Source organism: Schistocerca cancellata, chromosome 3, assembly GCF_023864275.1.
Source record: "Schistocerca cancellata isolate TAMUIC-IGC-003103 chromosome 3, iqSchCanc2.1, whole genome shotgun sequence".
Classification (NCBI taxonomy): Eukaryota; Metazoa; Arthropoda; class Insecta; order Orthoptera; family Acrididae; genus Schistocerca; species Schistocerca cancellata.
The window spans coordinates 360,229,908-360,374,086 of record NC_064628.1 but is presented as its reverse complement, the minus strand read 5'-3'; the positions used below and the strand labels follow the sequence as shown (position 1 = coordinate 360,374,086).

Below are 144,179 nucleotides of genomic sequence, written 5' to 3'. Positions count from 1 at the left end.
GAGAAGTGCTAAAAAACTGTGAAACATCAGTAACAAAAGGTTCGAAATGTGTCATTATTGGAGGAGGTAACGACGTTTATAGAAACGAAAGTGTCAATGCAACAAGGGCTCTACGTGAAACCTTAGGGAAAATTACACATTCAGATGTATATGTTGTAAGCATTCCACAAAGACACGACTTGATGGAAGCTTCATGCGTAAATAAAGAAATTATTCGAACAAATAGAAAATTTAGAAAGATCTGTAGCAGTTTCGCCAATGTAACATTTATTGATGCAACAAGCTCTCAGAGAGATCATTTGACAAAGCATGGGTTGCACAGAAACAATTTTGGTAAAACAATTCTGTGCAAAGAAATATTAGAAAAAATTGACAAACCACAAGAACAGATACATCCACCCATAACACTGCCAGTGAAGGAAGAAAAGGAAGAGTCACCACTTTGCCCTATAAAGGAAAAATCAGTGTTATTACCAGCAGAAGAACCAGTGTTGTCACCTCCAGAAGAAGAAGTTGTGACACCACCAGCTGAAGAAGAAGCACCACCTTCAGAGATCCTGCAGCCAAGATATGGGAGAGGAGAGAGAAGAAAGAAACAGCTAAAGGACCAGGATTTTGTATACAATGAAGCCAGCAGCAGCCGACCAATTCACAAGAGGCAACCACCTGCGAGAAGTCAGGATTTTTGTTGGCCCCAGATCAGCAACAGCACACCATAACAGACATGGGGATCAACAATCTGACAAGCACACCACTCGTAGGTAATGTAAAAAATATAAACTGTGATTCAAAGTCAAACTGTATTCAGATAAACAAAAAGGGAGATAATATGCTGACATTACTTCAAGTTAATATTTGTTGTATTAGAAATAAGATGTTAGAATTGGAACATTTCTGTAAGATTAAGAATGTTGATGTAATATGTGTATGTGAGCATTGGTTAGTTGCAAATGAGGTAGATATGTTTGTACCTCAAGGATACGTCACTGCAGACATAATGTGCAGAAAGCAGAGGCGAAATGGTGGGGCTGGGATCTTTATCAGAGATAATTTCAACTTTACAAAAATAGATGTATCATCTTACTGTACAGAGTTAGATGCAGAATTTAGTTGTATAAAAATGACTGATGAAAATCTAATAATTGTAAGCCTATACAGATCTCCCAATGGCAACATTGATACATTTTTTGAAAGATTTGAACTACTGGTTAGAAAAATACTAATGCATAAAACAAAGATTGCCATATGTGGTGATCTTAATATAGAAATGGTAAACACAAGTAATGAGCCCTCAAGAACTTTTCTTAATTTATTAAGGTCCCTTAATCTGTACTGTACCATCCAGTGTCCAACACGTAAAAATTCATGCATAGACAATATTATTGTGAATTTTCCCCGTGGCAGCTACACTGTTAGCCTTGCAAATGGGTGCTTTGCAGACCACGACCCATTGCTTCTCAATCTCTTTAGTAAGCAACCAAATTCCACTAGTGTGCACAATATGACATGGGTAAGAAGACAAAAAGAAGAATACATTATGTCATTTATTCGTATACTAGAGGATGCAAGTTGGGACTTTGTCTATAAGTGTTCATCTGAGAAGTCTGATGTTGAAACTACCTTTGAAAACTTCCTTAAAAATTATACAGAATTATGGTATTCATGCTCACCACTAATTAAAACCAACTCTTCTGGAACATATAAAAATAAAAAGCTGGAATGGTACACAGACGAACTGGTCCAGATAAGAAAAAACATGCTCGTACTATACACAGCATATAAAAATGCATGTAAACAAAGATCAGAGCAGGAGGGCACCTTTTATGCAGCATACCAAAAATGTAAAAAATTCTACAAACTTAAGCTGATACAGACAAAAAAGGCTGCTTATGAAGGGTACATAGAAGGTGCAACAAACAAGTGCAAGGCAGCATGGCAGATTGTAGCACAAGAAAATCCCACACGTCACACACATGAAACTCAGCTCACTCCAAGGGAACTAAATGACTACTTCATTAACTCAATTAAAGAAATTGAAAGTAAGATAGAAAAAACAGATACATCTGCAAGCGATTTACTTAATGCCCTTCCACCAGTAGATCATGTCTTTAACTGGTATAGTATCACACCTGCTCAGATTAAAAGAACAGTCACAAAATTTTCAAATTCTAAAAGTATGGACTGCTACTGGCTCTCCAATTACATAGTAAAAAAAACTGTAGACTCGATCGCTAAACCATTGGCATTCATATTTAATAAATGTTTACAGTCAGGAGTGTTTCCCGACTCCCTCAAAATTTCCAAAGTTATTCCAGTGTTTAAAAAGGGTGACAAACATCTTCCTAAAAGTTATCGCCCAATCTCAATTGTGCCAATATTTTCTAAAGTATTTGAGTCACTTATGTACACTCAATTAAGTAGCTATTTTGAGACACACAACCTTTTGAGCAATAGTCAGTTCGGATTCCGACAGGGCAGAAATACCACTGCGGCCATCCTGGAAATTGTTGACCAGACATTAACAGCCTTTGAAGACCGGAATATGGTGTCACTTGTCTTGTGTGATCTGAGCAAAGCTTTTGACTGCATTCCCTTTGGCACCCTGGTTGCAAAACTAGAATTTTATGGTGTATGTAACCCAGCATTAGCAGTAATAGAGTCATATCTTCATAATAGAAGACAGTTTGTCTCAGTTAAAAATAATTACTCCCCTGTAGCAGCAGTTAGTACTGGTGTACCACAGGGCTCGGTTCTGGGACCCTTCTTCTTCATCATAGCCATCAATGACCTACCTCATCACATAAATAGTACTACCATATGCTATGCAGATGACACAACCCTCCTCACCTCACATCAGAACATCTCAGCTTTGGACAATAACACACAGGAATCACTCAAATCAGCCATCCACTGGTTCACATCCAATAAATTACTGTGTAACTCAGAGAAAACACAACAGCTTCTCTTAGGGTTACCCAAAACCATAGAAAACAAAACTGTAAAACTATTAGGAGTGCATATTGATTCCAAACTTAACTGGAAAGAACACGTAAATCAGGTTTGCAAAAAGCTTTCAAGAGTCTCCTATCTCCTTTGGAAACTTAGGGACATGATTAGCATGAACTTTCTGAGAACAATGTACTGTGGACTCTTCCAGTCACATATTACATATGGCCTTCTCATATGGGGGCACAGCTCTCACAGTAACAAAATTTTGTTGATGCAGAAAAGAATGCTGCGCATAATGTGTAAAGTCGGTCCCACGGAGCACTGTTGTCCTCTCTTTATAAGGCTAAGACTGTTGACCATTGTAAACTTGTATATTTATATCTGTGTGTTACACATTAAAAACAATGGTATGGAAGGTGTTGTCAGGGAAGAAATTCATAACTACAACACTAGAAGGAAGGCAGATTATGATATACCAAGACAGACTAACAAAAAGTAGTAACTCACACAAAGTGAATACCTTAAAAATATTCAACAAACTACCGCAATCTGCTCGGGACATGCCCACAAAAATTCTTAAGCAAAATTTGTACAATTGGTTATCTGACAATCCATTTTATTCTATGCAAGAATATTATGATCTGAGTAGCACAGAGATAAACCTGTAATTGCATAATTAACTTAATTAACTACTATATATACTGTTACAAAATATTTCATATTTAATACCTTTGTATTTCAACTGTGTTAGGTAACTACTTTATTTGCCAGTGTTATGATGTGTTACGTAACTACTGTGTTTGCTACTACAATGTAACTCATTTTTGGTACCTTTGTATGTATCTGAAACAAGAATATGTATTAAGCATTGTAGTCACCTGCTTAAGGTTTATGTTATTTGTAAGTTACTCATATGCTAATTATATCTATGCCTTATATATAGTGTCTGGAATATTAATATTATTTTATGTACTGACGAAGCCTATTTCATCTTGCATGATCAATGGCTAATAAAGAATCTTTCCATCTTCTTCTTACGCACGAGTTTTCCATCAGATCGTGTCTCCTGGGGATACTAACAATGTAGAAATGCACTCGAGGCATCCTTTTGACTGTTTCCTTTAGGATTCTCGTTGCACCCAAAGTTTCATTACAGTAAACATCATTTGCGCCTCCTATTATGATGCAGCTGTTACCGGTCGTTAATATGTTGTCACTGTTTTTCAGAATTTCGCGTAATGGCGCGCCTGGTTTGATGATGCCTGTTAGATTAAGGTCTGGGTGATTTCTTCTCATAATTTCCGTAATTCCTCTCCCATGACTATCTGCAAAAATATATGTTATGTTCAATGCCCAACTGTAAATATCCTTGAGGGTTTCATTTGTTTTGTCTAATAGGAGCTCTGGTATTTTGCAAGTGACTATGATGTTGCTGTCATCAGCAAATAGAACTTTTTCTCTGTATCTTACACTATTTAGAAAGTCACTTAAGAATGGAACTGGATCCAATACAGCACCCCTAAGAACACTTATATTTGTGTGGTTCTCATCTGACAATTGTTTAGATGTGTGGAATATCTCAATCTTTTGCATCCTGTTTTTGAGGTAAGACTGGAACCACTTGTTCACTTTTCCTTTCGCACTTAGTACTTCTAGCTTGTTTAGCAATATTTTAAGGTCAGCAGTGTCAAAAGCCTTGGATTAGTCTTAGAATGTACCTGAAACAGTCAACCCTATCAAGAGCTTCAAGTATAACTTTTGTGAACTCAGTAATGACATCTACCACATCGATAACCAAACAGAACTTCATTACATGGATTCTATTTATAAATGTAACTCATTAGTCTGTCCTTCATAATAGATTCAGTTATTTTTGAGAAATAAAACAGTAGTGAAACAGGCCTGTAATTTTCCATATTTTATGCATTACCTTTCTTCATAAGGGCACAACTTGTGCATGCTTTAGATCTTCAGGAAAATATCTGAACTGAAGGACTCATTTATTATGCTTATTAATGGGGCTTGTATGCTGTCTATGCACTTGTGGCAGTTATCGACTGCAAGAGTTGACTGCCTCATCTTTGAGAACGAACTTCTTTGAAAACTGTTGATCTCAGTGTGTTCCGAACTCTGCATTCGAGCGGATGTGTTTGTACCATGATCAAAATCAAGTTAATTCATTATAAATGAGTGAATACTTGATGTTGAGTTTGATATTACCATACATAACATCTCGATCCCCATACTGGTGACCCCGATGCTCACGAACGCCGCTTACGACGCCAGAAATGTGTACTGGAACATTGCCATGGACAAACAATGCAGCAATCCTTTGTCGGATTTCTACGTCCATCAACGTCGCATCACACTGCATCTGAATTCAGTGTACAGGAGGTGTAATTAGTGTGTAAATTCCTGACTCTTGTGTGAATCATGCTTTTTGGTAACTTTTGTCACCTTCTCACACATCGACAATGCGACTGAGGCGCACACGTCGTCCGTCGAAACCCACTCAGTGCATTGGTAATTTCACTTCCACACAGTGCACTGCTCCTTCGCCAATTAATTTGGACAATTTTGACTTGATTTTGTGTAATGTATTAACTTTGTGCAGTGCTTTGACATCAGACAATCAAGCGGAAAATGGACTGCAACAAACGGGGACGATGTTGCAAATCCCAGTTCGCACAAACTCTGAACTACGGCTAAATCGCATGCCTGGTCTAATTCACAGGAACAATTTCATCAAGGACATCCTACCGATCAACGACAATGCACCAATTACACTGACGACAATTCTGGCTGTTTCTCAGTGCAACAGTGGACGTGCCACGCCTCCCTCTATGCAGCACCTGAGCCGCACCGTCTCTACTCGACCGCTACCGACAGCGACATCATGGCCGCCACCTGCTGGCTCATTGACCTCAACCCAGTCAAAACAAACAGCTGCGCGACATACAATCCCGCCATGGCTACCGCACCCGTATCTTGTCAACAACACGGGGACTGACACCACACCAATACGGCTTCAGGGAAGGGAAATCTATAGACGATGCAATTAACAGAGCACTCAAAATAGTACACGACACACCCTCCAAATACACACTTGCAATTATGATAGACATCTCAGGTGCCTTCGACAACCTCTGGTGGCCGGCCTTGTTCAAAAGGCTCAGACACCTGCAGGTACTGGAGTCTCTGTATAATAGTTTCATGGACTACTGTAGAGAGAACGGTCGTTTGGCAAATGGACAACCAGAAAGTGATTAAACAAATTACAAAAGGCTGTCCACAAGAGTCGATCTGCGGCCCCATCTTCTGGGACATAGTTATAGAACCGCTCCTACAGTTACTAGAGGAGCACATCTTGACAGATGGAGTTGTCACTTATGCTGATGATCTACTCGTCGTAATTTCAGCAAACAACCGTGCCCAGCTAGAAGAAAGAGCCAATGGAACACTTAGGACAATAACCCAATGGTGCACAGATAATAAATTAAAGATAGCAGGAAACAAAACAACTTATACATTGCTAAGGGTATCCTGCGCAGGAACCCAATAGTCAAAATCGGGGACACAAACATAAAAAGACTAGCAGTCACACGCTATCTAGGAGTATACATTGATGAATGATTGAACATCCACTAACACATGCGAATATGCACAAACAAAGCAGAAAAGATACTACACAAACTGGTTAGGCTAAATTCGGAACAATCCAGACTACCCCTGTCAGTGACACGAACATACCATTGCGCTCTCTTCGAGTCAGTACTATGCTTCGCTGCCAGTACGTGGGCCCACAGGTTAAATCTCTCAACCAACAGAACCATTGTACGTGGAGGCCAGAGAAGTGTTCTACTTCGACTAACAGGGGCATTCAACACAACATCAAATGACGCACTATGTGTCGTCATGGGAATCTTCCCCATAGATATCACCATCAGGTACCGCGCAGCAATGTACTGGCTTAGGATGGGGAGAATAGACCAGGTTTGGCAGATCACTGGTGTACTGATTGAGACAACACGCCAACTCAGAGCATGGCGAGTGGATACCTGGCAGAGCGAGTGGGCCAACAGTGATAAGGGCTGCCGTGTATACAACTTCTTCCCTGACATCCGGGAAAGACTAAAACTAAAACATATCGATCCCAGCTGCGGTATGGTACATTTCATCACAAGACATGGCCCTTATCCCACGCACCTGTACCGTGTGAGTCTGCAGCAGACTAATAGATGCACATGCGGGGAAGAAGGTTCCCCTGAACATACTGTCTTCTTCTGTGGACAACGCACGAAAATAAGACACACAGTACACATAAATCGCCTGAACACACAGAACGAACTACATGCCATAACACGCGACCCGGAAAGGTGGACTGAACACAACAAACTAACGGATGAAATCTCGAAGATCCAACAAATAGAATACTTGCACAACAGACCCTACCGAAGATAAGTCGGTCCAAACAGACGTCACGATGCACAGGGGGACACAGATATGATTAGCACCACGAGTGATGGAGAAGAAACAGATACAGACCAGGGCACCAACACAGATATTGAAGCGTCCAGCTTGCATGATCCATAGTGTCAACCAAGTCAAATTCAAAGAACAGAGTGGAACAACCGACAAGAGGTGCACAAGTCACACACAATCCTTGTTGTGGTTGGCAGGAGAGCCAACACTAGAGGAGGCCGAAATGCACGCGTTTTAGCTCATGCAGGCTGGCGTGAGGTCTGGAACAGGACAAGGAAATTAGAATTTAGAAAAACGGACGTAGCTGGTGGAATACTTAACTTTAATCCATTAATGATGAACGTTGCTCTTGACGGTACATGATTCACAATATCAATAGTAACTGAATATGGCGCCTTGCTAGGTCGTAGCAAATGACGTAGCTGAAGGCTATGCTAAACTATCGTCTCGGCAAATGAGAGCGTATTTTGTCAGTGAACCATCGCTAGCAAAGTCGGTTGTACAACTGGGGTGAGTGCTAGGAAGTCTCTCTAGACCTGCCGTGTGGCGGCGCTCGGTCTGCAATCACTGATAGTGGCGACACGCAGGTCCGACATATACTACCGGACCGCAGTCAATTTAAAGGCTACCACCTAGCAAGTGTGATGTCTGGCGGTGACACCACATTCCTCCCCCGCAAATTGGCGTACGGTTGTTGTATAAGGCTTCCACCCGGCGTGGGGAGGACCCCATGTTGACGTATGCGATGAGGTGGGGAGCCTAACAACAGGCGAGGCTGTGTCTTCCGCACCCTGCCATTCGGACCGTGGGGAGCTAGGAAACACCTGAAAACCTGCTCCAGGGTGCACGCCAACATGCGGTGTATGCGCCCGTAGAGAGACAGGAGGGGCCAAAGGGTCGACCACCATTGGGCCGGGGCACCCGACGGGCGAAGACGACACATGGTCCGGAGTGGGCAAGAGTTCCATGTCGGGGGACAACTGGTCCCGGGAAGCGATCGGCGGCACGTAACCCAGGGAGGCGCCCGGCGGCTGCAGCGAAGCGTCCACTGCGGGCGTCACCGACGGGAGAACAGGCGGAGGCGCGTCGCCATGGGGCAAAATGGAAGGCAGCGTCGGTAACACCTGGGGCTGAGGCGAGCCAGTAGATGGGTCCCCAGGGCGCTGACCGGACGGCACCGTCGCTGAAAGCAGACGGCGAGCGGCAGAGGCAACGACAGAGGTGCAGCTGATTGAGATGCCGATGCACCTCACCAGAGGCCCCCAAAACCAGATACATAGCGCGGCCGAGGCAGCGAAGAATGCGCCTTTCGAGCCAACGCCGTGAACCTCGATAGTGGCGATAGTAGACAACATCGCCTGGAGCAAAAGCAGGTGTCTGCCGCTGCACGGGAACCTGATGCGGCGGATGTAGCAAAGACATCAAGGTTCGATGATGACGACCGTGGAGCAACTCAACCGGCGAGTGACCATCTCGGGGCTGAGAGCGATACGAGGACAAAAAGAGCAATAACGCGTCCTCCCGAGAATGCGACTCTTTCAACTTCAACATCTGTGACTTGAAAGTCCTGACCAATCTTTCAGCGGCACCGTTTGACTGTGGCGAAAACAGCGCGAACGTCAGATGTTGAATACCATTGGCCATGCAGAATGACTGAAATTCTGCGGACATGAATTGTGGGCCATTGTCAGAAACAATTGTCTGTGGAAGACCTTCAATGCAAAAGATAGCAGACAACACTTGGATGGTGGCAGACGATGTCGTGGAAGACATCTGGACAACAAAAGGAAAAGTACTGAATGAATCTACCACAACCAACAATCGAGCATTCCAGAATGGACCAGCAAAATTGATGTGTAAGCGTTGCCAAGGGGAAGTGGCTTTCGGCCATGCAAAGAATTTCCGCGGTGGTGCTGATTGTTGTTCGGCACACACCATGCTAGAAGAGCACATATTCATAATCGCGGCATCGATTCCAAACCAAGTACAGTGCTGACGAGCAAGTTGTTTCATTCTCACTATACCCCAATGTCCTTGGTGGAGAAGCTGTAAGACAGAGGACTGTAACGAACGTGGGACCACGACCCTGGATTGATCATTATCAGAACGCAACAGCAAAACACCATATCATACAAAAAGTCTCTCCTGGTGAGCAAAAAATCGGCGAACCAACGGATTCCCGATCCGTGACTTTGACAAGGACCATTGCGTAGCAACAAAACGCAGAACGGTAGCAAGGACAGGGTCGGCAGCTGTGGCTGTAGCTACACGACGAAAATCAATCGGAAACGATTCGTCCACGTCATCGGTTTCCAAATCAATGAACATGTAAGCAAGTTCAGAGGAATCGAATGGGTTGGGGTTGGGTTGTTTGGGGGAAGAGACCAAACTACGAGGTCATCGGTCTCATTGGATTAGGGAAGGAAGTCGGCTGTGCCCTTTCAAAGGAATCATCCCGGCATTTGCCTGGAGCGATTTAGGGAAATCACGGAAAACCTAAATCAGGATGGCCGGACGCGGGATTGAACTGTCGTCCTCCCGAATGCGAGTCCAGTGAGGAATCGAATGCTCTATCCTCAGCAACAGGCAAACGGGACAGCGCATCAGCGTTTCCGTGCTTAGCAGTGGACCGATACAAGATATTGTAGTGGTACTGCGAGAGGAAAATAGACCAGCGAATGAATTTCTGCGCTGTATGTGGAGGTACAGGCTTGTTCGGATGAAAAAGCGATGTCAAATGTTTGTGGTCTGTGATGATGGTAAAGTGACGACCATACAAGAAATCATGAAACTTTTTAACACCAAATACGAGAGCCAATGCTTCTTTCTCAATCTGTGAATAATTTCTTTGCGCAGACGAGAGCAATTTGGATGCAAAGGCAATAGGGCGATCGTGCGATCCATCTTTGTGCGCAAGCACAGCACCGATCCCGAAATCCGATGCATCCAACATCAACAAAAGGGGCTTCTGGGGATCGAATGGCGTAAGGCAAGTATTGGAAAGCAACGCCGATTTCAACTGGTGAAAGGCACGTTCGCATTCCGTCGTCCAGACGAACTGAACACCTTTACGGCATAATCAATGAAGCGGAGCTGAAATGGAAGAGGCATGTGGCACATATCTGTTATAGTAATTTATTTTTCCCAGCACACTTTGTAGCTGCTTCAAATTCTGTGGTGAAGGCAAGTCTTGTATGGCACGAAGGTGCGTGGGACTGGGATGTATGCCTTGGGCATTGTGTACATGTCCCAGGTATGGCAAATCACGAGCAAAAAACACACATTTGTCCTTCCGCAAGCAAAGACCATTTTGTCGCAAGACCTGAAGTAATGTTCTGAGATTGGCCAAATGTTCTTCTTCCGTCTTTCCGGAGATCATAATATCGTCCACATAATTTGCTGCTGTAGGGACTGACGCACAAACAGTTTGTAGATATTGCTGAAACAATGCAGGGGCAGATGCAAACCCGAATGGCTGTCGTTTGAATTGATACAACCAAGATGCGTGTTAACCACCAAAACGTACTGGGATTCTTCATCCACCGGTATTTGCAAGTACGCATCTGCGAGGTCCAACTTCAAAAAATATTTACACGGGCACAGTTTGTCAAAAAGATCTTCCGGGTGAGTTAAAGGAAAAGTTGAAATCACTAGTTGTGGATTCACTGTTGCCTTGAAGTCCACACAAAGTCTCAATTTTCCTGAAGGTTTTGGCAAAATTACTAAGGGTGATGTCCAGAGAGAAGCCTGCACACGTTCAATTACACCTTGTGATTCCAAATTGTGTAATGTTTTTGCGACCTCATCACGCAATGCGTGGGAAACATTGCGTGCTCTGAAAAATTTCGGTTGCGCGTTTACTTTCAGTTCCAAATGTGCTTTATAGTTCTTAGCGCAACTGAGGCCCGGTGCAAAAATGTCTGCAAAGTCTTCAAAAGACGAGAAACACTGTCTGAAGGCACAGTCTGGTTCACTGATAGGACCTGATTTACTATAGACAAGTTAAACAACTGAAATAAATCGAAACCAAACAAGTTCACTGCAGCAGAAGAACGAAGGACATAAAATGACACAAGTTTTGTTTGTCCTTTGTATGTTGCAAGAAGGCTGCACTGTCCTAACACAGGAATCTCTTGACCTGAATAGCTAGTTAACTTAACATTTGCGGCATGCAACGGAGGTGTGACCAGCAGTTTGTAAGTGTCTTGATTGATCAGTGAAACTGCAGCCCCGGTATCGAGCTGGAATTGTATCACCTTGCCGTTAATGTCCAAGTCCACAAAAAGTTTATTGTCCTGTTGCCGACAAGAGCGACTGTCTCGTGCAACGTGAACTGACACTGGTACAAAATCACTTGCGACTTGAAGGGAGTTCTGACGATGTCGACGCACACTATTTGTGGGACGAACACAGTTACTGTTAGAGAGAGTGGCACTGAGCGGAGTGGAATGAACTACATGAATTTCCATGGGCGAAGTTTCACGAGCCTGAGTATCCTTGGTTCGAATCCGGCATGAAGCAAAGGGCCTGGAATGGTTGTGAGTTTCCATCTGAGCTTTTTCTGGCAAACACTCTGACATGTCCTTTTTTATTACAGAAAAAGCAAATAGCTTGGCGTGACGGGCAATTCTTACACGAATGTCTAGTAGCGCACCGTGGGCATGATTTTAGCCCTGCATTTGCTTGCCAGCGTGGCACACGTGGCTGAGAGCCTGGCGGCAGCGGCGCGGCCGGACGCGAGGATTGTTTACTGTTCCGTGCAGCTCGCCCGGCGGGCCGGTTAACCTGACACATGGGTGGCGAAGTTTCAAATGATTCCTGAGCAAAGTCAAGTGTGTCCTGCCGATCCAATATGTCCATCACTTGTTGAAGGGAGGGATTGACTAGTTTCAAAATCTGTTCCCTTATACGAACATCAGAAACGTTCTGTGAAATTGCATCATGCACCATAGTATCTGAATAAGGGAGTCCACATTGACACTCAAAAGCACAATCCGTAGTAAGGCCTTGCAAGGTTGCAACCCACTCCCGATTAGTCTGACCTGCCATACGTTTTGGCGCTGATAACCACGCAGTTGAGCACCCCACAAACCAAACATCATACGTTTTGTACGAAAGAAGGTATACCTTTTCGCAACTACATTGACTGATTGAAATATGCATCTAATGCAGACAAAATTTCTTCATAGGACAGAGTTGCTACGTCGCGCCAGGGAAATAATTTGACTATCACACGGTACGTGTTCACTCCGACGGCTGATAAGAGAAAAGGCTACTGCTCGTTACCTTGAATTCTGTAGGCGGCAAGATGGAATCCAAATTGGCGTGACCACTCCGTCCAGCTTTCCAGTGCAGCATCAAAAAGTCGAAAAGTTGGTGCAACTGCATGTTGTGGCTGCATTAGCGGTGGAGCGGCTGCTGCTGGATCATTTTGCATCGCACGTTGACCCTGGACGAGCTGTCCAAGGGCATCCAGTAAGGCCTGCGTCTGCTGATTCTGTAAGCGATAAAATTCGGACAGTACATCTGGAGATTGTGGCGAAGCCATTACACAAGTAAATCAGGGCAATATCGATCAGAACGCGGTTTTGCCTCATCGCCAATGTTGTGGTTGGCAGGAGAGCCAACACCGTGTTACTAGAGGAGGCCGAAATGCACGCGTTTTAGCTCACGCAGGCTGGCGTGAGGTCTGGAACAGGACAAAGAAATTAGAATTTAGAAAAACGGACATAGCTGGTGGAATACTTAACTTTAATCCATTAATGATGAACGTTGCTCTTGATGGTACATGATTCACAATATCAATAGTAACTGAATATGGCGCCTTGCTAGGTCGTAGCAAATGACGTAGCTGAAGGCTATGCTAAACTATTGTCTCGGCAAATGAGAGCGTATTTTGTCAGTGAACCATCGCTAGCAAAGTCGGTTGTACAATTGGGACGAGTGCTAGGAAGTCTCTCTAGACCTGCCGTGTGGCGGCGCTCGGTCTGCAATCACTGATAGTGGCGACACGCGGGTCCGACGTATACTACCGGACCGCGGTCGATTTAAAGGCTACCACCTAGCAAGTGTGGTGTCTGGTGGTGACACCACAATCCTAAAAACAGATTGCACCTTATACGTAAATAGTTAACAGCATCTCCATGTCTAATAAGTGCTTAAAGCTAGGTACCTCTTCAAGGGACCCACACCTTCCGTTAAGAGGCAGCGCAGTCTGAATGGAAGGATCTTAACTGTGGTCCCTCTCTTTTGAGCCCAACCCAACGGATACCTATGGTAGATCAGGGAAAACCACCATTCAGGCTGTGTTGCTGGCGGGGCTGGAAGGTGCTAACTGCCACACCACGTATCATTGTAAGTCTCATTGGCTCAGCGTGAATTGTTTGTACAACCAATCTACACAGACTATACCTCAACCTCCACTACACTAATAACTTCTGATCTGAAGCTTAAAGTTAGGCACCTCTTCAAGGGACCTACGCCCCCTGGTAAGAGGCGGCGCACATCCTGGATGGAAGGATCTTAATTGTGCTTTTGAGCCCAACCCGACGGATACCTATGGTAGATCGGGGAAAACCACCATTCAGGTCGTGTTGTCAGTGGGGCTGGGAGGTGCTTGCACCCGATGTACTCTACTAGGAGCCTTGTAGGCTCAACACAAACCATTAGCATCATTACCTTATTACTTTTACCACAAGTACCCTTTAATTAGCAACTTTGAGCCAAGCACAAAATCAGTTACCTCTCTATTGTATATCGTAAATAGTTTAGCAGCCTGGACATGGAGGTCTTAGTCTTAGTTTCTAGCTTTAACGTACCCTAATCTCTTCTAGTTAAGTTAGTTTTTAGGATGGTAGATGTTAAAGGCATGGTGAGCAACGGCCAGCATCTTGCGGGTCATTCCAAGACCCGGGCTGCCGCCCACAACCAGGTGACGGGCAATATTATACTTATCCCTTCTCTATTCAGTTCTCTTCCTTCCTTCTTTCTAAATATTTAATTTCGTTTTGTTTATTAATATCTTACTTGATTTTGTATTAGTTATAAGTTTTTCTAATGCTGCACAAAAAAAAAGATATCAAATGGATCTAAACAGAACCCGCCTCCACGTGGCGGGACACGGGCAACGGTGTGAGTGGGGACCGGAGCCGGTGTTGTGTTACTTTCAGTCACTCCGGACCCCGGGCCCAGTCACAGCGGCTAAGTGGCAACATACGACCCACCATAAGAAATTAGACGGTGTGTCATAAAATATAAGCAGCTTGTGAAAAAAAAAAAAGTGAAAAAAGTGTCAACAACTCGCCGACACTACACACGCTTATCGCCCAGCTGTTCACTACTCGATCGCGCCCGCAACTTGTTCACCCAACCCAGAAGATGATTTCAGCCATATCAATGCTTCATACAGCAGTGAATGTGTTCTCACTCTGCTGCCACTGAGTACTGAGTTTCACATTTGCGATTGCACACATGATCTCTTCTACTCGAACTGTTACGTCAATACTGTGCCGCCGACCTTGTCTTGTATGCCAGGTTACCCTTTGATAGAGACAGATTCTGATTTCGACCCCATCTTACTTAGTGATACACAGCAGACTGCTTCACGACATACATTTTCACCTGAACAACTGCGACAGCTATGTGAGCAAATTGCAACATACAACTTGTTGGTACAAGATCAGTTACACATGCTGCAGCCAACACCGACTGAGCACGACATGCAATGAGATGCTCCTGTCATTGTTCCACCTCCGACTGCTGACGATCCTTTGCCGTTACTACCAGCTACAACTAATACCCTGATGATCGCGCTACATGGATCTATGTCCCAGATGTCACAACTGTCATCATCACGCCACCTCAAGTGGAAATTATACGTTACTGATGTGATAGAAGCAACTAATTTATGCCGCTGCCACCTTTCCTTGGTAGTTCCAGACACTTTGTTTCTGTACCACGGGGTTAACCAGCCGCATTCCAGTGCCGTTTGCTTTGCCGCCCTCTTCACTACCTCCGCAATGTACGAGCAACACATCTGCCGTTTCTGCTTTGACGAGTGAGCATCTTTCCGCTCCGACACACAACCGTGCAGCAGTTTCGCATGAGCAGCTTGCAGCCTTACACCTTGACTGCAGCGTCAACAGTGACAGCACACATGCAGCTCCAGCTCCATTGAACTGTGTTGCCTTTCCGCCACGGACCAGTAGTTCATCTGCCGATTCGACTTCTTCACATTCACATTACGTCTCATCACCTTCCTGCTCTGACCACGGTTTCACCGACCACATCTGCCTTCCACCACCTCTCGCCATTGCCATGCCTCATGCACAGGGCTTACGGCCACGCCCTCCAACCTTTGATCATGGCTGTTTCGCACATTGAAACACTGACACTGTCAACTCCGCTCGGATCATCCTGCCATCTACCGCTGTAATACACTCACCATCCACGGTCTCTGAAGTGACACTTCCGTCTACACGGAAGACATGTGCTGCCAAGGTCAGTCATGTACAGCTTGCTGTTTTCTCCCCTGCTGCAACATCAAGCGCCTCTATAACTCCATCATTACTGCAAGTGTCGCTCATCCAGCATCTCTTACGCCGCCTGTTAAGCCACAGCAAGCTTGCTCCTTTATGTCATATGGCCAATAACAAACTTTTACCAGACACGCTGCACTTACCGCAGCGCTCGCCGGCAAATACTTTGGCAATACATCACATCGCACCTTCAACGCACTCTGTGCCTTTGATCAGATCAAAACACCACTGCGCCACACAGTCTCGGCACAACAATGTTCTCCCCACCGACATGCCACCACCTTCTGCTTCCACAGTATGGTCAACCTGTGGACGCCTTCCACGCCTCCTTCCCTCCACTGGTCGTGCCTACCAAGACATCGAGAAACGATCCAATCGCCCCTCGCACTAGCGCCTGCCACGACATGGTCAGTCACGCGCACCTGCACCATCAGCCGGCTGGGTGCACACACGCCTCTCATCATCCTTACCATGCTCCACACTACCGGCAGGGGCTCTGTGGCAGTTATCGACTGCAAGAGTATGGTATTTGTTCAATTTGCTGTCTTTCTCATGCGAGCCTGGCAACTAATTTTGTGGTCAGCTGGTAAGCAAAAGAAATTGAACTGACCTTAGTTTCCAGTCTGCACGGCCACATTCTGGTCCAGCCTACCTAAAGAAAAGTTTCTATTCTCCTTCTACTTAGCAGGATCAGGCCTATGATTTTAAATAAAAGTGTAGAGTTCAAGTTAATACTTGTATTGAGTAAAGTTTCTCACATGAACAACACTTGGAAATACACAATGTTCAATTGAAAATAAATCTTTCTATTCTAACAGCATATTTAGCAGTTCAGAGGTGACCTCTACGGTACATTCCTACCAGATTGTCTATTGCCCTGACTAATAATACTCAATTGAATGTTCAACATAAATGTTCAAAATTAATGCTCGCCATAGAAGTGGAAATAATAGTTGCCACTTGCGATGCAGATTTATAATTCTCACAGACAGCACACAAACAGTCTTTGGTGAATCCTTAGCAATCCAGTATGGTGTACAGTCCTTGTGAGTTCACTACCCATTTTTACTGCAAATACACAATCTGATACAGTCCAGCTCTGATGTCACCCAAGGCAGAGCATGATCTGACGTTTAACAGATGTGGATCTTACAGTGGCTGAGTGTGAAGTGAACCTTATTTACTGCCTCTCAGGCTGTATTTATATAGGTGCCAGAGCGGACAGCCGAGGGAACATCTGTTGTCTACGGCTTTCTGCATACTGCAGCAGCCTCCGAATGACTGCTTACTCGGGCACATAATCTTTAATAACATAGTTATAAATTAATTCAGAAACTTCTTAATTTTTACATGTATTCAGATAAGTTGTTTGAAAGTACAGAAAAAAGTTTCAGCTTGCATGAATGAAAACTTTGCCTTCTAGAATTTTTATACTGGAACTAATTGTAGATCATTACCTCTGAACTGTAACTTTACTAAAACTTGTATTGTATGTTATTAATACTACAACTCACTAATTTGGTACAACTCTATTATTTGGTAGGTTTTATCATCTGTCTTAACCAAAATTCTCCTCTTAAAATTACAGGTACTTAATCTACTACAATTAGATATATTTTAGTTACAAAATTGATTTTTACTTAATTACTCAAAAACTGTAAGAGGTAGCTTAATGTGGCCTCTAAGTTATGATTTGTAGGGTGAACTGAAGCATAAAACAAATTTTTATGTTTCTAAGTCCAATACAGAGGGCTTTTGATTTTTCTTAAAAACGTGTATTCCGGTCGTAATGATTGCTTTTTGGTTTTGAAACTTGCACCACGTATTTATGAGTTCTAAAGGTACATTGTGACCAAATTCTGGCTCTCTAGCTTTATTATTTAGCACCACTTATTTTTTTCTTAAAATGGACTTTTTATGTAAACTATTAAGTCTAGGTACATAAAACTTGATATTTAGAACATTATTACACTGAGCTATATTTTAACTAAGTTTTAAACATAAATTTTGATCTTTAATTTTATACTTAATTGTGGTGCAATACTTGTGCACTACATGCAGATGCATTAAGGTGACGTGGCGCTACTAACAGTGAACTGGGGTAAGTCCCGGCACATTCACTCGCCTCTGTATCTCACATGATACAGTGCTTGCTTTGCTTCACTATCAACTGTGAGTTCTCAGCCAGCCCCTCACCATTACCTTCCTTCATCCTCACTCGCTCACTCCTAGCTTGACGAAAATGTGGCTGAAGTGCACAGATATTCCTTTCCCACTCCTCTGTCAGTCTGTTCCTGCTGCATATTTTGCATTTTCTAGCCAGACCTAAATAATGACTACCTGTATCAGAAAATCTCTGTACAGACAAACATTTAATATAATAACCACAAAAGGTACTGCTAAAAGTATTAAAAATTAGAAACAGATAAAACTGAACAAGAATACAATCAAAGAATATGATCAAAATTGTGTTCTGATGAGCATTATAATCACACTTGTCATTCATCTGCCTTTGTGCTAAAGGTAGGTTCCAAGATTTGTTTATTGATTATAAAACGTGTGCTGATGGGAGGTACATTCTTCATTACTCTCTTGCCTCACTTTCTGCTCAGAAACTGGGATCTTTCTGCTGTAGCACAGCACTTCAGTAATGTCCATACAGTGATGTTCACTTTAATAAAGCTCCTTAAGAACACTACAAAAATTGTGTTTACCATTGACACTTGCACTGAAACTTCCTGGAAGATTAAAACTGTGTGCCAGACCATGACTCGAACTCAGGACTTTTGTCTTTTGTGGGAAGTGCTCTCCTGACTGAGCTTCTCAGGCATAAGTCATGACCCATCCTCACAGCTTAACTTCCACCAGTGCATCATCTCCTACCTTCCTAATTTCACAGAAGCTTTCATGTGAACCTAGCAAGACTAACACTTCTGGAAGAATGGCTATTGTGGAGACATGGCTAAGCCACAGCTTGGAAGATGTTTCCAGAATGAAATTTTCACTCTATAACAGAATGTGCACTGATGTGAAACTTCCTGAGCTTGAATCTTGGTCCAGCACAGTTTTAATCTGCCAGGAAGGTTCATAACAATGCACACTCTACTGCAGAGTGAGAATTTCATTCTGGAAACATCCCTCTGACTGTGGTTAAGCCATGTCTTTGCAATATCCTTTCTTCTGGAGTACTAGTCTTGCTAGCCTACATGAGAACTACTGTGGAAGGTAGGAGATGAGCTACTGGCAGAAATAAAGCTGTGAGGAGGGGTCATGAGTTGTGCTTGGGGAGCTCAGTTAGTAGAGCAGTTGTCCACGAAAGGCAAAGGTCCTGAGTCCAAGTCTCGGGTGGGCACACAGTTTTAATCTGTCAGGACGTTTTGTATCAGCACACACTCCACTGAAAACTGAAAATTTCATTCTGGAGACACTTGCACTTTCTACTGTAATAAAGAAGTAGGTGCCAGCCTTTTTATAGCAGCTCGCTTCATCCCTGACATGGGTAGCTAATAATGCAATCAACAAGGACAGACTTGAAATGTAGCTGATAGGGTCAGGAACATCCTTACCTGCTGGAGTCAACAATAATGCCAGTAATGACTCGCCTAGTGGACAGGCCTCATTTAATTTAATATTAGTGAAGGGTTTTTGTGCTCACTGGGATGCATGCAGCCCCCCACAGTGAGTGCCCAACAAGTTTAAAATACGTACTTTGGTGTGCATGACATAGGCACGTCCCATTCTTCATCTGAAGCCAATGATGCCTCACTTTCATACCCACCTGTCGTTTGTAGTTTGGTAACCACATTCATCTACATGTCCTTCTGAGGCCAATATATCCCAATCAACCTTTATAAGTGCAGGAGCAAGAAGTGTACTAAGGACCATTTTGAACAAAGTGAATATATAAACTAGTCTCTCAATAATTTGTGCTCTATGATGATGATGATGGTAACACGCATAATTTTCAAATTTATGTGTCCATTCTTTATTTTCCTTTTTTTAGGTTGAATGATCATCTAAATTTTACATCCCAACAGGGAGACCTCACTACCCTGGAGGCCATTTTCTGGGATGGCTTCACTGTGCCTCTCTTAAAGGATTTTTTGTTCTATTAAAGTAGTAGAACTGTTACCACAATTGTTTGTACAGTGCCTTTCTAATGTCAAAATGTCTATGTTGACACTTACAGCCATTAGGCATTAACATAACAAACTATCCATAGCTCTTCGTAAAAATCATAGTAGCTCCTCGCAACTTGTTCATCTAAAACCAATATAACTGTTGAACAATTTATTTTAATGTATAGAAATCACCCTTTTACAGGGGTTTAACAATGTTATATTTCAATCTTTCTGGGAAATTGTCCAGAGTCAGTGATGCATTACATATTTTATAAAAGACAGTGTTTATTTAATGGGAACAAGTCTGTAGTACTGTTGGAAACACCATCAAATCTAGATGAGCTTTTATTTTTGAGTGAACGTATGTTTTTTGTATTTTCAAAAGCAGAAGTTGGTGGAACATTTAAATGATTAAATTTTATGTAAGTTGCTTTCTCAACAGGAAGGAACTGTTCTTTCTTCCATCTCTTTTGTGTCTGCATTGCACCTCCTACAGTCAGGTTTCCTTTATCAAGTTAGGTTGCCAGTTCCTCACCGTAGTTCCTTAGGGTGTAGCGGACAATCTTGGAATCTGAGGTCTTCTCAGTAGTTTGTGAAACACTCTGTTGTCTTTTTGAGTGTCAGTAGTTTTTGACATATCTGTGGTAATACTTAGTGTGTTTTTGCTGACAACATTAATTTGAAGCAATATATCATACCATATCACCACTGAACAAAGGAACATAAAATCATGGATGAAGTTCCAGAATTGCTAGCTGTAGTGAGTGTGTGTGTGTCAGCTCAGTGGAAATGGATGTTCAAGTCTGGTTGACACAGTTTGGCATCCGTTGATCGCAACAGCTCTGATATGTAACTGTTAAAACAAACTCCTCACTTTGTTTGGTAAGTTTCAGATACTATCAATGTTTGTGACAATCATAGATCACAATGACTAAGTCCCAGAATTGATTAAGTATCACACAAGTTACTTTTCCCTCACATTTAATATCTGTTCCATTGTCTGGCTAAACAGTAAATGTTCTATCACCTTTCTTCAGAACTTTGACTAATACGTCAAGACGATACTTGAAAAACTTTAAACTTCCAGATCAGTCTGAAACAATCTAATATTGGTCAATAAGCTTGCTTCTATCACAACGTCTGCAAGAGAGCGAATTAACATCTCTATTAAAGTTTTTCATTGTAGTTGCAACAAACTTACAGCTTGATGCGGCTACAACTATTTTCTTGGATAAATGTTATCTCTGATAACTTTATCTCGTCTGGGTTTTAACCTTCGTAAAGCATGTATTTTGAATTCTTTATTTAGAGTTTCATGCTTTGTAGATTAAGTGATCATCTGATAGTCTTTCATTTAGTTCTTTCCATGGAATAGATGTTGTTAGTTCCCTAGTATTTCTGTTGGTCAAACTTTCAATAATGTTAATATTTTTTTGCCAGTAGCTACCGTCAAGGTCAGGAGAACTAATTTTTATATCTTTTGCTGTCAAAATGGATGTCATTAGGGGCTCTATATTTGGGGTGTTACATAGCCTAATGTGCAATGGTTCTGTCTGTATTTTCATCTATGCTTATTTCATCCAGTGCATCAAATACTTCTCCTATGTTATACTTACGAGAGGTGTCTGCATCAACCCTGTGTTTCCATCTTGTTGTTCCCAATGGCTTCAATGCTAGGACAGATATATGACCACTCAAAACTTCTCAGTGTTGTGTAGGTATAGAAGAGAAAATCTAAATTTTTCTCAGCAAATAAAAGAAAAAACTGCATATTCTAATGCCATTGCAGTATTATTCTATTGGTTATAGCTTCAACACTGAGAAAAAAGGGAATGAGGGAAAATTTAAAAGAAGTTACAGACAAAGAAAATAAAATTAATTTAGAGAACATGACAAGAAGAAGAGCTGTGTAAATGGTATCAATGGTAGATTCAAACGAGAGAGAATGGTGGGGAAAGAATGCCAAGCATCTTTCCATGTGCAAACGCCACTTAATCATAATGAGTGAATTCAAAACACTATGGCATGTGACACACATTGCATAATTTACTTATTCTTTAGTTATTTATTACAAAGTTAATGTACCTTCACTCATGACACACATGATTTCAGAGACTGTGTGTCCATACAGTTCATAGGCCCACTTACAGAGGCCACCTGGTTCAGCCCCCTGGCACACTCAGGTGAGCAACAAAGGAAACAGTATTATTTAAGTGATCACAAACAAATGCTTGGCCTGTTCTGTAACCTGTATTACTGCTGTCCAGTCATTGTGTTCAGTGTTATGTCCAACCTTTACTTCATTGTAACTTGCATGTTTCCCTACAAAGTACTACATTCCATTAATTGAATTTGTTTTTGCTATAGCAAACTTGGTGATGAGTGAGGGTTACGTTTCCTCCATATGTTAGTGTCAGTGTTAAGTAACCTGACAAATGTCTTGATAGAGGAAATACTCTAATGTCTCATTGCCCAGAAGTAAGCTTTTGTGGAACAACAGCAGGCTCTTACCCCTGCTCTAAACCAAGCAGCATCTGCTTGTTCGCCGCAGGCTACTCAGTGCAACCATTGTCATTTTTAGCATATGATGAAGTGGCTGAAAATGGGACTCCTACAACATATGGTTATGCCAACATTTCCAGGGTTTTTGTGTGGACAATGCAAACCTGTGTAGGGCTTTCTTTCTCTCCTGACTTCCGCTGTGCATTTGTCAGTTGTTTTCCCAACTTGCGCCTTTGCGAGAAATGGCCAGCTTATCATTTGATGAAATGTGCAAAGTTCCCTCAACTTATTACGGTGACAGAAACCCTGCCACTGCAATGTGTGTAGAATTTTGCCATTGTCAGAAATGCCCAAACCAAACTTACAAATCCTGGGCTGCAGAATTACATGGGTCGATATGTCATTTGAAATTTGTCACTAGTGCCCACCACAAACCCTATGCTGATCACACTGTGCATTACATTACTATTTGTCTGGACTTGGATAGGAAAGTCTGCAAAAAAGCACTTCTGCATGAAAGTCCAATGCTTATGGATGTGCTCAATGTAGCACAGTCCTTTGAAGTGTCATGGGCCGCAGGTGATCGGGGAGTGTTGCAAGGGGGGTGGTTCCAGAAGTTTCTCAGTCAAACACTGTTAGGCATGTTGCAAGTGTTCAGGTTGACAGGGAAGCCATTGTAGCAATACAACCTTTGACTCAGCATCATATGGGGCAGTGTCGGTTATGGCCTCAGCGGCAACAGGCTGTGCATCACAGAAGTGGTCGTGTGCCCCCTCCCATCTTGCTGTACTGCTTCACTCAACACTAGCGTGCTGCTTGCCCTAAGTGTTGGGTGGTTTGCAACAAGTGTTGAAAGAAAGGTCACATGGCATTGATACGTAACTTCTCTTCAAATGTGGTAGATACAGTAGCGCCGACGGACATAAACTGTATCTCTATGTCTTTCCCCGAACAAATTGTTTATTGACTTGTGTATGTTTGATAAACTGCTGAAAATGCAAGTGGACACAGGCGCTACAGTGACTTGAGTAAATGCACAAACGTATTTGGACTTGGGCTCCCCTCCCCTCACACAGGTTTCATAGAAGTTGATTAGCGACAATAAACAGCAGATTCTGGTTCCAGGTCAGTTCTCCACTCCTATCTCATACAAATCTGTGGTTCGCCTTCTCATCTTCCTTGTAGTGGATCATTCCCATACTGCAGACCTGTTTGGGTTAGCAGTGTTTAATGCTTTCAGTTTCTCCATTGCCAACGAGATAAATTTAGTGTTAGATCAAGTTTCAGCATTTTTTAGAACAGCTGACAGCCTCTGTACCTGGCTGCATCAATTACCTGGACAATCTTGTTGTTTCAGATTATTCCACTGATGACCACCTTAGTAATCTTCGATTTTTGTTTTCTGTTTTGCAGTTTGTGGGTCTCAAATGCAATCTTGCCAAATCTCAGTTTTTTCAGCTGTCAATTGAGCACCTAAAAGTTAAGCCATTGCATCACCATGTTGACGTGATTGCAGCCTTGGCATGGCCAACTTCTGCTAAAGAATGCAGGTATTTCTATATAAAGTTGCATACTACCATAAGTTTTTACCAGATGCATCGACTGCTGCTCAGCCACTGCACACTCTTTTGCATAAAAATCTGCCTTTTCTCTGGTCCCCAGCTTGTGGCGGAGCATTCACTTTGCTTAAATTGAAGCTTCAATCTGTCCTGCGTCTGGCTACTTTTCAGCTGGATCAGTACCTCGTGTTGGCTACAGATGCTTCTCATCATGGTCTTGGTGTGGTGTTGGCTCAAAGATATGCAGCTGGGTCTGAATGACCCACTGATAACACATCTAAGACTTTAATTCCCACTCAGCAGCGGTATTCTCAAATTGCAAATGAGGCTTTAATAATTGTGTTCACCCTTGAGAAATTTTATGTCTTCTTGCATGGTTCTAAGTTCCATTTTACCATGGATCACAAGCCATTGGGTGCTCTTTTTAACCCTTCAGCTTCTGTGCCAGACAAGACAGCACATTGTTTGCAGCACTGGGCTCTCTTCCTCTCTTGTTATCATTATCAGATCAATTACTGGCCAACAGCGCAACATGCCAAAACTGATGCCTTATCTCACCTTCCGATTGGGCCAGACCCGGTGTTTGATGAGGATGAGTTGCTTTGTTTCTATATAGATATTGAGAATCAGTATGTGATCAATGGTTTTCTCATCACTAGTGCCATGACAGCACACTGCAGATCCTGCACTTAGTTGGGTCCTCTCTTTTGTGCAGCACAGTTGGCCAGAAAAACTCCCGGGCCATGCCTCAGATCCCTTGCGTAATTACACTACTGGCCATTAAAATTGCTACACCAAGAAGAAATGCGATGATGAACGGGTATTCATTGGACGAATATATTGTACTAGAACTGACATGTAATTACATTTTCACGCAATTTGGGTGTATAGATCCTGAGAAATCAGTACCCAGAACAACCACGTCTGGCCGTAATAACGGCCTTGATACGCCTGGGCATTGAGTGAAACAGCTTGGATGGCGTGTACAGGTACAGCTGCCCATGCAGCTTCAACACGATACCACAGTTCATCAAGAGTAGTGACTGGCGTATTGTGACGAGTTAGTTGCTTGGCCACCATTGACCAGACGTTTTCAATTGGTGAGATATCTGGAGAATGTGTTGGCCAGGGCAGCAGTCGAACATTTTCTGTATCCAGAAAGGCCCCTACATGATCTGCAACATGCGGTCGTGCATTATCCTGCTGAAATGTAGGGTTTCGCAGGGATCGAATGAAGGGTAGAGCCATGGGTAGTAACACATCTGAAATGTAATGTCCACTGTTCAAAGTGCCGTCAATGTGAACAAGAGCTGACCGAGATGTGTAACCAATGGCGCCCCATACCATCACGCCGGGTGATACGCCAGTATGGCGATGACGAATACGTGCTTCCAATGTGCATTCATCACGATGTCACCAAACACGGATGCGACCATCATGATGCTGTAAACAGAACCTGGATACATCCGAAAAAATGACGTTTTGCCATTCGTGCACCCAGGTTCGTCGTTGAGTACACCATCGCAGGCGCTCCTGTCTGTGATGCAGCGTCAAGGGTAACCGCAGTCATGGTCTCCGAGCTGATAGTTTATGCTGCTGCAAATGTCATCGAACTGTTCGTGTAGATGGTTGTTGTCTTGCAAACGTCCCCATCTGTTGACTCAGGAATCGAGACGTGGCTGCACGATCCGTTACAGCCATGCGGATAAGATGCCTGTCATCTCGACTGCTAGTGATACGAGGCTGTTGAGATCCAGCATGGCTTTCTGTATTACCATCCTGAATCCACCGATTCCATATTCTGCTAACAGTCATTGGATCTCAACCAACGCGAGCAGCAATCATGATACGATAAACTGCACTCACAATAGGCTACAATTATAAAAGTCGGAAATGTGATGGTACACATTTCTCTTCCTTACATGAGCATTACAACAACATTTCACCAGGCAACGCCAGTCAACTGCTGTTTGTGTATGAGAAAACAGTTGGAAACTTTCCTCATATCAGCAGGTTGTAGGTGTCACCACCGGTGCCAATCTTGTATGAATGCTCTGAAAAGCTAATCATTTGCATATTGCAGCATCTTCCTCCTGTCGGTTAAATTTCACATCTGTAGCATGTCATCTTCGTGGTGTAGAAATTTTAATGGCCAGTAGTGTACTTCTCACTCCAACACTACCTTTCTGTGTTTGCTCGGGTTCTTTTGTTAGCTAAGGAGGACACTGCTCCACTAGTTGTGATTCCCACTTCCTTATGCTGTAACATACTGTGATTTATGCATGTCAGTCATTGAAGGATCTTTCACACCAAAGCTTTCGCCCAATGGCATGTGTATTGCTGGTGCATAAATGGGGACATTACACAGCTTATTGTGCTTGCACTCACTCTGTTCAGCAACAGGCGCCCACATGGACGTCTTTCTCCCCCCTGGTCGATGCTGCAGCGCCTGTGGGAGCATCTACATGTTGATTTTGCTGGGCTCTTACTAAATCAGTATTGGCTCATTGTAGTGGATGCCTATTTTGAGTTTGCCTGGATAGCACATTGTCCATCCACATCCACAGCTGCCACTATTTTGGCCCTGTTAAAGATTTTTGCAATTGAGGGACTTCTGTAAACTGTAGCTACTGACAACGGCCCCCAGTTTGTTTCTCAAGAATTTGCATCTTTTTGTCAGGTCAGGGGTGTTCACCATCTCACAGCTCCCCTGTTTCATCCTCAATCTAATGGTGAGGCCATACGCATGGTTCGGACATTTAAAACTCAGATGTGGATCTACGTATCCAGCAGGTTCCCTGAAGCTGCTTTAGACTTTTTTTTTAGCTTGTACCATTTCCCTCCAGTGGATGACAAGAGCCCGGTTGAGCTGCTACATGGACACCAACCATGGGCCTTCCTTCAACTACTGCATCCAACACCACAGCCATTCCGACAAAATGCGCCTTTTGGGCTTGTAGTTTTGGCTGCTGGTCGAACTGGGTTCCTGACATCATTGAGCGTCACTGGAGCAGGTGCCTCTGCACTGTTCACACTCCCGACATGAGGACATCTCATTGCTTAGACCAGTCACAGCTGCACATGGTGGTGTCTGTTCCAGAGGGACCACTGCCTCTCCCACTGCCGCTGATGCCTGTGCCACAGACAGTCCAGTTCATGCCACAACGGGGGTCACTGCCTGAAAGATCACTGTCTGAGATTCCTGCCTCTGCCCCTACCCTTCAACTGCTGTCACTGGTGCAGCACCCACTGCACCTGACGCCACTGCCACCTCTGTTGCTGGGTCTCGTCATCTCTGATGGCCCCGCTGATGCCCCCAGCATTAACTGCTGATGATGACAAGTACGTTACTATAGAGATGCTGTCCCCAGTCCTGCCCCTATAGCCTCTCATGAGAAGGTGAACAGTGCACCAAATCGTCCCTTCATCACTGCCATCTCTACTGGCTGGTGGCAGCAGTAGCAACAGCATGTTTGGGTCATTGAAAGCATCTGATTCCATCCACCTGCATTGACCCATGATGGGGGTGCTGTGATCACTGTGGCTCGTTGCTTGGTTGTTACTTTTAGTGGCATACTCTGGTCACAGATTATGACACTTGAAGTTGTTCGTGTAATATGTGGTATTGGATTCATTTGTGTCTGAATAATGAGTGTGGTAACATCTGAAAATGTGTGCTTTGTTTCCATTGAGTTATTATAATTTATTGACTGCTGTGGTTTATGTGTTTGGTATTTTTGCTAAGTGCTATTGGTTTCATGATTACCATTTGGAATGAAATTTAATTTTTTTAATGGTTTTTCATTAGGGATGGATATGACTGATACATTTACAAGCTATCCTTTACATGTGGCTTTAGGCAAAGACGTGTTGTTGAGCATTAAGTTTCTGCAGCCTTTTGGTTGATAGCACAGTATGTTAGGGTGTCTGCTTGTGGGCAGTCAGTGAGGTTCACCAGAGACTACATCTACATCTGCATCTGTACCCTGCAAACCACCGTGAAGTGTATGGCACAGGCTACATCCTATTGAATGGGTTATTAGGGTTTCTTCAAGTTCCATTCACGTACAAAGTGGAGGAAGAATGATTGTTTGAATGCTTCTGTGCATGCTGTATTATTCAGTCTTGTCCTCACAAATTCCAAGGTGAGTGATAAGTAGGAGGTTGTGGTCATCATTTAAAGCTCGTTCTTGAAACTTTGTTGGTAGGCTTTCTCAGGATAGTTTACACCTACCTCCATGAGTGTGCCAGTTCAGTTTCTTCAGCATCTCAGATACACTCTCCCATATGTACAAACAAACAATGACCATTCATGCTGCCCTTCTCTGTATACATTCAATATCCCCTGTTAGTCCTGTTTGATACAGTCCTACACACTTCAGCAATATTCTGGAGTGGATCACATATGTGATTTGTAACCAATCTTCTTTGTAGACTGACTGCACTTCCCCAGTAATCTAACCAATAAAACAGAGTCTGCCACCTGTTTTACCCACGACTGAGCTTATGTGATCATTCCATTTCATATTCCTCCAAAGTTTACATCCAGGTATTTTACGAGTTGGCTGATTCCAACGGTGACTTATTGATATTATAATCATAGGATATTATGATTTTTCTTTTGTAAAGGCTTCGCTGCTACTGCTGTAGAGGCTGGGATGCCACTGTTGTTAAGGTAGGCTGAGTTTGTGAGTTCATGAAATGACTTCTGGTGCAGTACGCCCCTAACACAATTTCTCCCTGCCACTATTACACAGCTTTGACCCAGGGCCGGGTAACAGAAAAGCAGAACAAAGGTCCTGCAACACTCCAATAAATTAGTAATGAAGTCACACAAATGAGTTAAATGACTTACTTCTCTTTATGTCTTGCGAATAAGAAGTCTGCAACCCTACTTGTAGTATTTAACACAAAAAAGGCCATCAATGGCTAATAGCAAATAATCGTAAATATACTTCACAGTACATAGCAAATGCAATTTACAACAACTGTCTGTTCACTTCTAAGAGTTCACTAAACAATATTCCCTCTCTAAGTCAGCCCTGGACGATGATCTATACCCAAGTGGACGAGAGCAGCTCTTCTATCTTCTGAGTAGGCTTCTGTCGGTTGTCATCCGGTCATTGGCGGATCGTACTCAGCTGGCAAATGGCCGAGACGAAGTCGATATCTTCATCATCAGTGCCGCCCGTGGTGATTTTCTATTGCACTTTCACCGGCTCGCATCTTTGCACCTGTGGTGCTTTTGCCCTGGCTGTGTCTTGTACGGGTGACACCGCATTTTCATTTTGTGAAGCGCACAGTTTTACATTTCTGAACATTTAAAGTAAGTTGCCAATTTTGCACCACTGTGAATTCTTTTCAAGATCTGACAGCAAATTTATGCAGCTTCTTTTAGATACCTGCATCATCTGCAAAAAAGTCTGAAGTTACTATTAATATTGTCCGCAAGGCCATCAATGTATGTGTATTATCAGCAATCGTCCCAACACACGTCCCTAGAGCATAACTGAAGTTATCTCTACATCTTACAATTACTCTCCACCAAGAGTCCCGGCGTCTCGGACCATGGACCTATACATCTCGAGGTGGCCTCGCAATAACATCTGGTGATTGATTCAGTGTGGTACCTGCTCCTGGGCAGGCAACATGTGTGTGTGTGTGTGTGTGTGTGTGTGTGTGAGCGTGCGCATGAGTGCGTGAGTGTGTGTATGTGTGTGTGTGTGTGTGTGTGTGTGTGTGTGTGTGTGTGTGAGAGAGAGAGAGAGAGAGAGAGAGAGAGAGAGAGAGAGAGAGAGAGACAGAAAAATGTGTTAGATTGGTTTTCTTTAGGGAGAGTGTTCCAATTAAGTTAGGCATAAGGGGAGGTTGGGTGTGCCGGGGACTGTAGCTAAAATTGATGAGTACCAGTTCAGTAAGAAGTATGGGAGGGGTGATCTGCAGATTGGTTTGTGAGTAGTTATATTTTTGGAGTGGAGGGGGGGGAGGGAAGGGGGTGGTGGGTATGCTGATTGTGTTCTCAAGGGTTTACGCACTCGTAGCAAGAGGGAACCTGTGGGGCTTATTGAGGGATATGTTTTGTTGTTGTTGTTGTGGTCTTCAGTCCTAAGACTGGTTTGATGCAGCTCTCCATGCTACTCTATCCTGTGCAAGCTTAATCTCCCAGTACTTACTGCAACCTACATCCTTATGACTCTGCTTAGTGTATTCATCTCTTGGTCTCCCTATATGATTTTTACCCTCCACACTGCCCTCCAATGCTCAATTTGTGATCCCTTGATGCCTCAGGACATGTCCTACCAACTGGTCCCTTCTTCTTGTCAAGTTGTGCCACAAATTCCTCTTCTCCCCAATTCTATTCAATACCTCCTCATTAGTTACGTGATCTACCCATCTAATCTTCAGCATTCTTCTGTAGCTCCACATTTCGAAAGCTTCTATTCACTTCTTGTCCAAACTATTTATCATCCATGTTTCACTTCCTTACATGGTTACACTCCATACAAATACTTTCAGAAACGACTTCCTGACACTTAAATCTATACTCGATGTTAACAAATTTCTCTTCTTCAGAAACACTTTCCTTGCCATTGCCAGTCTACATTTTATATCTTCTCTACTTTGACCATCATCAGTTATTTTGCTCCCCAAATAGCAAAACTCCTTTACTACTTTAAGTGTCTCATTTCCTAATCTAATTCCCTCAGCATCACCCGACTTAATTCGACTACATTCCATTATCCTCGTTTTGCTTTTGCTGATGTTCATCTTATATCCTCCTTTCAAGACACTGTCCATTCCACTCAACTGCTCTTCCAAGTCCTTTGCTGTCTCTGACAGAATTACAATGTCATCGGCGAACCTCAAAGTTTTTATTTCTTCTCCATGGATTTTAATACCTACTCTGAATTTTTCTTTTGTTTCCTTCACTGCTTGCTCAATATACAGATTGAATAACATCAGGGAGAGGCTACAACCGTGTCTCACTCCATTTCCAACCACTGCTCCCCTTTCGTGTCCCTCGACTCTTATAACTGCCATCTGTTTTCTATACAAATTGTAAATAGCCTTTCAATCCCTGTATTTTACCCCTGCCATCTTCAGAATTTGAAAGAGAGTATTCCAGTCAACATTATCAAAAGCTTTCTCTAAGTCTACAAATGCTAGAAACGTAGGTTTGCCTTTCCTTAATTTTTTTTCTAAAATAAGTCGTAAGGTCAGTATTGCCTCACGTGTTCCAACATTTCTACGGAACCCAAACTGATCTTCCCCAAGGTCCCCTTTGACCAGTTTTTCCATTCGTCTGTAAAGAATTTGCGTTAGTATTTTGCAGCTGTGACTTATTAAACTGATAGTTCAGTAATTTTCACATCTGTCAACACCTGCTTTCTTTGGGATTTGAATTATTATATTCTTCTTGAAGTGTGTGGGTATTTCGCCTGTCTCATACATCTTGCTCACCAGAAGGCAGAGTTTTGTCAGGACTGGCTCTCCCAAGGCCGTCAGTAGTTCTAATGGAATGTTGTCTACTCCCAGGGCCTTGTTTCGACTCAGGTCTTTCAGTGCTCTGTCAAACTCTTCACGCAGTATCGTATCTCCCATTTCATCTTCATCTACATTCTCTTCCATTTCTATAATATTGTCCTCAAGTACATCGCCCTTGTATAGACCCTCTATATACTCCTTCCATCTTTCTGCTTTCCCTTCTTTGCTTATAACTGGGTTTCCATCTGAGCTCTTGACATTCATACAAGTGGTTCTCTTTTCTCCAAAGGTCTCTAATTTTCCTGTAGGTAGTATCTATCTTACTCCTAGTGAGATAAGCCTCTACATCCTTACATTTGTCCTCTAGTCATCCCTGCTTAGCCATTTTGCACTTCCTGTCGATCTCATTTTTGAGACTTTTGTATTCCTTTTTGCCTGCTTCATTTACTGCATTTTTATATTTTCTCCTTTCATCAATTAAATTCAATATATCTTCTGTTAGCCAAGGATTTCTACTAGCCCTCGTCTTTTTACCTACTTGGTCCTCTGCTGCCTTCACTACTTCATCCCTCAGAGCTACCCATTCTTCTTCTACTGTATTTCTTTCACCCACTGCTGTCAATTGTTCCCTTATGCTCTCCCTGAAACTCTGTACAATCTCTGGTTTAGTCAGTTTATCCAGGTCCCATCTCCTTAAATTCCCACCTTTTTGCAGTTTCTTCGATTTTAATCTGCAGTTCATAACCAATAGATTGTGGTCAGAGTCCACATCTGCCCCTGGAAATGTTTTACAATTTAAAACTTGGTTCCTAAATCTCTGTCTTACCATTATATAATCTATCTGATACCTTTTAGGATCTCCAGGATTCTTCCATGCATACAACCTTCTTTTATGATTCTTGAACCAAGTGTTAGCTATGATTAAGTTATGCTCTGTGCAAAATTCTACCAGACGGCTTTCTCTTTCATTTCTTCCCCCCAATCCATATTCACCTACTATGTTTCCTTCTCTCCCTTTTCCTACTGTCGAATTCCAGTCACCCATGGCTATTAAATTTTCGTCTCCCTTCACTAACTGAATAATTTCTTATCTCATCATACATTTCATCTATTTCTTCATCTGCAGAGCTAGTTGGCATATAAACTTGTACTACTATAGTAGGCATGGGCTTCGTGTCTATCTTGGCCACAATAATGTGTTCACTATGCTGTTTGTAGTAGCTTACCCACACTCCTATCTTTTTATTCATTATTAAACCTACTCCGGCATTGCCCCTATTTGATTTTGTATTTATGCCCTGTATTCACCTGACCAAAAGTCTTGTTCCTCCTGCCACTGAACTTCGCTAATTCCCACTATATCTAGCTTTAACCTATCCATTTCCCTTTTAAATTTTCTAACCTACCTGCCCAATTAAGGGATCTGACATTCCACACTCCGATCCGTAGAACGCCAATTTTCTTTCTCCTGATAACGACGTCCTCTTGAGTAGTCCCCACCCGGAGATCCGAATGCGGGACTATTTTACCTCCGGAATATTTTACCCAAGAGGATGCCATCATCATTTAACCATACAGTAAAGCTGCATGCCCTCAGGAAAAATTACGGCTGTAGTTTCCCCTTGCTTTCAACCGTTCGCAGTACCAGCACTGCAAGGCCGTTTTGGTTAGTGTTGCAAGGCCAGATCAGTCAGTCATCCAGACTGTTGGCCCTGCAACTACTGAAAAGGCTGTTGCCCCTCTTCAGGAACCCCACGTTTGTCTGGCCTCTCAACAGATACCCCACTGTTGTGGTTGCACCTATGGTACGGCCATCTGTATCGCTGAGGCACGCAAGCCTCCCCACCAAGAGCAAGGTCCATGGTTCATGGGGGGGACGGAGGGTAATACTGCAATGTCAGATGCATCTTTGTCCTATAGGATCCTGGAGAAGAGGGGTTATGAACATTTAGTGGGTAGCCAAAGCATTCAGTTGAAGTTTTACGACACTGGGGCTTGCACTAATACCATAGAGGGGCTTAGTGGCAATTAATTCTGTTATAAGGAAGGATATGAACTGCTCTTCCAACTGGCAATCCATTTACATATTGTTGGCAGAAGAGTGACCCTGCGAATTTTTGGGAGGGCAGTAGGGAGGACGTATAGGTCGAGGATAGTGCGCTGAGGGGGTTGGGTTGGAGTGGGGAAGGCTGTGAGCATGGTTTGTGAGGTTGATGGGGCAGGTTATGGGTGAGAGAGGTGATTTTTGAGTTTGTTTTGTTTTGAGAGGACCAGTTTCGTTGGTTTTATTTTATTAAGGTTTGAATGATTTCGGTTTCTGTTTGTTCTTTTTTTATGGCTTTTGTGTTTGGGATTGGTATCAGGTGGGTTGGGAATGGGATCAATTTATGGGAGGGATGTTGTGGGGCCTGGGGGTGTTTTTACAGGATTCGCTTTTGTGTGTGTGTATGTGTGTGTGGAGTGGGGGGGGGGGGGTCACAACCTAGGTGTTTTTATCGGAGGCTTTTGTTGCTAAGTAACTTTTTGTTGGTGTTATTTTAATGTAATTTTGGTGCTTTGTCTGTTTTGGGTTTATGGTATTTTGGTTGTACTTTGATTGTTATAGTGGGTTTCTGGGCTTTCGAGTTACTGTTGGGCTTCTGGTATCATTGGTTCCTTGTCTGCTACCTAAGTTGTGTGAAGTTTGTGGTACTGGTATTTTTTATTTGTGTTTGGGCTGTAGGTATTGAGGGCTTTGTTTTAGCTATCTGGGTGAAGGGAATTTTGTGATTCCACATTTCAGAGTAATGTGTGTTGGTTTTTTTTAGTACTAACAGTTTGTGTTGAGTTAAATAGGTGAAGCGAATTGTGGGGTGCCATGTTTTGGAGTCGCATGTGATGGTATTGGATGTCTCATTTAGCTATGTAGGTGAAGGGAATTTTGTGACACCTCATTTTGGAGTTGCATATGTTGGTATCAGGGCCTCTGCTTGAGCTACATTATAAAAAGAAATGTATGTTTCCAATGGTTTTCGTGTTTGTGTCGTTATGTCGTATGACTGGATATTTTTTTGTGTTTGATTTTCTGGATATATTTGTTTTGGGATGAAGCTGTTTTTTGTATTGACGCATATCTTGCTTGTCCCCACTGAAAACCCTGTACTTCCTGAGATTGTCCCATGGGCTTCATTTTTTTTTTTTTTTGCTGGAGTGAAATATTCTCGTGTTGTTTCCGTTTGTTTACGTATGGAATGATGTTATGGCAGCCATATTGAATAGGCTGGAAGTAAGAAGCGTCTCGCGGGCCCCGAGGAATCATGACGTCACATCATGACATGACGTCGTCTCTCACGCTAGCCAATATCGCTGGTAGTTTTCGAAACGCGGATATTCTTTGAACATGACATGCTAATGCATTGTGTGTGTGTGTGGGGGGGGGGGGGGTTTGTGATTTGTGTGCGTTAAAGCTTTTCAATCACGGGAAAAAATTGATAATACTTGCTGCAAAAGCAGATGTTTGCAGAGGAGAAAGGATAGTTTATATTCCAGATAATGGACGGTAAGTAAGTTACGGTAGTAATCTTATAATGCTCAAGAAAAGTAAAGTGTATGGTAAATCTACAGAAATTTCATTCTTTGTGCCTATAGTATTCTGATGCATTATGTTACCCAGTAAAGTTTCTATGTGGATTATTTGTGGTAATGGCGTATTCTCATAACAAATGGCTTCGGTATTTAAGTTGCAATCATCGTAACTTTTTCCTGATCAAAAATTGTGTAGTAACTGTATTCTAACGTCAGTAACCTGCACATTTGAAAACTTTTGAAAGTTCAAAATTACATCATTCATCATAGTCAGTATTTTTTTACAGTAAAATAGATATGAAGTGCAATGACTGAATCCAGATTTGTGAGTGATGTAATCTGTTTTTGTAATGGATGTTTCAGTTTCTGAAGTGAAAATCCAAAGAAGAGAAGACAGCGAGAAGTAGCTTTTTGTCTGTTTCATGGTTTATAGGCCTACTGGTGAAACTCGCCATGTAAAAAAACGAGTAACGCATCAAGCTTGGTACCTCTATGGTGATGTGGAAATCCGAGCGTTGTTAATAAAGAAATTAATTCAGTGTGTGTGTGTGTTTCTTTTGATTTCTTTATCATGTTGCTTATAGTAGACCAAATTTAATTCAAGTACCCAGGTGATAATTTCAACATAAATTGGACTACGTGCATAGCTGTTTCTAATGGCTTTGCTGCTTCTCAGAGGCAAAGTATGAATATTTACCATCCTCTGGCATGTGCGTTCACTAGTCATTTATGGCAAAAGAAATCACTGACTGAAAGCATAATTTGCTTGGTAGACATAAATGGAAATGACCTTTTTAGTTATAATTTTACGTTTTTAGATTATAGTACTCCCTGAGAGATTATCTTCTGCATTTCTTGACCCTGACATGACTAGTAATGGATGTTTCACCACCAGGTTAGGCATACAGCATTAAGCGTCCTGCTATGCTGTGAGCAGCATGGTAGTCAATGTGTTAAGCAGGCATTTAGGAACTTTGAATGTGAAGTATATGCATCTGTACAGTCGTGGCTAAAAAGAACAGCTAGAATGCTAATTACTGTTTCAGGAATTATCCTTTACCCAGTTAAATATGTATCTAAAAATGAATTCATGAATAACTTTGTAGTCATTTAATCATTTGGTTTTGTAAGACATTTAAATAAAACTACTGCAGACCCAAAAATAGTCTGGAAATGGCAAGGAATATCAAATATAAGTAAATATTTTTCCTCAGTAAGATAAAAGTGTAAAATTGCTGATACCTGGTTGTTACCATATTACTGCTGGCCCCAGCAGAGCAGCCTACTGTGACCACCGGCACATTCATGCCAGCCAACAGGTTAATACACAAAACAGGGCAGTGCAAGACTTGGTCCGTAATTCTCATTGGTTGAAGCAACTAAAATCAAATTTCTGAGGTGTGCTGGAACTGTGTTGTTGGTATATTCCCCAGCATGATTTAAAATTTTTGCATTGAAATGGCACTGACAGTGCGTAACGTATTTTGCAACTGAGAATAGATACTAAAAAATTTATGTGGGAATATATTTCAAAAAAAACCCTTTCATACCAAACCAGACAATTACATTGACACACAAGTAAACCCACCTGAATGGCGCACTGGGTTATACAAGCATTAGCTGTAGGTGTAGAATAGGTAATTTACACAGAAAACTTGTCATACAAATTTTATTGTAAAGCACACTAAAGTTAAGGGAAAGGTGCAATGCCCATATGAGATAAACGTGGACACGCAAGAACTGGTTTTGCTCAGATATATGGAAAATTAACTGTAGTATTATATGACAACACATCTGAGGTGCAAATTTGTGGAGAGGAGAAATTGCATTGAACCTGTTGTGTATGGTGCACATTTTGTTACAGTGCTGGGATGATGTCATCCAGATTTCAAAATTAGTGGTCTAGTAATGAAGCTCTCATCAGTTTTAATATTTAAAAATAAACATGCCTGAAAAAGGAAGCTGAATTAGGACTTTCAATTAAATTGCAAAAATGTTCTTGTTTTGCACATTCACTGCAGATGACACTTAAAAGCACGGTGTTAGTAGCTCTTATTGACCTTTGTGTCAGCCACAGTGAACATGTTGAAGGTTTTAAAGTAACAAAGTAGTTGTTGACACTGAGGTATTAATGGATGACAGCAGGAAACAGCAATGAAATAATGTGAATTACTTAAACCAGGAATTAAACCAGTCTACATAGCTTTGAACACAGCCAAAAAATGGTTGGTTGAAATGGCTCTGAGTACTAAAGGATTTAACTTCTGAGGTCATCAGTCCCCTAGAACTTAGAACTACGTAAACCTAACTAACCTAAGGACATCACACACATCCATGCCCAAGGCGGGATTCGAACCTACGACCATAGTGGTCGCGCGATTCCACACTGTAGCGCCTAGAACCGCTCGGCCACCCCGGCCAGCGAACACAGTCATTTCACACTTCTTATTCACTGCATATTTGTGTGCTATAACTAATACAGCAACCTTTTATTTTCTCATCTTTGATCTGGAACATGTGTCACATCTTACTTGTTTTCCTAGAGCAACTCTAGGTTTACAAGATCCACATTTCAGAATTCTGGTAATTGCTAGTCCTACCTCATGCTGAAGGCGTGGGTTGATAGCTGTCTCTTCAGATATGATCTCATCAACTGCCATTTCAGAAACTTGAAGCAAAAATGTGATTATTCAATTTTCTGTAAGTGATGAATATATCGCTAATGTATAGGTATATTCATGATGGTATAGAACAGTGCAGGGCCATCATCTGGAACACCTGCTGGGTAGACTAAACTGTGCACTTCACATCCAGTGCATCAATTTCTTCATAGGTAGTATCATAGTACACTACTATCTCAGACTTGATTGTTGCGATGCTCAATGAAACAGCATTATGCCTTGAAGACACTAAACTAACAGCCTTCTTAAGTTTTTGAATGAAGGATATAAGAAGTAATATATCCAAAAACAATTAAGTTTTACATTTTGCTGTCAGGAACTCTTTTGGAATCTTTGCTTTTATTATTGTTTTGTACATGTGTGGCCTTTTTGTTTCCTCTTCCCAGTTTGACAAGCACATCTGATTTGCTTAATGGGGATATTTATGGTTACAAAAATAAATAAATATGTGTGGGTTCCTGTAGTCATGTCCTAGTTCATGAACCACGGGCAACGTATGAGTGGCCAAGTAAGTGGTCCCGACAGTCGGGATACCAGTTACTTTGGAATAAGGCTGGGCATATCGGACATATTCTGAGTCGTGGTCACCTTTGTGCTCATACGGCAAAGACTACCAAATCCACCGGTTAGTCCCTCAGCCGTTAGGGGTAAAACCCAATGGGACTCGGGGCAAGTAAGGCTAGCAACCTGCTTCCCTGGTACTTTAAATATGATGCTGGCAACAATCAGAGCAAAATGCCTCGGACCTTTGGAGGTGACGGAGTCCCACCTCTAACTGACAAACCACGGACTCCTAAGATACGACTTGGCAAACAAATGGTAATGAGATGGGGAGCTATTAATATCAATGGGGGCTACTCTGGGAAGAAGGTAGAGCTGGCAGAGGCTGCAAGTAAGATGGGGCTGGACGTTTTAGCTGTTAGTGACATTCGGGTAAGGGGTGAGAAAGAAGAGGAAGTGGGAGAATACAAGGTCTACCTGTCAGGAGTCAAAGCAGGAATAGCACAATGGGGTGTAGGGCTTTACATCAGGAAAGAAATGGAACCCAGCGTAGTTGCAATAAGGTATGTAAACGAACGACTGATGTGGATAGATTTGACAGTGTCTAGCAAGAAAATTAGGATTGTGTCAGTATATTCGCATTGTGAAGGGACAGATCAAGATAAGATGGATAGTTTTTATGAGGCACTCAGTGATGTAGTTGTTAGAGTAAAGGACAAGGACAGTGTTCTGCTCATGGGTGATTGGAAATCGAACAGAAGGGTATGAAAAGGTTATGGGTAAATTTGGAGAGGAAATGGAGGCCAACAGGAATAGGAAACAACTCTTGGATTTCTGTGCCAGTATTGGCTTAGTAATCACAAACTCCTTTTTTAAACATAAGAACATTCACCGGTATATTTGGGAAGGCAGGGGAACCAGATCTGTCATTGACTATATAATAACAGATCAGGAATTCAGGAAGGCTGTGAGGGACACACGTGTATTCAGGGGATTCTTTGATGATACTGATCATTATTTAATCTGCAGTGAAATTGGGATTGTGAGGCCGAAAGTGCAGGAGGTCAGGTCCATATGTAGGAGGATAAGAGTGGAGAAACTTCAGGATAAGGAAATCAGGCACAAATACATAACAGCGATCTTAGAAAGGTACCAGTTAGTTGAATGTAGTCAATTACAGTCATTGGAAAAGGAATGGACAAGGTACAGGGACACAGTACTAGAAGTGGCTAAAGAATGTCTTGGAACAGTAGTGTGTAAAAGTAGGATGAAGCAAACAGCTTGGTGGAATGATACAGTCAAGGCAGCCTGTAAAAGGAAAAAGAAGGCGTATCAAAAATGGCTACATACCAGAACCCAGGTAGACAGAGAAAGTTATGTTGAAGAAAGAAACAAAGCCAAACAGATAATTGCAGCATCCAAGAAGAAATCGTGGGAATACTTTGGAAACAGGTTGGAGACTATGGGTCAAGCTGCTGGAAAACCATTCTGGAGTGTAATTAGCAGTCTTCTTGGAAATGACAAGTATTTTGGACAGGTCAGGAAAACTGCTGGTGAATCCTATGGATGCCTTGGGCAGATGGAGGGAATATTTTGAAGAGTTGCTCAATGTAGGTGAAAATGTGATCAGTAATGTTTCAGATTTTGAGGTAGAATGGGATAGGAATGATGATGGAAATAGGATCACATTTGAGGAAGTGGAAAAAATGGTCAATAGATTGCAGTGCAATAAAGCGGCTGGGGTGGATGAAATTAAGTCAGAACTCATCAAATACAGTGGAATGTCAGGTCTTAAATGGCTACACAGGATAACTGAAATGGCGTGGGAGTCGGGACAGGTTCCATCAGACTGGACAAAAGCAGTAATCACACCAATCTTTAAACATGGAAACAGAAAAGATTGTAACAACTACAGAGGTATCTCTTTAATCAGCGTTGTGGGTAAAATCTTCGCAGGTATTGTTGAAAGGGAAGTGCGAGTATTAGTTGAGGACCAACTGGATGAAAATCAGAGTGGGTTTAGGCCTCTTAGAGGTTGTCAGGACCAGATCTTTAGCTTACAGCAAATAATGGAGAAGTGTTATGAGTGGAACAGGGAATTGTATCTATGCTTTGTAGATCTAGAAAAGGCATATGACCGGGTTCCTAGGAGGAAGTTATTGTCTGTTCTACAAGATTATGGAATAGGAGGCAAACTTTTGCAAGCAATTAAAGGTCTTTACATGGATAGTCAGGCAGCAGTTAGAGTTGATGGTAAATTGAGTTCATGGTTCAGAGTAGTTTCAGGGGTAAGACAATGCTGCAACCTGTCTCCACTGTTGTTCATATTATTTATGGATCATATGTTGAAAACAATAGACTGGCTGCATGAGATTAAGATATGTGAACACAAAATAAGCAGTCTTGCATATGCGGATGACTTAGTTGTGATGGCAGATTCGATTGAAAGTTTGCAAAGTAATATTTCAGAGCTAGATCAGAAATGTAAGGACTATGGTATGATGTTTAGCATCTCCAAAACGAAAGTAATGTCAGTGGGAAAGAAATATAAACGGATTGAGTGCCAAATAGGAGGAACAAAGTTAGAACAGGTGGATGGTTTCAAGTACTTAGGATGCATATTCTCACAGGATGGCAACATAGTGAAAGAACTGGAAGCGAGGTGTAGCAAAGCTAATGCAGTGAGTGCTCAGCTACGATCTACTCTCTTCTGCAAGAAGGAAGTCAGTACAAAGACTAAGTTATCTGTGCACCGTTCAATCTTTCGACCAACTTTGTTGTATGGGAGCGAAAGCTGGGTGGATTCAGGTTACCTTATCAACAAGGTTGAGGTTACGGATATGAAAGTAGCTAGGATGATTGCAGGTACTAGTAGATGGAAACAATGGCAGGAGGGTGTCCACAATGAGGAAATCAAAGAAAAACTGGGAATGAACTCTATAGATGTAGCAGTCAGGGCGAACAGGCTTAGATGATGGGGTCATGTTACACGCATGGGAGAAGCAGGGTTACCCAAGAGACTCAGTAGAGGGTAGGAGGAGTCAGGGCAGACCGAGGAGAAGGTACCTGGATTCGGTTAAGAATGATTTTGAAGTAATAGGTTTAACATCAGAAGAGGCACCAATGTTAGCACTGAATAGGGGATCATGGAGGAACTGTATAAGGGGGGCTATGCTCCAGACTGAACGCTGAAAGGCATAATCAGTCTTAAATGATGATGATGATATGTGGATACAATGCAACCTGCAAACCAAGATCATCCTCCAAAACTTTACGAGCCTAGGAAATAAGCACAATGATTTGGACGTAGTAGCATATTTTAATAAACCAGATGTTTCAGTTATTACTGAGCATTGGTATACCAAAAAAGAATCTTATTATGCACCCATTAACAAAGAATTTCTGCTCATCTTTTAGTAGGGATATCAAACCTTATGGTGATGTTGCAAAAAGTGGCAATAATTGGTGCTCAAAGATGTAATTCCTACGTGTTGAAGGTGTTACTCAACTTTCTGCGATAAGCTATAGATGGGAAAGGAAACATAATTTTAGATATAGACAGACCTCCATCTGAAATTACTGATTTGTTTTAGCTAATCTCTATCAGTTGCTTGTAGAGAGAGATAGTAAATACTATGGGAAATCGGCTGGTAATTATGCTGATAATGTTCACAGTTTAATAAAACCTTATCTAACACAAATCAGTTTTCACTCATAAGGATGGTGAGAGGCACACACAGATCTAACATTACTGATAGGTAATACAGGATACCCAGGACTTTGTACTGGGATACTTTCTTTTGTTGATTTGTGTAAATGACAAAATACTGTTCCTCAAATTCAAGGATAGTTCTGTGTACTGATACTACACCCATTGCATGCAAGTGTAAAGATTATGAGCAACTACAAAAACTATGAAACTGTATTACAAATGAAATAACTCAGTATTTCTATGAAAGTCATCTCAATGTCAGCACAAGATAGCAGCAGTAACGGATTTTCACCCCCCAAGACAGATTTTTAAATTCAGTTGTGCACTGGAACTGATATTGTCATGAAAGATAACTACTGCTTGGTTACAGTTAAACTTTCTAGATTTAACATGTTATAATATGGAAACTAATTAACGTACAAGAACATAACTTGGTAGCATTAATGTCAAGGACATGGGGAAGAGAAATAATGCAGAATCAATTCAATTGAAACACTTGTAATGTGCTGCTACAGTACACCCTACCATTACGTACCAGTACCATTACCGGTGACGGTGATGGAGGCTGTTATGAAAAGCTTGCGATATTATTCAAATCTGATATGGCAAGTTAACAGAACTTTTGATCCATGTGAGTTAAATTATTGTGTAAAATCGATAGTGCAGCTTCTTACGGAAGTCTCTTCAGGGCCTTCGGAGTCTTTCACTTACATGTCAACATATTTACTCCCTAATAGTATTTGTTGTTCATAATAGGGGTAATTTTACTCTGTTCAGTGAAATGAACTTGCAAAATACTGCAAGGAAAAACAATATCCATGTAGACTATACACCCCTGCCTACGTTTCACAACGGAATTTCACATTCTGATCTAAAGTCTTTAACAGGTTGCTGCTAGACATCAGGCAGAAAACTGAAAATCCTAAGATATTAATAAAATACAAAGTAAAAAAATTATTTTATTAACCTCTCCTTCTATAATTATAATTAAACGTAATGTTCTGACTCAAGGATGCATGTGATAGTTAACACTAAGGTTCATATTAACAGGGTTTTAATGTTACCATTATATGTAGGGCTGCCAGTACTCACTGTAAAATTCTGAAATGCTTTGTACGAAGTATGAGAGAAAAACACTACTTGAATAAAAATACCATTTCTAGCTTTCAGGGTCATTAGTTCCTTCCTTTGGGAAGATGAATATGTTTCGTGACTGGAAATGAGGGGAAGATCACTTAGACCACCTGTATAGAACACTTATGTGACACATTCATGAGTACTGCTCCAAAGTTTGAGATCCAGGTCAGACTCAAGCAACACATTGAAGCAACTCAAAGGCTGGATGCTAGATAGGTTACCAGTAGTTTCAAACTATGTGCGAGTATTATTTTGTATAACACTATTGAGAAAATTTAGAAAGCATGAGAAATCAGGGCTCGGATGATAGACAGCCTTTCTTCCCTCTCTCTATTTGCGAGTGGAACGGTACCATTTGGTTGTTTGTGTAGTATGTATATACAAAAAAATATGGAAGAAAATTGTGATTGCCTACTACATTAAGAAGTAATAGTTGAACTAACCTAAAGCTTCGTGATTTACTTCAAATGTTTTGTACCACTGACACACTCTGACAATCAGTGACTTCCATATATAGCAGCCTTACAATTTGGAGATGGCAGTATTGCTTCGATCTATTAATATTCCCTCATTGAGCTCTTTTTATGCTAAGGTCACATAAACTGGATTTTTGAGAAACTACACACAGAAGATGTGATTGACATATAACTGTTTGTTTACAGAAAAATAACGATCAAAATTTAAGCATATCGGGGGTCGACAGAAGCGTCCGATCCCACGCGTCGGCTTTGACCCGTGACGTAAGGGTGTTGTCGTGTGTGACGTCATGACGGCGCGGAGTTTGGTTTGAGTGTGGCTGTCTCCAGTTCTGTTTTATCTTATTTTATTTACTTTTCTGATCTGTTCGTTCTATCTCGTGAGATTTTTTTTTTTTAAGTTTCAAAACACTTATTACTTATTTTAATTATCTGTTTCCTCGAATTTCTGTTTTAGTTTATTATATTTATATTTCTGATCTGCTCGTTCTATCCCGTGAGATTTTTTTTTTAAAAGACAAAAAACACTAATCAGCTACTGAAGCATCTTTATCTTCTATGGGTTGCAGGGGTTACGACCCCTGGGGAGGTGGGTGGGTATTCATGCATGGCTGTCTTCATTTACACGTTGTAGCTACGCAAGGCGTCTAAATTTGTTTATATTTAGTTTGCCCCTCACCCAAAACACCCCATTTCCCGCGCTTGTCCCGTTAGTGTCATTAGGTTTCTTGTGGAAAGTGTGTGTGTTTGTTTTTGTTTCCGCCATATTTGTGACGTCATGGGTCAAAGCAGACGGGTGGGATCGGACGCTTCCGTATTTCCCATATCGGTAACACACACAGGGCAAGAGCACATATCTGGGCAAGAGCACTATACTGGATTTCGCCCCCTTTTCCCTAGAAACCTTGACTGGAGTAATAACTTTATTTGTAGCATAGTCTGAGGGCTACATTAGGTAGAAAAGCGATAATTTTGTTGATAGTTGTGGAACACAGTGAATGAGAAATAAAGGCAGACAGACGTGTGTCTTTGCCTAATATTTGTTTGCGGCATATTTAAATGCACTTTCCCACATTTAACGCATTTCTCATAATAAAAACAATAAAACTATTAGGTCATCCCCAAAAAACATACACTCCTGGAAATGGAAAAAAGAACACATTGACACCGGTGTGTCAGACCCACCATACTTGCTCCGGACACTGCGAGAGGGCTGTACAAGCAATGATCACACGCACGGCACAGCGGACACACCAGGAACCGCGGTGTTGGCCATCGAATGGCGCTAGCTGCGCAGCATTTGTGCACCGCCGCCGTCAGTGTCAGCCAGTTTGCCGTGGCATACGGAGCTCCATCGCAGTCTTTAACACTGGTAGCATGCCGCGACAGCGTGGACGTGAACCGTATGTGCAGCTGATGGACTTTGAGCGAGGGCGTATAGTGGGCATGCGGGAGGCCGGGTGGACGTACCGCCGAATTGCTCAACACGTGGGGCGTGAGGTCTCCACAGTACATCAATGTTGTCGCCAGTGGTCGGCGGAAGGTGCACGTGCCCGTCGACCTGGGACCGGACCGCAGCGACGCACGGATGCACGCCAAGACTGTAGGATAATACGCAGTGCCGTAGGGGACCGCACCGCCACTTCCCAGCAAATTAGGGACACTGATGCTCCTGGGGTATCGACGAGGACCATTCGCAACCGTCTCCATGAAGCTGGGCTACGGTCCCGCACACCGTTAGGCCGTCTTCCGCTCACGCCCCAACATCGTGCAGCCCGCCTCCAGTGGTGTCGCGACAGGCGTGAATGGAGGGACGAATGGAGACGTGTCGTCTTCAGCGATGAGAGTCGCTTCTGCCTTGGTGCCAATGATGGTCGTATGCGTGTTTGGCGCCGTGCAGGTGAGCGCCACAATCAGGACTGCATACGACCGAGGCACACAGGGCCAACACCTGGCATCATGGTGTGGGGAGCAATCTCCTACACTGGCCGTACACCACTGGTGATCGTCGAGGGGACACTGAATAGTGCATGGTACATCCAAACCGTCATCGAACCCATCGTTCTACCATTCCTAGACCGGCAAGGGAACTTGCTGTTCCAACAGGACAATGCACGTCCGCATGTATCCCGTGCCACCCAACGTGCTCTAGAAGGTGTAAGTCAACTACCCTGGCCAGCAAGATCTCTGGATCTGTCCCCCATTGAGCATGTTTGGGACTGGATGAAGCGTCGTCTCACGCGGTCTGCATGTCCAGCACGAACGCTGGTCCAACTGAGGCGCCAGTTGGAAATGGCATGGCAAGCCGTTCCACAGGACTACATCCAGCATCTCTACGATTGTCTCCATGGGAGAATAGCAGCCTGCATTGCTGCGAAAGGTGGATATACACTGTACTAGTGCCGACATTGTGCATGCTCTGTTGCCTGTGTCTATGTGCCTGTGGTTCTGTCAGTGTGATCATGTGATGTATCTGACCCCAGGAATGTGTCAATAAAGTTTCTCCTTCCTGGGACAATGAATTCACGGTGTTCTTATTTCAATTTCCAGGAGTGTATATTAGAAAATGAACAAGCATCCGACGTGTTTTGATGCATATTACGTACAGATATGGTACACAAACTGGAAAAATGCAATGGGCGTTCCACTACGCATCCTTTACCGTATTTGATTCGTTTTTCCGCATTTGCTACTGCTGGTATGGGTTCAAAGGCAAATTCGTGCTGCAAACGTCTCAGTGGTAGTTAGCCTACATTAGTAAGCTGCAGTTAATGCGTTAAAAACATTTAGACACATTGTTCGCAATGCGTAATATGTGTTATGCTATAAATCACTCTGCCTTTCGACCAATAATTTGTAATCAGTTGGCTTCAATCAATCACGTACGGCTCTAATATGTAACTTTGACTACGCTGTGGATTTATCATGTCACCATAATACAGATTATTCGCATTTAAACCTTCTTTCTACATTTTATTCTGTTAACGGAAGCTTCATTAAAGCAATCTGGATTGATTTGACATTCCAAAACAACAGTCAGTCTGTATAAACACTGTAGCCAACGTGTGACGTCACTTACGTCAACAGAGTTGTTTACAGGTCTAGTCACCAGGCAGCGCTGTCACGCTTTCAGCCTTTATTGATGACGTCATGAAGCGATTCCTCGGGGCCCGCGAGACGCACGTCTGGAAGTAGGCTAGGCGTTTCCACCATCCTGATGACGTCATTGGTCAAAGCACGTGGGTGCAGTTGGACGCTTCTTCTTTTTATGTGTGACCTCCTTTTGGTTAAGCTCCTTCAAAACCAACTTTTTTGACTTTCCTTCATTCCGATAGTTGACTTCACCGGCAACAGCTTTCACAGATAAATCTGCTACAGACTCATTAGTTTCCTATCACTTCACTTTATTTTTCTGTTTTAGCTGGTGGAGGGGTGAGTATTCACCAAGGTACACAGTGTTTGAACAACAATACATCCTTAATCACCTGCTTGCAGTGTATACAGTGGTCCGATATTATTCTCAAACATAAGGCTACTGCAGTTTTTGGGGTTCAAAAACACGTATCATTATCACAACTGGGACTACAATTGCAATGTTGCAGGAAAGCCCAATACATTTTTCTCAATTATTTTTATGTCAATACGAATTCCACAAAGATTCCAACATAAACAATTCCTGACATACAAAAAGTACAAAAGTCAACTGAAACATATTGTTAATCAGAATTTTCGTATGAAACTTCATTTACATGGATTGATGTCATTTTTTGTGGATGTGTCCTCTTCACCCTCACTTAAACAAACGTTATAACTTTCACTGTGATCAATGGATGATGAAGCAGAATCACTTACAGAATAGATGTTTGTAAATCAGTTTCCGCAGAACTTAACGCTTTTTTATTTAATGATGAACTTCTAGGCATTCTAAGAAATATAACCATGACACTCAGCAATATAAGTAGGCTAACAAGAATAAAAAAATTAACAAACTCCTAGCGAGACGTCAACGACACTCAGAACCAAGACGTAACAATTAAAAAACTGGATTGTTTGAACGATTTATTGCAGCAGAATAGCCATTATAGTTTTACATTAGATTAAAATCATTTGAGAGTGAATTACAAGGATGTATTGAGTGTCTGCATAATTCTTAGTAGATTACATTCAGTGCAGGTATTATAACAGATTATCATTGGAACCATTTATTGCATAGTCTCTAATTGATCTGGTCCTCTTGTTGCATGTTACTATATGGTATCTCTCACAAGACTGCCCACATAGTGTACACTTGCAAAGGTTTGACGGTTCGTGGTATGCTGTATTTGCACAAATTTCATGGTGGAATCCGTGTACTGTGAGTCTTGTAAGTACGTGTCTCATCTCAAAATTTGCAGCTGTCCAAGTGCGGTCGATCATGGCCCCGGGTTGTAAACACAGCCGGTTGCTATGACAATGGCACCAACCAGAAGATCGCAGTTTCTTATACAAAAGAGTGAAATCTTTTGTTTTCGTAAATGCGAAGCCTTGTACGCGAACACAGTTTGATGCCAAATTATTTTATAAGCTTAAAAATGGAAAATGTGATTTTCGTACCATTTTGAATCATTTCGACTCTCCTTTTAGGTCATAATTTAAAATGTCGAACTATCGACCAGTAAATATGGTCGATGTGGCACACAATTATAATCGATAATTTCGTCGACTTTTTTTGGTCGAATATAATGTTTGCTGTTAGTAACTTGATTGTGTTGGTATGGCGGTATCGTTTGGCAGGAGAGTAGCAGTAGCTACAACAAATCAATTAACCCTAAGTCGGAGATACGGATATTATGTATTGTAAGAAACTGCTAAGTACCGATTGATTTATAACGTGACGATTCGACGTTGTTAACCTCCATGATGAATGATTGTAATGCAATAGGTTACCGGAGACTGGGCACGGTGAAGATGTTTCAAATAATCCATTGCTGCAGAGTGCTGCGACACCAAAATTCAGTGATATCACTGCAGAAAACTGCGTTTCCGCAATCGGTGTCCAGACTATGGACTACGAGACGAAGATAAAGCGTCTGGAGGAAACATTGGCATGTATGAATACCATACTGCATTCCATACATCACATGGAAGTCACAATTTCTTACATTGTGCTGTCAAATATATTCCTAATGAAACATCGTGTGGCACACGTTAATCATTGTGTGACATGTGTAGAAATAACTGGACTGTTGATATTAATTGTGTTAGTTTGGGGGGAGAGGAAAGGGGATGAAAGCACTTTCTTATTGTAATCAGTTTGCCCATAATCATGTCATTGCTCTGACAACTTGTATGATATTTTCTGATATGTCCAGAACATACATTACGTGTTACACTATAACAACATTCTCATAATATGTGAATTACAGCAAACATGGATGACAATGATAATTAGTGGAATAGGCCCCTATGTCGTACATTACACGACTCACGCATGTAGCAATTTTGTGTTTGTAATGCTTGAATGGCCTGGTTTGAAACTTGTGTAATGACAGGGAATTCATACCCATACTAAAATATTAGCTCATTTTGAATAAAAGGATTTTCTTTTATTAGGCCACATCATTATAAAACACTAAAGCAGTTACATTGCTGACACTTCAGTAGTCTTTGCAGTGGCCCTCTTTAGGGCAGTAACAGTTAGACACTGGTGAGTATCTCCTCCTACCGTATACATTGTCTACATCAGTGGTTGGCTGGCAACTGATGCCACATATCTGAAATGCCATTGGACAATTTGATGGGAGGCTGCTATGGAAGGGAACAACTGTACAGTAGGCTATTGCATGGTAGATGACTGGTAGGCAATAGCTAATCAGCAGCTTGTACCTAGGGTTAGTCTTTTCCCACAGTGAAGCATTGAAGTTGCACAGCAGTCCTCTTGTGGCTGCTGTTTATGCTTTTAAGCCTGTGTCAAATGGAGCTGCTGGCTGGTGAACACATGTGGTCCGCTGTAATTAAATTGCTAGCAGCCAGGCAATAGACAACTTATAGCCACCCTCCCTGTTCATTCTGATAGGGCATTTCATTATATCAAGCATCTCTACATGCTCCATGGCTTGCAACACTATCACCTTGACACCAGTCACAAGTATACTTCTTGCTTCATGCATATAATATAGTCATTTGTAAATTTAAATTGTCCATGCCAACATTTTCTTGTGATCATGTAATTAACTCATTTCTTCAACCAATTGTTTTGCACAACCAACTTACTCCTCATATAGAAGTGCAGTAGATATTCTCCTTCTGGGTTTATTTTACTGCAGCCATGCAGTCCCACTGCTTTTTTAAAACCAGTTTTGTTTGTCCCAAGTTGTGCATTCATTTCTGCAGTTATAATTCTCTCTCTCCAGAGATTATCCTGCCTCGGGCATGGGTGTGTGTGATGTCCTCAGGTTAATTAGGTTTAAGTAGTTCTAAGTTCTAGGGGACTGAGGACTTCAGATGTTATGTCCCATAGGGGTCATTCCATGTCAGTTCAACCAGGGGCTTCCACTCATAGTCTCAGATTTGCCTGAAATTCAGTACACTAATTCTACCATGTGTGGAACACTCGTGTACAAAGTATTAGTTTCCCCTGCCAATTAGTTCCAGAATTATGACTTATGAAAGAAGGTGGCGTGATCCGGAAATTGCAACCCGCATCTGGCAATCTATCTTCAGACCCAACTTCAGGTCTTAATAACTTTGGAAATATTCCACACCGTCCAGTGAAATTTTTACAACCCAGTAACATCCACTTGGAGAACACACACTATGAATCTAAACACCAACAACGTATTTCTGAGGGAAAATAAAAAATTCCAAAATGTGATTAAAAAAATGTAATACGTTAAAAGGTACATATTGAAGGTGCCCTCTATGCCAAATATAATTCACTCAAAAAGGGTAGGCCTATAAATTTTTTTGTGGTAAGCTTAATGTGGCCTAAACACACACAGAACTCATCATGCCCATATCAGTCACAAAAACTGAGTTACATGCACACAAAAATCAAAAAATTGAAAACATGGATTTTCGAAGTGTGGTAGCACAAAAGGGACAAGTGGTATCCAAGCCAAATTTCACACACTGCATAAGTAGACCATAACGATACACATCTCAAAATTTCAGCATGTTATTGCAAGACATTTGTGTACTACGGAAGTTGACAGATGTATTTGGTGATGTGGCCACTGTTCCACAACACAATTTCGTAAAAACATATTGTAAACTGTTCTGCCTCTTCTTATCCTCTCCCACAACTGTTTAATCACTAAGCTACAACGTATAGACAGATTAACACAACCTATCATTAATTTACTGCACCTTAACTGCTAAAAACCAGTCTATTGTTCTTTGAACAGAAGTTCTCCCACACTTAAGCTACTGTACTCTGTACATTGAGTGGCAAATTGTACTGTCTTCCTGACCCTGTGGTAGGAACTGGAACTGTCATAAGAATATGTTCAAAAGGAATCTAACACCTGTCTGCCAAACATGGTCAATGAAATGATCTTGCTGGTGTAATGAAGTTCACCAATACATCATCTTCTGCTTCACAGCACTCTGCAACACATCCTAAGAACCATGTGTCATCATAAACAGCAATAACATAGCAACTTGGTTGTATGTTGTATGTTCTGATCCCTGAATCAGACACACTGTGAAGACACATGTTGAGCATGAACCTATAGTTATAACCGGACAGTCTGCTCATCTGCACATTGCCAGACTCCGCTGGAGAGAAGTGATGATGGCTCCTTGTGCCTGCAACAGTTTTAACATGTTCTAGTCTACTTTTTAGCAACTCTTTGACTGATTTCACCTCATCTTTCGAAACATAGAATGTTTGTATGCCAGAGATAGTTTTCTGTACCCAGGTAAATAATTGAAGAGCTGTTGGAATGTGACCTTCTGTAGAGTGCTGCAGACTAGCTCGTGATGCCATGCGCTTAATGGTACCACCAATACCATCACATAAATTTGACTTGCTGTGAAAAAATTCCACTCTGTGTGAATCTGAAAATCATAGTAATGAATGAATAAATTTTTGAGATTTTTACAGTTTTTGTACTGACTAGCTGCCCCATCACTGAAGTATTTCACAAAATGTATGAGGCAGCTTGTTTTTCACATATGCCACAACAGTGCGAATGTGGGCATGAACTGCAAAGGCATCATGAATTAAACAGTCACTAAAAACGCACAGGTTCATGACAGACACATCACCTGATTCACCTCTATAGTACATCACAAATGGCTGGAGAGTTACTTGACTGTTGTCCCAATGATATCCTTGGATGGCATCCTGAACTATAAATGCATAATTTTCAGAAAAGTCTGGTATTACTATAATTTCATCTTGTTTCAAATTATCCTTACAAAACTGGAGATAAGCCGATTGTGCTGTTACTGTGAAGCTGTGTGTGGTCTGTTTGTCCATTTTTTGACAACACATTTCAACAAAATCTTCCACTGTACTTTGCTTTGTTTCAAGACTTGTGCAATCCATGTGCGTCCATCGTTTATAAGAAACAAGTTCATTGTCATCGACAAGGAGTTCAACATACAGTTTGTTATTCATGTGTTCTGCAAGATTTGCCTTACCAGGACACTTTTCACACCTGTGCATCATGCAATGGTACGAACTGATGTCACACACTATCAGCTTCATTGCACCTTTGTAATCCAGACCAGAATCCTTTATAGCAGCAAACATCAGCTTAGCATTTTGATGGGTCTCACATACACAAACATTGTGTGTGCCCCTTGCACTTACAGGCACAACCCATTTTGGCCAAAGGTCGAAAAAAGATGATAAACCTACTTTGGTATTGGGATACTTTTCCTTGAGTTGTACATATAGTTTTGATATGTTGCTTAGCAACAGTCTTTTTTGCATCTGTACACGTACATTTCCCATTTTCACCGTTACATAGTCTTTTTTTTTTCCAGGCATTATTCGGCTGTAGTCATTATTTTCATAAAACTCCAACACTAGCACCTTTATTTCTGAACTCAATTGCTTACCCTGAGCCTGCTGAAGTTGTGGGAGCACTTCTTGGGTTGCTTTTATTTTCCTATCTTGCTTTACCACATATGTAGAAACACTGAATTCTTTTGCAGTGTAGTCAATAGACCAGCTGGAAGGTGCAAGGGTAAGAATAGCTACTTTTTTCTGGCGTGTGGATATGGCACATTTTTCTTTCAAATCATGCACAATTTTGTCCAAATCAGAGCATTTCTGGCATGATTTCTGTTCCTTTGGAGCAGATAGTTCTTCCTCTTCCACCATTAGTGTGTTAGCTATTTTGTGTTTTAATTCCATTTGAGCTTCTTGTAGTTTTCTTCTACCACAGCTGGGCCTGTCTCTTTTCCAACTTTGTATGTCTTCATGGGAGGCAAACCAAGAGCAGTCACTGAGGTATTTAATTGCTTATGCGCTGTGGTTGTAGGTGGCTGATACTCTTCGTCACTGTCATGTAAATTATCAGAATATTCTTCATTTTTTAGCAGTGTAACACACCTGGAACATAACTTTTGTCCTGGTTTCATGTTAAGTCCCATGCACTGATTCACTTTCAATACTGATTTTATATCAATTTCTCTGAGGCTACACTTCATTGTCTTCTTATGAATCCAAAATGGATCAAAACAACTTCTTTGTAGGAAAGAATACTTGTCCAGAAACACTTTCATATGATAACAGCCACTAAAGTTTCCTGGAACTGTACTTCTTGTGCCCACAGGGTGTATCCCGGATCTCCATAGCAACAAATCTTGGTCCGATTCATCCAGATCATACAGTACAAAGCGAATGCTACATTTTGTTCCATATGTCGTTTTATGACATTCAGATGGTTGTGCTCTACCAATACTGCAACTTGTTTGAACAAAAACACCACTAGTACTCTCTTCTGCCTCCATACTGACTTTCCGGAAATACGGAAGCGTCCGATCCCGCCCGTCTGCTTTGACCCATGACATCACATATATGGCTGAAACAAAAACAAACACACGCACTTTCCACAAGAAGCCTAATGACACTAACGGGACAAGCGCGGGAAATGGGGTGTTTTGGGGGGGGGGGGGGGGGCAAACTAAATATACACAAATTTAGACGCCTTGCGTAGCTGCAATGTGTAAGTGAAGACAGCCATGCATGGATACCCACCCACCTCCCCAGGGGTCGTAACCCCTGCAACCCATAGAAGATAAAGATGCTTCAGTAGCTGATTAGTGTTTTTTGTCTTTTTTTTAAAAAAAAAAAAAACTCACGGGATAGAACGAACAGATCAGAAAGATAAATAATTTACAGCACGAAGAAGTCATCAGAAGAAAACAGAAATACAGAAATATGACACCAAGAAGATTAAAGAATCTAAAGTAAAAGAAGAATGGGAGAAGGAAAAGGCAAACACATGGGAAGAATTTCATTCTAAAATCACGCGAATAGCTAAGGAAACTATTCCCTTGAAAAAGATATTCAAACACCCTTGGTGGGATTCAGACTGTGAAAATGCATTGGAAAGGAGAAAAAAGGCATTTCAAGAATATAACAGTAAAAAATCACAAGAAAGTCTACAGTTATTTAACGAGGTTAGAAAACAGGTTTCAAAATCTATTAGGCAAGCAAAAAGGAAGTACACAAAGGCACAACTGGATGCCATAGAAGAAAATTTCCAAAACTATAATACAAGAGACTTCTACAGAACTTTCGCAGATAAAATACGAGGATATATCCCTCAAAATTTATGTTTCAGAAAACCAGATGGTAAATTAGCCCTAACAAACCAGGAAAACTGTCAAGTATTGGCTCAATATTTTTCTAACCTACTAAATTGCCCAGAACCTAGTTTAAGGTTTCCCAAAGAAATCAGTGCCAACGCTCAACCGGATTCATTACCACCAACACAGGAAGAAATCAAATGTCACATTAAAAACTTAAAAAATAATAGAACATCTGGCGAAGATGGCATTGTTGCAGAGCTATTAAAAAACCTAGGACCAAAGACGTTGCAAGAGCTCACAAAAATAATAACAAAAATATGGGAAACAGAAAAATTACCAGAGGATTGGAAATGTGCCCTTATTCACCCGTTACATAAAAAAGGAGACAGAACAAATGTCAATAACTACAGGGGAATCTCACTTTTACAAGTCACCTACAAAATTCTCTCAACATGCCTGCTGAAAAGAACACAAGAGCAGCTGGAACGCCAAATTGGTGATTATCAAGCAGGCTTCCGCCCCGGTCGCTCATGCATAGAACAAATATTTAATTTAAAGACAATATTAAAACACAAAGCAATTAGAAATGCCCCCATAATTTGTACATTTGTAGATTTTAAGAAAGCCTATGACTCAATAGACCGGCAATCTTTGTTTAACATTTTAGAGGAACGTGGACTTGACTCCAAAACACTAAGGCTTATCAAAGAATCACTGACAGACACTGTATCTAAAGTTAAATTCAGGGGAGAAATCTCTGAACCTTTTCTCATAAAAACTGGAGTACGTCAAGGTGACGGGCTATCTCCACTTCTGTTTAATATAGTCCTGGATAAAGTCATTAAGGAATGGGAAAAAGAATTAAAAAATCAATCCTACTGGAAACCAATCCATCTTGGTAGAACCAAAGACAACGTGGAGATATCTTGTTTAGCATTCGCGGACGACTTGGCCATACTTGCAGATGATGAAGAAATCGCCACCAAACAAATAGAGATCCTTAAGGAATGCGCGGATAAAGTAGGTTTACAAATTTCGTTTCAAAAGACAGAATTTTTCTGTACAAAATTACATATACACAGTTTGAACACAAAATATGGAAAAATAAATAGAGTAAAACATTTTAAATACCTAGGTGAAATTTTGGAGCCAACCGGAGGAGAGAAAGTTGCACAGAAGATCAGACAACAGAAAATGAAGAGAGCATATGGTATGACACATGAAATATACAATAAAAAATGCATCTCCTCGAACACAAAAATCAGACACTACTGCGCAGTAATTAAGCCAGCAGCACTATATGCTAGTGAAACGCTCACACTCCACACAAAATGTGATTTAGAAAAAATACTAAAAGAAGAACGCAAAATTATGAGAAAGATTTTAGGTCCAAAATTAACAGAAGAAGGATATCGGATACAATCAAGAAGAACCACAGAAACTATATCAAACCTGGCAGCAGACATAAGAAGGCGAAGATTAAAATTTTATGGACATGTCACTAGACTTCCCCCCACACGACTCACCAACAGAATTCTCACTTACATAGAAAAAGTCAAATCAACAACACCATGGATTAGCCAAGTAAAATTAGATTTACAAAAAGCAAATATTGAACTTAAAGATGTCAAAGACAGAAAAACTTTTAGAAATAAGGTGGAAAAGTGGATTGTATTGTCGGAGAAGGAAGCACTAAAGAGACCAGGAACAAAATGGACAGAAGAAAGAAAAAGAAAACATGGAGAACGGATGAAAGAAGTATGGAAGAAACGACGTCAGAAAGCTTTGCGTGATCCTTCTGGGTCCATTCGCGATAAGTAAGTAAGTATAAACTAAAACAGAAATTGGAGGAAGCAGATAATTAAAATAATTAATAAGCGTTTTTAAATTCAAAAAAACATCTCACGAGATAGAACGAACAGATCAGAAAAGTAAACAAAATAAGATAAAACAGAACTGGAGACAGCCACACTCAAACCAAACTCCGTGCCGTCATGACGTACACACAACAACACCCTTACGTCACGGGTCAAAGCTGACGCGTGGGATCGGACGCTTCTGTTGACCCGACTTTCCACAACAGTACTGACCAGTCTGAACTAGAATCTTGAGTAACATGTAATTGTTGCTTGTTTCCTTTGTTGTTCCTGCCTAACAATGACTCATTGTGTCCCTGAAAACTACCATTGTTTAACTTTCTGTTGCCTAATGGTTACCAACAATTTCTGCAGCTTTATCTGAAACAAGCTGTCTGCATCATCACTATTACTTGCTAAATTGTGTTAAAAGAAACGTAACCAAATACATCTCTGTCACTTTTATTGTACACAAATGCCTTGCAATAACAAGTTGAAATTTTGCCACATATTATGTTATGGTCTACTTATGCAGTGTTTGAAATTTGGCTTGGATATCACACGTCCCTTTTGTGCTACCACACTTGGAAAATCCATGTTTTTCAGGTAATTTTTCAAATTTTTGTATTTTCATGTGCATGTAACTCTGTTTGTGTGACTGATATGGACAAGATGAGTTCTGTGTGTGTTTAGGCCACATTAAGCTTACCACAAAAAAATTTATACCCTTTTTGAGTGAATTATATTTGACATAAAGGGCACCTACAATATGTACCTTTTAACGTATTACATTTTTTAAATCACATTTTGGAATTTTTTATTTTCCCTCAGAAATATGTTGTTGGTGTTTTGATTCATAGTGTGTGTTCTCTAAGTGGATGTTACTGGGTTGTAAAAATTTCACTGAACTGTGCGGAATAGTTCCAAAGTTATTAAGACCTGAAGTTGGGTCTGAAGATAGATTGCCAGATGCGGGTTGCAATTTCTGGGTCACGCCACCTTCTTTCGTAAGTCATAATTCTGGAAGTAATTGGCAGGGGAACTTAAAATTTTGTACATGAGTGTTCCACACTTAGTACCATTGGTGTGCTAAATTTCAGCCAAATCTGAGACTATCAGCTGGAATATTTTCTCAAATTGGTTGAATTGACAGGGAATGACCTTCATGCAAAGTGTCAGAAATAGACAAAATAGCTATCAGCTTGACCAGGCAGTTTTGCATCAGGGTAACTAAGAACAACTTAATTGGTGATATGAGTGGAAATTGAAACTTTTCATGAACAGCAGTTGCTAGCAATATAATCATTAGATCTAAAAGAAGAAAATAAAAATCAAGATATGAGGTGTGATTCGAAAGTTTTGAGAATGGATCCGCACTGTTTACTGGTTTGGCAGGCAGGTACACGGGAGGTGGGGAGTGAGTCATTGCCTTGTTCTTGAATGCCCTCTGACAGGAAACTGCATTTTCTTTATTCATTTTATTGTGGCAGCTGGTTGAGTGTGGGTCTGTTAGGGCTTGTTGCCGGATTCTGTCTCCATGAAAATGGACGTATAAACAGCAACGAGTTCATGCGAAATTTTGTTTTAAAACTGGGAAATCAGCTTCTGAGACTTACGAACTATTAAAAACAGCTTTTGGAGATAATTGTATAAGCCAGTCAAATATTTTTGTCTGGTTCAACAGATTTTAAAATGGCCGTGAATCATTTGAAGATGAACCATGGTCCTGACATCCTTCCACCTCAAAAATGAATGAAAATGGTGTGAAAGTTTGCGACTTCATGTGCTCTGATCATAGACTTACAGTTAGGGAGATGGCTGATGAACTTAATTTAAGTTTCTGTGCAGTTCGGTCAATTTTAACTGAAGATCTGAACATGCGTCGAGTGTCCGCAAAATTCATTCCAAAAGTGTTGTCAAGTGACCAGAGACAATACCGACTTGAAGTGTGCCAAGAACTGATTAATCAGACTAAAAATGACCCAGATTTGTTAAATAGGGTAATTACAAGTGACGATTCATGGGTACACGGATATGATCTTGAAACCAAAATGCAGTCTTCGCAGTGGAAGACTGCAGGTTCACCACGACCGAAAGAAGCATGGCAAAGTCGTTTGAAGGTGAAGACAATGTTGGTTATTTTTTTCGATTCTATTGGTATTGTGCATCATGAATTTACCCCTGGAGGACAGACAGTTAACCAGGAATACCACAAATGTGTCCTTTAGCATTTGCTCAAAAAGGTGCAGAAGAAAAGGCCTGCATTGTGGAAAGACAGGAGTTGGGTGCTACACCATGACAATGCTCTGGCTCATCGTGCCTTGTCCATTGTTGAATTTTTGACCAAATTAAATCACAATTCCTGTGCTTCCACAACTGCTATATTCCCCTGATTTGGCCCCTGCGGACTTTTACCTTTTTCCTAAACTGAAATTTTCACTGAAAGGGAAGCAATTTGACTCAATTGAAGACATCCTTAACACTCTTCAGGAAAAAATTTCCAGGAATGTTTCCAAAAGTGGAAACTCTGTTGGAGTTGGTGTGTTCAGTTAGAAGGGGACTATTTTGATGGAGATGCATCACAGTAGCATGTAAGTATTATACAATTACAAGCCCATTATTAAAACTTTCCAATCACACTTCGTATTTCAGAATTTGTAACACATGGACCTGTTATATACACCTAGAAAACAAATAAGCCAGATACCAAAAGAATAGAAGCACTTGGGATGTGTAATTGTAAAATAAACGGATTAAAACTTAATTCGGGGGGGGGGGGGGGGGGGGTAAAAGATACAAAATATGGTTCCCATGGAATGAATGGTGGCAGATTATTAATAAGCCTGTCTGTACTAAGAGTAATTGTACGTCAAAAATGCAATTGGAAGAAAGATTTATAAATTTCAATAATAGTCATGTGATTGAAAACTTTTGAATGTAAAAAAAAAAAAAAAAAAAAAAGGCTGTGGTTTAATTACTTAAAAGGCTGACATACTTTAAGGCCAGATTAACAATAAATTTTTCCTTAAAAAAGAAAATTGAGGCATATCAAAAGCAGGAATATCTGGGAGTTATAGATTCCCATAGACAAAAAATAAGGCAGAGGACAATGCAAGCTAAACAAGCAAACCTTTGGTCAGATAAAATTATAAAAAAGACAAAAAAGGTTACATGAATTAGTAATAAAAAGCGTGAAAAGACAAAACAAGGTGAAAGCTATGTAAATGAATGGTTTGAGAAGTAAGAGTTTCAAGACGAGAGAAGATCCCAAATAAAGAAATCGGGAAATGAATGAAAACTCCTTCATACATCATTGAAGAGGTGGAAAAGCACTGTTTAAAATTTGTTGGACATATAATGAGACTAGGTGATGAACAGTGACAGGGAAAAGTACCATGTTGGTGACCTCTATACAAGAGAAAAAGAGGAAGATCCTGTGCATAGTGGAAAAATCAAGTGCAGGAGGGAGGATATGCAATGAAGAAATTTGTGAGAAGGTTTATGCAAGGAATGAGAGGCTTGTAAAGTGGGAAACTATGTAAAGAGTGGTAAACAACTAAAAAAATGTAATGTGTAAAGTTTCCATTAATGCATATTTTACATGCCTTATTATGCTCTACATTCTGGAGATGCACTGTGAAAACTTATAGAACACTTTACTTAACATCATGAGGTCATTTAATTAAAGGTAAATAATAATCTGAACATATTTTTAGACACTTAATTTTTTGTGTCAGCATCATGTGTTTTCACAAAATAGTGCAAAATACGACTATAATGATGTATGCTGTTGCAGTGCAGCAGTTGAATGACGAACTGAAGTTTTTTAATTTTTTGTGGGTGACTTGTGTTACTATTGTATGAAATATTCCGACAATGGCTTGCTTTTGATATAGACGATTGCAGTTTAAGCAGTGCCTTTGAAATATTGTTGAGATTAAAAATTGCTATATATTATCCTTCTTGGTAACAGTGAATGGGGATTATGACAGTTATCCAGTGTAGCATACTGCTTATATTGCTCTCACATTAGCCTATGTGGTGCAGATTAAGGCAGGGGCCTCGTAATAGGGAGGAAGAGTTTTAAAATCTCCGTATGCCCATTGTGATTTAGACTTCCCCTTTGGCTTTCCAGAAGCACATCATGTGAATGTAGAAAGGATTTCTTAACGAACTGCATGGCTGAAAGCTTGATCTTCAGTAACTGTGATGTTCGTGATATGTTAAACTAAAATCAATCTTGCTAATTCACAAACAAGAAACTTTGTTTCAGAGTTCAGACTGTTTGTTGATCCACGAAAAAGTTTATGGTTAAAATTTCTGTTGTTATAGAGTTACAAAAAAACTACTTTGCTTTCCATTAGTGGGGATTATAATTATGCTTAACAATTCAGATAATTTCAGAGATTTCATAACCATATTTGCTCTCTCTGATAAATAACTTTAATGGAACTTGTGCAAATGGTAAAACAACAGGTGGTATCAAGAACAAGTTGTTGTTAGGAAAACATACAGGTGAACCCATATGCGTGTATAAAATTGTAATGTCAGAGAGATTACAATAGACTGAGAGAGCGAAAGCAATTCAGGAGTTTGGAGTGCTAACGGTATAACTACAATATTGGGCACTTTGACGTGTCTACTTCACCACTGTCTTAGTGTTATAGCTGGGAAATTGTTGAATGAAGTAAGCACACTCTAAGAACCATGAGGTATCACAATTATCAGAAACATGAATTTGGTGGTAGCAGTGATAGTGTTTCTATGGTTGCATAATTTTTTTTGCCTTCATCTCAAAACACACTTTTTGTGGATACATCATTATGACTAATGCCCCAAATTGTTCATTTAGAAAACGGCAACATAATTTTTTTTGCATTTGTTGTAGAATGTTAATTGAAATGAAAAAAAATTGTATTAATGATGCTGAAAGACGGGCATAAGTTCAGTGGGATGAGTGAGGCATGAAGCATCACAAAATATAGAAAGAAAAAGAACATTAATTGTGGGGAAACAGTAAACATGACATTGAGGTAAGGACTTGCATGTCGTACACGAGACAGAAATTGTGGAGAATATTTATGAACTTTTCATTATTACTGAACCTCCATGAAAATTTACCATACTATAATACAATAATATTTCTGATTTGTTTTCGTATCTTGCACAAAACAGTTGTAAACACATCAATATGGTTTTTAAACTGATTTGAAGTTAAAGTGATATCATGTTTGTGGAACTGAAAGTTGTTTTTATTTTGCAGCAACTGAAACTTCTACAACAGACATATTTGAAGATGTTCTGGCTCCTATAGAAAAAATTGGTGCACCTCTTGATGCAACTTGGGGCACTATTAAGACTCTTCACATAGCAAATGCGAAAGTGGTACCTCGCAAAGCTTACATGGGTATTCATGAACGAGCCAAACATGTTCGTTCATTAAAGTATACCAGTGAACATATCTATTCTGCTTTCAAGGTAGAAGCAGAATTTAATTTACTTAATTTCTTAATTTTAATTCAAATATTATATGATATGTAAAATAAGAGGATCACTGCTGACACATACAACAACAAATAGATATTATATTGTAGGTAGCAATATTATGAAAAGGAAAGTTGCTACTCACCATATAGCGAAGATACTTAGCCGCAAATAGGCACGATAAAGACTGTCACAAATATAGCTTTCGGCCGTAAGGCCTTCATCAAAATTAGATGACAGAAACACACATACACACTCACCAAATGCAACTCATACACACATGACTGCAGTCTCAAGCAACTGAGGCCAACTGCGAGAAGCAGCACCAGTGCATGATGGGAGTGGCGACTGGAGGGGGGTAAGGAGAAGGCTGGTGCGGGCAGGGGGAAGGATAGTAGGGTGGGGATGGTGGACCGTGGCGTGCTGTCGGAGAGCGTGCAGGGACGAGGTGGAATGAGGGTACCGTAGCTACGTGCAGTTGGGAGGTTAGATGGAGGGCTGCAGAGAGGTTTGGAGGGGGGTGGGGGGGGGGGGGGGCGGCGATAGCGGAAAATGAGAAAATGAGAGAAGTAAAAAGAATGGGTGTGATGGTGGAGTGAGGACTGTGTAGTTCTGAAATGGGAACAGAGAAGGGGCTGGATGGGAGAGGACAATGGCAAACAAAGGTTGAGGCCAGGAGGGTTACAGAATGTAGGATATATTGCAGGGAAAGTTGCCACCTGTGCAATTCATAAAATCTGGTGGGAAGGATCCATATGGCACAGGCTGTAAAGCAGTCATTGAAATGAAGGATGTCATGTTTGCAGCGTGCTCAGCAACCAGGTGGTCCACTTGTTTCTTGGACACAGTTTTTTGGTGGCCATTCATGTGGATAGACAACTTGTTGGTTGTCATGTCCACATAGAATGGAGCACAGTGGTTGCAGCTTAGCTTGTAGATCACATGACTGGTTTCACAGGTAGCCCTCCCTTTGATTGGATAGGTGATGTTTGTGATCGGACTGGCGTAGGTGGTGATGGGAGGGTGTATGGGACAGGTCTTGCATCAAGGTCTATTAGAGGTGTATTATGAGCTATGAGGTAAAGGGTTGGGAGCAGAGGATGTGTAGGGATGTATGAGTATATTTTATAGGTTCAGTGGATGGCAGAATACCACTGTGGGAGGGGTGGGAAGGATAGTGAGCAGGACATTTCCCATTTCAGGGCATGAAACAAGGTAGTCGAAACCCTGGCAGATAATGTAATTCAGTTGCTCCAATTCTGGGTGGTACTATTATGAGGGGAATGGTTCTCTGTGGCCGGACGGTGGACTTTGTGAGGTGTTGGGAGGGTGGAAAGATAAGGCACCGGAGACTTGTTATTGTACAAGGTTTTGAGGATAATTACGGTCTTGTGAAGGCTTCAGTGACACCCTTGGTATATTCCAAGAGGGACTGGTCGTCACTGCAGATGCGATGACCGTGGAAGGGACTTCTTGGTATGGAACAGGTGGCAGCTGTGAAAGTGGAGTTATTGCTGGTGGTTAGTAGGTTTGAAATGGGCAGAGGTACTGATGTAGCTATCTTTGTGGTGGAGGTCAACATCTAGGAAGGTGCCTTGCTGGGCTGAGTAGGACCAGGTGGAGCAAATGGGGGAGAAGTTGTGAGATTCTGGAGGAATGTGGACAGGGTGTCCTAACCCTCGATCCAGATAGCAAAAATGTCATCAATGAATCTGAACTGGGGTACTTCTATGGGCAGCGGCATGGCACCATCATGTTCCAATCTATTCATGGGCCATCTAGAGGAATCCTTCCTAAACACCCAGAATCCTAAACCCCTCACCTGGTTCAGATTCATTATTGACATCTTTGCAATCTGGATCGAGGGTGAGGACACCCTATCCACATTCCTCCAGGATTTCAACAACTTCCCCATTTGTTTCACCTGGTCCTACTCAGTTGGATTAGACTGCAGTCATGCGTGAGTGAGTTGCGTTTGCATGAGTGTGTATGTATGTCTCTGTCATTTAATTTTGACAAAGGCCTTACTGGCTGAAAGCTATATTTGTGACATTCTTTTTATCATGGCTATCTGCGACTCAGCATCTCCGCTATATTGTGAGTAGCAAATTTCCTTTTCATAATATTGTTACATTCCATCCTGGATTTTCCATTGTTTTGTATGGTATGTAGCTTATATTTCAAATGCACAATATAGGGACTGTAAGTGACATCTTTTTAATGTGTTTTAATAATGTGATTCTTTAGTTGTCCATGAAGTATGAAACCTGTATTTTCTCAAGGCAAACGGTAACTGTTCAGGCACTGTATGTAAAAGCTTAAAAGACTTCCTGGTGAGCTTCTGTTGGAATTGGTGGGGGATGTCTTCTTTAAAATGGCATGTCAGACCACATTTCTAATCTGTCAGCTTCTGAAACCATTTTGCAATACACATTTGTAAGAAATATTACTGGAGAAGGCACATGGAATTAGATTTCTCCAGAGCCCAGCTAACCTAGAAAAATAGACCGAATCTATGAAAGTATAGAGAATATTATGTGAATGGGCATTACTGTATCCTTTTAAAGCTTGCACTGTTTGTTAACCATCATAATTGGGAGATTAACCTATATTTCCATTTCTTTTTTTATCTTTTGATATTGTCTTGTGCTGTTTGAATATTTCTTGAAAATTCTTAATGTGATGTGGCTTAATGGCTCACGTGCCGAGTATTATATTTTAATTTGATCACCTTTTAGTGCTGTTTTTTCTTTCTGCTGCTTGACATGACTTGGCTCTGGCCATGATTTGCAAATGTGACATTTGTCAAATGCACACTGCTTCGAATTCATTGTTAATTAATGATTGGATGAAAAAGTCAGTTCTCAGCTCAAAGGAAGACAAGAATACAACTCTTGGAACAGGATCATTATAATAAAGCATTGTGCTGTCAAAACCAAACTTCAGATTGATGACTATTTAATCACTGACATCTTCTATTTTTGCCTTGCCCACAATTTCTTGCAACAGCAGATGATTGAACCACACTGCAATAGCTCTGTCACCACTACAGTGTTTTTCAGTATCAACATGAACAGCTACACCATCCATTATTGTCTGCTTGTTGTGGGGTACGAAAGTTACTATCTTACGTGAGTGTGTTTGCTTGAAGGATTGAACTTACCAATGCCGCCTGTTGGTTTTGACCCCTGACGTAACGATGCTGTGACGTGTGGCACAAGTGAAGATAAAACAGAGCACTGACAATATTTATTTTAATTTTCATATAATCTTCTAGAGTGTACATTGTGGTGATAGCGTGGTCTGTAGCAAAGTGCGAGATGTAGGTTAAATTGAAAGGAGGCAGTTTGCTTGGGAGTTGGTGTAGGTACGAATATGGTGTCATGAGAATAATAATGATTCTTATTAAGATGTGAACTTTATGCATATTATATTGCAATGAGTGGTTTATGTCTACCATTTTGATCGCCCCATCATAGGTCAAACTAAATGGGTGGTACTGGCTGAGTCAGTATTTTCCATCTACTAATCACACATCATAGCACTCAAAGGTTAGAATGGGTACAGGAGTAATGCCATTAGATGTGGGAGGAATGAGTAAACACTTTGTTAATGATGAGTCATGATATACATAGGAATCCTAATTGTCAACAGTATACATGCCAGTAGGAACATCTTTGCAATGAGAAGGTGTTTGAGGCTTGAAAAGTGACCTCTGGTACCCTTTCAGTTACCTGTCACAATTTAAAAAATACATTACCTGTTTCAAGGTAAAAAATACATTAATCTGTTTGCATATTGTCTCTATTAGCTCATTTGCCTTTGAAATCCCTACACAGCTTTCTGTATTCAACAGATCCGTCTCCTGACTGAAGTCGGTGGTACATGGACATTGTTAGTGGCGACCTGCCAAAATTTACTTCCCCATCTGAATGAATTCACATACATGCACTCCATGAATTGTTGTGTTGAAGTTTAGGACATTGGTATGCAGTTTATTGATAAGTATCTGTCTGCCATTACCTCTTCTCATGCAAGCCAAATTGTGGTAATAAAATTTTTCATTTGTCAGAGTTCACTGGCGTGTGTTAGCAACCAGCAACTTTTGCAACAGAACTGGGTCATAATGATATTTTATAATTATTAATAATATAGAAAGTGGCAGGAAAACATTAGTATTGGCCAGGAACAAAAAAGGAGTGTGAAGAAGCACTAGAACGAAGGGCTCATAAATGGAGAAAATTGAGATGTTAAAAAAAATCATCATTTGGAACAATTCAGACAAGAAAGAAAAGAAATTTCAACAGTAATCTAGAAAATCAAAAGAACCTTTGAAAAAACTCAGCTTATAGAAATAAAAGAAAGTGCCACCAAAAATAATTCTAGAAATGTTTATCAGACTTCTAATACATACTTTAAGGCTACAAATCATCAGGTATTTGTTTCAAAGATGAATCTGGCAAAATAGGATTAAATAACAAGGAAAATCTTAAAATACCGTATTTACTCGAATCTAAGCCGCACTCGAATCTAAGCCACACCTGAAAAATGAGACTCGAAATAAAAGAAAAAAAAATTTCCCGAATCTAAGCCGCACGTGAAATTTGAGACTCGAAATTCAAGGGGAGAGAAAAGTTTTACGCCGCACCTCCAAATTGAAACAAAGTTGGTCCACTGTAATATAAGACACAATTTAGGTCGAATGAATAACGATACAGCTACAGTAGTTTGGTTCGAGTCCTAAGCTTAGCAGTTAAGCTTCACCAGGTAGCCATTGCTATGCGTCAGGCGCTCCCTTTTTCACGTGCTTCGTCTGGTTTGAATCGATTGCTTATTTTGCTTTGATCTGATAAGTGCCGTTTTCTTTGTTATAGATGCCTACGTCACTCTAAGCTGAAAATGGATTACTGTACTATGTCACGTATTGTTTGTCGCATTCTGATAGTGTGTGTTTACGGCCTGTCGCCGCTCGCGGCATGGCTTGCTTTTGTGATCGCCTACTGCCGCTTACAATAAATAAAAAAAAAAAGTGAGAGAGAGGAATCGTTTCATTAGCGAAACAATGGCAAAAGACTGCCATTTGTTGTTACTTACACTGCTGCTTTCTTTGATGATGTTTAACAAGAACCAAATAATAGACTGCGTATGATAGAACATGTTCTGAACGAGAGTTAGACGAAAATTTTTCTCCGTTTGAAAATCTTTGCGGCCGCTTCTTTAGTACATCAAATTCTGCACAGAAATTAGAGTCATCTTGCCGTGCTTCATTTCTGACTGTATCACTATTAGGTATAAGAATAATACGAATATAAACATTACAGGATATGTACATTCTTCCGCGTTTGCTGTTGTCTCACTCTACTTTCGTAGTTTATTAGGCAGACAGGAATTAAATGAGATAGCAGCAAACACGAAGGAATACATGGCAAAATGTTTATATTCACATTCTTTCTTATGGTGAAGAGAATACTGCATGTGATTCACATTTCATCAGGTTCCTATTAGCAACCATCTCTTCTCACAGGTAGGAAAAATTTAGAACGTAGAGTTGGCCATATTGACAAACATCCCAACAATCTTGCCAGTCGGATTTTCGTAGTACATTGAAATTTTGCTACATTCGAAGATGAACAATATGGAATTTGTACTTACTTCGTTGGATAATGTATGAAAATGCAGTGGTCGAAACTCAGGGCGGAGAAAAAAAGCTCGGCTTCCACCCTTTTTTTAAAAAAAATTATTTACTGACGCAGAGGTTTTGGCGCCAGTATTTATCTTTGTGCCTACAAAGCATGCGTGTATAGTGCTACATATATTCGACGGGAGAAGTTAGTTGTGGCAGCACCTACCAACATTTTTCAGAACTTCCGCTTGCTTTGCACTCGATTCTAAGCCGCAGGCGGTTTTTTGGATTACAAAAACCGGAAAAAAAGTGCGGCTTAGATTCGAGTAAATACGGTATTAGCAAAATTTTGTGGAGGGCTCTTAAACTGTCCAGTTCCAACAGTCCAATTTGAGTCTCCAGCAATACCAGAAAATCATGAAGATTTGCCACCAACAGAACTAAAACCTCATGGAGCCACCAAAACATTAAAAAACAACAGAATTATTGAAATTGTCAGGACCATAGATTAAAAGTTATCTATACTTGTTTTTTGAGAACATTTGGAAAACAGATGAGAGTTAATCCATCCATTACATAAACAGGTAGACAAACAAAATGTCACAAATTACAGAGGAATGTAACTTCATATAAAATTTATCAAAACTTCTCCTGAACAGAGTTGTTGAAACTTCAGAAAACAGCTGGAAGTGTGTCAGAGTGAGTTTCAAAAGGGAACGTCCTGCACAGAACAGATCTTTTTAACTTAAAATCACTGAGTTTTGACCAGTAAACCTATAATAGTGCCGTTATTGACTTAAAGAAAGCCTTTGATTCAGTAGACAGAGAGACAATAGATAAAATCATTAGGGAATTTGGTCTTAAAGCAAAATTAGCAAACAAAATTCATCTAACTCTTAGCAAATACGACATCTAAAGTTAAATTTGTGGGAGACGTATCCCAGCCATTTGAAACAAAAATTGGTGTTAGACAAGGGGACAGCTTATCACCTTTACTGTTTAACTGCATTTTAAGGAAAAAATATTATAAGATTTGGGATTTGGAGCAAAAAGATCACAAAATTTGAACGAGTAATTCTGAGCAGGAAAAGAAATAGAATTAATGTACACTGCCTGACTTTTACAGCTGATTTTCAATACTTTCATAAAATCATACAAAATCAATTACTCAGATAAATCTTCAGGGAAAAATAGTAGGTAAAGTGGTCTAAAAATTTCAGCTGAAAAAAGAAGTTCATGACAAATATAAAAATGCACCAAAATACAAAGAAAAACAGACAGGTAAAATAGGGCACGTTAATAAATTTAAATATCTTGGAAAAACCATACAGTAGGATGGACCAAAAAAAAATTTACAGTATGTGTACGGGTTAATAAAATGGAAAGACCATAGGGTTTGACAAAAAATATCTACAGCAAGAAATGCATATCTAGGAAAACAAAACTATATCACTGTGGTAAGACGAGAGTGTTTATATGCATGTCTGTGCTTTGATGAACTACAAGCTCCGCTGAATAGAGATACTCAAAAGACAGATTATTAGAAAAATAATGGGTGCAGTACAAACTACAGGTGGTTGGAAAATGAGGAGGAAAAGGTCTATGAAAATATAAAGAAAATATCAGAAACAATGAAGAAGCAAATAGTAATTGTCTTTGGGCACCTCCAACAAATGAATGAGAATGAGCTAATGAAACAGATATTACTGTATTTCTGGAAAAAGAAATTGACAGTTCAATGGATTACAGAAATAAAAGATGTAGAGACAAACACAATCAAAGAATATGAAATAACAGAAAGAAACATGTTTAAGATGAAAACACTAAAGTTTTTCAAAGCAGAAGAAATAAGTAATCGGGTGCAACATTGGCAAAAGAAAGAAAAAGACAACATGAGGAAAAGATGGAATGTTAACGTGAACAATGCTGCATTGCACCATGGCTCAGTATCTGCTTTAAGCTTAGGACTTCCCTACTACTGGCAACATAAATGAGTGCAAAGGTCAGAGGAAGGCAATGTCACAGCACCGCATCAATACGCATGAACGAATAAGACAGGGCATAAATCTTAACCTCTGGAACGGTTTAGAGTTGCTTGTATTATTATTATTATTATTATTATTATTATTATTATTATTATTATGGATTTCCCACTTATTTTACGCTGTGTAGTCCTTATCCAGAAGTCATTGACAACTTTAATCCATAATAGTCCTGTTCTCTCCAACACTTACTTTCTCTTTATGGGTAAATCCATTTTGGTTATGAAAGTCAGAGTTTTCATAATTTTACAAGCTGTGATGTAGTTGCGAATAAAGGCAGTGATCCAGGAAGTACAGAACTTCATTCTTTAATTCCAGTCGGTGATGACAAACAAATTGTCATCAGAGTGTTGATTCTTGTACATAATGATCATCTTCAGATATGGTTAAAAAAGAAGAAGCCTTTATTCTACGTCTGCGTCTACATACAGTCTTTGCAAGCCACCACATGGTGCGTGGTGGAGGGTACCCTTCAGCACAAGTAGTCGTTTCCTTTGCTGTTCCACTCACAGATACAGCAAGGGAAAAATGACTGTCTATATGCCTTTGTATGAGTCCTAATTTCTGGTATCTTATCTTTGTGGTCCCTATGCAAAATGGATGGTGGAGGCGGTAGGATGTTTTGCAATTAAGCTTCAAGTGCCGGTTCTCTTAACTTTCTCAGTAGTGTTCTCGAAATGAATGTCTTCTTCCCTCCGGGGATTCCCATTTGAGTTCCGAACCTACTGATAACAAATCTAGCTGCTTGCCTCTGAATTGCTTTGATGTCTTCTTTCAGTCTGAACTGCTAGAGATCCCAAACACTCGAGCAGTACTAAAGAATACCGTAGATCACACTAGTGTTCTATATGGTCTCTTTTACAGATGAACCGCACTTATTCTAAAATTCTCCCAGTAAACCTAAGCTGACTGTTCACCTTCCCTACCACAATCCTCTCTTGCTATTTCCATTTCATATCACTTTGCAACATTATTACCAGATATTTAAATGATGTGACTGCTGAACCCAAACATTAAGGTTTGTTTTTCATAATAATCTATATTTACATACATTTTTCTACATTAAGAGCCAGCTGACATTCATCATAGCAACTACAAATTTTGTCTGGATCATTTTGTATCATTCTACACTCACTTATCTTCGACACTTTCCTGGACACCATAGCATCATCAGCAAACAACCGCTGATTGCTGCCCACCCTTTCTGCCAGATCAGTTATGTATACAGCAAATGGTCTTATCACACTTCCTGGGGCCACTCCTGATGTTACCCCTGGCTCTGATGAACACTTGCTGTTGAGGGCAGTACACTGTGTTCTATTAATTAAGAAGACTTCAACCGGGTCACATATCTGGGAGCCTATTCTGTATGCATATACCTTCGTTAACGGTCTGCAGTGGGGTACCGTGTCAAATGCTTTTCATAAATCTAGAAATGTGAGATTAGCCTGTTGCCCTTCATCTATAGTTTACATTGTATCATGTGAGAAAAGAGCAAGCTGGGTTTTGCACAAGCGATGCTTTCTAAAACCATGCTGATTTGTTGACATGAGCTTTTTGGTCTCTAAGAAATTTATGATATTCCAACTGAGAATATGGTCTAGAATTCTGCAGAAAACCAATGTTAAGGATATTGGTCTGTAATTATTTTATCTTTCTTATATTCAGGGGTTATGGGCACTTTTTTCCAGTCACTTGGCACTTTGTGCTGTTTGAGAGATTTGTGATAAATGTAAAGTAAGTAAGGGACCAATGACGTTGTATACTCTTTGTAAAACTGAAATGGGATTCCATCTGGACCTGGTGACTTATTTGTTTTCAACTCTTTCAATTGTTCCTGTATGCCAGGAATGCTTATTGCTATGTCATCCATTCAGGACTCTGTGTGATCATATTATCCTAATATAATTAGCTTGGCATGGTTGTACAGGTATCGTAATTGTTACCAAGTATATTTCTTGGTGCCTGACAAGTGAAACATTGTTTCTAGCTATATCTAACTGTGGTTATGTTGTGTACAACTAGTTGCATGTTGATCTTCTTGGAAACATGTTAGAATTTAAGCAGAAATGTGTTGTTCATTGTAAACACACTATTGTGAGAATTCTTAATTGTTAAAAGATAATTGTTCACACTGCAAGTGTTGCAAATAACTTTTTTGTTACTTAATTGGATAGATAAAAATTAACTGTATACCGTATTTACTCGAATCTAAGCCGCACTTTTTTTCCGGTTTTTGTAATCCAAAAACTGCCTGCGGCTTAGAATCGAGTGCAAAGTAAGCGGAAGTTCTGAAAAATGTTGGTAGGTGCCGCCACAACTAACTTCTGCCGTCGAATATATGTAGCGCTACACAGGCATGCTTTGCAGGCACAAAGATAAATACTGGCGCCAAACCCTCTGCATCAGTAAATAAATTTAAAAAAAAATAAGGTGGAAGATGAGCTTTTTTTCTCCGCCTCGAGTTTCAACCACTGCATTTCCTATATTATCCAACATAGTAAATACAAATTCCGTATTGTCCATCTTCGAATGTAGCAGCATTTCAATGTACTACAAAAATCCGACTGGCAAGACTGTTTGGGATGTTTGTCAATATGGCCAAATCTACGTTCTGAATTTTTTCCTACCTGTGAGAAGAGATGTTTCCTTATAGGAACTTTTATGAATTGTGAATCGCATGCAGTATTCTCTTCACCATAAGAATAATACGCATATAAACATTTTGCCATGTATTCTTTCGTGTTTGCTGCTAACTCATTTAAATCCTGTCTGCCTAATAAACTACAAAACTAGAGTGAGACTAACAGCAAACGCAGAAGAATATACATATCATGTCATGTTTATATTCGTATTATCCTTATGCCTAATAGTGATACAGTCAGAAATGAAGCACGGCAATTGACTAGATTTTTAAATCTAAGATGACTCTAATTTCTGTGCAGAATGTAATGTACTAAAGAGGTGTCTGCAAAGATTTTCAAATGGAGAAAAATTTTCGCTAAACTCTCGTTCAGAACATCTTCTATCATACGCTGTCTATTATTTGGTTCTTGTTGATCATTATCAAAGAAAGCAGCAGTGTAAGTAACAACAAATAGCAGTCTCTTGCCATTGTTTCGTTAATGAGACGATTCCTCTCTCTCTCTCTCTCTCTCTCTCTCTCTCTCTCTCTCTCTCTCTTTTAAAGCGGCGGTAGCGTGCACAAAAGCAAGCCATGCCGCAAGTGGCGACAGGTCGTAAACACTCATTATCAGAATGCGACAAACAAGGCATGACACAGTACAGTAATGCATTTTCAGCTTAGAGTGATGTAAACACCTATAACAAAGAGAACGGCACTTATCAGATGAAAGAAAAATAAGCAATCAATTCAAAACAGATGACGTACGCAAAAAAGGAAGAGTACCCTTATAAATACAGACAGAGCACCTGACGCATAGCAATGGCTACCTTGTAAAGCTTAACTGCTAAGGTCACGACTCAAACCAAGCTACTGTAGCTGTATCGTCATTCATTCGACCTAAATTGTGTCTCATATTACAATGGACCAACTTTGTTTTGATTTGGAGGTGCGGCCTAAAACTTTTCTCTTCCCTCGAATTTCGAGTCTCAAATTTCAGGTGCGGCTTAGATTCCGGAAATTTTTTTCCCTTCATTTCGAGTCTCATTTTTCAGGTGCGGCTTAGATTCGAGTGCGGCTTAGATTCGAGTAAATACGGTAGGTAAAAAATCTTCTCACCAAGCAGCGGTGGAACACACACATAAAATACTGTTGTGATTGGCAAGCTTTCGGAGCCAGTGGCTGCTCTTTCAGGCAGAAGGGTCGAAGGGGAAGGAAGAAGGGCGAAGAAAAAGAACTGCAGAGGCCTAGGAAAAGGGGTAGATTTTGGGAAAGCCACCCAGAACCCTGAGTCAGGGCAGACTTACTATATGGGATGAGAAGAAAATACTGATTCTTCCTTCTCATCCCATACGGTAAGTCTCCCCTGACCTGCGGTTCTGGGTGACTTTCCCAAAATCTACCCCTTTTCCTAGGCCTCTCCAGTCCTTTTTCTTCACTCTTCTTCCTTCCCCTTCAATCCTTCTGCCTGAAGAAGGAGCTACTGGATCTGAAAGCTTGCCAATCACAACAGTCTTTTATGTGCATGTTCTGCTGCCGCTTGGCGAGTAGATTTTTTGCCTATCCAATAAAATAATTTTATCAATAACTGATTTTTTTGTTTAGTGGTAACTTGTAGTCACTGTTATAAAGTTATTATTGTGTGTGTGTTTTGTTTTCATTCCTGATTTTGTTTACATATACATCATACTCCACAAGCCACCTAATGGTGTGTGGCGGAGGGTACTTTCTGTACCACTATCTGATACCTCTAGCCCTGTTCCACTCACGAATAATGTGTGGGAAGAATGATTGTTGGTAAGCCTCTGTATTGGCTCTAATTTCCCGAATTTTCTCCTTGTGGTCAATACATGAGATGTATGTGGGGGAAGTAATATGTTGTCCGAATCTTCCTGAAAAGTGCTGTCCAGAAATTTCAGTAGCAAATCTCTCCGCGATGCACAATGTTTCTCTTGTAACATCTGCCAGTGGAGTTTGTTTAGCATCTCTGTAGCACTCTCTCGCCAGTTAAATGATCCCGTGACAAAACTTGCCACTCTTCATTGGATCTTCTCTATCAGTCCTATCTGATAGGAATCCCAGATGGATGGACAATATTCAAGAATCAGACAAACAAGTGCCTTGTAAGCCAGTGCTTTTATGGGTGAGTTACATTTCCTTAAGATTCTTCCAATGAATCTGAGTCTGGTGTCTGCTTTTCCCCCTATCTGATTTCTATGGTAATTCTACTTAAGGTCGCAGTGGATAATTATGCATAGGTATTTTATGGCAGACGCTGTCTCCAGCTGTTTGTCATCAATAGTGTAGCTGTACAGTAGTGGATCTCTTTTTCCTACGTTTGCACAATATGTTACATTTATTTACGTTCAGGGTCAGCTGCCAGAGTCTGCACCATTCATCAATTCTGTGCAGGTCATTCTGCAAATTCTTACTATCTGCTGGCATTCTACTTTGGTATAAACAACTGCATCATCTGCGAATAGCCTAAAAGGGCATCCGACACTTTCTACTAGATCACTTAAATACACTCCTGGAAATTGAAATAAGAACACCGTGAATTCATTGTCCCAGGAAGGGGAAACTTTATTGACACATTCCTGGGGTCAGATACATCACATGATCACACTGACAGAACCACAGGCACATAGACACAGGCAACAGAGCATGCACAATGTCGGCACTAATACAGTGTATATCCACCTTTCGCAGCAATGCAGGCTGCTATTCTCCCATGGAGACGATCGTAGAGATGCTGGATGTAGTCCTGTGGAACGGCTTGCCATGCCATTTCCACCTGGCGCCTCAGTTGGACCAGCGTTCGTGCTGGACGTGCAGACCGCGTGAGACGACGCTTCATCCAGTCCCAAACATGCTCAATGGGGGACAGATCCGGAGATCTTGCTGGCCAGGGTAGTTGACTTACACCTTCTAGAGCACGTTGGGTGGCACGGGATACATGCGGACGTGCATTGTCCTGTTGGAACAGCAAGTTCCCTTGCCGGTCTAGGAATGGTAGAACGATGGGTTCGATGACGGTTTGGATGTACCGCGCACTATTCAGTGTCCCCTCGACGATCACCAGTGGTGTACGGCCAGTGTAGGAGATCGCTCCCCACACCATGATGCCGGGTGTTGGCCCTGTGTGCCTCGGTCGTATGCAGTCCTGATTGTGGCGCTCACCTGCACGGCGCCAAACACGCATACGACCATCATTGGCACCAAGGCAGAAGCGACTCTCATCGCTGAAGACGACACGTCTCCATTCGTCCCTCCATTCACGCCTGTCGCGACACCACTGGAGGCGAGCTGCACGATGTTGGGGCGTGAGCGGAAGACGGCCTAACGGTGTGCGGGACCGTAGCCCAGCTTCATGGAGACGGTTGCGAATGGTCCTCGCCGATACCCCAGGAGCAACAGTGTCCCTAATTTGCTGGGAAGTGGCGGTGCGGTCCCCTACGGCACTGCGTAGGATCCTACGGTCTTGGCGTGCATCCGTGCGTCGCTGCGGTCCGGTCCCAGGTCGACGGGCACGTGCACCTTCCGCCGACCACTGGCGACAACATCGATGTACTGTGGAGACCTCACGCCCCAAGTGTTGAGCAATTCGGCGGTACGTCCACCCGGCCTCCCGCATGCCCACTATACGCCCTCGCTCAAAGTCCGTCAACTGCACATACGGTTCACGTCCATGCTGTCGCGGCATGCTACCAGTGTTAAAGACTGCGATGGAGCTCCGTATGCCACGGCAAACTGGCTGACACTGACGGCGGCGGTGCACAAATGCTGCGCAGCTAGCGCCATTTGACGGCCAACACCGCGGTTCCTGTTGTGTCCGCTGTGCCGTGCGTGTGATCATTGCTTGTACAGCCCTCTCGCAGTGTCCGGAGCAAGTATGGTGGGTCTGACACACTGGTGTCAATGTGTTCTTTTTTTCATTTCCAGGAGTGTATATTGTGAACAGCAACAGTCCTCTCACACTTCCCTGTGGTACTCCAGATATTAGCTTTACATCTGTCAATTTAGTTCCGTTAAGAGCAATGTGTTGAGTTCTATCTGCAAGAAAGTTTTGAATCCAATGGCAGGTCTGCTCCAATACTCCGTAAGCTTGTATTTTTTTCATTAAATGGCAATGTGGGAGGGTGTCAAATGCCTTTCTGAAATCAAGCAACACAGCATCAACCTGAGCGCCATTGTCCACTGCGCTGTGGACCTCATGGAGGAACAGAGCGAGCTGAGTTTCGCAAGATCTCTGTTTGTGGAATCCGTGTTGATTTTCATAGAGGAGCTGTTCATTTTCCAAGATAATTCTTGAACATAAAACATGTTCCATAATTGTACAACAGATTGACGTCAACAATATAGGCCTAGGCCTACAATTGTGTGGATCTGTCTTAGGGCCTTTCTTAAAAATGGGAATGACCTGCACTTTTTTCCAGTCATTAGGTACCTTTCATTGCTGAAGCGATCTATAATAAATTACTGCTAGAAGGGGAGCAAGTTTTTTCCCATAATCTTTATAGAATATTATAGGAATCTCATCTGGTCCTGAAGCCTTTCCACTACTAAGAGATTGTAGCTGCTTTTCAATTTTGTGACCGGTTATCTCAATATCTGCCATTTCGCCATTTGCACAACGATTGAAAGGAGGGACAGTGTTCGATCTTCCGCGGTGAAACAACTTCGGAAGACTGAATTCAGTATATCGACCTTCTCTCTGTTATCTTCCATTTCGGTGCTGGTGTGGTCGCTGAGAGAATGAATAGATGATTTTGACCCACCTACTGATTTTACATACGATCAAAATCTCTTAGGGTGTTTACTCAGGTCGGTTAACAACGGCTTGCTTTCAAAATCATTGAACACTTCTCTCATTGCTCATCTTAAGCTCATTTATGCTTCTGTCAGCTAGGTTTTTACTTCTCTTGAATCCGAGATGAAGTGCTCTTTGTTTACGTAGCGCTTTTCTAACACGGCTATTAAACCATGGTGAATCTTTCCCATCCCTTAAAAACATACTTGTCTGGGGCATATTGAATGATGCCTTTGAATTTTTTCCATTTGTTCTCCACATCTTCGTTCTCATCATCGAATATTTGTGACCACTGAGATATTGTGAATTTTGTATCCTGTCACCCTTGCTGAGCAAATATATCTTCCTACCTTTCTTAACATTCCTTGTAGGACTTGTCGTCATGTATGCTGTCACAGTTTATATTTGCATCTTTTTTGTATTGAAGAATCCTTCAGTAAATGTTTCATATCTTCCACAGAAATTAAGTGGTTGTGCGAAGACAGAGGAGCAAAAGCGGATAGTCCAAAAATTTTTACTTGAGGGTCGTTTAAATGGCTTAGATTTAGAAAGAAGCAAGAAGGCCAATCTTAACAATATTCTTTTTAAACTGGCAAAAGCGAAGACAGCATATAGAGATAAACTGGAGGTCAGTAATGAAGTTTATATCGAAGTTTTTCATGTTACAATGTATAAACCATTTTTAATTTGTTGCATCTATTTTGTCTACAGATTGCCACGAATCAATTTAAACATGTGATTAAAGGTTCATCTATTATGACTGACTTTCCTGAAGATGTTTTGAAGATGATGGCAGCTGACAGGTATATCTTTATTGTACTCCTTGCAAATGGACAAAGAAAACCATTTATCAATTAATTATGTATGTATCCTGACTCAATTTTTTAATGATTTGTGCAGAAAGTTATTCTTTTACTATCTAGTATCTTTATACAGGGTCCAGCAGAATGAATAGTAGGATATTAGAAAGACAGAACTTTGAAACAAATTACAAAATTTATTGAGATAGACACTGAAAACAAGGAAAAATATATGATATTGTGTATCATATATGCCCTCTGCTTGATTCTGAATGTGACACAATACAAATGGTTGCCATCATGTTCCGTGCATTCCTCCCAGTAGCAAACTGGAGCTTCCATCACCTGATTTGGCATGTTCAGTGGGATCTGCTCCACAGCTGTATGCAGCCTTTCCTTGATTTCAGCTGTGGTATGAGGATGTGTAGCATACGCTTGACTGTTCAAGTATGCCCACAAGACATTGGGTAGTCAGATCAGGTGATTGTGCTGGCCAATGAACTCCAGGACTGGAAACAAGTCAACCTGGTAAATGATGCTGCAAGACATATGTGGACCGATGGGCTGTTGGCCCTACCTGTTGGAACCATATATCATTGAACCTTGGAAGGACAAAATCATTTTCCACTTGGACATAGTGATCGCTAGTAACTGTTATTGTGTGGCCAAATTCCCAAAAAAATATGGACTGATGGTGCCAAATGAAGCCATGCCACATTGTGCAGTTGCATGTTCACATTACAGGTATTTCTACCACAGATGAAGGGGATGACCTTGGTTATGTGGCACCCAGTTCTGTTTATTTGCATGACTGTTTAGATCCAAATTGGCTTTATCCAACGTTGGTATGTTGTCTTGCATGTGCGGGTCAGCTGCTGCAAGTTCCAGGAACTGCAAGGTGAAGCTTCATTGGTAACTTCATCTTGCTTATTTAATTTCTGTACAGCCTACAATTCATGTGGGTGGAAGTGCAGTTTATCACAGATGATACACCACAGGGACCGATCTGACATAGAGCCAAGTCATGTCTGCTAGCAGAATGGTGAGAACTTGGGATAAGTGCCTGACACATCTCCTCCACTTGCTCTACTGTCTGCTGTGATCTTTGTCACCCTGGATTTCGTTGCACAAGATGCAATAGTCATGAATTGTTGCACCGACCTACAGTCGTCCAGTCATCCAGGACTTTATCATATGCTTCAACTTGAAATGGCAACAAAAGAGTCACGGAAATATAATGGGAGACTCATTATTTTTCAGATACACTTTGATGGTGAATGCTCGTAGCTGTGAATTCTAAACGGTGTTAGTTACAAATGTCGGTCATTCCTCAGTGTGCACATGTATTTATTATACACATGCACAATAGCGACAATGTACTATATGGCTCAAATTCTACTATTTATCCTGCTCAAACATGTATAACGACAAATATGTTATTTTAGTGGACACTATTTTTACACTACCTTATGAATCCTATGGACCATTATAAATCTGTACTGTGTATGGTGTATCTTCATTTCAAGTGATCCACACCATCCTTTGGATCTTTAACTATAAATCAAATGCACCACAACTGTTTTTTTGTCTTTTGAAATTTGAATTTTTGAAGCATACATGTCAATAACTTTCCAATGAAATTAGATAATTTCTGAATCATGTCCTTTTGTATGGAGAATGTTAGTAATTGACTCAAACTAGCCATGGTATTGTGCTGCTTAAATAGTTGTGGACCTCTCCAGAGTCCAGCTGCTTCTCTCAGCTGTTGTAGTCTTAGATGTTGTATAAACAGCTGTCAAAATTTTGTATTTTTTTGAAAGATATTATTTCCTGGTCATTTTCAATATGGAATTGAAGAATGTTGCTAATGACACTCATGACTCGGAAGTCTTTCTATCTGCAGATTACTACTAATTAAAGCAATGGAAAATCTTGAATTGAATGACAACAAAGTGGAAAAAGTAGATTGTAACTCAGAGCATAGAGGAGGCATTGAGTGACAAAAGGTACGATGAAAGATTGCTGGATATTATTCAGCTTTTGGACTAAGTTCTTCATTATATGTGGACAAGACAAAACTCTGTCACATTTACTCAAGCAAACCTCACACACACTTATGACCACTGTCATCTGTGGCTGCCACTGTTCAGTATTTTTGTTACTTCAGTTTAGTTTTAGGCAGTCCTTATATCAAAGTGGGCATCTTGCTATTGTCTGTGAAATCAGTTGAAAAGGGAATTGTTTCACATTGCTCTCAACTTCAAAAGGCACAAAGTAGAGCTGAAATGAACAAATGAAAATATTTCCTCTATTTGATCTGTTATTGTGTTGTCTACTTCTTTTGCTACTACAGCAAATTGGAAAATCTTTGTTGTTACAGTTCCGAATTTCGGTGCACTCCAGACATTATACACACTAGTATAGTTTTTGAATACAACAATTGCTAAGATATATTGTACGTTTCAACTCCAAAAAAAACATGAAAGTGCCAAAGACATGTACACTATTAATACAACACCTATCACTTTTACATGACCCACAAACTCCACAGAGGCAGCACAGCCGACGTGTGTGACTGGGACTTGCTACTACAAGGTTCCCCCACCACTATTCCATGCCAGTTCATAAGCTCTCCTGACTGCACAAGTAGAGCTAGGCAAGATCGTAGCTGATTTTTAACTGTTTTGTAGAATAGAATACTTGTCAGTTGCAAACCATGTTAGTCTGTGATGATATAGTAATTTTTTAAGAATTATGTTACACATATATTGAGAGGCGACTTTGTGGGGGATCATATGTGAATGTGCTCCAGAGAGAAAACTATTGTTTCTTGGAGGACATCTTGTGTAATTGTTATCCACTTGGAGGATAATTTTTAATATTTAATGTATTTACTTTTTGTCATTCATTACATAAACATGGAGTAAGTTGCTGTAGAACACTGCTCTTAATCCTATAATCACCTATTTTGTGGATTAACAAGACACAGTTCGCTGAGTAGAGGTTTTTGTTAGGTCGTAGAAGATTCTGCAGCTTTGTTGTTCTTAGTAAATTTAAATTTACTTCATGATCTGTACTTCATCTTTTCTCTTGGACTTACACAAGGTTTCACTGGTGTTAGTTTTACAGTTATTATCCCATCCATAAATATACCATCAGCATAGGTCATTACGCCTTCCAAATTTGGATTTCCCCACAGTGTTTGTATGAGTCTCTTTATGGACATGTACTAGTACCAGAAGGTGACAAGCTAACAGTACAGATGCTAAAATAAAATAATCCATCAATACAGGCAGTATGGAACTGTAGGCTCTGCCTGTAAAGAACGAGCTTCACCAAAGATTACTGAAAGCTTCTGACATACCGTAGTCACCATTACACTAACATATTTTTGTCTCCACTGTGCTTGAGAATGTCTTGTGCACAGAGAATTCAGAAATTGTGAATGACATTGTCATACTAGTTTTCTTTCTTCTAGGTTGCTTTCTTTTTCAAGTCCATGAAGTACATTTCACATTGCGGATTCCCAATTTAGGTAAATCTAAATCCTATGTGCAAAATTACTGCCGGCCGGTGTGGCCGTGCGGTTCTAGGCGCTTCAGTCTGGAACCACGTGACCGCTATGGTCGCAGGACCGAATCCTGCCTCGGGCATGGATGTGTGTGATGTCCTTAGGTTAGTTAGGTTTAAGTAGTTGTAGGGGACTGATGACCACAGATGTTAAGTCCCATAGTGCTCAGTGCCATTTGAATCCTTTTTTTGCAAAATTACTTTGCTGCAGAAGCCAACCAGGTCGTGGTCCTTGGACAGTCACATTGCAGCCTGCAGTGGCCACTGGATTTCTAGAGCATTGTGCAGATAGAGATCAGCGCTGGAATGTGTGGCAGGCGAGTGTACGCCGCTGTTCGACACACAATGAGAAATCGTTGGAGAACAGCACAACTGTCCAGGAGATCCGTATACAGAGGTGAGTTAATACCTTAATAATCCACTGCAAATACCTTAAGTGTTACAGAAACAGGGTGTATACGCTGCGGGACAACCGGAAAAACCCGGAATTTTTAAGAATTCCGAGAATTTTTCGTTGTTTTAGTTTTGAGTTAATTTTTTTTAGTTTTGATTGGTAAGAACTGGTACTCTAACAAACAATTTTACTTTAGCCCGTTACTGCAATATAATACTGCAGCAATAAAATGTAAACAAGGATAAAATAAATAAATAAAACTTAAGTTGCAAAGGAAATGAGCAATTTACAGAAACGAAACATAGCACACACACAAGCGCCTGCCAACAGCAAAATGTGTCGAAGGCTTTAGGACGAAGACTGCAATTATTCATAACAGCAAACTACTGGGTGTGACATCACAGCAGTTAACTTAACATTAGGTTCATTTGAGAAGTCGCCAGTGGGCTTACGCGCATGCGCAGTTGAGTCTTGTAAGACTACCTTCTCACGCTTCTGGCTACTTGAAGTGCGGCTGTTAGCTGTATCCAAGGTAACTAAACCACTCATCATAAGAATAAACCTGATGTAAACGTTGCACTATGTATTCTTCCGCTTTTACTGGAACCTCATTGGACTTCGTTTCACATGGGACTGCAGCCAAGTTGTCTCGAGTACTGTCAAGTATGATAACAAGGGCACGTTTTGTGCCGTACGTTATGCGCACATCGACTTAGCGATAATAAGGGACAACGGCTTTGTTGTTGTTGTTGTGGTCTTCAGTCCTGAGACTGGTTTGATGTAGCTCTCCATGCTACCCTATCCTGTGAAAGTTTCTTCATCTCCCAGTACCTACTGCAACCTACATCCTTCTGAATCTGCTTAGATTTTTACCCTCCACGCTGCCCTCCAATGCTAAATTTGTGATCCCTTGATGCCTCAGGACATGTCCTACCAACCGGTCCCTTCTTCTCGTCAAGTTGTGCCACAAATTCCTCTTCTCCCCAAATCTATTCAATACCTCCTCATTAGTTATGTGATCTACCCATCTAATCTTCAGCATTCTTCTGTAGCACCACATTTCGAAAGCTTCTATTCTCTTCTTGTCCAAACTATTTACCGTCCATGTTTCACTTTCATACATGGCTACACTCCATACAAATACTTTCAGGAACTACTTCCTGACACTTAAATCAATACTCGATGTTAACAAATTTCTCTTCTACAGAAACGCTTTCCTTGCCATTGCCAGTCTACATTTTATATCTTCTCTACTTCGACCATCATCAGTTATTTTGCTCCCCAAATAGCAAAACTCCTTTACTACTTTAAGTGTCTCATTTCCTAATCTAATTCCCTCAGCATCACCCGACTTAATTCGACTACATTCCATTATCCTCGTTTTGCTTTTGTTGATGTTCATCTTATACCCTCCTTTCAAGATACTGTCCATTCCGTTCAACTGCTCTTCCAAGTCCTTTGCTGTCTCTGACAGAATTACAATGCCATTGGCGAACCTCAAAGTTTTTATTTCTTCTCCATGGATTTTAATTCCTATGCCGAATCTTTCTTTTGTTTCCTTTACTGCTTGCTCAATATACAGATTGAATAACATCGGGGATAGGCTACAACCCTGTCTCACTCCCTTCCCAACCACTGCTTCCCTTTCATACCCCTCGACTCTTATAACTGCCATCTGGTTTCTGTACAAATTGTAAATAGCCTTTTGCTCTCTGTATTTTACCCCTGCCACCTTCAGAATTTGAAAGAGAGTATTCCAGAATGCTAGAAACGTATGTTTGCCTTTCCTTAATTTTTCTTCTAAGATAAGTCGTAAGGTCAGTATTGCCTCACGTGTTCCAATATTTCTACGGAATCCAAACTGATCTTCCCCGAGGTCAGCTTCTACCAGTTTTTCCATTTGTCTGTAAAGAATTCGTGTTAGCATCTTGCAGCTGTGACTTATTAAACTGATATTCGGTAATTTTCACATCGGTCAACACCTGCTTTCTTTGGGATTGGAATTATTATATTCTTCTTGAAGTCTGAGGGTACTTCGCCTGTCTCATCCATCTTGCTCACCAAATGGTAGAGTTTTGTCAGGAGTAGCTCTCCCAAGGCCGTCAGTAGTTCTAATGGAATGTTGTCTACTCCCGGGGCCTTGATTCGGCTCAGGTCTTTCAGTGCTCTGTCAAACTCTTCACGCAGTATCGTATCTCCCATTTCATCTTCATCTACAATCTCTTCCATTTCTATAATATTGTCCTCAAGTACATCACCCTTGTATAGACCCACTATATACTCCTTCCATCTTTCTGCTTTCCATTCTTGGGTTAGAACTGGGTTTCCATCTGAGCTCTTAATATTCATACAAGTGGTTCTCTTTTCACCAAAGGTCTCTTTAATTTTCCTGTAGGCAGTATCTATCTTACCCCTAGTGAGATAAGCGTCTACATCCTTACATTTGTCCTCTAGCCATCCCTGCTTAGCCATTTTGCACTTCCTGTCGATCTCATTTTTGAGACTTTTGTATTCCTTTTTGCCTGCTTCATTTATTGCATTTTTATATTTTCTCCTTTCATCAATTAAATTCAATATATCTTCTGTTACCCAAGGATTTCTACTAGCCCTCGTCTTTTTACCTACTTGATCCTCTGCTGCCTTCACTACTTCATCCCTCAGAGCTACCCATTCTTCTTCTACTGTATTTCTTTCACCCACTGCTGTCAATTGTTCCCCTATGCTCTCCCTGAAACTCTGTACAATCTCTGGTTTAGTCAGTTTATCCAGGTCCCATCTCTTTAAATTCCCACCTTTGTGCAGTTTCTTCGATTTTAATCTGCAGTTCATAACCAATAGATTGTGGTCAGAGTCCACATCTGCCCCTGGAAATGTCTTAGAATTTAAAACCTGGTTCCTAAATCTCTGTCTTACCATTATATAATCTATCTGATACCTTTTAGTATCTCCAGGGCTCTTCCATGTATACAACCTTCTATCATGATTCTTAAATCAAGTGTTAGCTATGATTAAGTTATGCTCTGTGCAAAATTCTACCAGGCGGCTTCCTCTTGCATTTCTTAGCCCCAATCCATATTCACCTACTAAGTTTCCTTCTCTCCCTTTTCCTACTCTCGAATTCCAGTTACCCATGACTATTAAATTTTCATCTCCCTTCACTATCTGAATAATTTCTTTTATCTCGTCATACATTTCATCAATTTCTTCATCATCTGCAGAGCAAGTTGGCATATAAACTTGTACTACTGTAGTAGGCATGGGCTTCGTGTCTATCTTGGCCACAATAATATGTTCACTATGCTGTTTGTAGTAGCGTACCTGCATGCCTATTTTTTATTCATTATTAAACTTACTCCTGCATTACCCCTATTTGATTTTGTATTTATAACCCTGTATTCACCTGACCAAAAGTCTTGTTCCTCGTGCCACCGAACTTCACTAATTCCCACTATATCTAACTTTAACCTATTCATTTCCCTTTTTAAATTTTCTAACCTACCTGCTCGATTAAGGGATCTGACATTCCATGCTCCGATCTGTAGAACGCCAGATTTCTTTCTCCCGATAACAACGTCCTCTTGAGTAGTCCCCGCCCGGAGATCCGAATGGGGGACTATTTTACCTCCGAAATATTTTACCCAAGAGGACGCCATCATCATTTAACCATACAGTAAAGCTGCATGCCCTTGGGAAAAATTACGGCTGTAGTTTCCCCTTGCTTTCAGCCATTCGCAGTACCAGCACAGCAAGGCCGTTTTGGTTATTTTCAAGGCCAGATCAGTCAATCATCCAGACTGTTGCCCCTGCAACTACTGAAAAGGCTGCTGCCCCTCTTCAGGAACCACACGTTTGTCTGGCCTCTCAACAGATAACCCTCCGTTGTGGTTGCATCTACGGTATGGCCATCTGTATCGCTGAGGCACGCAAGCCTCCCCACCAACGGCAAGGTCCATGGTTCATGGGGGGACAACAGCTTTACCGGCTCATTTAACTTGGACAGCACTGACCAGTCAGCTGGTACAGCTAGCCTGCTGTGATGTGAGCACCTTGCAGTTAAGACGTTCCGTAAAAGAGGCGAGCAGAGGAGCAATAATACAGCTTTGAATATCATTTAATTTTTAAGCAGAATCAAATAAAACACTACAAAACTACCACAGTACGCTTCTTTGACGACTAGACTAAATCTACAACACTTTCTCGTTTTAGCAAATGTACTGTTGTAATTAAAAACAAGAATGATGAAAATTCCTGACTTAACCACAGGGTAGTTTTTCTGCATTAGCTGTGTGTAATGTAAGAGAGTATTGAAGGATTTCTCCTAATAGTTAAATATTGAAGCCACTGAAGGTATTACTTACAGTCAATCATGTGGTAATCTCTTAGGTCCATCCTGATCTGAATCCGAGAAATACATTTCAGTTCTGGAAGTGTCACATGCTACATTGATAACGAGCCTATCAACAACAGAATCTACGAAACCAACCAGGTGCATCATTTTCTCTTGTTTTATGACGAGCCGTTCTATATCCCGCCAGTATTCAGCAGTGATGTGTGAAAAAGCAGTGTGCATTAGTTCCAGTACGTCTGGCAGTTTAACAGTCTTGTTACTTCTTGGGCCAAATCCCGCAGCTTGGCTCCAGATCTGTTCTGTTGGGTTCATATTGTACTGATACAGTAGCAAATGTAAAAAATGCAGCATTTGTATGATGTGCTCGATGCTGTGAAAATGGTTGTTTTTGATGTTTCTACGATACTTATCTACCTCTGTGGTATAAAACGATGGACCTAGTCCAAATAAAGAGGATTTGGTGGTTCATTTTTGCCTTAAAAATCAAATTGTCATGTTTTCTTAATTTAAACAAGTTTTATGAACAGTCGTTCGTAAAATATCGATAATTAAGAATTTGTATTTGAAATGGAAACGGGAATTTTGCGTCCAATATGTAATTAGAAACAAGAAAACATGCATTATTCATAAAAAATGATGATGAGTTTTATAATTACGAGATGTAGGTATTCCAAATTGAACGAGGAAAAAAAAATTGTACTGGGTAGATTTGAATCAATGCACATTTGGTTGACATATCATTACACTACCGACTGCGCTACTTACAACATGGGTTTGTTGATCAACTACATTGTATTATAGAATGCAGGGAAAACTTATGAAAAACATTAAGAACAGCTATTTATCGTCACTTTTAACCGTGTTCCACTATGAAATAGAAAACAGCCTCAGCCATTTTCATACTGCGCATTAACAGCACGACAATCAGAGCACAACACTGCAGAGGCTGTGGCTATATACGATTTGTGGAATAAAAACTATGTAGCTAAAGCGTGATTAAGAGAAACGTTGATGGCTGTTAACACATTTGAATCTCTTAGTTTCATTTAACCTAACTTAGCAATAAGATATCTAATACGTAAGTAGGACATACTTCCAAGAGCGTAACACCAGTGTACGTGTGCTGCGGCTTCTGACCAATCATCGTGTTTATTTCTCTCTATATCATGTTTATTCTTATGATGAACAGATTGTCATGAGCTGTATCAGCAATATAAACAAGCAGCCAGATGCTATCCGGAAACATTTCTCAGGCGTATCCAAGCTGCCACATTCGCGCATGCGCAGAGCAGTCTGAGCTTTATTACTGGAATGAGGGGTAGTCTCCATGTGAACTGTGTTTACGTTTAGTTTGCCGTTTCCTCTTGGTTTACAGCTCTCAAAAACAAAACGGATTTCTGTGGCCGGGAACTATAAACTGAATTAAAATATTAACATAATTATGGAAGGCTAAAATATGTTATTAGTCTCAGTTTTCTGGTGTTATTTTATTTCCAGGTTTTTAGCAGTCGGGTATTAATTGCCTTGCAGAACAATGAAGTTATTTTTGATGGTTTGCTAAAAAAAATTGTCTTTAATTAACCTTTTCTGCAGAGGCTGTCAATTTATTTGAAACGCTATTGGCTAGTGTCAACTGCTTGCGGAATTTCAAGTGCACATTGCTATCTTTTGTGAAGTATAGCATTATGCCATAGAACTAAACATGAGATAATACAGTACTGGTACTTAAAGAAAATTTGCGTTGAAAACCACACTGAAAAGTTTGATATCAGCATGGGACGTACTTCTTTGTAAATCTGGACATACTAATGTACTCCTTAAGCCGAATTAAGGATTTTAGTATGGTGTACAATATTACGATGCTCTAGGTATCCTTTGATGTCCTGTTTTGTTTATGACGTAATGTAAGATCTTTTAATACAATTATGTACGAGCATCGTGGCTACCTACGTCATCGTGGCTTTGCAGGCACAGTAAGCCATTTTCTGGCGCTCTCTGACAACTGCTGAAACGAATTCTAACAGGTCGCCGCAAAATATTGCAATTGGTCGTTTGAAAAGTGTTGCTTTCAAAGTACATTTAATTTTACGGAATATGAGTTACGGTATGTTCCAGTGCGAACGTGCTTTGAATTTCTTAAATCACAGAGCATTTGATTTTCATTTAAAGCTTAACACTTTGGGGGCCAGCCACTTTCCAACATTTACGTCATTACTTAAAATTTTACTGGCACAGTTGTGTAATATATCGAAGTGTAACACCTGCAAAAAAGACAAATATTATATGTGAAACCTTAGCTTTTCTTGTAGATTTAATTTAAACAATTAAGTTTCCCCTATTTGTGTGTACGCGCTACTTAGCGGTGATGTTGCTACAGGCTCGCTCGCTCACTCACTCACTCACTCACTCACTCACTCACTCACTCACTATATTGACGGGCCTGCCTTGGCCCGAGGTGTAGGAGTTTAAGCTGGTTGAGCTGTTCCTCCTGAAAACCTCTCTGTTGGAAATGTTTTTCTTCTCGTTTTGGATTGGCCTCTGGTTTCTGTGGATGAAGAAATTTATCTGCCGGTTGATTCTGGCGGCTTCTTGTTCTTGCTGCTTCCTGGCTGCCCGAATTCTATCTTCTTCAGACGGGAGAAGTCCACTGGCGGCATCTGTTGCTGGATGTACATGACTGCTTGGTCAGTCATGTACCGCCAGTCCTCGTCGGTGAAGATCGGGTGCTTGTTTATAAGCTCCAGATCTGCACGCCTGACGAGTTTCCTCCCGTGGATCTTCTGGTTCAAGGGTTCGCACCCCCAGTGGAATGGATAAGGTTTACGAGGTAGGGGAGTGATGTTGTCTATCATGAAAGGGGGATGGCCATCTTGGGGGTAGCTACCGTCAAGCAGGGAATCTGCGATCTTCGTGAGCACCTCCCTCACACAGTTCTTGTTGGGGAGGGGGAGGCACTCGAACGGCTCATCTTCTTCTTCTCCCTCGGTTTTCATCGGCATTTTCTGTGTTGTCTGCGTTTCCGCAGAGACAGGAGTGATGACTGCTTCCGAGGGGGCCGTCTGCTTGTTGTCGGCGGTTTTCCCTGACTTCATGACCACCTCCCTAGCAAACTGCATTGCCGCGTCGGCCAGGGAGGCGGTTGTTTCTGTTTCCGTGTCTACCCCCCTACTTGTGGGGGTCGGTGCCACGTCCGGCGTCGTGCGGGACGCGAGGTACAAGGCAATCCTTAGTTGAGTCACCTCCCGACGCGTCTCTTCTAGTTCCGCTCTCAGGGCCGCACTCTCCTCCGCCATGGCGGATTTGAGCGCTGTGATTGCGTCCTCATTGGCTTCCTGCAGTGCTTGGCGGAAGGTGTCCACGTCATCTTTGTGGCGCAGCCCGTTTCCCCTACTAAGGTAGGAGGGCGGGGTGTCCACCTTTTCTTCTTGTTGGGCCACCTCATCGTGTGTGGTGGCCAACTTCCGCTGCTTCCACATCTTCAGATAGCTGCAGCTGCACGCGTTTGCAGCGTGCGAGCCACCGCAATTTACACATGCTGCTGCAGTACCTCTTGGTTTGGTGCAGTTTCATGTGTCGTGCGGTTTGCCGCACGTAACACACTCAACCATGCCGTCGCATTCCCTGGCTGTGTGTCCCAGCTTTTGACACTTATAGCACTGTAATTGTCACATGCTTCCACTTCTTCTTGTTGTTACCACAACCGTTGCTCCCGACTGCGTTTAGCAGGAGCTCAACAGCAGCAGCAATCTTGCCTCTTCCTCCATTCCTGCATCTTGGCATGGCGTTGGGCTAGTGGCGTTGGCGTGCGCGAGCGACGGTAACGAAGTGAACCGCAGCGAGTCGAGCAGCGGAGTGTGCGTCGCGTGTTGCTACAGGCTGACATCGTCATGTGTCCTATGCTCTGAATCAGTATTTTTACATGCGACACATCATCCGAAAGACGAAAACCAAGTTTCCAAAACAGTTTTTTCGCTGTCGTGTTGACATGTTAATGTCTGAAGCGGCTTTGCTAGCCCAGTTAACTACGGCGCCTGGAAAACAGCAGATGTGGTTTATGATTTTGTCAGCGCAATCGCTATTTCTTCTCAGTTAGACGAGGTGTAAACAGATTCAGTCTAATATTTCTTCTTATCCTACACTGTACAAAAACCCACTCCGTCAATATTAGCCGAAATTTTTAAAAACTAGACAAAACCTGACAGCCCAACCACGTTTCAATACTGGATGCGTTTACATGGCAGCGAAAATCGATTGCAGAACAGAAAAACAGGCAAACAGAAGTGGATTTCCAGAATCGATTTTGAAGTGATTACGTGACCACCCAGGAATGGTATTGGGAGATCGATATAAATAATCAGGTTTTGGGAGCCCCATGTAAACGCGATGAATATCTGTGATCATCGGCTGGCAAGATCACGTGACATAAGCTATGATTGGCTTACAAAAGCGCATGGCGATCTCGACTTCAATGCTTCGGAAACTAACATTCTGTGTTTGGTCGAAATTGACTATACAATTTCGTAATACGAAAATATACAGCATACATATTGCTGCAAATCAAAGATCTTTCCAAAACACATTTCTTTCTGGGGTTTGTTTCCTAAAGTGGCAGGAAGTTGTACACCGGTGTATAAAACCTTAACGTTGAGTTAAGGATTGATAAGTTTTACAACCCCGAGGGAGAGTATACTGTCACTTACCATGGAAAAAGCATATTTTCATCCCGGAGAAAGTTTACTTTTTAACCAGGAAAAACCCGGGAATTTTTTTTTCTTGTCCGCGTATACACCCTGAGAAAGCATTTGGGATATTATCCTGCATCTTTTTTCACTTCAGTTCATCCTTTCTATTACACTTTGGGTGTCAGGACAACTACAGTTTTTAATATGGAGTTTCATTTAAAACGGCCCTTGCAAATACTGAAAAATTCTGCTATTTTATGTGTTTTTTAAATTCTATTTTTTTATTAAAGTCAATAAACTTTGATGTACTTAATTAATTTTTTTACAGTTGCATATATATAGTTAAAAATTTCGTTAAGACATCTTGTTACATGAGTGCCTGCACTGAAAGCAAAACATGCTACAGCCCATTATAAATCAATTGTCGTCCATGTTCATATGTAACTTCTGATTTGATAATAGCTAAGAACTTTAAACGGAAAGCTGTATAGATATACAGTGAAAAAGCACATCAACATCCTTTTGTAATATTTCTCTCCATCACAAACCTCTATTGTGAACCATTTAGCACTCAGCTGGTTGTATTTTATCATGATGTGGTGCTAGTATAATACAAACTCTTAGTTACTGCATGCTACCACAAGTTGCTTCCAAATGAGAACTCCTAGAGAAATTAATAAGAGTAGTAAATAACCAGTGATAAAATATTAAGAACTCTTTTTCGCTGATTTTAATTACAGTGATGGATCTGCCGTCATTAATTAAATAACTGTTAATATGTAAATATTTATGATGATGATGATGAAAAACAAGTACATATGATTAATCAACACTACTATGTCATTATAACCATTCTCTGTTAATAATACTCCACCTTTAAAGTTTACACATCATCTTTATTTCTGTATACTTGACTTACTAAATGAATTGTGAGATGGAAATGGATCAGACTTCTTTATTTTCTACAGGAGGAATTTAGCAAAGCTCTTGGGATACGACAAGTATGCCGATTTGTCAATGGAAACAAAGATGGCAGGAAGTGTGGAAAATGTTCAAAAGATGTTAAGTCATCTTTTAGACAAAGGTAAACTGTCCAGTTTTTTATTTATACAAGTATTATTAGGTACTTAAGTAGTAAAATGAAAATAAAATAGTAAAAAATTATTTCAGCACTCCCTGTTCAAGAGGAAGAACTTCTACAACTGGAAACATTTGCAGCAGAACAGGGATTTGAAGGTCCCATGCAAATATGGGATGTACCTTATTGGAAGACAAGGCAGCAGAAACTGGAATTTGGGTATTTGTTTAAGATGAATCACCACTTGGATCAGTATTAGGTTTTAATGCTGTAGTGATGAGTAAATTATTTATTTGATTGCCGTTTGAAGTGAGCATGGGAAATGTAGTGTAGTGAAAAAGAGTAAGGCACATTTCCTTATAAAAGAGGGCAGGCAATATGTTCGGAATTTGAAATAATTAGAGCTTGTTTTGAAGAGGAGGGAAAGGGAGAGGGGGTGTTAGTGCTTTGTCTTTGTTGAGGGTGTCACGAAGTAAGTTGGGATGTTTTTTACTTCCCCTATTGTTTTGCCATCTGCCTCCTTAAATTCATTTTTTTCATTTATCATTAACATATTTGAGTGTAATCTGCATTTTCATAAAAGAGAAAGGTTGGCCTACAGTTTTAAAAAATGTAATATCCCCCATGAACTATGGACCTTGCCGTTGGTGGGGACGCTTACGTGCCTCAACGATACAGATAGCCGTACCGTAGGTGCAACCACAACGGAGGGGTATCTGTTGAGAGGCCAGACAAACGTGTGGTTCCTGAAGAGTGGCAGCAGCCTTTTCAGTAGTTGCAGGGGCAACAGTCTGGATGATTGACTGACCTGGCCTTGTAACACTAACCAAAACGGCCTCGCTGTGCTGGTACTGCGAACGGCTGAAAGCAAGGGGAAACTACAGCCGTAATTTTTCCCGAGGGCATGCAGCTTTACTGTATGGTTAAATGATGATGGCGTCCTCTTGGGTAAAATATTCCAGAGGTAAAATAGTCCTCCATTCGGATCTCCGGGCGGGGGCTATACAAGAGGACGTCGTTATCAGGAGAAAGAAAACTGGCGATCTATGGATTGGAGCGTGGAATGTCAGATCCCTTAATCGGGCAGGTAGGTTAGAAAATTTAAAAAGGGAAATGGATAGGTTAAAGTTAGATATAGTGGGAATTAGTGAAGTTCGGTGGCACGAGGAACAAGACTTTTGGTCAGGTGAATACAGGGTTATAAATACAAAATCAAATAGGGGTAATGCAGGAGTAGATTTAATAATGAATAAAAAATAGGAGTGCAGGTAAGCTACTACAAACAGCATAGTGAAAGTATTATTGTGGCCAAGATAGACACGAAGTCCACGCTTACTACAGTAGTACAAGTTTATATGCCAGCTAGCTCTGCAGATGAAGAAGAAATTGATGAAATTTATGATGACATAAAAGAAATTATTCAGGTAGTGAAGGGAGATGAAAATTTAATAGTCATGGGTAACTGGAATTCGAGAGTAGGAAAAGGGAGATAAGGAAACTTAGTAGGTGAATATGGATTGGGGCTAAGAAATGCAAGAGGAAGCCGCCTGGTAGAATTTTGCACAGAGCATAACTTAATCATAGCTAACACTTGGTTAGAGAATCATGAAAGAAGGTTGTATACATGGAAGAACCCTGGAGATACTAAAAGGTTTCAGATAGATTATATAATGGTAGGACAGAGATTTAGGAACCAGATTTTAAATTGTAAGACATTTCCAGTGGCAGATGTGGATTCTGACCGCAATCTATTGGTTATGAACTGTAGATTAAAACTGAAGAAACTGCAAAAAGGTGGGAATTTAAGGAGATGGGACCTGGATAAACTGAAAAACCAGAGGTCGTACAGACTTTCAAGGAGAGCATAAGAGAAAAATTGACAGGAATGGGGGAAAGAAATGCAGTAGAAGAAGAATGGGTACCTTTGAGGAATGAAATAGTGAAGGCAGCAGAGGATCAAGTAGGTAAAAAGACGAGGGCTAGTAGAAATCCTTGGGTAACAGAAGAGATACTGAATTTAATTGATGAAAGGAGAAAATACAAAAATGCATTAAGTGAAGCAGGCAAAAAGAAATACAAACGTCTCAAAAATGAGGTCGATAAGAAGTGCAAAATGGCTAAGCAGGGATGGCTAGAGGACAAATGTAAGGATGAAGAGGGTTATCTCACGAGGGGTAGGATAGATACTGCCTACAGAAAAATTAAAGAGACCTTTGGAGAAAAGAGAACCACTTGCAAGAATATCAAGAGCTCAGATGGAAACCCAGTTCTAAGCAAAGAAGGGAAAGCAGAAACGTGGAAGGAGTATATAGAGGGTCTATACAAGGGTGATGTACTTGAGGACAATATTATGGAAATGGAAGAGGATGTAGATGAAGATGAAATGGGAGATATGATACTGCGTGAATAGTTTTACAGAGCACTGAAAGACCTAAGTCGAAACAAGGCCCCGGGAGTAGACGAACATTCCATTAGAACTACTGACGGCCTTGGGAGAGCCAGTCCTGACAAAACTCTACTATCTGGTGAGCAAGATGTATGAGACAGGCGAAATACCCTCAGACTTAAAGAAGAATATAATAATTACAATCCCAAAGAAAGCAGGTGTTGACAGATGTGAAAATTACCGAACAATCAGTTTAATAAGTCACAGCTGTAAAATACTAACGCGAATTCTTTACAGACGAATGGAAAAACTGGTAGAAGCCGACCTTGGGAAAGATCAATTTGGATTCTGTAGAAATGTTGGAACACGTGAGGCAATACTGACCCTACTACTTATCTTAGAAGAAAATTAAGGAAAGGCAAACCTATGTTTCTAGCATTTGTAGACTTAGAGAAAGCTTTTGACAATGTTGACTGGAATACTCTCTTTCAAATTCTAAAGGTGGCAGGGGTAAAATACAGGGAGCGAAAAGCGATTTACAATTTGTACAGAAACCAGATGGCAGTTATAAGAGTCGAGGGACATGAAAGGGAAGCAGTGGTTGGGAAGGGAGTGAGACGGGGTTGTAGCCTATCCCCAATGTTGTTCAATTTGTATATTGAGCAAGCAGTAAAGGAAACAAAAGAAAGATTCGGCATAGGAATTAAAATCCAGGGAGAAGAAATAAAAACTTTGGGGTTTGCCAATGGCATTGTAATTCTGTCAGAGACAGCAAAGGACTTGGAAGAGCAGTTGAACGGAATGGACAGTGTCTTGAAAGGAGGGTATAAGATGAACATCAACAAAAGCAAAACGAGGATAATGGAATGTCGTTGCATTAAGTCGGCTGATGCTGAGGATATTAGATTAGGAAATGAGACACTTAAAGTACTAAAGGAGTTTTGCTATTTGGGGAGCAAAATAACTGATGATGGTCGAAGTAGAGAGGATATAAAATGTAGACTGGCAATGGTAAGGAAAGCGTTTCTGAAGAAGAGAAATTTGTTAACATCGAGTATAGATTTAAGTGTCAGGAAGTCGTTTCTGAAAGTATTTGTATGGAGTGTAGCCATGTATGGAAGTGAAACATGGACGATAAATAGTTTAGACAAGAATAGAATAGAAGCTTTCGAAATGTGGTGCTACAGAAGAATGCTGAAGATTAGATGGGTATGAGGAATATTGAATAGAATTGGGGAGAAGAGGAGTTTGTGGCACAACTTGACCAGAAGAAGGGATCTGTTGGTAGGACATGTTCTGAGGCATCAAGGGATCACCAATTTGGTACTGGAGGGCAGCGTGGAGGGTAAAAATCGTAGAGGGAGACCAAGAGATGAATACACTAAGCAGATTCAGAAGGATGTATGCTGCAGTAGGTATTGGGAGATGAAGAAGCTTGCACAGGATAGAGTAGCATGGAGAGCTGCATCAAACCAGTCTCAGGACTGAAGACCACAACAACAACAACATAATATCTAATTTTGTGCGTAGTTTTATGTATGTAATTGATTTTCTAATTTATTTTGACTATTCCTAGTTTATATCTTCCATTATAGGGTGAAATCAGTAATTGTTTTTTTAACTTAAATTCTATTGTTGGCTTATAAACACCTATAAATTCTGTACTAATTATAAACATATGGAGGAACAATTAATACTATTCTTAAATGATCTATTTGGTTCTATTCAAAAATATGTTAGCAAAGCCAGCCCTTCATTAATCCCAAAGTAATTACCAGTTTTGTCAAAAGTATTGTTTGTGTGACTATACAGGTTGGTCCATTGATTGTGACCGGGCCAAATATCTCACGAAATAAGCATCAAACGAAAAAACTACAAAGAACGAAACTTGCCTAGCTTGAAGGGGGATACCAGATGGCGCTGTGGTTGGCCCGCTAGATGGCGCTGCCATAGGTCAAACAGATATCAACTGCGTTTTTTTAAAATAGGAACCCCCATTTTTTATTACATATTCATGTAGTACGTAAAGAAATACCAATGTTTTAATTGGACCACTTTTTTTGCTTTGTGATAGATGGCGCTGTAATAGTCAAAACATATGGCTCACAATTTTAGATGAACTGTTGGTAACAGGTAGGTTTTTTAAATTAAAATACAGAACATAGGTACGTTTGAACATTTTATTTCAGTTGTTCCAATGTGATACATGTACCTTTGTGAACTTATCATTTCTGAGAACGCATGCTGTTACAGCGTGATTACCTGTAAATACCACATTAATGCAATAAATGCTCAAAATGATGTCCGTCAACCTCAATGCATTTGGCAATACATGTAACAACAGTCATCTCAACAGCGAGTAGTTCACCTTCCGTAATGTTCGCACATGCATTGACAATGTGCTGATGCATGTTGTCAGGCGTTGCCAGTGGATCACGATAGCAAATATCCTTCAACTTTCACCACAGAAAGAAATCCGGGGATGTCAGATCTGGTATGGGTCATGTTATGGTGCTTCGATGACCAATCCACCTCTTCATGAAATATGCTATTCAGTACTGCTTCAACTGCACGTGAGCTATGTGCCAGACATCCATCATGTTGGAAGTACATAGCCATTCTGTCATGCAGTGAAACATCTTGTAGTAACATTGGTAGAACATTACGTTGGAAATCAGTATACATTGCACCATTTAGATTGCCATCGATTAAATGGGGGCCAATTATCCTTCCTCCCGTAATGCCGCACCATAAATTAACCCGCTAAGGTCGCTGATGTTCCACTTGTCACAGCCATCGTGGATTTTCTGTTGCCAAATAGTGCTTATTATGCCGGTTTACGTTACCACTGTTGGTGAATGACACTTCGCCGGTAAATAGAAAGCGTGCAAAAAATCTGTCATCATCCCGTAATTTCTCTCGTGCCTAGTGACAGAACTGTACACAATGTTCAAAGTCGTCGCCATGCAATTCCTGGTGCATAGAAATATGGTACAGGTGCAATCGATGTTGATGTATCATTCTCAACACTGACATTTTTGAGATTCCCGATTCTCGCCCAATTTATCTGCTGCTGATGTGCGGATTACCCGCGACAGAAGCTAAAACACCTACTTGGACATCATCATTTGTTGCAGGTCGTGTTTCACATGTGGCTGAACACTTCCTGTTTCCTTAAATAATGTAATTATCTGGCGAACGGTCCGGGCACTTGGATGATGTCATCTAGGATACCGAGCAGCATACATAGCACATTCCTGTTGGGCATTTTGATCACAATAGACATACATCAACACGATATTGACCTTTTTTTGCATTGGTAAACCGTCCATTTTAACATGGGTAATGTATCACAAAGCAAATACCGTCCACATTGGTGGAATGTTACATGATATCACGTACTTATACATTTGTGACTATTACAGCGTCATCTATCCCAAAGCAAAAAAGTGGCCCAACTAAAACATCCATATTTCTTCACGTACTACATGAACATGTAATAAAAAATGGGGGTTCCTATTTTAAAAAATGCAGTTGATATCCATTTGACCTATGGCAGCGCCATCTAGCGGGCCAACCAGAGTGCCATCTGGTTTTCTCCTTCATGCTAGACGAGTTTTGTTGTTTGCAGTTTTTTTGTTTGATGCTTATTTCGTGAGATATTTGGCCTGGTCACTATCAATGGACCACCCTGTATATGTTAATTTCATGATTTAAACAAATAATACAGCTTAACCCTTGTATTAGAAGAAACTGTTAATGCTAGACGAGTTGTGTTGTTTGCAGTTTTTTTGTTTGATGCTTATTTCGTGAGATATTTGGCCTGGTCACTATCAATGGACCACCCTGTATATGTTAATTTCATGATTTAAACAAATAATACAGCTTAACCCTTGTATTAGAAGAAACTGTTAAAAAGACAGAATTTTTTGATTTATTCTGTTAATTTAATGAGTTAAGTTTTAATTGTAATTTCTATAAATTAAACATCAAAGTGTAGTTTCAGTGCCTATTATTGTGATGATATATAAGGACCCAATTTTTGGTCCCAATACAGTCAGTCCACGGCCAAGTTTCAGAAAAGAAGCCTGTGTTGGTTAGATCAACAACAATGCATCAACTTAACCGTGAAATAAGTGTTACACAAATAGGCCATGTGTTAAAGCAATGACAGTGTCTGTTCAGTTTATTTGAAAGACTGTGAAATGTGTGGTTAGGTTTTCACTGCTCATAGATATTCGGTATGAAACTATTGTAGCAGTATGTTGATGTTTACTTGCAAACTATTAATGAGGTTTATCGAAAGTTAAACAATTAAACAATAGTGCACTGACCATATAATTGTGTGTGTGTGTGGGGGGGGGGGGGGGGGGGGTTGTGAACAGTGAAAGTAAAGAACTGTGAAACGCAAATGTGCACCTGTCGTCTACATCATTTAAAGTAGTCAGTGTTGAACTTCCACCTCCCATTTTTCAGCCAGTATAGCAACACAGTACATCAACACTGAGGACCATCAACAAAGAAATAAAGTAGGCGAACACCACAAGGGTACAAGCACTTTTGGCATTCTTCAGAAATTAAATATCTTTTCTTATGTTTCATGCTATTTTATTCACAGGATACATTCATATTCTCTGGCTCCATGTCATTTTATTTCCTTGCACTCTCCTGATGTAAAGTGTATTTACTCTAACTGCATGATCAAAGTAGTTACTGTGCAGGATGTTAATGTTAATAAGAACCATCTCAGTTCTTGATGCATTTATTATGATGTGACCAGTTTCATTTAATGAACTTTATCAGATGACTTTGCAGCTGACCAAAACAAAAATGAGCTAAAAACTACTGTGTCATACACATAATAAATGATATGCAACGCACACTGCCACAGTCTTCATAAAAATTCCCACAGAAATATGTGCTGATATAGCGACTCAAGTCTGGTCATCTTATGTAAAGTTGAAGGCACATCCTGGAACATGTAGATGATTGATTATGTCAAGTCTGGCATAGATTATTCAGGCGTTTTGTTTGGTAATGTTGTGGCTTGTCCAGCTTGCAGTTACCAGCACCAAAGGTGCAAAACTGGTTCGAGGTGATGGAAATCAGAGTTGGAGTACCATTAACATCAACTTTAAATGTCTTCTCCTTTTGACTCGGAACTATATATTGTGGCTACAGAGGCGTATCCATTGTGTGTTATGCCAAATAAATACCTGGTTACATATCCAAAGGTTAGGAAAAATGGCAGGGCTGTGATAAGCTGCTTATTCAGCTCGACTGGCCATAGTTGGTGAATGTCCAGACACAACTTTTGAAAAAAGTCTGATACCTCAATTAGGTCATTAGGCATATTGCTGAAGAATTCACTGGGCAATCAAACTGATTGGCCATAGACCAGTTCTGATGCTGTGGCGTTTCCCAGTAGCACAGTTGGTAGAGTTTCTGTCCAGTGTTGTGATTCATTGCATCTTAGAGCCACTTTTAACTTGTAGTGCAACTGCTCAACTAAGCCTTCCACTGCTGGATGATAAGCTGTGGTTCGAATATGCTTCTTGCCTAATAAAACAGTAAGTGATTTGAATAGACTTGAGTCATATTGCCTGCCTTGGTCAGTAGTGATACGTAGGGGCACTCCAAAATAAGCGATCCATCCCTGAAAAAAAGGTGGTTGCAATGGTTTTAGTGGTGGCATCAGCCATAAAAAAAACTGCAGACCAATTGGCGAAGCGGCCGATGGCAGTTAGACAAGTGTGTCCTTCAGATGGTGTTAAAGGTCCAAGAACAGCTTACTGTATTTACTTGAATCTAAGCCGCACCTGAAAAATGAGACTCGAAATCAAGGGGAAAAAAAATTTCCCAAATCTAAGCCGCACCTGAAATTTGAGACTCGAAATTCAAGGGGAGAGAAAAGTTTTAGGCCGCACCTCCAAATCGAAACAAAGTTGGTCCATTGTAATATGAGACACAATTTAGGTCGAATGAATGACGATACAGCTACAGTTATTTGGTTCGAGTCGTAAGTTTAGCAGTTAAGCTTTACCAGGTAGCCATTGCTATGCGTCAGGTGCTCCGTCTGTATTTATACAGATCATCATCATCATCATCAGTTATCTGTTATATTAGCAGGTCCTTTGCCTCTCCATTTTCTGCGATCCATTGCTTCCTTCTTAAGGCAGCTGTATGTTGTACCACCCATCATGTCATCCAGTATCTGGAATCTTTTCCTTCCTCACTTCCTTTTCCCTTCTACATAACCTTCTAAAACTGTTTTTATCAGTCTGTCATTCTTTCTTAATATATGCCCAATCCAATTTCTTTTTCTTCTCTTTATTACATCTAGTAACTGTCTTTTCTCTCCCACTCTTCTCAGTACCTCTTCATTTTTTACTCGGTCCATCCAACTTATTCTTTCCATCCTCCGCCATGTCCAGATCTCAAAAGCCTCCAGCCTTTCTGTCTTTTTTCCTCATAGTCCATGTTTCAGCGCCACATAGAAGAACACTCCATACAAGACATTTTATGAGTCTCTTTCTGAGTTCTCTGTCCAGACCACTGCAGAAAATTCTCCTTTTCTTATAAAACACCTCTTTTGCCATTGCTATCCTTGTTTTAATTTCTGTGGTGCACTTCCAGTCGGTGTCTATCCTGCTTCCAAGATACTTAAAATTTTGCACCTGTTCTAGTATTTCTCCATTCAGCATAATTTTTATTTCCTTATTTCCTCCTACTGCCAATACTTTTGTTTTATTTGTGTTAATTTTCATTCCATATTTTTTTCCGTTAGTTGCAGTGGTGTCCACCAAATCCTGTAATTCTTTTTCCCTTGTGGCTAAAAGGACCATGTCATCAGCAAACCTCAAACACCCTACTCTTCTTCCTCCAATTTCTACTCGTTTGTCATCTAATGAGCATTGGTCAATCATATTTTCCAAGTAGAGGTTGAAAAGAGTAGGTGATAGACAGCATCGTTGTCTTACTCCTTTTCCTAGTCTGATCCAGTTTGTACTTTCTCCTCTCACTTTAACTGAAACTTTTTGATTAAGATATAATGAGTTTATAAGTCTTCTGGTTTTCCAGGCCACTCTCTGTTCCCTCATTATAGTCGCCATCTTGTCCCAAACCACATTGTCAAATGCCTTTTCTAGATCGATGAAGCACATGTATAGGTCTCTTCCTTTTTCAATAAACCTTTCTCCCAAGATTTGTAGGAGCTCTGTTGCATCTCTGGTGCCTGTATTCCATCTAAAGCCAAACTGCTCCTCACCAAGATTCTCCTCCATTACTTTTTCAGGTCTTATATTAATTATTCTTAACATCACTGTGGCTGCATGTGAAATGAGGCTGATTGTCCTGTGCTCACTGAATTTCTTGGTTCCTTGTTTTTTCAGTAATGGAATCATTGCTGTTGTCAGAAAGTCCTCAGGCCATTCACCACTGTCATATATTTTATTACATAACCTCAATATTTCTCTTATTCCATCTTGGTTCAAGCATTTTAGTATTTCTCCCAGTATTGTATCTGTACCTACCGCTTTGCCATTTTTCATTGCAGCTATGGCAGACTTTACTTCTTCCATTATGATGGTTGGTCCTTTCTCTTCATCACTTACACTGCTGTGTGATTCAAATTCCAGAGTTTCTGGTTTGCTATTTGTGTCATATAGCTCTTTTAGATATTCTTCCCATCTCTGGAGGACATCGTCACAATCTTTGTACACTACCTCTTCGTCTTTACTCAAAATTTCCATAGTAGCACTTCCTGCTCTGTTTTCTTCCCATGCCATAGTCTTTACTCTGATATATAGTAAGTCGTATCTTCCCTTCCTGTCCAGTTCTTCAATTTTCTTCTCTCCTCCATCTTGGAAATAATTTCTTGTGTGACCCATGGTGTAGTAACACTGTTCACGTTACGTCGCACTTCACTTAGCGTAGACCGGGACTGTGTCCTAGGCATGCCCGATGTTGACTGACTGCGCTCTGCCTGTCCTGCCGGAGTTGTTGTTGTTGTTACGCCGGCAGAGGGCGCGTCCGAATTCTCGCGTGCCCTCTGGTGGACGGGACTCTACTTGCGGCAACTACTGTCCATGACGCGCCGTGCCAATGTGCGCCTCCCGCGATCTTTCTGGTGGCTACTACACTCCTCCTCCTTCGGGGGGTGAAGCCACTGTGATCCACTGCGTCGAAAGGTGGAGCGTCGGGCAGGAGCGATGACCTCCACATCCATGGGATGGCCGGAGTCGAGGGAATCTGCCAACCCTCGAGCCGGAACCTTCGAATATGGCTGGAAATGACCCACACGAAGAGGCCCCCGTCGTCCCACAACCGGAGCCCGGGACAGAACGGGCGACAAGCTGTCGAACTCCGGATCCTGTTCCACCTCAGGAGGGGCAAGACCCAGTGGCGGGGACGAAGGGGAAGGGACGACCACAGGGGAACAAGCCCCCTGCGAAACCGGGCCGGCTAGGGGGGCCAGCTCTCGCTGGGGCAGCTCGAATGACGGCGATGCCGGTGCTGGAGCCACTGGAGGCTGCCAAGGCTGAGAACCATCACAGTGCGGCAGAGTCACAGCGGGGAGAGGAGGTAACGTCCCCTGTGAAACCAATACAGGTGCCGGCAATGGGGAAGCCGGTGTCCGAGAGGGCGGAGGGTGGGTGCCCGAACGTGGACGTAGCTGATTTTGGTGACGACGTACCACCCGGTCCCCCACCTGCAAGGTATAGAGCCGGCGGCCATGTCGGTGCAGGACCACCGCCGGTATCCAACGTGGATTGCGACCAAACCCACGGGCCCAGACTGACATACCCAGTGGAAAGCCAGGTACTCCGTTTTGGGAAGACTGGCGAGGACCAGGCTGGAGGAGGTGCAGCAGAGTCCTAGGTTGACGCCCATGGAGGAGCTCTGTGGGGCTGCGGTCTCCCATTGGTGTGGTCCGGTATGCCGTCAAGAAAAACGTCAATGCTTCCTCTGCAGGAAATTCGTGCACATACTTTTTCATCTGTGTCTTAAAGGTGCGCACCATGCGCTCAGCTTCCCCATTCGATTGTGGATGGAAGGGGGGAGAGCAAACGTGCCGAATACCGAAGCGCCTACAAAAATCCTGGAAGGTCTGCGAAAGAAACTGCGGTCCATTGTCCGAGACCAGGGTGATTGGCAGACCTTCCACAGAAAAGATTTTTGCTAGTGCCTGGATTGCAACGTCTGAAGTGGTTGAGGAGCAGCGAACCACATATGGGAATCGGGAATAAGCATCAATGACAATGAGCCAAAAGCCATTGAGAAACGGCCCCGCAAAATCGATGTGAACACGTTCCCACGCCTGGGTTGCCGGCGGCCATGAAGAGAACGCTGCCCTGGGAGATGCTTGTTGGCTCGCACACTGGGAACAGGCGGCCACCAAGTGCTCAATTTCTCTGTCAATACCGGGCCAGTACACATGTCTGCGAGCCAAGGTTTTAGTACGGGAAACACCCCAGTGCCCCGCATGTAATAACTTGAGGACCTCCCGTCGTAAACTTGCAGGAACAACCACACGAGGAGCTGTATCATCGGTAGCCAGAAGGAGAACTCCTTCCAAGACCGAGAGACGGTCTCGTAGAAGAAAATAATTACGAAGAGGGTCCAAGGCCCGGCCCGGAGGGCGGGACGACCACCCCTGCTGAATGAGGCGAACTACTTGCCGCAGAACCGGGTCAGCCGCTGTTTCCCTGGCGACTCGAGAACTAGTGATCGGGAAGCCATCAACCGCCTGGCGGGACGCCACATCCAAATGAAAACACATAATCTCCTCTCGATCAAATGTAGGGTCCGGGCCCACCGGAAGACGGGAAAGAGCGTCGGCGTTGGCATGCTGGCCTGTAGGGCGAAAACGAATGTCATAATGGTACTTAGAGAGGAACAAGGCCCAGCACTGTAGTCTGTGGGCCGCCCTATCCGGAATCTGAGAGGCGGGGCCAAATAACGATATTAACGGCTTATGGTCAGTGATTAACTGAAACTTCGTGCCATACAAGAAAGGGTGAAACTTGGTAACAGCGTAGACAATGGCCAAAGCCTCTTTTTCCACCTGGGAGTAATGGGCCTGCGCGGGACTAAGCGTTTTCGACGCAAACGCCAGTGGTTGCTCGGAACCATCTGCGTTGCGATGGGCCAGGACCGCCCCCACCCCATACTGTGAAGCATCCGTAGCCAGGACTAATGGCTTATGGGGATCAAAAGTAGCCAAACAAGGGGCTGACGTGAGGAGGCCCTTCAACGAGGTGAACGCTCGCTCGCATGCCGGCGACCAATCAAAAGGAACACCCTTGTGCAGAAGGCAGTACAGGGGGTGGGCGATAGTGGAAGCCCTGGGAATGAACCGGTGGTAATAGGCTATCTTGCCTAAAAAAGCTTGTAACTCCTTCAGCGATGTGGGCCGAGGAAGGTTGACGATACCTTGGACCAAACTTCCTAGTGGCTGGATGCCATGCCGAGAGATGGTGTAGCCCACATACTCAATGGACGGTTGGAAGAAGGTTGACTTCTGCAGGTTGCAACGCAAGCCCACAGACCTGAATTTGAGAAAGAGGGTGCGAAGGTTGTGCAAGTGGTCCGTCGTGCTGCGGCCCGTGACAATTATGTCATCCAGGTAATTAATACAATGAGGGATTGTCGACGTGACATGCTCAAGATAACGCTGGAATATCGCCGGGGCACTGGATATTCCAAAAGCCAACCGCTGGTATTGGTAAAGGCCAAATGGGGTGTTGACGACTGCCAGCCGTTTGGAGTCCTCATCAAGTGGTATCTGATGATAAGCCTCTGACAGATCGATTTTCGAAAAATAGTGGCCTCCCGCCACGGCGGAGAACAATTCATCAGCACGAGGCAAAGGATAGGTGTCCACCACCAATTGGGAATTAATGGTGGCCTTAAAATCGCCACAAAGACGTAATTTTCCAGAGGGCTTCTTGACAATAACGAGGGGCGAAGCCCACTCACTGGAAGAAATGGGAAGAACGACCCCTAGGGCTGTCAGCCGGTCGAGCTCTTCCTTTACCTGAGGGCGGAGAGCCAAGGGGATCTGCCTCGCGCGTAGAAAACGCGGGCGAGCCGACGCCTTCAACGTTAAGTGAGCTTCAAAATCTGAAACACGCCCCAGGCCCTCCTCAAAAATGTCTGGAAAGTCTGAGATCAAAGATTCTAATGAGTGATAGGGAACATCTTCAGAGACCAACTGTATGGTGTCAGCGATAGAAAAACCGAAAGCTTGAAAGGCATCCAGGCCAAAAAGGTTAGCGGAGCTCGCATCACTGACAACAATAAAAGTAATAGGCCGAGTGACTGATTTGTAAGTCACGTCGGTAGTGAATTGACCCAGTAGGGGAATGAACTGTTTACCATAACCGCGTAGACGCCGGTAAACTGGCGCCAACGGGGGCGATCCAAGGTCGGAATACGTTTGTGCATTCAACAACGAAACTGCCGCGCCCGTATCTACTTGCAGTTGTAACCGGCGCGACCGAACTGACACCTCGATAAAGAGTTTGCGTGCCGATGCGTCGGGAGCCTGGCCTGATGAAACTTCCTGAATGTCAACGTCCATGTCCTCTGTACTTGCTTCCTTCGATTCCTTTGAGGCTGAGCGGCAAACTTTAGCAATGTGACCGTTTTTATGACATTTGCGACAAATGGCCCAACGCTGGGGCACTTTGACCGATCGTAATGTATATAGCACGACGCACAGGACGGCAACAGGGGCCGGCGGCCGGAATTTTGTTTACGCGCCGCGCGGGAGCGGCCGTAACGGCCGGATTGTACCGCTCGCACGTCGTCCACCCCAGACACAGTGGACGCGGCCGCGCCGCCCTGAACCTCCGCGACGTCGCACCACGCTTCCAGCTGTTGACCTGCTGCGTGAGAGACTTCATATGATTGAGCAATGGACAGGACTTCTTCGAGGGAAGGGTCTTCTAATTGCAGGGCCCGTTGCCGGACCTCCCTATCAGGGGCCGAACGAACAATGACATCACGTACCATAACATGGGCATACGACTCCCGCGACTGCTCCGTGACAAAATGACACTTGCGACTAAGACCGTGCAGGGTTGCGGCCCACGCCCGGTAAGACTGATGGGGCTGTTTCTTGCATTGATAGAACTCGACCCTAGCCGCCACAACATGCGTGCGGCGGTGATAATATGAAGACAGCAATGAACACAATGCGTCAAAAGACAAGGACGAGGGTTCCTGCAACGGCGCTAGCTGCCGCAAAACTTGATACAGCGAGGGAGATAAGACAAGAAGAGAGCACGACATACCTCCGCATCGGCAACATGAAACGCCTGGAAATGCTGCCGAAGGTGATGTTCATATGCGTCCCAATCCTCCGCCGTCTCGTCATACGGGGGAAAGGGCGGAGGGAACGGCGCCGGAGCAGATGGCGGTGAGAGCAACGCCGGAAGCACTTGTTTCATGGTGGCCATGAGCTCCATCTGCTGCGCAACCAAAACCCGCACCAAATCCTCCATGCCGTGGAGAAACTGCGAAACCGGAACAACGACGCAACACGCGAAAGAACGACCCTACTCGTCGCCAGTTGTGTAGTAACACTGTTCACGTTACGTCGCACTTCACTTAGTGTAGACCGGGACTGTGTCCTAGGCATGCCCGATGTTGACTGACTGCGCTCTGCCTGTCCTGCCGGAGTTGTTGTTGTTGTTACGCCGGCAGAGGGCGCGTCCGAATTCTCGCGTGCCCTCTGGTGGACGGGACTCTACTTGCGGCAACTACTGTCCATGACGCGCCGTGCCAATGTGCGCCTCCCGCGATCTTTCTGGTGGCTACTACACATGTTTTTTTTTTATCTTTTCCCTTTTACATATCCTATATTTTGCTGTCCTGCTTTAATGATTCCTTCTTTCAGCATATTCCAGTACTCGTTGGCATTATCAGGTGGTTCTTTGTCTTGTAATGTGTTTAGAAATTCCCGAGACAGCATTTCTGTAATTTGTTCTTTGTTGGATCTTATCTTCTCTAAATCCCATTTCTTCACCATGGTCGCCTTCTTCAGTTTTTTCATTCTTATTTCTATTTCTGCCATAAGTAAGTTGTGGTCACTATTAATATCTGCACCTGGTAATGTGTGCACCTTCTTGATTCCGTTCCTGTATCTTTCTTCTACCAGTATAAAATTGATTGTGTTTCTGAATTTATCCCCTGGTGATTTCCAAGTGTAGAGCCTCCTCTTGTGGTTCTTGAATCATGTGTTTGCCGCTATCAGCTGCCTCTCCCTGCAGAAGTCAATTAACCATTCACCTCTGTCATTTCTCTTTCCAAGAACATGACTGCCTACTATGTTTCCCTCTTTCCCTTCTCCCACAATGGCGTTCCAGTCTCCCATTACTATTTCGCAGCATTTTCTATTTTCGTCCATTATTCTCTCTATTACACTGTACGTTTCCTCTACAATTCGGTCATCATGTTCTGAAGTTGGCATATACACCTGGACAATCAGTAAATATTTTTGTGCTCCTTTCAGCCTTACACCAATAACCCGGTCATTTGCATAGTCTACATATTCCACACATTTAGCCAATTCCTTTGTCATAATCATTCCTACTCCATTCATTCCTTTTACTTCTCCTCCTTAGTAGTACAATACACATTCATCTGACTGCAGCTCTCCATGTCCATTCCATCTTACCTCACCAACTCCTACAGGGACCATATGATTCTTTTCCATCTCTCTTTTAAGGTTTTCTAGTTTTCCTGCTTGTAGTAGAGTTCTAACATTCCAGGTACCAATTCTCATTTTGATTTTTTTCCTCCTTTCAAGGCCTGGCATAAGTAAGTGGAAGCAATGCCAGGACTCAGCTCAGGGCCCTGTGGTCACCAGCCACGTATCACTAGGTGTGACTCCCTTCCTTTTTTGCGTACTTCGTCGGGTTTGAATTGATTGTTTATTTTTCTTTGATCTGATAAGTGCTGTTCTCTTTGTTATAGGTGTTTATGTCAGTCTAAGCAGAAAATGCATTACTGTACTGTGTCATGCATTGTTTGTCGCATTCTGATAATGAGTGTTCACGACCTGTCGCCGCTCACGGCGTGGCTTGCTTTTGTGCATGCTACAGCCGCTTACAATTTAAAAAAAAAAAAAAAAAAAAAAAAAAAAAAAAAAAAAAAAAAAAAAAAAAAAAAAAAAAAAAAGAGAGAGAGAGAGAGAGAGAGAGAGAGAGAGAGAGAGAGAGAGGAATCGTCCCATTAGCGAAACAATGGCAAGAGACTGCTATTTGATGTTACCTACACTCCTGCTTTCTTTGATAATGATCAACAAGAACCAAATAATAGACAGCGTATGATAGAAGATGTTCTGAACGAGAATTTAGCGAAAATTTTTCTCCATTTGAAAATCTTTGCAGACGCCTCTTTAGTACATTACATTCTGCACTGAAATTAGAGTCATCTTAGATTTAAAAATTTAGTCAATTGCCGTGCTTCATTTCTGTCTGTATCACTATTAGGCATAAGAATAATACGAATATAAACATGGCATGATATCTATGTTCTTCCGTGTTTGCTGTTGTCTCAGTCTAGTTTCGTAGTTTATTAGGCAGACAGGATTTAAAAGGATTTAAATGAGTTAGCAGCAAACACGAAACAATATATGGCAAAATGTTTATATTCATATTATTCTTATGGTGAAGAGAATACTGCATGCGATTCACAATTCATATAAGTTCCTGTAAGGAACCATCTCTTCTCACAGGTAGGAAAAAATTCAGAACGTAGAGTTGGCAAACATCCCAAACAGTCTTGCCAGTCGGATTTTCGTAGTACATTGAAATGCTGCTACATTCGAAGATGGACAATACGGAATTTGTATTTACTTCGTTGGATGATGTATGAAAATGCAGTGGTTGAAACTCGAGGTGGAGAAAAAAGCTCGTCTTCCACCTTCTTTTTTTTTTTTTTTTTTTTTTTTTTTTTTTTTTTTTTTTTTTTTTTTTTTTTTTTTTTTTTTTTTTAATGACGCAGGGGGTTTGGCGCCAGTATTTATCTTGTGCCTGCAAAGCATGCCTGTGTAGCGCTACATATATTCGACGGCAGAAGTTAGTTGTGGCAGCACCTACCAACATTTTTCATAACTTCCGCTTACTTTGCACTCGATTCTAAGCCGCAGTCGGTTTTTTTTTAATTACAAAAACCGGAAAAAAAGTGCAGCTTAGATGCGAGTAAATACGGTATATGTGGGGCCAACTTAAGGCTCAAGTGGCAGAAGCTGCCTCTTGGGTTGCCAAGATGAGTGGGGCACCATAAGTGCCAAAACTTAAAATAATTTCTATGCAGGATGTATCACAATTAGTAACAGCAAGTTGTGGTGTGCCAAGCTGAAAGGGGGGGGGGGGGGGGGGGCAGGAATGCCCAACTGCAAGATTTGTATACAGTGTGTATCACAATTAGTAATGAGAACTGACATAGTTGAATGTGTATGAGGGAAAGGAGGAGGGAGGAGGGGTGCCAAATAATAAGTTGCTTGTGAGGATAAATTTTCTCAAACTGGCCCTGCATATGTGAACATATTCAGATTATTGGTTGCATGGAACAAAAATATCAGGAGGTGCACTGATATGGTGGATGATGTTATGATGTTGACAGGCCACTTATAATTGTATCTCTATTTGGCAGAACCTTCAGGATCAGGCAGCAGACTGGGATCAAGAGCAGACATGTTGTTTATCATGTGTAGCATCTTGTATAAGATTATTATAAATCTTTTGCTGTTAAGATATGTTGTTATCAACCAAAGACCTAGTTTATAAAGTGCACGACATTCAGTGTATATGAAACAGAGTTACTAATTTGGTTCCATGTTATAATCTTGAATGTGTCTAGTTTGTACTTCAGATATTTAATGGTGTAATCATTTTTCTGTGTAGGTTGGATGAAGATTCCATTCGGGAGTATTTTCCATTACCGAAGGTGCTCTCTGGATTGTTTATGCTCTGCGAATCTCTGATGGGTTTGCAGTTTGTTGAAGAATCTGGAGTAGACAAATGGAATCCCGATGTCCAGTTCTACAACATATTTGAGGTTGGAAGCACAGAACCTGTTGGCAGTTTCTTTATTGATCCTTACATCAGGTAGCTACTTAACAGGAAAAAATGGTATTAGTAAGAGTAAACAAATTTCAGAAATTGGCTGTTACTGATACAGGAGCAGAAAGGAATAATAAAATAAGTTGGTAGTATCTACCAAGTATTTTATAAATTTGCAAACGTAATTGATTTGGTCTTACAAAATATAATTAAAGATGTGCACTATATCTGTAAATGTCAGCTATGGTGGGAATGTTGTAGAATGGGAAGGAGAAGAGCAACATACCAATCATTTATTGTTGTCCCTTGGAACCATGTATTTGTCCATTGACAGAGACCATTTTTCTTGTATGTTTTGTGTCAAAATACCAAATTCACTAGAAACGAGTACAAACTAGAACTGCATAATTCTGTTATGTATTTTGGTCACAAATGCAGAAATCATAAAGAAAATTTGATCAAATACGGGAAAGTCATAGATGGAATACTAATAATGGAAGGAATGAAGGTAACAATTCAACATGTATTTGAAGCTTGGCATGGTTGACTTGAAAAAGTTTCTGAGTTACCAGGCAGTGTGTTTCACAGCTAACCAATACAAAATACAAATACTTTGGATTAAAGGAGACCACTCACCAAAAAGCAGAAGCATTGAGTCATCAGTACACACACACAAGAGAGAAAACTTAGTATATTTTGGAGTTATCCTTTTGTGAGCAAAACACACACTCAATCACTCAGTCACTCACCCACTCCTATGCCTACACTCACACACACACACACACACACACACACACACACACACACACACACATACACATACACACACCAACTGAACTGAATAAGTCGTCGTCTTGGATACAGCAGATTGGACGAAGAAAGGGGTGAGGGGCGGAATATTGGAGACTGCAGAGAAAATCATGTGGATGATAGTTTTTAAACATATAAACCTAATTGTAGCTGTTGTGGTGGAGCAGGGGTCAGAGTCAGATGTAGATCAGAGACTTTTGAAGATTGAGGCTAAGTGAATCAGGAAAAAGATGCAATATACTACTAAATGATAAAATTGGTATTGACCACAGTTTTTCAGTGGCTCATCTGTGATCAGGTCTGCATAAAAAACATGCAGTAGTTGCTGCAAAGTATAAATGTCACACGACTATTTACACATGTACTCCTACTTTTGATGTAAGAGATTATACGAGTAATAGGACTGTAAGGCGATGTGCTGCTAATGGATGGGTAGGAAAAGTCCTACAACTGGTATTTTCACTCAGATATGCTATGTATGACTGGGATCAAGAATGGGGTAAGGATAGGAAAATATGTTTTGTAAGTTGAGTGGTTGACAGAATGCTACTTGTGGGAGAAGAGAATGCTTTTGGGGAGGCTGTTTCTCTGCCCAGATGGTAGTCAAAGCTGTGGTAGAGGATGTAGTTTAGCAGTTTGTTTTGGGTGGCGGTACATAATGAGAAAGTTTGGTCCTTTGTGAACAGTTTGCAGTTGCAGCTGGGGTGTTATTGTCAAGGAAAGTGAGATCTATTTGTGGACCAGATTTGGGGAAAAGGTAGTGCATGCCTGTTAAGGACTCAAGAAGGCTTTCGGCATTCTGGAAGGGGGCTGCTCTCTACTCAAGATGTTCTGTTTTTGGGTAGCATGCATGTACAGAAGAGACTCTGATGTCAAAGAGATGGTAGCCATAAAAATAAGTATACAAGGACTGTTCAAAAAGTAAGCTGACTTCACAAATTGTGTGGGTAACGTACATTGGATTATCAATCTACTTTTTTGTTTTGTTGGCACACATGTCCCGAACATATGTTCACAGTTCCAAGTGTACAGCACACTTCATTTGTTTTTACAGATAGAAAGGTTAGATGTTTTTTAGTTTGCTCGGCAATTTTCGATTTTTATAAAAAACAGAGCAAAGAATCTGCATCAAATTTTGTGTGAAAAATGGAATCAAGTGCTCTAAAACACTTGAAATGTTGACAGTGGCATATGGTGAGTCTGCTCTAATTAAAAAAAAAATGTTTAAAGTGGTTCAAGCTCTTCCAAGATGGCCAACAAGATGCCAATGACGAACCTCCTTCTGGACACCCCAGCACATAACAGAAAATAAAGTCAAAGCTGTGGAGAAAATTGTTTTGGAAGATCGTCAAATTACTACAAGAGAAGTTGCTGAGAATGTTGGTATATTCGTCAGCTCATGTCATGCAATTTTTTAGATGTTTTGGGCACGAGACGTTTCAGCAAAGTTTGTTCCAAAACTTCTCAATTTTGATCAGAAGAACTGTCACATGAGCATCGCTCAAGAGCTCTTAAATGACATCAATGATGATCCTGATTTGCTCAGAAGGGTCATAACTGATGTCAAGACATGGGTTTACAGTTATGATTTTGAAATCAAAGCCCAATCATCCCAATGGAAGCCTCCTAGAGAGCCACAACCGAAAAAAGCACTCCAAGTTTGATCAAATGTCAAAATTTTGGTCACTGTTTTTTTATAATTACCATGGCATAGTGCATCATGAATTTTTGCCCCAAGGTCATACAGTCAACAAGGAATATGACCTTGACGTTATGCACTGTTTGCGAGAAGCAGTACACAAAAACCATCCAGAATTGTGGAAAACAATTCATGGCTTTTGCATCACGACAATGCACCTGTTAAATCTTCAAATTTAACACATATATTTCGGACAACACAACAACACATATAAGTCACTGAGTAAGTGAAGCTGTGTACAAGTCAGCATTCGATTAAACACTGAGTCTCAGTCTAGCGGCCATTGCTCGGCTGGCCGCTTAGGTGGCGCAGCTGCTGCATGGCTGGCAGACAGCGCCGCACGTAGAGGACGTGCGTAATTGCGCGGCGGCACTTTGAATAATCGGCGAGTCACAACACTTTTCCCCCCTTTGAAATTGTTGCACTGGTCTTGATGGAGGTGTCCTGGAGATGGCTAACGTCCATAGGCGTTTGACTCGCCGTAAAGTCTCGAGGAGGAGGCTTCCCGTACTGATGGAAGTGTCCCCGATGATAACGGGTCGAGATGACAGGAGATGTAGGGGTCGAATCTGCTGGGGCCCCATGCACCAATCTGCCCGTTGCGGCAAGTCCAGTTGATATGACAGGAGACATGGGCAATGTGTTGGCGTCCGTTGGAGGAGGAGGCGAGTAGATGTACTCTGACAGAGGATGGTCCTCCGGTTCCTGCATGGGCACGTCTCCTGGTGGCGTCCGTTCTGGTGCTGGCATCACGATGACGGTGAGAGGATTGCGTTGTGAGTATTGAGAGATGCCAAGATCCCGAGCATCAGGTAGAGCCAAAGGTGGTGTGGCGGCATTCGGAACAGGTGTTGCTGGCACCCGAGGCCGAAGCTGGTCCGAATGACACACTGCAACACCCGTGTCCGTCTGGATTTCATACAGGCGTCTGCCACGGTGTCGTAAGATGCGGCCCGGGCTCCATTTTGGCCGCCTGCCATATCCCCGTACCCAGACGAGGTCGTCGGCGGTGAACTGGCCAAGTGAAGGCACCCGCAGCCATGAGGTGGGAGGCTGCAGAAGATGAAGTAGTGTGCGGGGCTGTCGGCCATGTAAGAGCTCAGCCGGGCTGTTGTCGCCCATGGGGGTGAAACGGTAAGACGCCAGAAACTGGAGAAGCGCCTCATCAGCAGCATAAGAAGTCAGAAGTTTCCGCATCTGAGCCTTATATGTGCGGACCAGTCGTTCAGCCTCACTGTTGGATTGTGGATGGAACGGCGGGGCCGTGACATCCGTAACGCCGTGATGAGCACAAAAATCCGCAAAGTTGAAAGAGGCAAATTGCAGACCATTATCAGTAACAAGAGTAGAGAGGAGGCCTTCTAAAGAAAAAATGCGGGCGAGAGCACTGGTGGTTGCCGCGGTGGTAGGTGACGAGCAACGGACAATGAAAGGAAAGTTAGAGTAGGCGTCAATTACGAGGAGCCAATAAGTACCTAAAAAGGGTCCCGCAAAGTCAACATGAATGCGCTCCCAGGGCTTCTCAGGCGAAGGCCACGGTGACAAAGATGACTTCGGGGCAGCGGCCTGTGACGCACAAGGGCCGCAGGCAGCGACCATGTGTGCTATTTCAGAGTCGATGCCAGGCCAGTACACATGACGGCGCGCCAGAGATTTTGTGCGAGACACACCCCAGTGCCCCTGGTGAAGGAGGCGCAAGACCGAAGCACGCAAAGATGCAGGTACCACAACACGCGGCGAAGCATTGTCAGTGGAGAGGAGGATAACACCATCCCTAGCCGTGAGGCGGTAGCGCCAAGTGTAGTAGTTCCGCAACGGATCAGAAGTCTTAGCGGACGGGCGATCTGGCCAACCCTCCTGAATACAGCATAAAACCCGGGAGAGGGTAGGGTCAGAACCCGTAGCAGCCGCCAGCCTGTCCCCAGTGATGGGGAACCTGTCCACAACCCGCTGCTCGGCAACATCCAGGTGGAAACACAAAAGTTCGTCCCTATCGAATGCCTGATCAGGACCCATGGGAAGGCGAGACAAAGCATCAGCATTCGCATGTTGAGCCGTTGGCCGGAAATGAATCTCATAATTGAAACGGGACAAGTAAAGAGCCCAACGCTGGAGGCAGTGTGCAGCCTTGTCGGGAAGTGACGTTGATGGATGAAACAAGGAAACAAGTGGTTTGTGATCCGTAACAAGATGAAATTTTGAGCCATAGAGAGAAACACCAAACCTATGAAGAGCATAAATGATGGCCAAAGCTTCTTTCTCAATTTGAGAATACTTTTGTTGGGCATCCGTGAGCGTTTTGGAGGTATAAGCGATGGGTTGTTCCGAACCGTCAGAAAAACGGTGCGCAAGGACTGCACCAACCCCGTATTGAGAGGTGTCTGTGACAAGAACAAGATGTTGGCCAGGTCGATAAGTAGCCAGGCACGGGGCCTGTTTCAGCATAGTCTTTCATTTCCGGAAAGCCGCGTCACATGACGCGGACCAGTGAAAAGGCACGTTTTTATGCAATAGGCGATGCAACGGCTGAGCCACCGACGCCGCAGACGGTAAAAACTTGTGATAGTACGCTATTTTCCCCAAGAAGGCCTGCAGTTCCTTAACAGATGTAGGGCGAGGAAGGGCATCGATCGCAGCGACAGTGTGTTGAAGCGGACGAATACCATCCCGAGAGAGTTGAAACCCCAAGTACGTGATAGATGCCTGAAGAAATTGTGATTTCTGAAGATTACACTTAAGACCGGCAGTCTGTAAGACATTAAAAAGTGTGCGGAGATTTTGAAGATGTTCTTCAGTGGTGGAGCCAGTGACAACAATGTCGTCCATGTAATTGATACACCCAGGGACAGGGAGCAATAATTGTTCCAAGAATCGCTTAAAGAGAGCAGGGGCGCTAGCAACCCCGAATGGCAAGCGTTGGTATTGATAGAGGCCAAAAGGCGTGTTAAGGACCAGAAACTGCCGGGAAGCAGCGTCGAGAGGAAGTTGATGATAAGCTTCTGACATGTCAATTTTAGAAAAATACTGTCCTCCAGCGAGTTTAGTGAACAGTTCTTCAGGACGGGGCATAGGGTAAGTGTCGATGAGGCATTAAGCGTTTACAGTGGCTTTGAAATCGCCACAGAGATGAATATCACCATTGGGCTTAGCAACTACAACGACAGGAGAGTACCACTCACTGGAAGTGACAGGAAGCAAGACCCCTGAAGCAGTGAGACGATCCATCTCCCGTTTTACCCGATCACGAAGGGCCACAGGAATGGGCCGAGCCCGAAAAAACTTAGGCCGAGCAGGGGGTTTGAGCGTGATATGAGCTTCAAAGTCGTTTGCACGGCCTAACCCAGGAGAAAAAAGGGAGGAAAATGTCGTCGACAAGGAATCCAGTTGAGCATAAGGAATAGCGTCAGAGACAATATTGACGGAGTTATCTACGGAGAACCCAAAAACGCGAAAGGCATCGAAACCAAAAAGATTTTCTGCGTTACTCTGGTCGACCACAAATGTGGGAACAGTGCGAACGACGGATTTGTAAGATTAAACTGTCCCAAGAGAGAAATCTTCTGTTTATTGTACGTCCGTAATTGCCGAGTGACAGGGGACAGGAGTGGAGAACCTAGCTGAAGATACGTCTGAGAATTAATTATAGTGGCAGCAGAACCGGTATCCACTTGCGTGCGAACATCTCGACCAAGGATTTGGACAGTGAGGAATAACTTCCCTGAAAGGGAAGAAGTGCAATTGACAGACAACACAGAATCAGAATCAGCGTCATGTTCATGAACATCATGTATGCGGTCGGATTTACAAACGGAAGACACATGACCTTTCTTTTTGCAATTGTGACACACAGCCCAACGTTGGGGACAATCCTCGCGTGAATGTTTCGTAAAACACCGCGGATATGAAGGAAGTTGCCGGTGATTTTGCTGCAGTTTCTTAGTGGGTTGTTTACGGCTAGGCCGAAGCTGCAGGTGGGAGCGTACTGCAGCCATGTCGGCCGGCGGGGAAGCGCCGCACGCGTCGTCAACAGCGCACAGCGGTTGTATTTCCCCGACATCACCCCATGCTTCTATTTGCGCCCCAGCTGCGCGAGAAATTTCAAAAGACTGCGCAATGGAGAGAACTTCATCCAGAGTCGGATTCGCCAACTGAAGGGCACGTTGCTGAACTTCTTTGTCGGGCGCCGACCGGATAATAGCATCCCGTACCATGGAATCGGCATAGGATTCTTTGTGAACGTCAGTAACAAATTGACACTTTTGACTGAGGCCGTGAAGTTCAGCAGCCCAAGCGCGATAGGATTGATTTGGTTGTTTTTGACAACGATAAAAGGCAACACGAGAGGCTACCACATGCATTTGCTTTTGAAAATAGACAGACAGAAGTGAGCTCATTTCAGCAAAGGACAAAGACGCAGGATCCTTCAAAGGAGCCAATTGCGACAACAACCGATACATTTGCGATGAAATCCAGGAAAGGAACAGAGACTTACATGGTTGTTCGTCCGTGACATGAAATGCCAAGAAGTGCTGTCGAAGACGTTTTTCATAATCAGACCAGTCTTCCACCGTCTCGTCGTAAGGTGGAAAAGGAGGTACAGCCAACGACGAGAAAAGCCCCGCATTTGATGCCGTGGCGAAATCGCGAATCGCCGCTGTTAGAAGCGTTTGCTGTTCAAGGAGATTTTGCAAGAGTTGCTCGACAGTAGCCATGGAACCCTGTGAGTCAACGGTGAAAAGGAAAAATCCACTACCTCGTCGCCAATTGTTAAATCTTCAAATTTAACACATATATTTCGGACAACACAACAACACATATAAGTCACTGAGTAAGTGGAACTGTGTACAAGTCGGCATTTGATTAAACACTGAGTCTCAGTCTAGCGGCCGCTGCTCGGCTGGCCGCTTAGGTGGCGCAGCTGCTGCATGGCTGGCAGACAGCGCCGCACGTAGAGGACGTGCGTAATTGCACGGCGGCACTTTGAATAATCGGTGAGTCACAACAGCACCTGCTCATGCCTCAGCCATCATATTCACTGGATTTGGCCCTCTGTCCTCTGTTACTTTTTCCTGTTCCCAAAACTGAAGAGACCTATGAAAGGACAAAGATTTTCTATGATTGAGGAAATAAAAACTGTATCGCTGGAAGTACTCAAGCCTCTACTAAAAAGTGCTTATAAGAAGTGCTTCAAGGAATGGAAGAAGAATTGGCACAAGTGTATTGTATCTGAGTGGCGATTACTTTGAAAGAGACAATATGAATATTAATGAATAAATAAATATTTTTTCATAAAAATATAAAGTCACCTTACTTTTTGAACACATCTCATATTGTTGACCATTTTTGGGCTTATATTGCATGAAATGTCTGTGGAGCCATCAGAGAATAGGTGGCTAATTGAGCTGAAAAAGATCAAGTGAAACATGTATTTATAACAAAATTAGAGGTGCTAATGACCCTTCCACAAATCCCAAGTGTAATAGTCTGATGAGTGTTATTGTTTCACACATTTTTTTTCTTTTATCGTACAGCTTTAAATAGATATCAGAATGACTCCTCCTGCAGACAATTTTTGTAGCCGATATGAGACATAATGTATTCATTATTCATGTTCTGACTTCCTTTTACATCTCATCTATGTTATGTACATTTGTTCATGACTATGGGTCATTTACTGGGTGGATGTCCTCTTAGATCATTTCACTGTATTCTGCTCTATAGCCCATTATAAGTTGAATGCATTTTAGATCTCGTTTGTTCTATTTTATTTATCAACCATTCCACCTATCATGTGTCTCTGTGCCTTCAATTCTGAATGTCATATTGCTCATGTATTATGTTCTTTTCTGTAAATTTTCCATATTATTTTCTTATTAGCTCTTAAAGGTAATAACCATTGCTTATTAAAGTAGCTGTTATACTTTTACAAGCAGTAACAGTTTTGTGTGAATGCTGTTTTTAATCTTTGTACTGTGATCAGTAATCTCTTTTCTTTTTGTGATCATAAAATCACTGGAACTCATTTTTGAAAGTATTTGTATGGAGTGCAGCCATGTATGGAAGTGAAACATGGATGATAAATAGTTTGGACAAGAAGAGAATAGAAGCTTTCGAAATGTGATGCTACAGAAGAACTCTGAAATTTAGATGGGTTGATCACATAACTAATGAGGAGGTACTGAATAGAATTGGGGAGAAGAGAAATTTGTGGCACAACTTGACTAGAAGAAGGGATCGCTTGGTAGGACAAATTCTGAGGCATCAAGGGATCACCAATTTAGTATTGGAGGGCAGCGTGGAGGGTAAAAATCGTAGCGGGGATCTAAGAGATGAATACACTAAACAGTTTCAGAAGGATGTAAGGTGCAGTAGGTACTGGGAGATTAAGCAGCTTGCACAGGATAGAGTACAATGGAGAGCTGCATCAAACCAGTCTCAGGACTGAAGACCACAGCAACAACAACAAAATCACTGGAATGGGTGGTTTAACAGTTCTTAGCATATCCAGATTTAGATTTTCTGTAATTTGCATAAATCTTTGCAAACAATTTCTGGGATGGCTCCTCCAGTGAAATCATATCTAGTCCCATCCCTTGTCTTTCAAACTAGTTATCTGCTTTTAATGGCCTTACTGTTGTTGAAACCTCAAACTCCAACCTTCTTTCTTTCCTGTCATTCCGTGAGATAATATTTGTACGATGTAGAACTAAAATAGTATTAGAATCAAAACTTAAGAGTTTCGGAAGACTTAAGATAAAACAAGGCAGAAGATGTAGGTAACATTCCAACAGAATTTCTAAAATCATTTGGGAAGTGGCAACAAAACAACTATTCACGTTGGTGTGTAGAAGTATGAGTCTGGTGATATATCATCTGACTTTCAGAAAAATATCATCCACACAATTCCACAGATTGCAACAAGTGTGAGAATTGTCACAGAATCAGCTTAACACATGAATTCAAGTGGCTGACAATAATAATATGCATCAGAATGGAAAAGCAAATTGAGGATGTGTTAGATGACAATCAGTTTTGCTTTAGGAAAGGTAAAGGCCCAGGTAGGCAGTTCTGACATTGCAGTTGATAATGGAAGCAAGGCTAAAGAAAAATAAGACATATTCATAGGATTTATTGACCAGGAAGAAGCATTGGACAATGTAAAATGTTGCAAGATGTTTGAAATTCTGAAGTAAGAGTAAGCTATAGGGAGAGATGGCTAATGTACAAGAGCCAAGAGGGAATAATAAGAGTGGAAGAGCAAGAACGAAGTGCTCAGATTAAAAACGGTGTAAGATATGGATGTAGTCTTTCACCCCCTACTGATCAATTTATACAATGAAAAACAATGATGGAAATAAAAGAAAGGTTCAAGAGTGGAATTAAAATTCAAGGTGGAAGGATATCAATAACAACATTCGCTGATTATGTTGCTATCCTCAGTGAAAGTGAAAAAGAATTACAGGTTCTGCTGAATCGAGTGAACAATTGGTTGAGTACAGAATACGAATTTAGAGTAAATCGAAGAAAGGTGAAAGTAATGAGAAGTAGTTGAAATGAGAACAACAAGAAACTTAACATCGACATTGGTGGTCACAAAGTAGGTGAAATTAAGGCAGTCTGTTACCTAGGTGGCAAAATAACAGATGGAAGCATTGGATATGTGGTGCTACAGGTGAATATTGAAAATTAGGTGGACTGGTAAGGCAAGGAATGAGGAAGTTCTGCGCAGAATCGGAGAGTAAAAGGGATATATGGAAAACACTATCAAGAAGGTTGGTAAGTCATGCATTAAGACATCGGAGAATAACTTCAATGATACTAGAGGGAGCTGCAGTAGGTAAAAACTGTAGAGAAGATAGAGATTGTAATACATCCATTACATAATTGAGGACCTAGGTTGCAAGTGCAATTCTGAGATTAAGAGGTTGGTACAGGAGAGGCATTCGGTGTGGGTGTATCAAACCAGTCAGAAGACTAATAAGTAAAAAATGCTTGATATAAAAAAGAGAATTCAGACAGGCATTTGCAAATATTTAATGGTAAATATACAGTTAATTTCCTTTGATATCAATGCTTTTTATCGTTATGGGCAAGGAGATGAAGAAAAAATAAAAAAATAAAAATATTTGATATTATTGTTGCAAGTAGATCAATGAAAGGGAGGATGTTTTCATTTGAACTACATGACAGTTCTCATCAAACTGCAACTCTCTAGCCAGTATAATTTTGACTTCTGCAAGCAAAGCAGGAACCTCAGTTATAATTGTAACCCACTGCTGAAACTATAATTCAGAGTACTATGTGGATATTAATTTGTGGATTTATGAAACTGTAACTTGGTGAGTAAGTGCTGACTACAGATCTAAAGGTCTGGGACTCAATTTTCAGTCATATGTAAGATTTTTTTCCGTGATTATTACTTCTTTGGCCTTTTGGCAGTGATGTGGTAATGTGAAATATGTAGACCGTACACTTTCTACGACTTCTGTCATATCTCAAAAACCTGTGCCCACACACCAAAAACTTGTGTGTTGTCTCTTCAAACCACCCCAGGCTAAGTCAAGGAGATGTTGACAAATAGTATTTGGAACCCCAAAGGGAAGCACTGCTCAGAACAACGACCATGCACCATCTAATAATGATCATTTGTTGCATGTCCATAGACTCATTCCAATTGTCAGATCACGGAGAAAATGTTTCAGAGTACTGATAACACAACAGCACTGTAAATGAATCTTTGACAAAAATGGCACTGAGAATGCTTCTCATTTCCACTCTTCATATGATGTGAGTACAATGAGGTGCATAGTTTTTTTGTCCTGTCTTCCCTTTTCTTCATAACATGTTTTGTTAATAAAGAATCAAACCATTTAAATTTTATATTTTACTTAAATACATTTTGTACATAAATTTAGGGGTTTTGAGGGGGATAAATAAACAATTTACAAGAAGAATCCTCTGCACTAAATCAGTATATGGTACAAAGTTACAGAAATCATGCATAAATTTACAGCATTCACTTTATTTTGTATTCATCTACTTTACTACAAACATTTTGGAGGTATTTAAATTACTCCACGTAAACAGGTTTTTAAATTGATAACATTTATATTGTTAGCAACATGCACTTTGTATACGCATAATATACATATTTGTATTCTATATACTGCTACAACATGCACCAGTTAGAAGCACAAAATTGAAGTACAAATATCCTCTTATATTAAGCATACCATATTGTTTTTTGTATCCTCTTACAGAATGCTATTCAACAGTAATTAGTGCCAAATAACAGAACTTAATCAGCCTTCAGTTTAAATTCATTTGCTCCAGCAGAGTTGAGCTCATAAATTAGAATTTATTAAAAAGTATTATTGCCACTATTAAGAATCTTCTAGTGATACAACTTTCATGTGTACATTCTATTACTGTCAATTGTAAGCACCTGTGGTCTAAGTACATGGTATCCAAATTGATAACTACATTCAGATGTTGGTGATGATGAGAGTGCTGACTACAGATCTAAAGGTCTGGGACTCAATTTTCAGTCATATGTAAGATTTTTTTCCATGATTATTACTTCTTTGGCCTTTTGGCAGTGATGTGGTAATGTGAAATATGCCAATTTGCGTTGTGGTTTGGAATTGATGTTGGACTGTAGACACACAAATAACTTATTAAAAGACATTTTATCAGAGGCTGTTCTCATATAACTGTATGGGTAATCCAGTTCAGAAATTGGAAGAATGCAAAAACATAGCACCTGCAGTAGGACCATGCCTAGTAAAGCACTGTAATACTCAAACCACCCTTCAGGCTCTGACAAAGTTGCTTTTATTTTTGTACTTAATTTATATTTTACTTTCTCTCATGGTGGTCTTCTCTTTTCACTAGTTTAGTATGGCACTGCAAATGATATAGAAAGCCCTGAATCAGAGAACTTAAAAACCAAAAGATGTCAGTAATAACATGTTCCATTTATCATCACAGTAAACTGGGTATTTTGAATTCTTTGTAAAAAAATAAAAAAATAGCTCCAAATGTGTTGTGTGTTTCCACATACCTTAAAATAGCTTTGAAGCAGCATAATGAAATGATTTTATATTGTATAAATTCTAATTTTGTTTTAGGGAAGATGAAAAGTTGCAAATGGATGGAGCCTCTGGTTGGATGATTCCTATGGCAAATAAATGCACAATAATTGGAAGAAAGCCTTTAGCAGCTCTTGTGTTCAATTTTCGACCGCCTCTTTACGGGAAGCCATCTTTGTTGTCCTTCACTGAGGTGAACCGCCTTTTCAAGACGGTAATGAAATTTCTTATGTTTGAATGAAGTGGTAAATTACACTTTGCATATAAGGAAGCTGCTAATTGTTCAAAATTTTATTTTTACAGTTTGGTCATGGATTGCAACATCTCCTTTCCAAGGCCTTCTACAGTGAAGTTAGTGGCCTTTCAAATTTGGAATGGGATGCTGCTGAAATAAGCAGCAATGTCTTAGATAACTGGTGAGTTCTGTTTCATATGTTTGTGAAGATATAATGGTACATAAATAACTTCTTCTTACAAGTATATCATTACAGTATCAACACCATAGTCTGTGAAAATGTCAGTTAGACAACATGGGTTGTTACATTCAGTGAATAAAGAGAATAATGCTGTAGATGGCAGGGTATCATATAAGTATCTTGGGAGTAGCTGGAAACATAATTATGGTCCATACAGACTGGAGCACTCAGAAACTAGACTGTGATAGAACAGTGCCTAGTATTAAGATGTTGAGGTAATTAGTGAAACACATCTGCAAAGTATGTGTGAAGTTAGTATGAATAGTAGGGCAGAAGAGTAAGAGATCCTCAGACAGACACCCCTAACTGTGCAATTTAGGATGAGCCACACATACCTGTGCACAAGAACGTTCTTGTGAATGCAGTCTGTCAGCACACATGTGCGCATGCTGGCCTCAGCAGCCAGAGACAGTGGGTGTGTGTGTGTGTGTGTTTTGTTTATTCCCGATGAAGGTGTTTTTGCCAAAATCTTATTTTTCTACTTTCTGACAGTCTTTTTTGTTGTGCCTATCTGTGACTCAGCATTCACACCATATGGTGAGTAGTAACTGTTCTTTTCATTCTATTGTTGGATTTTCCATTATCTTTTATTCATTAGACAAAAGTGTGCAACTGCATTAAAATACTTCATGGACCACAGCATCAACCTGAAGGAAAATTATCTAAGGCCTTCTGGAGCTCATCAGAATACAGTGTGTTCCAAGTTTTACATAATCGCTGTTTGTAAAATCCATATTGATTCCTACAGATGCGGTTTTCAGCCTCCAGGCAGATCATAATATCTAAGTGTAAAAAATGTGTTCCTTAATTCTGCAACATATTGTGTAAGTAATATAGGTGTATATTTAAGCTCGTAAGTTTAATGACCCTGACTGAAAATTGGAATGACCTAAATCTTTTTGCAGTATCTTTGAATGGATCTTTGCTAAAGTGACCTGTGATAAACTGCTGCTAGAAGAAGCAAATTCCTTCACATAATGTATGTAGAATATCATGAAGTTCTCTTCAGTTCCATTTGCCTTTCTGTGAATGCGTTTAGTTGGTGTACTGTGCTTTGATCACTAACCACAATGTAATCATGATGGTAGAATGTTCTGGCACAATATAAATAATTTAGAAGTAAAGAAAGCAACTTACCAAATAATAGAGACGGTGATTCACCAACAGGCATATAAACGAGACTGAAAACTTGCTAGCTTTGGAATGCATCCATTTTCGAGCTAGAGCGTGCCCCTGTGCCCCCCCCCCCCCCCCTCCCCCCTCCATACACACACACTCTGCTCATTGATTGGGCTGAGGAATTGTGCCAGGTGGAGTGGGAGGGGGAGAAGGGAGGTGGGAAGTGGAAGGTAGGTTGGGGAAGAGTGGTTGATGGCTAGGAGAGAGGCAGCTGGTGTACAGGATTGGAATCCATGAGCAAGAGGTAGTAGGTGTACGCAATAGGATTGGAGCGGATGATGATGGTGCTGGAGTGGATATCGAAGAGTTGACAGAACGAGGAAGGAAGGGGAGACTGTGGAGAAGAGGGTTTGGGTGTAGGTTGAGTGAAGTTGGGTTGCTGGGGCAGAGTGGGGGTTGGCGTGGGATGGGGCTAGTGGAGATTGAGGTCAGGAGGATTACAGGACTAAAGGATGTGTTGCAAGGACAGTTCCCATCTATGTAATTCCAGTTGTTTGTGGGGAGAGGATTTGGATGGCTTGGGTTGTGAAGCTGCCATTGAGAGCTTGTTGTGCTCAGCAATGTGTTCTGCCACATGGTGGTCAACTCTGCTCTTGGCCATCATGTAGTCAGCTCTGCTTGTGTCCACATTTTGGTGGCTGTCGTTCATTGTGGTGGACAGTTGGTTGGTTGCCATGCCCACATAGAATGCAGTGTAGAAATTGTAGCTAAACTGTTATGACATGGGTGCTTTCACTGATGGCCCAGCTGCTGATGGAATATGGCTTATGCAATGGTCTGCTTGATAGTTAGACTTGAAAGAGAATAGAGACATACTTTTTAGTGGTTTATTTATTGTGAGTTTTCTGAGTTATTCATCTGCTTATCCATGGAGAGAAACATCATCGATCTAATGTATAAGAGGTGTTCAGTAAGTAATGCAGTACTTTGTTTTCTTGTAAGCAGGATGGCGGGAAGTGGGAGGTAGGTTGGGGAAGAGTGGCTGATGGCTGGGAGAGAGGCACCATATTATTCTGCACACTTTTGGCCACAAAATCCTATTTTTCAACATAATGTCCATTCTGCCTTTTACCACCTTACTGGGAGAGCCTGGGGGAACAGATGGAAATTTGAGTGTGCAAGATCCGGGCTGTAGGGTGGGCAAAGAAGAACAGTCCATTAAAGTTCTGTGGGCTCTTCTCAGGTGCACAGACTTGTGTATGGCCATAGTATGTCACAGAGAAAGAGAAGTTCATTTGCATTTTCGTGGTGGTGAGTGTGCCGAAATTGCTTCTTCTGTTTTGGGAGGGTAGCACAATACACTCCAGAGTTGATTGTTGCACCATGATGGAGGACATCAAACAGAGTAATCTCTTCAGTGTCCCAGAAGACCGCTGCCATAACTTTACTTGCTGAGGTTGTGGCTTTCAACTTATTCTTTCAATTTTAACTCATTGGGTCAACACATTGCTGAGATTTCGAGCGCTTCAAATTACCCGCCAGCCTTTCTCCCAAAGAAATGTGCAGCAGAAGTGTGAGCCCTTGCTTTCTCCTCTCTAAATAGTGAAAGCTATAATACTGTTTTCTCCATGCGGGAACTTCTTGCTCTTCCGCCACAGGCTCGGATGGTGTCCATGTCCAAATGTTGCTGCATTTATCATACCATAGTCTGCATTACCTCCTTCGCCTTTATACCGTATTTACTCGAATCTAAGCCGCACCTGAAAAACGAGACTCGAAATCAAGGAAAAAAAAATTTCCCGAATCTAAGCCGCCGCTGAAATATGAGACTCGAAATTCAAGGGGAGACAAAAGTTTTAGGCTGCACCTCCAAATCGAAACAAAGTTGGTCCATTGTAATATGTGACACAATGTAGGTCAAATGAATGACGATACAGCTACAGTAGTTTGGTTCGAGTCGTAAGCTTAGCAGTTAAGCTTTACCAGGTAGCCATTGCTATGCGTCAGACGCTCCGTCCGTATTCATACGTACCCTTCCTTTTTCACATACTTCGTCTGGTTTGAATCGATTGCGTATTTTTCTTTGATCTGATAAGTGCCGTTCGCTTTGTTATAGGCGTTTACGTCACTCTAAGCTGAAATTGCATTATTGTACTGCGTCATGCACTGTTTGTCGCATTCTGATGATGTGTGTTGACGACCTGTCGCCGCTCGCGGCATGGCTTGCTTTTGTGCGCACTACCGCCGCTTTTCTCCATTTGAAAATCTTTGCAGACACCTCTTTTGTACATTACATTCTGCACAGAAATTAGAGTCATCTTAGATTTAAAAATCTAGTCAATTGCCGTGCTTCATTTCCAACTGTATCATTATTAGGCATAAGAATAATACAAATATAAACATGACATTATATGTATATTCTTCCACGTTTGCTGTTGTCTCACATTAATTTCGTAGTTTATTAGGCTGACAGGATTAAAATGAGATAGCAGCAAACACGAAAGAATACATGGCAAAATGTTTATATTCGTATTATTCTTATGGTGAAGAGAATACTGCATGTGATTCACAATTCATAAAAGTTCCTATTAGCAACCATCTCTTCTCACAGGTAGGAAAAAATTCAGAACGTAGAGTTGGCCATATTGACAAACATCCCAAACAGTCTTGCCAGTCGGATTTTCGTAGTACATTGGACTGCTGCTTCATTCGAAGATGAACAATACGGAATTTGTATTTACTTTGTTGGATAATGTATGAAAATGCAGTGGTAGAAACTCAGGGTGGAGAAAAAAGCTCGTCTTCCACCTTTTTTTAAATTTATTTACTGACACAGAGGTTTTGGCACCAGTATTTATCTTTGTGCCTGCAAAGCATGCCTGTGTAGCGCTACATATATTTGTCGGCTGAAGTTAGTTGTGGCGGCTCCTACCAACATTTTTCAGAATTTCCGCGTGCTTTGCACTCGATTCTAAGCCGCAGGCAGTTTTTTTTATTACAAAAACCGGAAAAAAAGTGCGGCTTAGATTCGAGTAAATACGGTAATCGAACTTGGAGCGACAGTACTTTTCCCAGAAGATGATGGGAAGCTATCGTCATTCCTGTTTCGAAACCTGGAAAGGACAAACATCTCCCCTCTAGCTATTGTCCCATTTCTCTCACGAGTAGTGTATGTAAGGTTTTGGAGTGTATGGTGAATTGCCGTTCAGCCTGGTGGCTGGAGTTCTGAAGCCTTTTAACACCTGCCCAATGCGGTTTCCGAAAGCATTGTTGTGCAGTTGACCATCTTGTTGCTCTCTCCACTTACATCATGAACAATTTTCTAAGGAAATGCAAACAGTAGCAATATTTTTTGGTCTGGAGAGAGCATACGATACCTGTTTTGAGGACAGGCATCCTCCGCACACTGTTCTCTTGGGGCTTTCGAGGTCAGCTACCCCTTTTTATTCATGAATTTATGACAGAGCGCACATTTAAAGTGCGAGTGAACACTACTCTCTCCCGTACTTTCTCCCAAAACATCGAGGTGCCTCAGGGCTCCGTGCTAAGTGTTGTACTGTTTGCCATCGCCATAAATCCAATTATGGATTGTCTCCTTCCTGATGTCTCGGGCTCCCTCCTTGTGGATGATTTTGCGATCTCAATGTATCAGCCTTCGTGAATGACGTCTTCAAGGATATCTCGATCGCCTCCACTCTTGGAGCATCGAAACCGGCTTCCGCTTTTCTCCCAGTAAGACCATTTGTGTCAATTTTTGGCTTCGTACAGAGTTTCTTCCCGCTTCCCTACATCTAGGCCCTGTCAACCTTCCTTTTGCAGACGTCGCTAAATTCTTGGGACTTATGTTTGACAGAAAACTGTGCTTGTCCTCCCACGTTTCCTATCTTTCAGCTCGCTGTCTGCAATCCGTCAACACCCTCCGTGCTCTGAATGGTACCTCCTGGGGAGCGGACCGAGTGGTCCTTCTCTGCCTATATTGCGTGTTAGTGCACTCGATATTGGACTATGGAAGCATAGTTTACTCCTGTGCTCGGCTGTCTATTCTTCAGCGTCTCGACTCTGTCCACACCATGGATTGCGTTTAGCGTTTGGAGCTTTTTACACCAGCCCTGTGGAAAGCCTTTATGCTGAGACTGCTGAACCTCCACTGTCCAATCGGCGAGCTGTCCTTCTGAGTCATTATGCTAGCCATCTGTCTTCCATGCCTGCTAATCCGGCCCATGACCTTTTTTCGACACCTCCTTGGATTTATGGTATGCAAGCTGCCCTTCCTCTCTACCACCACCGGGAGTCCGCTTCCATCAACTGCTACGTTCTCTTTCCTTCCAGTTTCCTAAAACTTTCTTGACAACTGGGGGTACAGCACCACCTTGGCTCCGGTCCCGGACCTGCCTGCTCCGTGACCTTTGTCAGCTTTCGAAGGATGGTGCCCCTTCTCTCGTTTATTGTCAGGCATTTGCAAATGGAGGATGCCACATTTATTTGCACTGACAGCTCAAAAATATCATTTGGTGTTGGGAGTGCCTATATTGTCGGTGACACCCCTAATAGATTTCAGCTTCCCAACCAGTGTTCATTTTTTACTGCAGAGCTTTACGATGTTCTCCAAGCTGTCCAATACATCTGTTGCCATCAGCGGATACAGTATATTATATGCTCAGATTCGCTCAGCTCTCTCCTCAGTCTCCAAGCTCTTTACCGTGTCCACCCTCTGGACCATCGGATTCAGGACTGCCTCCACTTGCTCCACTTGGGGGGCGTCTCTGTGGCATTCCTCTGGATCCCAGGACACGTTGGTATCCATGGAAATGAGGTGGTCGATATAGCGGCTAATGCTGCAGTCTCTCTACTTCAGCCTGCTGTTCACTTGGTTCCCTTCGCCGATCTACAGAGTGTTTTATGTCGTAGTGTTGCTGTTCCCTGGCATGCACATTGGTCTGCACGTCCCAATAATATATTGTGAGACATGAAAGCTCTTCCCTGTGCTTGGACCTCCTCCTCCTCCTCCTGAACTTGTCGTTGGGAGGAGGTAATTTTAACTAGACTCCGAACAGGGCACTGTCTTTTTAGCCATCGCCATCTTTTAAGTGGCGATCCTGCCCGCTTTGTCCCCACTGCTCTCAACTGTGGATGGTGAGACACCTTTTACTTCAGTGCCCCTATTTTACTCTACTACGTGCCCGTTCACAGCTGCCGACTGATATATCTTCCATTTTAGTTGATGACACGCTCTCAACTGATCGTGTCCTCTCTACTTGGAATGCTTCTGATTTGCAGATACCATTTTGAAGGCTATGTGCAGCACTGCCAAATATTGGAACTTCATGAAACTATAGGGACTGAAATAAGACTATTCCACAATGCCCCACAGCAAATTCCACAGTTTTTCAACCGGAATTGGCCGAGAAAAAGAAGCGCTCCATTACTTATCTAATGCCCCTTGTAGTTTGAATGTTTTGGTATGTCGTATGGAAAATATGAACAGTTGCTTGGGAACTGAAGAGTGAACAAAGTGCTATAGTGGTTAAAACATTGGGCTTGTATTCAAGAGGAGCTGTTTGTATAACTGGCCAGTGATCTTTTTAGTTACCGGTAGTTCTTCCATTGTTTTCATATTGGACTTAACTGTCAACAAGATCATAGTCCATCATCTCCCCCCCCCCCCCCCCCCCCCCACCACCACCACAGCCCTCATTTGTTTAATGATTTCTATGTCAGATATTATTCTAGTAGTCAAACCTTTCTTGAGGGTAGACCATGTTCAAATGTCTTTCAGTACTGGATAAATTATTAGTTCTGTCTCTTCATCTTGAACAGGGTGGTGCAATGGCTGGTGCAGTTGGCTGTCATTCAGGATAGGGGTTCATATAAATGTCTGGCCACCCAAGCATAGAATATTTTGTGATTTCCCCTAAACCACTTAAGGTGAATGCCAGAATGGTTACTTTGAAAACCTGCTCCATCTTTGTCCTATTCATCTTCATTCTGAATGTTAAGCCCTACTCTTCTCTCCTTATAAATTCTCAGTAGTAGTTGTTTCATATCTGTAGCAATGACTATTTCTGTGAACCACTTAGCATCCTTTCACCATGTAATTTTCCCTCTACATGTATACCTTCACTTTCTTGAGTGGAACAAACTGTAATAGTTGAAATGAAGGTATTTACCTGTTTCCTGTATTGTGAATATTTGTAAGATTTTTTGTTGCTTTACTGAAGCACACAGTAAACATATAAAGGTTTGTTTTTATGTCCCTCTTCCACAGTGGCTGTATTAATTTTTTTTTCTCAAGTAATTTAAGAGTATTTTACACTGCCATGTTTCGTATTTATTTAAAAAAACACCATCAGTGGTTGTTCCTGAAATTGTACGCAAAATTCATAAAGAAAAACTATTTTTAATGTATACAGAAAAAATTAGAAATGTGAAGAGTTTATATTTGCAAAAAGTGCGTGATGGATTTTATAGAGTGGAATATCATTCACCTCAGTGGGGTTCATGTCAGGTTGAGCATATTGCTGCAACTTGTGGTGTATGCAGTATGGCATAGCGCTTAGCATTGCTGGCCGATACACTGCAGGTCACCACTTCAAACGCGACTACCAGCAGTTTCTTGGTTATTTAGAATTTATCATTACTGGGAGATACAGGGTGACACAGAATAACTGGAATGTTTGAAATGAGCAGTGGCAGCCATGGGCAGGTGGCAGCACTGCGGGTTCATGACAGTTAGTGAGTAAACAGTCTGCCATTTGAGTAATCATGATCAGTGAAACGGACAACAGTGTGCATTAGCCATAAAAATGTTTTATAAAAACAATGATTGATTGATTGATAGCAGCACAGAGATAGTTTAGACATTTTTATAATTTGGGACACCATGATGCTGTTCCATCGAAACACACGATATAATGTTGGATTAATAACTTTGAAGAGACTGGATCTGCCTTCAGGAAGAAACCATCAGGATGACCTAAAAGTGTGCATTCTCCAGCGAACATTGATGTTGTACACGAGTCTGTGTTAGGGAGCCCATGGAGTTCAATTCATAAGCAAGCAGCAGTGGTTGGAATGTCCTGGGAGAGTGTTCGCAGAATTCATCTTGATTTAAAATTTTATCCATACAAACTACAGATGGTGCAACAATTGAAGGACAATGATTACCGGTTACGATTAAGATTCTATCAACAAATGGTAACAAAAATAAACAATGATGATGAATTACTAAACAAGTTGTGGATGTCAGATGAGGCACATTTTCGCCTCAAAAGTTATGTGAATAAACAGGACTGCCATTACTGGGAAAACACAAATCCTAATAACCTTTACACACTTGTAAAGTGACAGTATGGTGTGGGGTTACATTACATGGGATTACCGGACCGTATTTTTTTGCAAATGAACAGAGAAACACAATAACTGTCAATACCGATTGTTAGACAGAGAAGTTATGAACTTTCGTTACATTTGCATTGAACTTCTTTCCAAACATTCGAGAAGCCTGGTTTCAGCAGGGCGGAGTTATGTCACACACTGCACGGCAATCAGTGGCATATGTACGAGAATTGTATGGCAACCGTGTGATCTCCCAATTCAGTAACATTCCCTGGCCCCCTAGATTGCTAGATTTATCCATTTGTGATTTTTTTCTTGTGGTGCCACCTCAAGAGCAAAGTCTACATTACTCAACCAAGAACCCTGGATGAGTTGAAACAGAGAATTCAGATGCAGTTCACAATATCCCAGCTGAGATGTTGGAGCGGTCAGTGTGGATTCTCAACAGCAGATTTCACGAATGTATTTGCACAGGACGACGCCATCTAAAGGACGTAATTTTTAAAAAAAATGATAAATGCCATCAATGTTTTGTAAGTGGAAAGTTGTAAGGTTTCAGTTACTATGAATGAAATTTCTTTCCTTTATCACTTCTAGTTATATTGGATTGTGGAAATGTTTCCGTTTTCTGTGTTACCCTATACTTGAAATGTCATATGCCTGTACATTCTAGAATATTTAATGTTTGGATAAATAGCTCCACTCTCCATCGAGGAGGTCAGTTCCGTTCTGGCTATGTGATGATTATCTTAAGAAATGTGATTTCAGTGCTAAGTGTTGTATTTCAGTGACAACTGTGCTTTCAGATTTTGGCCTCAAGTGTGGTTACAACATGCCAATATTACTTTCAATGTGTTGCTGTCCTGTAGTAGTCATGTTGTTGTTGTTGTGGTCTTCAGTCCTGAGACTGGTTTGATGCAGCTCTCCATGCTACTCTATCCTGTGCAAGATTCTTCATCTCCCAGTATCCACTGCAACCTACATCCTTCTGAATCTGCTTAGTGTATTCATCTCTTGGTCTCCCTCTACGATTTTTACCCTCCACACTGCCCTCCAATGCTAAATTTGTGATCCCTTGACGCCTCAAAACATGTCCTACCAACCGATCCCTTCTTCTAGTCAAGTTGTGCCACAAACTTCTCTTCTCCCCAATCCTATTCAATACCTCCTCATTAGTTACGTGATCTACCCACCTTATCTTCAGCATTCTTCTGTGGCACCACGTTTCGAAAGCTTCTATTCTCTTCTTGTCCAAACTAGTTATCGTCCATGTTTCACTTCCATACATGGCTACACTCCATACAAATACTTTCAGAAACGACTTCCTGACACTTAAATCTATACTCGATGTTAACAAATACCTCTTCTTGAGAAACGCTTTCCTTGCCATTGCCAGTCTACATTTTATATCCTCCCTACTTCGACCATCATCGGTTATTTTACTCCCTAAATAGCAAAACTCCTTTACTACTTTAAGTGTCTCATTTCCTAATCTAATTCCCTCAGCATCACCCGACTTAATTTGACTACATTCCATTATCCTTGTTTTGCTTTTGTTGATGTTCATCTTATATCCTCCTTTCAAGACACTGTCCATTCCGTTCAACTGCTCTTCCAAGTCCTTTGCTGTCTCTGACAGAATTACAATGTCATCGGCGAACCTCAAAGTTTTTACTTCTTCTCCATGAATTTTAATACCTAATCTTTTCATTATTCAACCCTCCTTCTGTGTATGCCTTACAGTTCACTGCCCTTTTCTCAGATTTACTCAGTTGTTTGTTTTGTCATTTATCTTCTTTCTCGTCCCTCCTTGCTCTCTTATTCTTCAGTTTTGGAGTTTTTGACTTTTTGATCCTGTTGTAAATTTCTCCCTCCAGTTTTTTGAAGAGTTTTAGTATATTCTTGCAAGTATGTGGTGGTTGTAGATGATTATGGCAGCTGTCGTCAATGCATGGCCTAAGGAAATTATAGCTCCAGCAAATACATTGTTTAACATAATCCAGTTCTTTCTCTCATTTTGCAAACTGTTATGCTTTTGTGTTTCTCTGATTGTACCATAAGTCTGTCTGAGGATATAGTCTGGTGATGCATTGTAAGAAATTGAGGTTATGATGGAGCTGTGTGTTCTCATATTTGAAAATTAAGGTACTTATCAAGGATTTTAGGAAGGGAAAATTATGCACAGTAAGGATGGAAACCATCAGAAAATAAGTATTTTTGTTTATTATTGGGGTTTATGGGTAACTAGTGAAGGAAAGTGGATTGACATGAAGATAAATATTCAATTGGTTGTTTCACACACCTCATGCCACATTCATTGACCACCACCTCACCCAAAGTCCAGTTTTTTCTCTTTACTATTTCTTATTTCTTATGTTGTTATCTCTCCCAAATATATTTGTCTTTAGTTATCCACTTCCATCATGCCTGCTTTATAAATTGCCCTTTTTCAAATCTTATTTATCTTGTCTGTTGATGAAATTGCTTTGTTAACTTTCAAGCACCATGACATTTAAGGTTAGGTGAATGAAATGATTTATATGACATTTCCAATGCAAATGTATTATGAAAAATACAAACATGAGGCCACAAGTTAATTTTGTTGTATTGGTCAGTAAGAATTCCTCTCAGAATGTTTGAGAATATGATCAGAGAGATGATTTCATTGTTAAATGTAAATTAACATTTCAAGAACTGTAGCTGAAATATAAAAAGTATTTTAAAATCTTGGTAAAATATGATACAGACACCGTCTATACACTCATAATAGCTTTCAATGTAACGTGAATTTGTTATTGTGAACACTGTCACAGAATTTTTTTTCTTTTATTAGGTTGTATCAAAGGAGCTTTCTGGAATCCTTAAGTGGACACTATGAAACTGGAGAACCACTGCCAACTCCAATTGTAGAGCAACTGGTTCAGCTGCGAAACCACATGGCTGGATATGATCTCTGCAGAGAACTCTACCTCTCTGCTCTTGACATTGAATTACACTCTTCGTTAGTATGACAGTCATTCTCATAGATAGAAAAACATAGCTATAAATAAAAGTTATATTAACATTTTTCTGGATTGGACACTGTCTTACGCTGAACAGGTTGTTTTTAACGAAAGTCAGCATCATGAAACATATGTAAACTAATTTCATTCTGTGTGTTTTTACCTGTACATCATTCTGTATAAGTTCTTAAATTCAGACAGCATTTTTCTTTGAACTGTTGTATATGGAAGTAATGACAAAGTGCAACATCTCCACTCGAAATTACTTCCGAAAATGTGATGATGATGTGGACTAGTTGTGAGAGCTGGACATACCACATTGCTGTTGGAAATAGAACTTTTGCAGCTTGCCTTAAGTATACGTCTATTCACCTTGTGTCTTGCATAGTTGTGTCCTTCTCTCAGCCATAGCTCTGCTGATCACAACTGCCATGACTATAATGTGTATCTATGATTATCTGAACTTGGTGAGTAACTTTGTATTTTTCATGGATACCACAGTAATTTATTGCCATGATGCAATGTGTACTGCTACACTTTGTGACACTCGGAATGTAATGCATGTACATAATCCAATTTGAATGAAAATGCACTGTCACACTATGTATGTGACTGCCCTAGTCAGAAGCAAGGAAAGGCAACACTTCGTTATAAGGGTATGCTGTTGATAGCTAATAGGAGACTAAATAATGTCATTAACATGATCACAATGCAGCAGTTGTTGCCCAACTGGGTTTAAGCCATATTGTACCACACTGCATTTTCTGTGAGGGTTACCAAACAAAAGCGCTGGCAGGTCGATAGACACACAAACAAACACAAACATACACACAAAATTCTAGCTTTCGCAACCAACGGTTGCCTCGTCAGGAAAGAGGGAAGGAGAGGGGAAAGACGAAAGGATTTGGGTTTTAAGGGAGTGGGTAAGGAGTCATTCCAATCCCGGGAGCGGTAAGACTTACCTTAGGGGGAAAAAAGGACAGGTATACACTCGCGCGCGCACACACACACACACACACACACACACACACACACACACACACACACACACACACACACACACACATTGACAGGTTGGTGTTAGTGGGAAGTATCCAGATAACCCGGACAGTGTAACACTGTGCCAAGATGTGCTGGCCGTGCACCAAGGCATGTTTAGCTACAGGGTGATCCTCATTACCAACAAACACTGTCTGCCTGTGTCCATTCATGTGAATGGACAGTTTGTTGCTGGTCACTCCCACATAGAAGGCTTCACATTGTAGCCAGGTCAGTTGGTAAATCACATGGGTGCTTTCACACGTGGCTCTGCCTTTGATTGTGTACACCTTCCGAGTTACAGGACTGGAGTAGGTGGTGGTGGGAGGGTGCATGGGACAGGTTTTACACCGGGGGCGGTTACAAGGATAGGAGCCAGAGGGTAGGGAAGGTGGTTTGGGGATTTCATAGGGATGAACTAAGAGGTTACGAAGGTTAGGTGGACGGCGGAAAGACACTCTTGGTGGAGTGGGGAGGATTTCATGAAGGATGGATCTCATTTCAGGGCAGGATTTGAGGAAGTCGTATCCCTGCTGGAGAGCCACATTCAGAATCTGATCCAGTCCCGGAAAGTATCCTGTCACAAGTGGGGCACTTTTGGGGTTCTTCTGTGGGAGGTTCCGGGTTTGAGGAGATGAGGAAGTGGCTCTGGTTATTTGCTTCTGTACCAGGTCGGGAGGGTAGTTACGGGATGCGAAAGCTGTTTTCAGGTTGTTGGTGTAATGGTTCAAGGATTCCGGACTGGAGCAGATTCGTTTGCCACGAAGACCTAGGCTGTAGGGAAGCGTACGTTTGATGTGGAATGGGTGGCAGCTGTCATAATGGAGGTACTGTTGCTTGTTGATGGGTTTGATGTGGACGGACGTGTGAAGCTGGCCATTGGACAGGTGGAGGTCAACGTCAAGGAAAGTGGCGTGGGATTTAGAGTAGGACCAGGTGAATCTGATGGAACCAAAGGAGTTGAGGTTGGAGAGGAAATTCTGGAATTCTTCTTCACTGTGAGTCCAGATCATGAAAATGTCATCAATAAATCTGTACCAAACTTTGGGTTGGCAGGCCTGGGTAACCAAGAAGGCTTCCTCTAAGCGACCCATGAATAGGTTGGCGTACGAGGGGGCCATCCTGGTACCCATGGCTGTACCCTTTAATTGTTGGTATGTCTGGCCCTCGAAAGTGAAGAAGTTGTGAGTCAGGATGAAGCTGGCTAAGGTAATGAGGAAAGAGGTTTTAGGTAGGGTGGCAGGTGATCGGCGTGAAAGGAAGTGCTCCATCACAGCGAGGCCCTGGACATGCGGAATATTTGTGTATAAGGAAGTGGCATCAATGGTTACAAGGATGGTTTCCAGGGGTAACAGACTGGGTAGGGATTCCAGGCGTTCGAGAAAGTGGTTGGTGTCTTTGATGAAGGATGGGAGACTGCATGTAATGGGTTGAAGGTGTTGATCTACGTAGGCAGAGATGCGTTCTGTGGGGGCTTGGTAACCAGCTACAATGGGACGGCCGGGATGATTGGGTTTGTGAATTTTAGGAAGAAGGTAGAAGGTAGGGGTGCGGGGTGTTGGTGGGCTCAGGAGGTTGATGGAGTCAGGTGACAGGTTTTGTAGTGGGCCTAAGGTTCTGAGGATTCCTTGAAGCTCCGCCTGGACATTAGGAATGGGATTACCTTGGCAAACTTTGTAAGTAGTGTTGTCTGAAAGCTGACGCAGCCCCTCAGCCACATACTCCCGACGATCAAGTACTACAGTCGTGGAACCCTTGTCCGCCGGAAGAATGACGATGGATTGGTCAGCCTTCAGATCACGGATAGCCTGGGCTTCAGCAGTGGTGATGTTGGGAGTAGGATTAAGGTTTTTTAAGAAGGATTGAGAGGCAAGGCTGGAAGTCAGAAATTCCTGGATGGTTAGGAGAGGGTGATTTTGAGGAAGAGGAGGTGGGTCCCACTGTGACGGAGGACGGAACTGTTCCAGGCAGGGTTCAATTTGGATAGTGTCTTGGGGAGTTGGATCATTAGGAGTAGGATTAGGATCATTTTTCTTCGTGGCAAAGTGATATTTCCAGCAGAGAGTATGGGTGTAGGACAGTAAATCTTTGATGAGGGCTGTTTGGTTAAATCTGGGAGTGGGGCTGAAGGTGAGGCCTTTGGATAGGACAGAGGTTTCGGATTGGGAGAGAGGTTTGGAGGAAAGGTTAACTACTGAATTGGGGTGTTGTGGTTCCAGATTGTGTTGATTGGAATTTTGAGGTTTTGGAGGGATTGGAGCTGGAAGTGGGAGATTGAGTAGATGGGAGAGACTGGGTTTGTGTGCAATGAGAGGAGGTTGAGGTTTGCTGGAAAGGTTGTGAAGGGTGAGTGAGTTGCCTTTCCGGAGGTGGGAAAGCAGGAGATTGGATAGTTTTTTAAGGTGGAGGGTGGCATGCTTTTCTAATTTGCGGTTGGCCTGTAGGAGGATGCTCTGAACAGCCGGTGTGGATGTGGGAGAGGAAAGATTGAGGACTTTTATTAAGGATAGGAGTTGACGGGTGTGTTGATTGGCTGAGTGGATGTGTAGGTGAAGGATTAGGTGGGTGAGGGCAATGGATTGTTCAGTTTGGAACTGGTATAGGGACTGACGGAAGGAAGGGTTGCAGCCAGAGATGGGAACTTTAAGTGTGAGGCCTTTGGGGGTGATGCCAAATGTCAGACAAGGCTGAGAAAATAAAATATGGGAGTGTAATGTGGCTAGGGCGAAGGCATGTTTGCGGAGGGAATGTAAATAAAACTTAATGGGGTCGTTGTGGAGGTGTTGTGAGGGTGACATGGTACTAGAAGGTGGAAAGTGTAACATGAGGCTGAAATGAAAATGAAAATAAATATAAAAATATATGGGGAGAGATGAAGGTGAACTAGAAAGCAAATCCCATGCCACTTTTCTTGACGTTGACCTCCACCTGTCCAATGGCCAGCTTCACACTTCCGTCCACATCAAACCCACCAACAAGCAACAGTACCTCCATTATGACAGCTGCCACCCATTCCACATCAAACTTACCCTTCCCTACAGCCTAGGTCTTCATGGCAAACGAATCTGCTCCAGTCCGGAATCCTTGAACCATTACACCAACAACCTGAAAACAGCTTTCGCATCCCGTAACTACCCTCCCGACCTGGTACAGAAGCAAATAACCAGAGCCACTTCCTCATCTCCTCAAACCCGGAACCTCCCACAGAAGAACCCCAAAAGTGCCCCACTTGTGACAGGATACTTTCCGGGACTGGATCAGATTCTGAATGTGGCTCTCCAGCAGGGATACGACTTCCTCAAATCCTGCCCTGAAATGAGATCCATCCTTCATGAAATCCTCCCCACTCCACCTAGAGTGTCTTTCCGCCGTCCACCTAACCTTCGTAACCTCTTAGTTCATCCCTATGAAATCCCCAAACCACCTTCCCTACCCTCTGGCTCCTACCCTTGTAACCGCCCCCGGTGTAAAACCTGTCCCATGCACCCTCCCACCACCACCTACTCCAGTCCTGTAACTCGGAAGGTGTACACGATCAAAGGCAGAGCCACGTGTGAAAGCACCCATGTGATTTACCAACTGACCTGGCTACACTGTGAAGCCTTCTATGTGGGAGTGACCAGCAACAAACTGTCCATTCGCATGAATGGACACAGGCAGACAGTGTTTGTTGGTAATGAGGATCACCCTGTAGCTAAACATGCCTTGGTGCACGGCCAGCACATCTTGGCACAGTGTTACACCGTCCGGGTTATCTGGATACTTCCCACTAACACCAACCTGTCAGAACTCCGGAGATGGGAACTTGCCCTTCAGCATATCCTCTCTTCTCGCTATCCGCCAGGCCTCAGTCTCCGCTAATTTCTAATTTCAATTTGCCGCCGCTCATATCTCACCTGTCTTTCAACAACATCTTTGCCGCTGTACTTCCGCCTCGACTGACATCTCTGCCCAAACTCTTTGCCTTTACAAATGTCTGCTTGTGTCTGTGTATATGCGGATGGATATGTGTGTGTGTGCGAGTGTATACCTGTCCTTTTTTCCCCGTAAGGTAAGTCTTTCCGCTCCCGGGATTGGAATGACTCCTTACCCCCTCCCTTAAAACCCAAATCCTTTCGTCTTTCCCTCTCCTTCCCTCTTTCCTGACGAGGCAACCGTTGGTTGCGAAAGCTAGAATTTTGTGTGTATGTTTGTGTTTGTTTGTGTGTCTATCGACCTGCCAGCGCTTTTGTTTGGTAAGTCTCATCATCTTTATTTTTAGATATATTTTTCCCACAAGGAATGTTTCCCTCTATTATATTCAACTTTATTGTCTGTTATACAAATACAATGTAAGAATCTTGATCTGAAATAATCTGTAAAGAGACACTCTGTTTGTTGTGGTCTTCATTTAAAGACCAGTTTGATTCAAACCTCCTGCTGGGATCTATTTAATCAACAGTAATTATGTAGAATTTGACTTGAAAGTAGCTGATACAAAAATAGTAGCTATGTTTTCTATTGTAATGTGTCCCCCCCCCCCCCCCCCCCCTCTCTCCAAAAGAACAAAAACAGTTGTATCCTGTATTATTCTAATATTGTTACAGAACAGAATTTTGGGTGGATGTGATTGAACGAATGTGGCCACAATATAATGTTCTCCCATTGGACAAAAAGGATTCTCATCCCTGCTCATTTTCAGCCATATTCTCAGATGAATGGGCAGCAGCATATTACAGTCATATTTGGGCTCGTTTAGTGGCTGCAGATGTGTTCAGTGCTTTTCTAGAAGCAGGACTTGAGAACAAAGAGGAATGCCAGGTTGTTGGTAAAAGGTTAGTTGATCATTAATTTTTTTATGCTATAAGTTATGATTAGATGTGTTTCTCAAAGGAGTGGCTGTTGTGTGTTAATTATGCGTACTTTTACAAATAATTAGGATCTTTTATGTTGGTGCTTTATCATTTTTGTAAAATTTTTTGATCTAACTGCATTCTTCTTGCTAGGACTTTCATCCAGTAAATGGCTGCTCATAGGTTCTTGAGCTGCCATGTCTATAGTACAATTAGCAGGAGAAGGCCCTTGACAGCTGTCATTGCTACTGCTGTCTTTCAATTGCAGAGAACAAGTGGCTGCGGGTGAAAAACATGCCAACTATACATCTGCGGCAACACTGAGATGTTTACAAAATCATGTTATGTGATTGGTTGAAACACCTTCAACAAGCCTAATGCAGCTGTCAGTGGTCTTCTTTTGCCATCTCTTCTATAACTATCAAAACGGAGGTACTGTTGATGATAAATGTGCTTGCTATGAACAGACGTTTTTATGGGGTCATCAGAGAGTTGGAGATCAATGTTCAGGAAGGTGACATGCTGGGCCGAGGAGGAGCAGGTGAGGCAGATGAGAGAGATCATGAGGTTGTGGAGTAATGATGATAGTGTTTCTTGGACTGATAGAATTCATTGTATGTCTTATTGGTGATAGTTGCCACGTCATTTTGAAGAGCATTTGCTGCATTATTCAAGAGGTGACAGTTACATGGTGCCATGAGCAAACTGAGATTTTCTATGTGGAGCTTGATGCATGCACTTTAGGTCGGTACAAAATTTACAGCAACAATATTAGAACAAAAACTGAGGTTATTCTTGAGGAGTAAAGATGCCTTGCTAAGATCACTTTTGATTCCTGGCAGTCGGATGTTTCACTATCACTGCTATAAAATGAGAAAAGCTTTGTTCAGAGACCTGACAGCTTTTTCACAAGAAAAATAATATGCTATGAGAGAAAAGTTTTGAGGTGCCCTTTTTGCTGAGTGCACCAAAGAAAGACAATAATAATGAGTTGCTTAATTGCTTATGGACCTAGCACTGACAAAATAATATTTGTTGCCTTTGTACATGCAAATAAATATTTTTCCAGAGGTTTTTTGAATTGGGAGACAGATCCGAGTATAAATTTGTACAGCAGCCCACAATCAATCTGTCGGACACCATGAAGTGGCTTGTGGTGTGTAGGTGTAGAACAATGACTGTTTAAGTGAGTGAAACACAAATGCTGCTTCTGCAGCTCACACATTTTGCAGGCCTCTACTTTCCTGAGAAAGACCAAAAGAACCTTCATTTGGATTTATAAGGCTGACAGATGAATGGAGTTTCAGTATACCGCAGTGTTTTCATGTATTTTATCATTGTTTTTGCTTCTGTGAGGCCCACTAAAATGATTTGGATTACACAGTATAGTGAGCATTATAACCATCTCATCTTTGGTAAACCATGAGTAAATATTACACCATTCATTATCAAACTTGGCTTTCAATTTCAGCTTACATGCTGCCTTTTTGGTGTTATCACTTCTAATCATTAGTTTTGCTGTCTGGCAATGGTGGCGAATATACTTCATGATATGTAAAATTCAAAGTGACAACAAAAAACTGTCTGATAAACTGCTGACTTGCTACTGGTTGTGAGTATGTTTGATGTAACAACTGGTGAGATTTACCAACGTGGCTCTCATCAAACAACAACCTGAAGTTTTAATTTCAGTTTATACCCAGCCACACTTACATTGTCAAATATGTCACCACACTTATAATGGATATGTGGTGGGGAAGGATAAAGAATTTGCAAATTACAGCTGTATTTTTCAGCTGCTTACCTGAAGACTGTCAAATGTAACTGTTCCAAAATGATGGAATAACATGTTAGCTGTGCTATTTCTCTTTGACGTATAGTGGGGTGCTTAATCGTGTGGGAAGAAGTAGTGGAATGCTGCACTAATGAAACAGTGAGGTAAGTTCCAACCATTATGGAGGAAGGGAGGTGCTTGTAAAAGTTTTTGAAATGTTGGTTCACAATTATGAAGCAGGATCTCACTTTATTTTTTACTCAGTCCATTATTTTTCGTGAACTTTTGGAATTCCTTTTCTTGAAATTAAGAGAAGTCAAATGATGCAGAAAGGTGGACCTGATAATTCAGTCTTGGCTAATAAATGAGATGCATAAAATATTGAGATTGAAGGCAGATGAGCAATATCTGAAGAGAAATGATAGCATCAGAAAATGGGAGGGGGGAATTGGAAACCTGAAGAGGAATGTCAAAATTGAGAACCTACAGCTAAGCTTCAGGAAATGCCAGTGACAGCTGCTGTAAATAGAACAGTGTTGTTAGTATCATTTACAATAGTATTTTAATACTACCAGGCTATTCGCCAAGGATTGAAAAGGGATGAGGATATGTGACTCGACAACTTCTGTTTTGGTCTTCCTGCCATCTTTATGTAGATTATTGCACATTTTGTCCTTTGTGAATACAATTAAGCTTCAGTAGTAAAAGTCTGAAATTTGCATTTTATTATTCTATGTCTCTCTTTATTTTCTGCATTTACTACTTATGTGGTAAGTTTCCCACTGTATTTTCACTCATTTTTGCTGCCATTGTTGATACTATTACAGCTCCAACCTCCCCCTGTCAGTGGCAGCTACAGCTGTTATTCGGTTTCGAGTAGATTGCTTGTAATTATTGGAGGTAAAATAAATGGGCAGCTTGCTTGTGTTGCGTAATATGTAGTCAAAATTAGGTTAAACATTTTACAAAGTTAAAGCAACATTAGTTGTTTGAAATCTAAAGATAAATTTAAAAAAGTGTTACTTTAAATGTAATTACATTGACCTAGCAGAAGTTCATGAGTGCAAGAATAACAATTACTTGTCGTATTGCTTTGTTACTTCTCTGTGTATTGCAAACTGTAAGTTCTGATTGTTTGCACAGGTTTCGTTCCACTTACCTGGCACTTGGTGGAGCTTGTCATCCAGGTGAAGTCTTCAGAAGATTTAGAGGTAGAGATCCTTCTGCCAAAGCACTGTTACGATCACTTGGGATTAAACAGCCAAAACTGATGCAGGCTGTCAGTGGATAAGAAGTTTAAATCTGTTACTTTCAGTTAAGTCTGTTTGCTGTGGAATTGTGGTGCTGTGGTGAATATCATGCAAAGACTGAAGTTACTTGTTTTGTTTTTGGCTCAGTCACATTGTAATTACTGTGGAATTTACTAGTGGTAGAGCAGTTTATGAATAAAAAAAAGATGTAAGTTTTTGTAAAAATCAAACTGACCAGTACTTCTTTCTCCTTCATTATCCTTAACTACATTTATTTGCCAGAATGTTATGACTGCTGAACTACTGTCAGTATAAACTCATCCAGGTAATAGCAGCATCACCTGGCAAGGAATGACTACTAGTCAGTCACAAGCACGGTGCATGTAGCATCGGTGAGTGTGCTGTGCGTGTGTAGAATGGGGACAGTGCATGACCTGTCTGAGGGCAGATTGTGATGGCCCAGAGGCTCCGGCACGAGCATTTCAGAAACTGCATGACTCATAGGGTGTTTGAACAGTGCTTT

At 41.5% G+C, this 144,179-nt stretch overlaps 1 protein-coding gene across 1 annotated transcript; it reads left to right on the top strand.

The window, feature by feature from the left end:
- Positions 1-48,406: 48,406 nt before the first annotated feature.
- Positions 48,407-143,886, top strand: LOC126175050 (uncharacterized). Its single transcript, XM_049921561.1, has 14 exons — positions 48,407-48,542; positions 48,628-48,794; positions 61,578-61,792; positions 77,357-77,524; positions 77,608-77,699; positions 81,478-81,663; positions 91,659-91,774; positions 91,861-91,987; positions 110,072-110,275; positions 122,870-123,044; positions 123,134-123,246; positions 134,594-134,761; positions 140,387-140,614; positions 143,550-143,886. The coding sequence occupies exons 1-14, from the start codon at positions 48,460-48,462 to the stop codon at positions 143,695-143,697; spliced, it is 2,190 nt and encodes a 729-aa protein (XP_049777518.1). The 5' UTR covers positions 48,407-48,459; the 3' UTR covers positions 143,698-143,886.
- Positions 143,887-144,179: the final 293 nt, after the last annotated feature.

Bases quoted from the DNA above. Each gene is read 5' to 3' on its own strand.
- LOC126175050 (XM_049921561.1), top strand. From the start codon at position 48,460: ATGGCGGTATCGTTTGGCAGGAGAGTAGCAGTAGCTACAACAAATCAA. The intron at 48,795-61,577 runs GTATGAATACCA...TTTATTTTGCAG, and splicing joins TCTGGAGGAAACATTGGCAT to CAACTGAAACTTCTACAACA. The intron at 77,525-77,607 runs GTCAGTAATGAA...TTTTGTCTACAG, and splicing joins CATATAGAGATAAACTGGAG to ATTGCCACGAATCAATTTAA.